At 44.7% G+C, this 131,563-nt stretch overlaps 1 protein-coding gene across 1 annotated transcript; it reads left to right on the plus strand.

The window, feature by feature from the left end:
- Nucleotides 1–42,652: 42,652 nt before the first annotated feature.
- Nucleotides 42,653–109,310, plus strand: LOC311234811 (interferon-induced, double-stranded RNA-activated protein kinase-like). Its single transcript, XM_084322055.1, has 22 exons — nt 42,653–43,274; nt 51,681–51,776; nt 52,493–52,628; nt 63,815–63,952; nt 69,454–69,533; nt 70,358–70,432; nt 71,929–72,006; nt 73,466–73,547; nt 74,981–75,135; nt 83,004–83,136; nt 85,036–85,103; nt 85,740–85,821; nt 93,074–93,099; nt 93,612–93,651; nt 93,781–93,863; nt 95,319–95,438; nt 96,457–96,576; nt 97,927–98,128; nt 100,211–100,354; nt 102,286–102,387; nt 103,260–103,322; nt 106,496–109,310. The coding sequence occupies exons 1-22, from the start codon at nt 43,165–43,167 to the stop codon at nt 106,634–106,636; spliced, it is 2,274 nt and encodes a 757-aa protein (XP_084178181.1). The 5' UTR covers nt 42,653–43,164; the 3' UTR covers nt 106,637–109,310.
- Nucleotides 109,311–131,563: the final 22,253 nt, after the last annotated feature.

Here is a 131,563-nt window from a genome sequence, read left to right on the forward strand (position 1 = left end):
CTTCCATCTGAGTCCTGTAGGAACACCTCTGCGTCGCCTCGTTTCATTGCCACATTGTTCATCCTGGTCCCGTCAGCTAGTTCCATGTAGTGTGACTTTGGGTCAAATGTCTCGTCAAATCTTATGAACTTGTTTTCCTCTGTTATGATATGGGATGTAGCTCCGCAGTCTACCATTAATCCGTTTCTTCTGATAGTGTCTGGGAGGAATCCTTGACTGACTGTGAATACAAATGTATGTTCTTCACGTTCTTTTCTGTCCGCAGTCTGTTTTGCGTCATCTCTCTGCTGGGGTTTTCTCCTGCATGTCTCCGCTGTGTGTAGAGCTTTTATGGTAGTTACACCACTTCGCTACACTGGTTCCTTTTTGCCGACACTCTCTTCCCTCTGAGCAATTTTACGTTGAATAGACGTTTAAAAGACGTCTAAATGGCCCATAGACGTCTAGGCAAAATTCGGTCTAGAATGGGGTGAAAAGTGAAAGTTTGGTAGACGTCTATTCTAGACGTGTTTTGAACGTCTAAGCTTAGACGTGTTTTGAACGTCTATGTTTAGACGTTGTTTCAACGTCATGACATAGACGTCTAAAAGCAGTCTAGAATGGGGTGAAAAGTGAAAGTTTGGTAGACGTCTATTCTAGACGTGTTTTGAACGTCTAAGCTTAGACGTGTTTTGAACGTCTATGTTTAGACGTTGTTTCAACGTCATGACATAGACGTCTAAAATCAGTCTAGAATGGGGTGAAAAGTGAAAGTTTGGTAGACGTCTATTCTAGACGTGTTTTGAACCGTGTTTTGAACGTCTATGTTTAGACGTTGTTTCAACGTCATGGCATAGACGTCTAAAATCAGTCTAGAATGGGGTGAAAAGTGAAAGTTTGGTAGACGACTATTCTAGACGTGTTTTGAACCGTGTTTTGAACGTCTATGTTTAGACGTTGTTTCAACGTCATGGCATAGACGTCTAAAATCAGTCTAGAATGGGGTGAAAAGTGAAAGTTTGGTAGACGACTATTCTAGACGTGTTTTGAACGTCTAAGCTTAGACGTGTTTTGAACGTCTATGTTTAGACGTTGTTTCAACGTCATGACATAGACGTCTAAAATCAGTCTAGAATGGGGTGAAAAGTGAAAGTTTGGTAGACGTCTATTCTAGACGTGTTTTCAACGTCTAAGCTTAGACGTGTTTTGAACGTCTATGTTTAGACGTTGTTTCAACGTCATGACATAGACGTCTAAAATCAGTCTAGAATGGGGTGAAAAGTGAAAGTTTGGTAGACGTCTATTCTAGACGTGTTTTCAACGTCTAAGCTTAGACGTGTTTTGAACGTCTATGTTTAGACGTTGTTTCAACGTCATAACATAGACGTCTAAAATCAGTCTAGAATGGGGTGAAAAGTGAAAGTTTGGTAGACGTCTATTCTAGACGTGTTTTGAACGTCTAAGCTTAGACGTGTTTTGAACGTCTATGTTTAGACGTTGTTTCAACGTCATGACATAGACGTCTAAAATCAGTCTAGAATGGGGTGAAAAGTGAAAGTTTGGTAGACGTCTATTCTAGACGTGTTTTGAACGTCTAAGCTTAGACGTGTTTTGAACGTCTAAGCTTAGACGTTGTTTCAACGTCATGACATAGACGTCTACCAAACTTTACATTAAAGCATGAGCGTTGAAAATGCATTGTTTAAACATTAACACATCAATAACATGGAATAGTCAAAAGTTAGCCGTTTTTATATATTTTTTTATTTTAAAATACTAAAGGCCGGCCCAACACACATACATAGCAACTGAACATTTTGAAAGATTAAAGATAGAGCTGATAGCGGATCTATTTGAGCTAAGGGGCGGCGCAAAGAGGGTCGCCTCATCCCGGTCTTCAGCACTCTGAGACAGCGAGAGGTGCATGGAGGGTCGCATCCTCCCGGTCTTCAGCAGTCTGAGACAGCGAGAGGTGCATGGAGGGTCGCATCCTCCCGGTCTTCAGCACTTTGAGACAGCGAGAGGTGCATGGAGGGTCGCATCCTCCCGGTCTTCAGCACTTTGAGACAGCGAGAGGTGCATGGAGGGTCGCATCCTCCCGGTCTTCAGCACTCCGAGACAGCGAGAGGTGCATGGAGGGTCGCATCCTCCCGGTCTTCAGCACTTTGAGACAGCGAGAGGTGCATGGAGGGTCGCATCCTCCCGGTCTTCAGCACTTTGAGACAGCGAGAGGTGCATGGAGGGTCGCATCCTCCCGGTCTTCAGCACTCCGAGACAGCGAGAGGTGCATGGAGGGTCGCATCCTCCCGGTCTTCAGCACTTTGAGACAGCGAGAGGTGCATGGAGGGTCGCATCCTCCCGGTCTTCAGCACTTTGAGACAGCGAGAGGTGCATGGAGGGTCGCATCCTCCCGGTCTTCAGCACTCTGAGACAGCGAGAGGTGCATGGAGGGTCGCATCCTCCCGGTCTTCAGCACTTTGAGACAGCGAGAGGTGCATGGAGGGTCGCATCCTCCCGGTCTTCAGCACTCTGAGACAGCGAGAGGTGCATGGAGGGTCGCATCCTCCCGGTCTTCAGCACTCTGAGACAGCGAGAGGTGCATGGAGGGTCGCATCCTCCCGGTCTTCAGCACTTTGAGACAGCGAGAGGTGCATGGAGGGTCGCATCCTCCCGGTCTTCAGCACTTTGAGACAGCGAGAGGTGCATGGAGGGTCGCATCCTCCCGGTCTTCAGCACTCCGAGACAGCGAGAGGTGCATGGAGGGTCGCATCCTCCCGGTCTTCAGCACTTTGAGACAGCGAGAGGTGCATGGAGGGTCGCGTCCTCCCGGTCTTCAGCACTTTGAGACAGCGAGAAGTGCATGGAGGGTCGCATCCTCCCGGTCTTCAGCACTTTGAGACAGCGAGAGGTGCATGGAGGGTCGCATCCTCCCGGTCTTCAGCACTTTGAGACAGCGAGAGGTGCATGGAGGGTCGCATCCTCCCGGTATTCAGCACTCTGAGACAGCGAGAGGTGCATGGAGGGTCGCATCCTCCCGGTCTTCAGCACTCCGAGACAGCGAGAGGTGCATGGAGGGTCGCATCCTCCCGGTCTTCAGCACTTTGAGACAGCGAGAGGTGCATGGAGGGTCGCATCCTCCCGGTCTTCAGCACTCTGAGACAGCGAGAGGTGCATGGAGGGTCGCATCCTCCCGGTCTTCAGCACTTTGAGACAGCGAGAGGTGCATGGAGGGTCGCATCCTCCCGGTCTTCAGCACTTTGAGACAGCGAGAGGTGCATGGAGGGTCGCATCCTCCCGGTCTTCAGCACTTTGAGACAGCGAGAGGTGCATGGAGGGTCGCATCCTCCCGGTCTTCAGCACTTTGAGACAGCGAGAGGTGCATGGAGGGTCGCATCCTCCCGGTCTTCAGCACTTTGAGACAGCGAGAGGTGCATGGAGGGTCGCATCCTCCCGGTCTTCAGCACTCTGAGACAGCGAGAGGTGCATGGAGGGTCGCATCCTCCTGGTCTTCAGCACTTTGAGACAGCGAGAGGTGCATGGAGGGTCGCATCCTCCCGGTCTTCAGCACTTTGAGACAGCGAGAGGTGCATGGAGGGTCGCATCCTCCCGGTCTTCAGCACTCCGAGACAGCGAGAGGTGCATGGAGGGTCGCATCCTCCCGGTCTTCAGCACTTTGAGACAGCGAGAGGTGCATGGAGGGTCGCATCCTCCCGGTCTTCAGCACTCTGAGACAGCGAGAGGTGCATGGAGGGTCGCATCCTCCCGGTCTTCAGCACTCTGAGACAGCGAGAGGTGCATGGAGGGTCGCATCCTCCCGGTCTTCAGCACTCCGAGACAGCGAGAGGTGCATGGAGGGTCGCATCCTCCCGGTCTTCAGCACTTTGAGACAGCGAGAGGTGCATGGAGGGTCGCATCCTCCCGGTCTTCAGCACTCAGAGACAGCAAGAGGTGCATGGAGGGTCGCATCCTCCCGGTCTTCAGCACTTTGAGACAGCGAGAGGTGCATGGAGGGTCGCATCCTCCCGGTCTTCAGCACTCTGAGACAGCGAGAGGTGCATGGAGGGTCGCATCCTCCCGGTCTTCAGCACTTTGAGACAGCGAGAGGTGCATGGAGGGTCGCATCCTCCCGGTCTTCAGCACTTTGAGACAGCGAGAGGTGCATGGAGGGTCGCATCCTCCCGGTCTTCAGCACTTTGAGACAGCGAGAGGTGCATGGAGGGTCGCATCCTCCCGGTCTTCAGCACTCCGAGACAGCGAGAGGTGCATGGAGGGTCGCATCCTCCCGGTCTTCAGCACTTTGAGACAGCGAGAGGTGCATGGAGGGTCGCATCCTCCCGGTCTTCAGCACTTTGAGACAGCGAGAGGTGCATGGAGGGTCGCATCCTCCCGGTCTTCAGCACTCTGAGACAGCGAGAGGTGCATGGAGGGTCGCATCCTCCCGGTCTTCAGCACTTTGAGACAGCGAGAGGTGCATGGAGGGTCGCATCCTCCCGGTCTTCAGCACTCTGAGACAGCGAGAGGTGCATGGAGGGTCGCATCCTCCCGGTCTTCAGCACTCTGAGACAGCGAGAGGTGCATGGAGGGTCGCATCCTCCCGGTCTTCAGCACTTTGAGACAGCGAGAGGTGCATGGAGGGTCGCATCCTCCCGGTCTTCAGCACTTTGAGACAGCGAGAGGTGCATGGAGGGTCGCATCCTCCCGGTCTTCAGCACTTTGAGACAGCGAGAGGTGCATGGAGGGTCGCATCCTCCCGGTCTTCAGCACTTTGAGACAGCAAGAGGTGCATGGAGGGTCGCATCCTCCCGGTATTCAGCACTTTGAGACAGCGAGAGGTGCATGGAGGGTCGCATCCTCCCGGTCTTCAGCACTTTGAGACAGCGAGAGGTGCATGGAGGGTCGCATCCTCCCGGTCTTCAGCACTTTGAGACAGCGAGAGGTGCATGGAGGGTCGCATCCTCCCGGTCTTCAGCACTCTGAGACAGCGAGAGGTGCATGGAGGGTCGCATCCTCCCGGTCTCCAGCACTCCGAGACAGCGAGAGGTGCATGGAGGGTCGCATCCTCCCGGTATTCAGCACTTTGAGACAGCGAGAGGTGCATGGAGGGTCGCATCCTCCCGGTCTTCAGCACTTTGAGACAGCGAGAGGTGCATGGAGGGTCGCATCCTCCCGGTCTTCAGCACTCTGAGACAGCCGGAGAGGCGCAGAGAGGAGAGGGTCGCATCCTCCCTGTAAGGTTTGGCTCTTTCCCCACCACGGGCTTCTTGAAGTACTGTGATGATTGGTCCGCTGCTCTCCCACTCGCTCTGTCCCTTTAAGTTTTCTGTTAATCATTTCATTCCCCTTTCACACGCTTCTTCCCAGAGACGTCGTTGATTGGTTCTCCCCTGTCCACACGCTTATCAATCACATCCCTCAGCTGTCACTGCTTGTCAATTAAGCATTCCCGTATTATTTATACCCCGTTTCCCCACTCAAGTTTTGGTTGGATCGTTTTGATATTTCTGTTTTGCATTCGCCGTTCCTGCTGCCTGCTGTTCTTTCCCTGTGCTTTACCTCCAGGATATCCAAGAAGCATTCCTCTTGGACACCTTATTCCTGTGGCGACGCGCTCGCTCCGTTGCTGTTCCAGCGCTCTTTACGCACAACGCCTGGGTGAGTTTTAATGACTGTCTTTGATCCAATTCCGTTTTCGTGTGTTTTTATAACACTGAAGATTACCACCTTTTTATCAGACAGTCACTCACCCAGCGTTTGCCTTTTTTGATTGTTTCACTTGGGATTGTGTTTTGGAACGTTGCTCACTGTGTGTGTTTACACGAAGATTAGTTCACTTGGATAACTTTGTTTTTGGGTACAAGTCACCTCTCCTGTTCTCCTGCTCGTTTCCACCTGCACCCTGAGTTAACTCGCTCCCTCTCTCTCTCTCTCGGTCCCGCATCACCTCGGAGATTCTGCCGAGAGAGGTCTGCAGAGCGGCTCTGACGTCAGCATTGCTACCCCCTACTACCACCTCGGGAGAAGCTGCAGAGCAGCAGAACATTCATCCTTGCTTGTATTCCAGTCTTGTTTAGACTCTTCCAATTCTGTGCTGGTTAATTAGTCTCAATAAACAAGCCCTTGTTTTTGGCAACTCTGAATCCTACTCTCTTGTGTCGTTGCGTTTGGGGTCGGTGTCAAACCATAACATTACGATCCAACCAATATGACGACCCCAGCCGACACAGAGAGAGTAGTCACCTTGGGCATCGAGGGGGTGGTAAGGCGTGCCCTACGCTTCCATCGCGCTCCAGGCAATGTACCGGTTCATCGTCTCTTTGTCCCCAACTCAGTCCGGTCCCGGGTCCTCCAGTGGGGCCATACCAGCCGGTTCGCCTGCCACCCGGGCGTTCATCGCACGTTCTCCTTCCTGGCTCGTCGATTCTGGTGGCCCACCATGAGGAGCGACGTCAAGGAGTTCGTACTGGCCTGCGCGGTCTGCGCCCGCAAGAGAGTCAGCACCGCAGCGGCAGTCCAGTTAGAGTCAGCCAGGGAACACAGCCTACAGCTAGATGCGGCTGCAGCTGCTGTACTGGAACTCAGGGAGCAGGTCCAGCTTATTCAAGGGTCCCTGGCCGCTCTGGCAGGACAACAGTCAGGAATTCTCGTTCAGCTTCACACGCTGTGCGACACCGTTAACGCTTTAATTCCCCCACTTCCTTCAGGAGCATTCCCCGCAGTCCCAGCAGATCCCGCACCTCGGGAACCCCGTCTCTCCGTCCCACGGCTGTTCGACGGCAATCCCGAGGAGTGTGCCACATTCATCATGCAATGTGAGTTGGTTTTCCGTCATCAACCAAGCCGTTTTACTTCTAGAGGGTCCCAAGTGGCCTACATGACGAACTTGCTTTCAGGCCATGCTGCCCAGTGGGTCACTTCCTCCTGGGCAATGGATGCAGATTTTGTTTTCTCCTATCCAAACTTCGTGGCGGAGCTCCGCAGAGTGTTCCACCATCCAGCCCGAGGTCTGGACCCTGGAGCCCGGTTGGGGACCTTCCGACAGGGGAGCGGCAGGGTAACTGACTACGTCCTGGAGTTTCGACTGGCGGCGGTGGAGAGTGGATGGAACGACCCTGCACTTCGCCTAACCTTCTTGAGTGGGCTCAGTGACGCAGTCAGGGACCAGCTCGCGACCCGGGAGGAACCTGATTCCCTCGAGGACCTGTTCAGCCTCGCCATCCGCATCGACGGACGCCTCCAGGAGAGAAGACGTGAGAGAACCCGACGGGGACCCCCAGAGGATTTCAGTACCCCAGACGTACCCCCCGAGGACCACGACCTCGAGGAGGTTTTCTGTACCCCAGACGTACCCCCCGAGTACCACAACCTCGAGGGGGTTTTCAGGGAGTCCAGGGCTCAGGCCTTTCCGCCTCGCCGGCCTTACGACTGTGCCATCGACCGCCGCTCAGGGGCTCCCTTTCCCGGCGGCCGCCTCTACAGTGCTGACCGCCCTGCCCCCTCCGTGACTGGTGGGTTTGTTCCCTCCCGAGCCGTGACCGAGGAGGAACCCATGCAGCTGGGACGCAACCGCCTTAGCCTGGCCGAACGGGAGTCCAGGCTCTTCTCCGGCCGTTGCCTCTACTGTGGCCGGGGTGGACACCGTGTCTCCAATTGCCGTGCCCGGCCAAGAGGACCAGGCTCGCCAAGACCCCGGGAGATCCTGGTGAGCCGTCTTTCCTGTTCCCCCACCCGTGCACCACCCAACCGTCTGGCGGACGTCACCCTAGCCTGGGCGGACCAGCGGGCGACGGTGGGTGCACTCATGGACTCTGGTGCTGAGGGGAGTTTCATGGACGTTGGGTTTGCCACCCGGGCCAACATTCCACTTGAGGACCTCGAGAGGCCCTTGGAGGTCTTCGCAATGGATCATCGCCGCCTGGCTGACGTCACTCAACGCACCTGTCCAGTCCTTCTCACCGTAGCTGGTGACCACGTTGAGAGGCTCCAGTTTTTCGTCACCAGCTCTCCTCTTGTCCCTGTGGTCCTGGGCAGGCCCTGGCTCGCGCTGCACAAGCCCCACGTCGCCTGGTCCTCCGGTGCCATCAAGGGGTGGAGCTCCTCCTGTCGTGCCTGGTGTCTTCAGGTGCCGTCCAGCCCCCTCACCGGGTCCCGGTCCCTGTCTCCGGCCTCCCTCGCCGGTCCTCTGTCCCCGTGCCCGGCCTCCGCTGTCGGGCCCCAGTCCCCGTCTCCGGCCTCCCTCGCCGGTCCTCTGTCCACGTCTCCGGTCCCCCTCTCCGGGCCTCTGTCTTTGTCCCCCTCTCCAGTGCCCCTGATCGCCGGCTTCCTTGGGTCCCGTCCGGGCAGGCCGGGGCCGTGTGGGTCGCCGGGTGGCTCCCGTGGAGGGGGGGGTACTGTAAGGTTTGGCTCTTTCCCCACCACAGGCTTCTTGAAGTACTGTGATGATTGGTCCGCTGCTCTCCCACTCGCTCTGTCCCTTTAAGTTTTCTGTTAATCATTTCATTCCCCTTTCACACGCTTCTTCCCAGAGACGTCGTTGATTGGTTCTCCCCTGTCCACACGCTTATCAATCACATCCCTCAGCTGTCACTGCTTGTCAATTAAGCATTCCCGTATTATTTATACCCCGTTTCCCCACTCAAGTTTTGGTTGGATCGTTTTGATATTTCTGTTTTGCATTCGCCGTTCCTGCTGCCTGCTGTTCTTTCCCTGTGCTTTACCTCCAGGATATCCAAGAAGCATTCCTCTTGGACACCTTATTCCCGTGGCGACGCGCTCGCTCCGTTGCTGTTCCAGCGCTCTTTACGCACAACGCCTGGGTGAGTTTTAATGACTGTCTTTGATCCAATTCCGTTTTCGTGTGTTTTTATAACACTGAAGATTACCACCTTTTTATCAGACAGTCACTCACCCAGCGTTTGCCTTTTTTGATTGTTTCACTTGTGTTTTGGAACGTTGCTCACTGTGTGTGTTTACACGAAGATTAGTTCACTTGGATAACTTTGTTTTTGGGTACAAGTCACCTCTCCTGTTCTCCTGCTCGTTTCCACCTGCACCCTGAGTTAACTCGCTCCCTCTCTCTCTCTCTCGGTCCCGCATCACCTCGGAGATTCTGCCGAGAGAGGTCTGCAGAGCGGCTCTGACGTCAGCATTGCTACCCCCTACTACCACCTCGGGAGAAGCTGCAGAGCAGCAGAACATTCATCCTTGCTTGTATTCCAGTCTTGTTTAGACTCTTCCAATTCTGTGCTGGTTAATTAGTCTCAATAAACAAGCCCTTGTTTTTGGCAACTCTGAATCCTACTCTCTTGTGTCGTTGCGTTTGGGGTCGGTGTCAAACCATAACACTCCCGGTCTTCATCACGGGACGTCCAACACTCCTGGACAGGGAGACGGGACAGGCGTTAAGACAGCTCACGTGATTGTGATGGGCGGACATAGCAATAGATACAAGTGGTAAGCACAGGGCTGTACGCTAAGCTTTTTCACTAGGGGGCGGGGGCACACTTTTTCACTTAGGGCAAATTTTTTAATAACAATTTTACCATTATTAAAAAAATATGTTCCTCCTGCCTCATTACTGTGGTCCTTTTATTTAACATTTAAGTGCGTTTGTTTTCAGGTTTGTATCTTTTATAATGAACCAACTGAGAAAGTGTGTAAATCACTAATAGAACAAAAACAACAAATTGTGTGTTTGTGTGTGCGCGTGCTTGTTTAGTGCTCCTTGAATGCGATCATCACAACACACACACACCATTGCATTAATTAGGAGGACAAGAAACTCTGCATACATTTGTTTCACAATGAAAAGTGCTTTAGAAATAAAATGTATTATTATTATTGTAAATAACCCCATGAAAGGTTTATTATTTGTATGGGTAATTACCTGCTTCATATTTGTGATGTTACTGGTTTCAGTGTGTGCCTAAAGTGATCAATGTGTTGGGCCGTTTATAGAGATCTATGCCAATTAATGTTTATGTATATCCGGGACTTTTTTTTTTTTTATAAGAATTGAGGTATTTGTATATGTGACCTTTATTTTGAAAACAGTGTTGCGACGCAACCTTATTTACATTTGCGCTTTTGACAGTGAAATGTTCAGTCCAACTTAGCTTGAAGGAAAGACTAATCAAAAAGGTTTAATTGACCCGTATGAGGCTCTTACGGTAGGACTTTGTTTATAGAAGTGGAATGTAATACTATGCAAAACAAGAAATAAACAGTGATTTTACCAGCAGTAAAGTTGCAAGCCACTTTCATTTCATATACGGGGAACAGACAATTATTAGTATTATCTTATTTGCATATTGTCTCATTATTAGATATAGATAGGTTGATACTTTTTTGATCCCTTTTTTATCCCCGGTGTCAATTTAAGTAGACATTATTTCACGTCCTAATAGTGGGGGTACTCACCTAATGCATGGCTGAACCTGAACATTAGAAGTAGGGCTGGTAGTATGGCCTAAATATGATATCACGATATTTTCGGACCTTTCAGCGATACACGATACACATCACAATGTTTTTCTTTTTTCCCCCCAAACAATTCATTATGAGGCTTACCAAGACAGTATTTGAGTTTGCAAGCTAACATTAAAGACAAAATAAAATACCCATGCATTTAGCATTTTTATATTATATATTAGATTTAGATTATTGGATTATTAGATTATATATTGCATATATTTAGCAATGAGATATTATATGATTTAGATATGAAATATGATTAATTGAAAATGGGGGACCCTGATGTAAACAAGACGAAAGTCTCTCTCTGGTCTGCATGCCCTTAACAATTGTATGTATTGAGCTGTACTGTACCCATTCTGCAATATGTTAATAACGTTTTCATTCATTCAATCATTCAGCCGGCAACAGAATAATTTTGATTGACAGTAGAGTCTGCCAATTACGTCACACCGCTTGCACCCGCCCTGCTGTTCTTAGCACCAATCGGCAAGCGCTATGCGTTTTTTTACTTTCCTGAAAGTCCTCCATTGATTTTGACGAGAGCTCAGCTCAACAACAACAACAACAGCTCCCCGCGGCCGACGAGTGATTACCAGCGCACCGCAGCATGACTAAATGAGGCATAATGATTTTACTGCAACGAATGTTATAATAAAAGCCTTTCCATACATCTGTCTGATTGAAAACTTTATTAACAGACCGCAGAATGGGCACGCACAACTCAGCACGGGCTGACAACAGTAATGCTTGCTATCTATGTCGTCATCGGACGTTGCTATGTTTGGGTAAATACGCTGATGTTATTGAACGTGCTATATGACCACGGCCTCCGCATCCGTAACATGTCACAGATGATACGTTTACTTTCATCACATTGTCGGATTTTTCTTTAGTGTCAAACTTTTCTGTCTCCTCGTAACTCCGTAGTTTCCTCTTGAACTGGATAAACGTCAGTTCATCACTGCTCTGTGTCGTATGGATGGCAAAAGGCTTATACGATATCTGGAAGTCCTTTTAGAATCATGGCTATAATTAGCCCGTCACTAATAACTTCCTTTGCATTTCTTAGGGAAGTTACTGCCTTTTCAGCTCGAATGATATAATCTGTCACCGTTTCACCAGACTCTTTCTTCAGTGACGTTAGTTCTGTGTACAGGGCAATAATTCTTGGCTTACCCTGACTTGCGTAATGACTTTGTAGTATTTCGAGTGCTTTGTTACCGTCATCTGTCGCCTCTCTCATAACCAACGATAGACTTTTGTCATCCAGGAATTGTATTAGCGCTGCGTAGCATTCTTCGTTCTTGTCGTCACCTGGATCGTCCTCACTGGTGCAGAGTATCGTGTCTTTTAATCCCATCATTCTCATGTGGCCGAGAAACTTCACTTCCCAAAGCTCGTAATTGTTTTCATCTCCGTCGAAAACTAATCTCTGCCATCGTCCTCCTGCGGTACCACCACGTCTGGGCCCATAACCTGTAGAGTTCCGTGTTCCTTCGCTCTCCATGTTCAATGTAGAGGGTTCTGTTGCTTCGTCATCAGTGTCGTTCAATGTAGAGGGTTCTGTTTCTTTGTCACCATGGCTCATATCTTATCATATGTATTTATCCACACAAAGAACGCCTGATCCGTTTTGTTTCTTTTATGTGAATAGTTTATTTACAATAAGTGAACCAAACTTCTCCTCCATTACAAACACCCCAAACATTCCCAGCTGTGACACACCCCTTTCACCCCTGTGCGCCCTGACAGCTGACCGATGACAGCTGACAGCTAGATATACGTGCTCGGCTTCCCGCCACTGCGTCATGCCGTCATGTCTTTACGTACTGCAACAAGAACAAAACACAATACTTAGAATAGAGTTGCACCACATTTCCAATACAACACATGCCTATGAACGTCTAGGCTACTCACTACAAAACATATTAACAACCATAACATATGATCCCATTTTCAACATATGAGAACATATATCTCAACAGGCTAGTATACGCTAGCTATAGCAAGCATGCAAGCCATGTAGACGCATTAGCGAACCAAGATAAGATAGTGAAGGGGGAGTCGGAATTGCATGCACTCTCCTACAACAGTCGGAAAAAAATTCTCTCCTGAAATGTAAAACTTAATAGGCTACTTTTAGCAGCATGTTACATGAATAAAAACATAGTGGTACTGCATTAACTTGAGAACAGGCAACAGATTAAATGTACTCGTAATTATTACTCACCTGGGTCCGTGTGCATGTACCACACTCGCTGTCTTTGTGTAGCAGGTATATATTTAATATACTAATATGTTGTATTCCACAAAGAATCCCTCCCTAACGTTTTTACTTTAATTTATTATTATTATTTTTACTCTCATAGTCTTTTATTTTGAAGCCGTCGTCACTTCCTGCCGAAGTGACGCAGTTACTTTGTCGCCCGCCTCTTCCCGTTCAGTCTGGCCTGAATGAGGAAGGAGGTAAGAGCTGTCCCATGTCCCCAGAACTTATTAATGGTTTAAAAGAACGTACTATTGTAAATAAGTTGCCGGGCAATGAACCGGAGTTGTATATAGTGGTAACTGTGTTAATGTGAACAATTCTGCACTTTTTGTAATGGGGTTTAGCTGTGGTGGCGAACTCTTGTATGACACATGTAGACAACTAGTAGTTATGGGCTGAGCAATGCGTTGTAGGCCTCTTCCTGACATTGATTTCCCTCGTTGCAGCCTGTGAACTGGAGCCACCTAGTGGACAAGAAATAATGCCATATTATTCTTGTCTGTATTGCTCTCAGGTAAATTAATGAATCCTATTGTTTATTTTGTATTATCTTATTGTATTGTTTCATTGTAAATGTGTTATTTCAATGTTTGATTAAAAATGGAGTTCAGTCTGGCCTGAATGAGGAAGGAGCCTGTGAACTGGAGCCACCTAGTGGACAAGAAATAATGCCATATTATTCTTGTCTGTATTGCTCTCAGGAGAAATAAAACACAATGACTGGCTACAACTGAGTCTTCACTTCACATGCACGACGACAAGCAGAGGGTGGCCTTAGACCAGTTACAGTGGTGCCAGTGACCGGATACGCAAGTACCAACACCAGTTGGTCGCCGGGAGGTCGTCGAACAGAACTACAGAAGAAAGATGCTGTGATCACTAAAAAAATTTTTTTGCAATGAGGGTCAAGGCCAGCTTGATCATCGGAGGTCGGAGGAAGAGGAGGAAGAAGAAGAAAAAAAAGGTTCCATTGAGATGGCTGTATTTTTGTCGAAGTGACTGTGTCACAGTTGAGAGGACACCGTGTTCTTTCTAAAAAAGGGGGACATCGTGTTCTTTCTAGAAAAGAGGACATCGTGTTCTTTTTGAAAAAGAGGACAGTTGAGTTGTTGAAAAGGACTGGTGGTCAGTTTTTGTTTTTCTGTTTTGTTAAAGGTGCTGAAGCATTTGGAGATTTTTTTTGTGATTAATGGAATATGTATAATTTTTTTCCCTTCTTTCCTGATAGCTCGTTTTGTAGTGAGAGGAGGAAGATGGATCCCTATGTCGTAGAGGGGAGTTCATACATTTTTTTTGATATTGGTTTATATACATGTACATAGTATAATTGGGAATATGGTTATATGGCAGTGAGCAGAGCCTGGAATTTTATTGTCATGTCACTGGAACTCTCTGCTTTGGTGCAGAGCTGGTGCCCTACAGTATACAGAGTCGGGAACTCTCTGTCATGTCACAGGGATTCTGTGCTTTGTGCAGAGGCCAATTATTTTTTTTGATTTCTCAAGCTCCTTGATTTCCACGTCCTGTGTTTGTATCTTACGTGTTTAGGTTGGAGGGCAGGTTGCCGTAGTTGCTGCAGTTAGCTCACACCGTGTGGTCAAGGGGCAGTATACTATAGTGACTGCGGTTAGCCTTTGCAGGGCAGTGTACTGTAGCGGCTGCAGTTAGCTCACACCTTAGAAACCGACGTTGTCTAGGTCAATGGGCAGTATACTGTAGTTGCTGTAGTCAGTGCATATTTGTTTAGTTTGTGTACACTTTAGTCTTGCAATGTGTCACTGTAAGTAGTGTTACTGCATGTGCTCACAGGTAGGATATGGGACTCGAGTAGGCCGGGTAGGTTTGGTGTATAAGGCACCAAGCGATTCTAGGAGGAACATAGGACTGTACACCCTTTTGTTTTCTCTGAACCTGTTTGACAGGTAGCTTCTAGCTGATTCTGAAGATACGTTTCTTCATGTAAACCCGTGCCGGTTCTGACGTGTGTTGGAGGTCCCTGTTAGTGTGTGTCATGTCTGTAGGTTCGGGATTTTAGCGGAATTCAGGGGGGGAGTATGTAGCAGGTATATATTTAATATACTAATATGTTGTATTCCACAAAGAATCTCTCCCTAACGTTTTTACTTTAATTTATTATTATTATTTTTACTCTCATAGTCTTTTATTTTGAAGCCGTCGTCACTTCCTGCCGAAGTGACGCATTTACTTTGTCGCCCGCCTCTTCCCGTTCAGTCTGGCCTGAATGAGGAAGGAGGTAAGAGCTGTCCCATGTCCCCAGAACTTATTAATGGTTTAAAAGAACGTACTATTGTAAATAAGTTGCCGGGCAATGAACCGGAGTTGTATATAGTGGTAACTGTGTTAATGTGAACAATTCTGCACTTTTTGTAATGGGGTTTAGCTGTGGTGGCGAACTCTTGTATGACACATGTAGACAACTAGTAGTTATGGGCTGAGCAATGCGTTGTAGGCCTCTTCCTGACATTGATTTCCCTCGTTGCAGCCTGTGAACTGGAGCCACCTAGTGGACAAGAAGTAATGCCATATTATTCTTGTCTGTATTGCTCTCAGGTAAATTAATGAATCCTATTGTTTATTTTGTATTATCTTATTGTATTGTTTCATTGTAAATGTGTTATTTCAATGTTTGATTAAAAATGGAGTTCAGTCTGGCCTGAATGAGGAAGGAGCCTGTGAACTGGAGCCACCTAGTGGACAAGAAATAATGCCATATTATTCTTGTCTGTATTGCTCTCAGGAGAAATAAAACACAATGACTGGCTACAACTGAGTCTTCACTTCACATGCACGACGACAAGCAGAGGGTGGCCTTAGACCAGTTACAGTGGTGCCAGTGACCGGATACGCAAGTACCAACACCAGTTGGTCGCCGGGAGGTCGTCGAACAGAACTACAGAAGAAAGATGCTGTGATCACTAAAAAATTTTTTTTGCAATGAGGGTCAAGGCCAGCTTGATCATCGGAGGTCGGAGGAAGAGGAGGAAGAAGAAGAAAAAAAAGGTTCCATTGAGATGGCTGTATTTTTGTCGAAGTGACTGTGTCACAGTTGAGAGGACACCGTGTTCTTTCTAAAAAAGGGGGACATCGTGTTCTTTCTAGAAAAGAGGACATCGTGTTCTTTTTGAAAAAGAGGACAGTTGAGTTGTTGAAAAGGACTGGTGGTCAGTTTTTGTTTTTCTGTTTTGTTAAAGGTGCTGAAGCATTTGGAGATTTTTTTTGTGATTAATGGAATATGTATAATTTTTTTCCCTTCTTTCCTGATAGCTCGTTTTGTAGTGAGAGGAGGAAGATGGATCCCTATGTCGTAGAGGGGAGTTCATACATTTTTTTTGATATTGGTTTATATACATGTACATAGTATAATTGGGAATATGGTTATATGGCAGTGAGCAGAGCCTGGAATTTTATTGTCATGTCACTGGAACTCTCTGCTTTGGTGCAGAGCTGGTGCCCTACAGTATACAGAGTCGGGAACTCTCTGTCATGTCACAGGGATTCTGTGCTTTGTGCAGAGGCCAATTATTTTTTTTGATTTCTCAAGCTCCTTGATTTCCACGTCCTGTGTTTGTATCTTACGTGTTTAGGTTGGAGGGCAGGTTGCCGTAGTTGCTGCAGTTAGCTCACACCGTGTGGTCAAGGGGCAGTATACTATAGTGACTGCGGTTAGCCTTTGCAGGGCAGTGTACTGTAGCGGCTGCAGTTAGCTCACACCTTAGAAACCGACGTTGTCTAGGTCAATGGGCAGTATACTGTAGTTGCTGTAGTCAGTGCATATTTGTTTAGTTTGTGTACACTTTAGTCTTGCAATGTGTCACTGTAAGTAGTGTTACTGCATGTGCTCACAGGTAGGATATGGGACTCGAGTAGGCCGGGTAGGTTTGGTGTATAAGGCACCAAGCGATTCTAGGAGGAACATAGGACTGTACACCCTTTTGTTTTCTCTGAACCTGTTTGACAGGTAGCTTCTAGCTGATTCTGAAGATACGTTTCTTCATGTAAACCCGTGCCGGTTCTGACGTGTGTTGGAGGTCCCTGTTAGTGTGTGTCATGTCTGTAGGTTCGGGATTTTAGCGGAATTCAGGGGGGGAGTATGTAGCAGGTATATATTTAATATACTAATATGTTGTATTCCACAAAGAATCCCTCCCTAACGTTTTTACTTTAATTTATTATTATTATTTTTACTCTCATAGTCTTTTATTTTGAAGCCGTCGTCACTTCCTGCCGAAGTGACGCATTTACTTTGTCGCCCGCCTCTTCCCGTTCAGTCTGGCCTGAATGAGGAAGGAGGTAAGAGCTGTCCCATGTCCCCAGAACTTATTAATGGTTTAAAAGAACGTACTATTGTAAATAAGTTGCCGGGCAATGAACCGGAGTTGTATATAGTGGTAACTGTGTTAATGTGAACAATTCTGCACTTTTTGTAATGGGGTTTAGCTGTGGTGGCGAACTCTTGTATGACACATGTAGACAACTAGTAGTTATGGGCTGAGCAATGCGTTGTAGGCCTCTTCCTGACATTGATTTCCCTCGTTGCAGCCTGTGAACTGGAGCCACCTAGTGGACAAGAAGTAATGCCATATTATTCTTGTCTGTATTGCTCTCAGGTAAATTAATGAATCCTATTGTTTATTTTGTATTATCTTATTGTATTGTTTCATTGTAAATGTGTTATTTCAATGTTTGATTAAAAATGGAGTTCAGTCTGGCCTGAATGAGGAAGGAGCCTGTGAACTGGAGCCACCTAGTGGACAAGAAATAATGCCATATTATTCTTGTCTGTATTGCTCTCAGGAGAAATAAAACACAATGACTGGCTACAACTGAGTCTTCACTTCACATGCACGACGACAAGCAGAGGGTGGCCTTAGACCAGTTACATTTGGATATAATGGCAATAGCATGATCCTTGCATGTGATTGGCCGCATCATCCACGTGGTGTCAAAATAAGGTCCCATTAGTTGGGCGAAAGTGCCAGGTGATTAAAACCAAAGACCTCCTAATGAGTAAAATCTATCAATTTTCTGCATCTCTGACATTGCTGATAAAATATAATTAAATTCGACTCAATGTATCACAGCTAATTTTATTCAACTAAAATTGTGTAAAATGCAATTAATAAATTGTTCAAATTCGTTGAATTCAGCCCAATTTTATTGCATACGGCACATAGTCTTTTTTATTATGTATAAGTTACTAATAATTATTTAATAAATATTAATTAACCCCAATCCCAGTTTTTTTAGTGTGCTTGGGACGTACCGATACTTGGTTAGGGCCGCAACGACGAGCCGACATTTTAGGGCTGGGCAATAAAAGGATAACGATAATTAACGTGATATATTTTCATAATCGATAATAAAAAGTACGGCTGAGTGGCGCAGTGGGCAAGGCGCTCGCCACTAACGCAGGAGATGCTGGGTTCGAGCTCAGCTCTCGGCGTTGCTTCCGGCTTGGCTGGTCGTTCATACTAACACAATTGGCAGTGTTAGAGGGTGGGAAGCTGGTGGGTGGGGATCGGACGTTGTGGACAGCGACTCCTACAGGTCGGTTGGTGCGCCTGTACAGCAGAATCAGGAAGTATCGGGGCAGCGTGAGCCTCCCACGCGTTACTCCTCGCCACTGAGAGATCGCGCTGTTCAGGTGAAAAGATGCGACAGCTGCCTCCTCGTGTACCGGAGGGGACACGTGATGCAAGGCGTGGTCCTCACTGCAGCCGACCAGTGGGAGGCATGGTCTAGCAACGTTCGAGACAGGGGAGGGGTGAATTGAAGGGAGAATTGGCAAGGCGAAATTGCAATGGGAGAAAAATTGAAAATAAGGAGAAAAAGTGGATACAAAAAAAATCGATAATAAAAATAATATCTATTATTATAATTTTTTATTGTGACCTGCAACAGGGCAGCTTTAAAACCAGAGACGGTGGACAGACTTGTCTTTCTTGCCTGCAACTTAAAGTAATGGCTTTGCTTGTCCAAATGACAATACTGACCAAATTGAGATTTATTTTTCTCTTGTCCATTTATTTTGTTTGCTTTCTAATTTAAAATACAGTTTGAAACCGTCTGTACACAGTAGGCTATGTGTGCTAGCAGAGCTAGTCTCCAGTCACAAGTCACGGTCCACATGTGCGGTGGTTTGTCCACCAAAAAAGCGCCAAAAGATAGAAAATAAACTAGCAGAGCCAGAACTGTTCAACTCCCCTGGAGCCACAGTCAGCAGAGAAGCCGGTTTACTTTCACTTTCAAACCAGCTGCAGGCTGAGAACTGGAGTGTGAGGGGCTGTAACACTAAAGATGGCGGCAACGACAAAGAATTGCTGCAAAATAAACATACATTGTTGTCTAAATGATAAAAAATATATATATCTTTTTTTTAATACTAATAAAAATATCTATCGAACGATATGAAAAATGTTATCGTGATAAAAAATTTGCCCATATCGCCCAGCCCTACGACAGGCCGACATTGTCGATGGTGTCGACCGTGACATTTTGTCGATTTGCGCATTCACAAGCGACTCATCGTAGCGTCCTTGCAGTGGAAACGGCAGATGTTCTAAGTCATAACATGCGCAACATATTAACTAGTGCGCAATGAATGACTCATGTTCGAAATATATACAATATGGTAAATTAATCGTTTAGATTAATCTATAACAAAATAATCGTTATTTGCAGCCCTAATACTCGTATTGGGATATCGGACCGTTATGAGGCCAACACTGAGAATCGGTATCGGGAGAATTCCCTCAAAATACTGAAATCTCAACGACCAAGAGCCGCGTTTAACATCGGATGGTTAACGATAGGTTATGACTATAACCAAGTTCTGTTAATTAGGGGTGACGCTTGGCATCACTCATGCACTCCCTCGCGTACGTGCACGCGCACTGAATAAATTCCACAAATGTACCTCTAATACCAGTATTAGTCTGACCACACCCCTCATTAGCTTACCTTCATAAGCAGGTGTGTGGTCACCTGCTCTCCTCCTTCCCAAGCTTTCACCACAAGGTGAGGTCAAGGGCTGCAGCAGCGTCGGATGCCAAGCGTCACCCCTAATTAACAGAGCTTGGTTATAGTCATAACCTATCGTTCTGTTTCATTAGGGGATCCGCTTGGCATCACTCATGCACATAGGGAGGCCAAGCGGAGCCACTGGCCGACAAATACACCCCACTGAAGGCCCCCCACAACCAACAGAACAGGGAGGGCCGAGCCCCCCCGACCCCCCCTAATGGAGGGCACCCCCCCTATTAGAGGTTTCCCGGGAGGGCGACGGACCCGACCGTGCGAAGAGGCACTCAAGCAACTCAACGCACAGGGTGAGCGGACCGTGGCTTGACCCCACGACTACACACATGCACAACCTGCATGCCACCCGGGAACGAACGGAGGGAACAACCTCGTTACTGCCCCCAGAATCACGGGGTCAAGGGCAACCCAACCCCGTGGCAAGGCCGTAGCAGCGGAGCGCGAAGGAAGACCCAGACCCACCAAAGGGACTGGACCCCCTGGAACGGGGGCCCGGAGAAGTCCATGATGCCAGCATCAAGACCCCACCAGGTGGGCACTTAGTGACCCCGCCCCCCACATCGCCAGCGTATTCGGACAAAGGCCCCTCAGCCGAGCGGGCCCTGTCCTCCCCAACAGTACACCGCCTGGCACACTGACCCTGCAACAGGCAGTCAGCATGGCCGTAAGCACACAAAAAAGGTTAACCAACGGAAGCAGGCAGTGCACCGGGGAAAACCAGGCAACAGGCTGTTAACCCTAGCCTGGAGACTGCGGACGAGACAGGCGCCAGAAAGGACAGCTGAACACAGCCGCCCCGGCGGAAGGGCCGTATGCTGGCGTTGTTGCATGACCAAGCCTCCATTTAAAAACCCCCACCCAGAGGGGTCGAGGCAGAGAAGGCTGACACGATTGGCAGACGTCATGAACGTGCAGGGGCACCCTCAACCGGTTAACCCAGGAGTTGACACTGCAGCAACACACCAGAGAACCAACCACCCAGGTGTTACCCTATGCGGTGGTTGGTCCCATAACCCCACAGGAAAAAACTCCAAAACACACCCGCGGCACTGCCGCAGCCCGTGTTCCAGTTTCCAACAGGGTTATCCCGGGCCTACAGGTCAACGAAAACATTACTTCGGACCGGGCCCGGTGATACGGGGAGCACAGGGTCCCCCGAGGAGGTCAAGACCACCCCAACAGGCCCCTCTTCGCCATGCGTAAGAGAAGAGCGTAAGAATGGAAAACCAGCCCCAGCACCCCGTACTTGGTATTCCCAGGAGGTCACCCAACCAAGTACTAACCAAGACCAACCTGCGTGGCGGCCGAGATCCGACGAGATCGGGCGCGTACAGGTTGGCACGGCCGTAAGCCATTACGACAGTGTAGAATACAATGTACCCAACAAGGGTTCCATAGCGCTCAACCCTGTGACACCCGGACCGACCTAGCATTTTTCCCCCTGAAAAAAGCTCAAGTCCCTCAGGGTACCAGAACAGCAGATCTGCATCCCCGGCGGACAACGGGTTTAACTGATCCGGACCAGCGTGACCAGAACCAGTCCCGTGCCCTAACCACGCCGACATGCCAACTCCAGGAGAAGGGGCAGATATGCGTGTTGATCTTAAACATAAAAAGAAGGCGCCACTCAGACGTTTCGGTGCGAACCGCGCCCGGCGGCCCACCCCCAGGGCGTGAGACCCTTCCACATATGTTCAGATCCATTCCGTTATCATCCCCTGATATGAACGAGAACCCGTCGACAACCACACAGGGCGTCGGAAGAGGAAAAACCCCCATCCCAATTGCTTTATAAAAACGCTGTTTTAACCCCAAGCAACCAGGGCGCGCCAGTCAGTTACCTAATGTCCAACAGAACATCCTGAGCTAGCACTATGTGTGCGTTGGGCATATCCACATCAATAATAGGCTATTTAGACCATCTTATTGAATCCCCAAGACGCCCAGGGGAACGACAAGAGGGCGGGATGCAACCAACTCCATGAATGAATGAATGAAAACTTTAACCAACAGATTGCAGAAAGGGTACAACACAGTACGGCTCAATACACACAATCGGTAAGGGGAGGCAGACCTGAGAAAGACGTTAGTCTGGTTTCCATCAGGGGCCCCCATTTCCAATTCATATAGACACATCCAACTCTTTATAATAATAAAGAAGAAGCACATATACTTAGTTTAAGCAACGGAATAACACCAGTTTCTACCTGCATGTGGAGCGTCAGGCTAATAGAACCCCCTATGACTGAGTGTATGTTGCAGACCTTGCTTAATCTCGTAACACAACACGACTCATCTCACAACGTAAAAGTGCAGATTCATATTTACACAACCCCACCATCTGATTTGTTGAAGAAACACACAGTTTGTTTGGCCAAAAAACATAGTCCCCCTTATGTCTGGGAACTTTTTATTATCATAAGTTTTAAGGCACAAAAACACAATCATAGAGGGGCCGGGGAGGGTGTAAAGGAGAGGGGACACAGAGGGGAAAAGTCACTCTCAGCGGCGTCTGCCACCTCGCGCCGCTCGAGTCTTGCCACCCCGAGGAGCCCCGGAGGGACGGTAGGTTACTGTCTGCTGGTCTCGACGTTCCCTACCGTCTCCTCCGGTCGTGGATGGGCCGGCGGCAGCAGAAACGCTGTCTCTTCTCCTGGCCCTCTTGGAGGGGCCAGCAGCGGCGGTAGAGGCAGTGGTAGGGACGACGGAGACAGCTCGACGTCGTGGAAGTCTTCTGACTCCACCGGCAAGGGCGGGAGGCGGAAAATGGGGTTGAAGGATGGATCTCTCCTCTGCCATCTCTCTGCATGTTGAGGTCATCAACCGCAGGGCCTTCCCGAACAGACCAACCCCTGAGAGGGTGGCCGTCAGAAGAGGGGCTCTCTTCCGTTCCGGCACACGGGCCTGCTCCAGCCAAAGATGACGCTGGCCCAGGGTGGCCAGGGCGCGCACTTTCCCCATGGCTATGGCCAGCACCTGGGTAAGGTGCAGGACAGCTCCTGACGCCTGGGTGATCTGATCGCATTTTACCTCGGTCAGATCCGTGCCGCCCGTCATAATCCCTGATACAAATCTAGCTAGGTGGGCGATGTTAGACGCCGCAGCCAGCGATTGTGTACCAGCGATGAATGACTGGTCACCCCAATATGCCAATCGCCTAGCCGATCTTCCCTGGAGGACCGGCTTGCATAAGGGTTCCCACACCATATCCGGACAGAGGAGAGCGGCCATCGGACTATCAAGCCGAGGCACGCCCTCCCTCATACCTTTGACTAACCCCGACACCCGCGTAACTGGTACGTAGGTGGGGGTAAGTCCCATGATGTGAGACACCGCCTGACCCTGACTAACATAGGCCCCCATTGAGGGGAAAAATGGGTTGACAACGTCCACCCCTCTCACCGGGCGACGCTGCCAGAGATGACCTATGAGATCATCAGGGACAGGAGCAGGCAATGGCAGCGGCAGCGGCACGCCGTTTGCGGCGGCGGCTACCGCCATGAGCTCGGGAAACAAAGCCCGCAGTTCCCCCTGCGGACCTTCCTCCACCGAACCCACATCCCTCACATGCAGCAGGCTGCTGATGAGGCCAAGGTGGTTCCTCGACATCTTCGAACAAGGCGTCCCACGGAGCCATTTCTCCCCCCTCCGGTGTTACCTGGATAGGAGGGATACTCTCCTCCACGGGACCATCATACAAGAATCCGTCCGACTCTTCCAAGAAGTCCTCAGTTTCCATCGGAAATCCAGAGCCGGACGCATCCTCGCTGGTCTCCAGCAGTTCCCCAAACCCAGGCCGTTCGCGCCTGCATGCCACCATCTTGCGACGTGAACGGGCAGACGCGAAAAGTTTGCGTCGCAAATCCTCTGGCTCCAAGACAACCCCCCGTTCACCAACGGATGATTCCCTGGAACCAGAGGAACCAGAGTCGAGATCAGGCCATCGCCGGAGCGACGGCACCGACTCCTCGGCTCTTCGGAGAGGCAAACTATCCATCGGCTGTCTCCTGGGCTGGGTCGGCAACCACGAAAGTGGCAACAGCCCAGCACCAGAACGCACGACGGAGGCGGGAATGGAGAACCGCTGGTGAAGAGTAGGTCTAGCGGGTCTACTCTCCGAAGAATACATTATGACCCAAACTTTTTCTTTACAACAGATATGAGAGAAGAAAAAATTAAGCACAATGTAGACTCGTCACAACTCTTTTCAACTAACAACATGTCAAGTGGGGTACTACCGAGGCACTTCCTTGTGGTGAAAGCGAGAAGGAGGAGAGCAGGTGACCACACACCTGCTTATGAAGGTAAGCTAATGAGGGGTGTGGTCAGACTAATACTGGTATTAGAGGTACATTTGTGGAATTTATTCAGTGCGCGTGCACGTACGCGAGGGAGTGCATGAGTGATGCCAAGCGGATCCCCTAATGAAACAGAACAGGGATTATCTCTGGCACTGAGATGGTTAACAGGGATTATCTCTGGCACCGAGATGGTTAACAGGGATTATCTCTGGCACCGAGATGGTTAACAGGGATTATCTCTGGCACAGAGATGGTTAACGATAGGTTATGTAGATAACCTAGTTATATTAGTATAGGCTAAGCGTCCCGCTCTGAGCCTTACGAGATACTCATATCTCCTGTGATACCTAATGTATCTCCCATGAACAAAAACACATGCACCCCACCTGTATGGGGCCCCGCCCCTTATGGTGGCCACCGCCCATATAACCATGACCCTGGTCATGAAACACCCTTCCTCGCCAAAACCCGTCCCAGGAAAAGATCCCTCAAGAGGGAACTCAGGGCGCGCAGAGCGGGACGCTTAGCCTATACTAATATAACTAGGTTATCTACATAACCTATCGTTATATATCGTATAGCATCGCGTCCCGCTCTGAGCCTTACGAGATAATGGGGAAGAGCGGGCGCGAGACCCGACAGATGTACCCCCTGAGGACCCGTAAGCCCACATCAAGGGGTGCGGGGAGCCCTGTCACCCCATCCTTCCTAACGAAGGGGGGGGCGCAGTCAACTCCACCTGAATGCGAACAAGAGGGAGCCAGAACCCCTTGAACACACCGTACAGGCGGAACCACGTGTGACTCAACACACTGCGGCCCATACCCATACACTCCTGCTACCCGACCAAGGACGGGAAGCAGGAAAGGCCACAGACCCCAGAACCGCCTGGGAGACAGAACCCCCGGTCATGTCCATGAGGAAAAACCTTACAAAGGAGCCCGGGGAGGACCATGAAGCTGCAGCACAGATGGCCTCCACCGAGGCCCCACCCAGGAGAGCGGCAGAGGCAGCCACCCCACGAGTGGAGTGCGCCCTGACGCCCCCAGGGGGATCCTGCCCAGCCAGCGTGTAGCAGAGGGTAACACCCTCGCACAACCAATGGGACAGGCGCTGCTCCGACAGTGCCTTACCAGCACGAGCCCCACCGTAACAGACAAAAAGCTGGTCGGTAACCCTGAAATCCTGAGTACGGCTGAGGTAAATCCCCAAGCACGGACTGGACATGACAGGTGAAGGCCCGCATCTAACTCACCAGTGTGAGGAGGAGGACGAAACGCCTGAACCACAATATCCCGGGAGCGGAAGGAACTCCGGATATTCTCCGGCACGAAAGCAGGATTAGGTCGCAGAGTGACACCGCAATCGGTCCGAAAAGACAGGCACTCTGGATGTACCGAGAGAGCACAGAGCTCACCTACGCGTTTAGCGGAAGTGACAGCCAGAAGGAACGCGGTCCTGAAGGACAGCTGTCCCAACGGCGCCCGCTCGAGCGGCTCAAACGGGGCCAAGGACAACCGACCGAGGACCAATTGAAGATCCCAAGTCGGAGCCAAGGAGCGTTGCACCGGCTTAACGCGTCGAGCGCCAAGCAGGAAACGCTTCACAAGAGGGTGGCTGAACAAGACATCCCCTCAAACCCCTCATGATAGGAGGATATAGCTGCTGCATATACCCTCACCGTCGAAGCCGACAGTCTATCAAGGAGAGACTGGAGGTAACTAAGGACAGCAACCAGGGGGCAGGAGCCTGAGTCCTGGCCCCCCGCCTTACACCACACTTGGAACATACGTCATCTGCCCGCGTAAGCGCGACAGTGGAGGGAGCATGCGCATTCCAGATGGTAACACCATCAGGATCAAGAACCTGCGCCCCTCAACGTACCCGTCCCAACAACTGACCTAACAGATGTATGGGGAAGAATCCCTGGCGGCACGGCATCGGTCCCAGACCTGCCTGGCCATGTCCAGACGCAATCCACACCCGTCAGGATGAGGGCCGCCCCGCAACAGTACACCTGCACCCACATTCTCCCTGCCGGGGATGTGGGGAGCCCTTAGGCCGCGCAGATGGAGGACGCCCATAGCCAGCCGCCCGCCGCCTGGTGCAGACAGGGGGAGCGTACTCCTCCCTGTCTGTCGATACACGACACTGACGTCGTATCGTCCGTCCTGATCAACACCATTTGTGGACCAGAAGGACCGCTTTCAACACCAACACATTGAACGTAGCGCAGACCGGGCAGCATGGTTTGCCAGCTGCCCCCTACTGCGTTGGCCCGACGCATCACCAGCGAGGGAGGCGTCGGTGAAAACGCGACGTGAGACAGCGCCGTAACCGTCCTAGGACGGAACCTCCCGAGCGTGTTGACAACACGCTCCGAGATGGATGCCCATAGCCCTCCAACCGTTGACTGGGAAGAGGAATACTCTACATCCAGTCTACAGCAACCCCAGGCTGGTAGAGACCTGCCTGGTACGAGACCTGACGATCCACCTTGACCGCGAAGGACCAGAACGTCATCAGGGCAGAACACTCCGTAACCCCGGATGACGCAGAGGCCCCAGTGCGGCCTCCACGCACTTGGTGAAGATGCGGGGAGCCAGAGAAAACCGAACGGCAGCCTCTGGTACTCATACGCTAACCCTGCAAAGGAAGCGTAGGTAAGCCCTAGGATGGAAGATCGGGGACGCGCATACGCATCCTACAGGTCTATGGAGGAGAACCAGACCCCCACCTGACAGTGTTCAACAGGTAGGAGACGATCCAAAAAATGCTGAACCTTCCCATGGGACAGGTCCAGCCTGGGTCTTACACCCCTCCCTCCCGACTTCTCGGGCAGAGAACACCGGGAGGAGAACGCCACGACGATGGCTTGCTTCGTCCACAGAGATTGGATCTCGTCGACCAGAGCTGTCCCTGCTGGAGACCCCGACAACAGGGTCTGTACCAAACCTGAAAACGGGTGGGGTTGTGTAAACACAAGTCCCCGCCTCACCATTCTCTCCATCTACCTCGACATATGGTACTGCCGTAGTCATATGTGACGACACTCCCAACGCACCCGCCGTCACGTGGCGCAGGTCCGCCAGGAACTGTAGATAGTTGGCCCGGTCCCCCCCGCTGTGCGAAGACAACCCTGGAATCGTGCGAGGAGCGCGTTCCGTGTCGGAACACCTGACCCTGACACCACCCACGAGGCAATCGCACCCAAGGGGGAACCCCGACAGAAAAGGGCCTGTCTGATACGGGGGGCTTCCGATCAAAAAAGCCCCCCCACTGAACACCCCTCCAGAACATGCTGAAGGAGTTGTTCTGCAGCTGGACATGCAAGGTGTAAGGCCCCCATGGGTTCCTACACACCGTAGCCCTGCAGTGATATCACTACCACCCCAAACCATGTGAGCTGCGACCACCTGCCAATATTCCAGGAGTGGGAACACCAACATGATACCTGGCCTGGCGAAGGCGAGGCCGGGGAAGCCCGCACTGTGTGCCTCAAAAGGTTTCGAGCCCCCCTGCTGACAACACTTAAGTTGACAGACGTAACACCAGGCTCAACCAACACAGTTCAAGGTGTGGGAGCCGCTTGACAGCACAACATTCTCACGGACAGACCCAGGCTCAGCCATCAACTGGGTGTCAGCCCCTGTCTCCATGAGAAGCGAAGAATGGGGCCGCATACGCTTCAATGAAGGTTCGCGGCCCGCAGCCAAAGGAGAACGCTCAGAGCCCCGCTCCTGGGGATACCAGAGAGAGGATTGAACGGGGAGCGGGCTGCTCGCGGCAAAATGACGACGGAGTGGTTTACCAACACCGAAATCACCCAAAACGGCCGATCCCTCGGCCGCCAAGACTGTCGGCCTCGCGATACCCTGTCGATTCTCCAACCAGGGCACCACTGGCGGGGGAAACATGGCCGCCTGTCGAGGGCCCCGTCATCGCCGCTGACGAGGCCGTGCTCTCTCTTCTTCTGGCTGCGCGGTGTGAGGCGGTGTAGGGCCTAGGACAATACCGCCCGCGCTCCAGCAGAAGACCAAAATCCCCTGCGGAGAGGGGAACCCTGAGCGGTTATAGCTTGCGGCTGGGTCAAAGCTAATAACGTCAACATCCTCGACGGAGTGGTTTACCAACACCGTGCGCGATGTGTCGACGTCGGCCGGCCCTCAAGGCCCCTCCACCAGACACCATTTCTGTAATAGAAAAAACACCAATTCGAACACAGTTCTAATCGTTGCCAATTCCATACCGTGGCGGTACAAGCCTTAACAGCCCACCAGCCACTCGCCAGGCCGACCCATGGTGTCGGCCGGGCGGGGCATTGTTTCAATATATCAAAAACAAAGGACTGACGTTAACATGGAGCACCAGTGGTGATTGCAAACAGCACCCTCCACTGTGGTGTGGACCATGAAAAGGTTAAATGAATAAAAGAGCTAAACCACAAAAACTGTAGAATGAGCAAACCCATACACACAAAGTTTAAGGGGAGACGGACCAGACCCGTCTTCATTCAAAATATTCACAACAGAACACCAGCCCTAATTTAGCCCATTTACCAAAAAAGGTAAACAAAGCCCCCCCCCCGCACTACTCCCCCAGTATACCGATTGACCGTCAGTGTGAATGGTTTGAGAGGAGAGAAAGCTGTAGCAAGACAGACCTTCTCATAGCAGAGTGACAAAATGAAACAATAGCCCCCTACACAGGGCCGCCCCAGGAGATGGGGGGCCTCGCGTCTAAAAACGCACAGGGCCTCACATTTCTCCCAAGCGGCCCTGCCCTTATACTACTGCAGCCTAACGCCAGGCAATGTGGAACCCAAGACAACAATTGCCTGTGCACAGACACGCAACATGTTTACCATGTCAGCTGGACCCATAGCCCCACTACCCGACGCCAACCCAGATGGGAACACCGTTCAACAAACCCCGCCGGAACACAAGGTAATACCTGGCTAGAACCTAGCCACGACCTACCCCGTTGTCAACCCATTTACCCGAAAAAGGTAAATAGAACTCAAAACCCCACAACAGCTACCGACTGACCTTCATTGATGAACCGGGCAAGAGGCGGGAGAGTGACAACATCTCACGGCGGAGACATTAAAACAGCATAGCAATTAGCAGTAGTGATAGCATGCGGCAGTAGCGATAGCATGTTAGCATAGCTTTAGATGTTTTAGCAGCACGCCCAAGACAGCTTGGAAACCGTTCCCTGCAGAGAACGTTCACCAAACCATCTTGCCCCTGGCGCCAACACACAACAAGGTTGTGTTAACAACACAAACCAGCATTACTAACACTAATACCCATGCCTGAAGACACAGGGCCTACCTGAGTACAAGCTGGCCCGACAGCCAGCCTTGTACAGCTGAACCTCGATGTGCAGTCATCAAACGAGGAACATCACAGGCCCGTCGTGTCGCCGAAAACATGCGTCGAAGATGCCAGGGGCCAGCAACCTCCGGTAAGCTTCCAACACTATTAATCTTCCTTAATCTTTTCATTCCGCTAGCTCGTATGGTGCACGCATCCAACACACTGGGACGAAAATAGAGGAAGGGTGTTTCATGACCAGGGTCATGGTTATATGGGCGGTGGCCACCATAAGGGGCGGGGCCCCATACAGGTGGGGTGCATGTGTTTTTGTTCGTGGGAGATACATTAGGTATCACAGGAGATATGAGTATCTCGTAAGGCTCAGAGCGGGACGCGATGCTATACGATATATAACAGGGATTATCTCTGGCACTGAGATGGTTAACAGGGATTATCTCTGGCCATGATTACTACAGGTATAATCACCTCCGGAATATTTCCGGTATCACGCTCAGCTAGACAGGGTTGCCCTCTTAGTCCCGGACTATTCGATCTATCATTAGAACCTTTAGCACAATATATAAGACAATCCCAATCCATACAACCAATCGTAATCAAGGGCACACAACATAAAATTAGTTTATATGCGGACGACGTAATACTGTTCATGCAAAACCCCAACACCACACTGCCTCATCTGCTCAAGTTGATTGAGAACTTTGGTGATTTATCGGGATTCAAGATAAATTGGCCGAAGTCGGCTTTCCTTCCACTTAACACCCCTGCAAAAAAAGATATAACCCTCCCAGGAGAGATACCTATGGTAAAACATTTTAGATGCTTGGGAGTGGAAATATTCCCCACCATAAGACAAACGGTGAAGCACAATTACACAAAAATCCAAAACAAAATCAAAGACGACCTTGATAGGTGGGCAAAACTTAAAAACTCAGTACAGGCACGGATATCAATAGTTAAGATGGACGTACTACCTAGAATCAACTTCTTCAGTTCAATGCTACCGTTACCCCCTCCAGAGGGTTACTGGAAAAGATTACACGCCTCCACATACAAATTTATTTGGAATAACAAACCACCACGTATAAAAAGATCCACCGCACAGAGAAATAAAGCAGACGGTGGCATGGCATTTCCAGATTTTTTCCACTATTTTAAGGCGTACAGATTAAGACCATTGACAACATGGTTTGATCCCCAAGCATTAGTATCCTGGAGAAAATTAGAAGAAAACATAGTAGCCACACATAGACCAGTGGCGAATCCTTATGGAAGCCAACGGAAGCCATGCCTCCCTATAAATTCATATCAAATATGAAATATGAAAAAAAAATAAAAAATATATAATTTTTTTTAATATAGTTTACATTCTTTTTCATCTGTGCATCTGTGTTATATTTTTTTTTTTTTTTTTTTAATGTCTCCCTCTTCTCCTTCTCACTCCCTCTAACACACTGTCAGACTCACTGTGCTCACTGCAGCTAGTATAGGAGAGAGGCAGTGGGTAGGTCTCTTTCTCCTGGCTTCCAGCATTATAGAGTCCAAATCCAATCCTAGCCAATCAGATTCGAGCTGACTGCCACACCCTAAAAGTTTAAAACGGAGCTGGGAGGAAAACACTCAGCATATTTTCCCCCCTGGAGGCGGGGCAGGTCAGAAGTTCACGTTTCCACCTGACTACCTAACGTGACATCCCATTAGTAGTATAAAACTGTCTGGCGTCACTCAGTCTAGTAGTCTACTACAAACATGTCTGAACATCATCCCCTCGCGGGATTGATTGAAAATGTTATTAACAGAGCGGGCACGTTCGAATCCTCTATTAGTGTATCTAACATTTAGCACTTTAATAGCAACTTATTTTCGCCGGCGGGACATTTACTGAGGACCAGCAGAGCACACCACTGTGGATATTATGATTTAACAAATCTATCTGGCAAGAGGAGGACCACATTATTGACCAGGTAAGCACTGAGCAGCCTGACTGACTAACTAACGTTATCAGGCAAGCTTGTAGACCCTTTCATGACTGCAATGCAAGCCAGGGGCTGGAATACGCAGTCACTTATTCCTCCGTAGTAGCCAGGTTAATGTGCACCATCAAGCACTGCTTAAAAGCTAGCGGTGGGTCCAAAATATATCGGATATAAATGTCAAAGGTACCCAGCGTTCCATTAGGGTTTCACACACAGATGCGGCGGGGTTTGAAAGCTCGGCGTTGCTAATAAACATTTTAAATCATTTTTATAAACGAGTAAAACTGAGGCTGAAATGGCTGCTTCCGCATTTTACAGTAGGAGCGCTCTGATGGCTGGGCGCGCCGCGCAACAGACACGTGAATGAATGAATGAATGAATGAATGAATGAATGAATGAATGAAAACTTTATTTAACAGATTGCAGAATGGGTACAATACAGTACGGCTCAATACACACAATTGTTAAGGGGATGCAGACCAGAGAAATACGTTTGTCTTGTCACGTTTGTCTAATAGACAGTCATATTCTCTCCCGGCCGTATGTATATTTCTCTCCCACCCACCCACCCCCTCCTAATGTACAGTCCCCTCCCCATCATATGTATATACTCTGTCAGGATCTATGGGTAACAGTACTGTATATTTGATGTCATGATGTCTTGTATGTCATAAATGTCACTATGAATTGAAAATGGGGGACCCTGATGTAAACAAGACAAACGTCTTTCTCTGGTCTGCATCCCCTTATACAATTGTGTGTATTGAGCCGTACTGTATTGTACCCGTTCTGCAATCTGTTAAGAAAGTTTGACTGGCCGCCGAGCCATACTGTAGTGTACATGGTGACTGCTTGACTTAAAAAAAAAAAAAAAAAAATATTAATAAAATATTTAATAATTTTTTTTTAATAATTTTTTTTGGCTTCCCCTGTTATTTTACCCACGCGACGCCACTGACATAGACTGAAGGACATAGCATACACTAAACTACCAATCAAGCATTGTGAACGGAAATTTGGCCCCATAATTACTCATGCGATCGGGATATGGCGTGAAACACAAAAAAAATATCCTAACCGACATAAATGGCACAATCATACTCCCTTATTCAATAACAATGCACTCTTGATTGAAAAACTACCTATAAGATTCCCTATATGGGAAGAGCAAGGCATACACTCATTAGGGGATGTTTTTAACAAACAGGGTTTTTGTAGTTATGGAGAAATTGCAAAAAATGTAATCTCACCAAGTCCACATGGCTTTTTTACATACAGTTACGGCTATGTTTGAAGTCTCACGGTGTTCCATTAGACATACCAATTGAACACAGATACCACAAATTCTTCTATGAAAGAGAGACATCGAGAGGTTTTGTTTCAGATTTTTATCATCAATTACTAACGTCCTCGTATGAAACCCTCCAACTAGACTCTGCCTGGAGGAGGGATATACCAGACCTGGAAAATGACTTTGATTGGCAAGAAGCCTGGGCAAATGTCCGTCTTACATCAAGGAACCCGGACCATCAACAAATCAATCTTAACTATATTCACAGGACATACTTGACTCCTATAAGACTGAACAGAATGGGTCTTAAACAAGACTCCAAATGCTCCCAATGTACAAATGGGGATGAAGGGACATTTATGCACATGTATTGGGACTGCCCACCAGTTAAGATATTCTGGAAAGATGTGACCCAACAATTATCAAAACTTAACAGGGATTATCTCTGGCACGAGATGCACTTTGCACAACAATGGGTTATAATCTCATCGTTTTTTATTCAATGACCTCAGACTAATGGTCTCACTCCATACCGTTGAAGTGGTTCACCCCCCCTGACCCCCGTTGTGACCCCCATCAACGCTCTCTCGGTCCTGACCCCTCTGTGACCCCCGTCAGAACGCTCTCCCGGTCCTGACCCCTCTGTGACCCCCGTCAGAACGCTCTCTCGGTCCTGACCCCTCTGTGACCCCCGTCGGAATGCTCTCTCGGTCCTGACCCCTCTGTGACCCCCGTCAGAACGCTCTCTCGGTCCTGACCCCTCTGTGACCCCCGTCAGAACGCTCTCTCGGTCCTGACCCCTCTGTGACCCCCGTCGGAACGCTCTCTCGGTCCTGACCCCTCTCTGACCCCCGTCGGAACGCTCTCCCGGTCCTGACCCCTCTCTGACCCCCGTCGGAACGCTCTCTCGGTCCTGACCCCTCTGTGACCCCTCTGTGACCCCCGTCGGAACGCTCTCTCGGTCCTGACCCCTCTGTGACCCCCGTCAGAACGCTCTCTCGGTCCGACCCCTGAACGCTCTCTCGGTCCTGACCCCTCTGTGACCCCCGTCAGAACGCTCTCTCGGTCCTGACCCCTCTGTGACCCCCGTCAGAACGCTCTCTCGGTCCTGACCCCTCTGTGACCCCCGTCAGAACGCTCTCTCGGTCCGACCCCTGAACGCTCTCCCGGCTCACCCCTCGGTCCCGACACCACGGGTTGAGTACCACCGGTTTAATACATTCCTCGTCTCCTCAGCCCTTCCTTTCTGTTAGCTACCCGTCGTGGCTCATCCCGTGTCCTAGGTTTAATTTAGAATGTTCTCTTGTCATTTACTGTACTTACTGTACTATCGCCATGTTGAATGGTTCATTAAACATGGAGGAACAATGTAGGCAGATGTTTCTTTACAAAAGCTCTGCAGATTCCTGTGTGTAATGAGATTGGCAGGAAACGGTGTAGCTTAGCCGACATTAATGTGAAGACTTTGCAGAAGAGATGGGTCATTATTTTGGGGTGAACATAGTATGGCGGTCATATCGATGTGTGTCGAAGGGGCGGAGCTTGCTTTTGGTACATGAGTTATTTTTAAAAAGATGTCAAAGAATGTTATATTTATATTCCCATCTTGGACAACATGGAAGTTATATTTATATTCCCATCTTGGATAACATGGAAGTAATATTTATATTCCCGTCTTGGACAACATGGAAGTTATATTTATATTCCCTTGGACAACATGGAAGTTATTTTTATATTCCCATCTTGGACAACATGGAAGTTATATTTATATTCCCATCTTGGATAACATGGAAGTAATATTTATATTCCCGTCTTGGACAACATGGAAGTTATATTTATATTCCCTTGGACAACATGGAAGTTATTTTTATATTCCCATCTTGGATAACATGGAGGTTATATTTATATTCCCATCTTGGATAACATGGAGGTTATATTTATATTCCCATCTTGGATAACATGCAAGTTATTTTTGACCGTAAAAACATTTGAATAAAATGATGATGGTGAACTTGCCGTGTCCCTGTCTTAACTCGGTCTCACCAGCAGAGGGCAGCAGTGGTGCATGTAAAAATAGGAGGTGTTGAGGATTTTGAAGATGGACACACAGTTGGCTTATTGAGCTGTTGGCCAACATTTTAGATTAGATTCAAATGGATTGTCATCATGCAGCACAAGTACAGTACAACGAAAAGAAGTGTGGCATCCAACCAGAGTGCAAATGTAACAGTAAAGTGTAATAGTAATATACAATGTACAGGTGATTAAACTGGACTGAGTGTAGTGCTTATGAGATGTATGTAAAGAGTTTTGGTATTATGTACACTGATACAGGTATTAAGACACTATGTAGTAGGTAAAGGATATTCTGTACAGATATAGCATCTATAGCTATGTTAAAACGATTGAGTAGGTAAGGGATATGTACAAATATATTTATATATATAGTAACTAGTACAGATATGTAGGATTTTATATGCAGGTATGTGGATAGATGTGTGTGTATATATATATATACACGTTAAGAATAAATATATACAGCAGTATTGTACATGCTATTGAAGTGTCTTATCTTCATTCATGTATCCCTGTCTAAGTTCATTGATCGTATAGTGTTCTATATCACCCTTTCCTCTGCAGTGGGTTAGGTATTTTCTCAGATGTTCGGTTCAAGTAAGAGGAAACTGACGATATGGTCAAAATCAACGGGCGGCGGTTGTTTATTAATAAAACAGCTTTAGGAATTAAAACAGTACATCGTCTCTTTAGTTCAATCTAATTGTCTCTTTCATTTCAATCTAATCGTCTCTCGGTGCTGTCCGCTGTCTCAGGTTGTCCATGGCCAACACGCGGCTTCTCTTTGTGGTGGTTGCCAAGGCAACCTTGGGTCTCCGTCAGTCTCAGCGCTCAAGCAAGGAGCGCTTGATTTCATCTCTCTCCGTGGCAGGATCTCCTGCTGCGAAGCGATCTTCTGTCATTGGGTGTCAGTGGCTCTGAGTCTCCGGCTCGGCTCTCAAGCTCCGGTTGGTGATCCTCTCTCCGTCGGTGGAGGTTCAGCGCTCAAGCACGTGTGTGTGGCGTGTCTCTCCAGGTTCCTTCTCTCAGCCGGTGTGTCAGCGCTTCTCCTGATGCGAAGCGATTTCGTCTGTCATCGGGTCTCAGTCCCTCTGTGTCACGGCTTGGCTCTGCAGGGATCCTTCTCCGTCTCCTCTGAGTGTCACCGGGTGTGTCTGTCTCTGTCCGTCGCCCTCCGCCCTTTTTATCAGAGGGGAGAGAGAGAGAGAGAGGGAGGGGGAGACAGAGAGCGAGAGGGAGGGGGGAGACCCTGCCTGCCTGTTCACGTCCATACGCTTTTCTTATTTTGGTCCACATTCCAGCAGAAACCTGTCTGTTGGTGTCCTGTGTCCACATGTTACACAATTTCTTCTGCTGACACAACCAGTTGGTTCTGGTGACAACGGTTTTCACAGTCTATGGGGAGACAGACTGGCTCTTGATGCATTCATAATAAAACATGAGCTATTTCCATCTACAAACTCTTTACCATTCTGTAATTGCATTTTAGAATACTAAGATAATTCTTTATTTTCTAGTCAGTGACTCACTGTCTTGTTTTCAGTTGGATCCACTTTTTACTTTATTTGATTGCTTACTGTTTGTTTTTCCTATTCTAAGTACGCTGTAATCTAGGTTTTAGCTCTATTTTTATCACTTATTATTTTGTTCAGTATTAACATTAATTTACAAACAATGTCTTTCCTTTCTTTACATATGTTTTGCAATGTTTTCTAAAGCCATCTAACTAATCTCTCTGACAAAGCCATTAGTTTTCTTTATCTCCTTAAGGTCTAAAAACCATCTAGTCTACCTATTAGAGTGGCATTCTACTGTGTAAGGGGCGATTTCCAAATAGCCTGTGTTGATTGATTGATTGATTGAAAAGTTTATTAACAGATTGCAGAATGGGTACAGTACAGTACATCTCAATACATACAATTGTTAAGGGGATGCAGACCAGAGAAAGACTTTCGTCTTGTTTCCACCAGGGTCCCCCATTTTCAATTCATCATAACATACATGACATACAGATAGACAGTACTGCTACATCTATACATTTATGACATATCAGATTTGCAAATACAGTACTGTTTGTGATACAAAAGTGTCCAGAAAAGGAGTGTATATACATTTGGCGTAGAAACTGTACATTGGAGGAGGTTGGTGGGGTGGGGTTGGGTGGGTTGGGTGAGGGCTGTACATTGGAGGTGGGGGGGGGGGGGGGTTGGGTAGGGGACACACACACATTTTACACTGTACATTGGAATGTTGTCAAAGCCTTACTTGGTCATTTACTGTACAACTAGGTTAGGACATTTGTAGGGGCCAGTTTCGAATTGCAGTCTCACGTAGGTGTTTTTTGAGAGTGTTTTTGAAGGTGGGTAGTGATTCACATTCCTTTACAGCTTTAGGCAGGGCGTTCCACATTGATGTGGCATAATTGCGAAACGTGTTTAGTCCCTTGTTTGAGCCGAATCTGGGTTTTACATGATTTGTGGAGCTCCCTCTGGTGTTGTGATCGTGGTATTCACTGACCTTTGGGAAGTATTTTGACATGTACATGGGTACCTTGGTCGCGTAGTGTATCTTGTAGACCAGGCCCATTGCAAGTTGCTGTACTCTGTCGTCTACTCTAAGCCATCCTAGGTTGTCAAAGTGGGCAGGGGTGAGGTGGGTTCTAGGAGTCAGGTCAAGTAGTAGTCTGACTAGCTTGTTTTGAGATGTTTGTAATTTGTTTTTTAGTGCCCTTGAGGTGCTTTGGTACCATGAGGTGCAAGCATAGTCGTAGTACCCTTGAATGAGTGCTCCTGCTAGAGTCTTCAGGGTATTCTTGTTTACCAGAGAGGAGATCCGGTACAAGAATCGCGTTCGTTGGTTGACTTTTTTTATTACATTGGATGCCATTTTGTCACAGGAAAGATTAGCCTCTAGGATGGAACCCAGGTAGGTAATTTCATCTTTCCTTGTGACAATATTGTCACCCACTGTAACCGAGAAGCCGTCAGTCTTGCTGAGTTTGTTATTTGAACCGAAGAGAATGGACTCTGTTTTGCCCATGTGTAATGATAGTTTGTTGTCGGCGAGCCATATGCAGATTTTGCCTAGTTCCGAGCTGAGGGCTTTTTCAACCTGTAACTTGTTCTTGTCAGAGACCAGCAGGGCTGAGTCGTCCGCAAACAGGAACAAGTTGCAGTCACAAGCTGACGACATGTCATTTGCATAAATTAGGAATAGTAGCGGTCCTAGTATGCTTCCTTGCGGAACACCACAGCTCACTGTGAGGGGGGGGGGATAGGGTACCGTTTACTTCCACCATCTGTTCCCTCCCCTCCAGGTAGGATTGTATCCAGCTCACTGATAAACTATCAAAACCGATTGCTTTTAGCTTGTCAATCAGAATGGTGTGATTGACAGTGTCGAAGGCCTTTTGTAGGTCCAGCATGACCATGCCGCAGTATTTGCCCGCGTCCACCTCTTGTTTGATGTGGTCGTTCAAGTAGAGAAGGCATGTGTCAGTGGAGTGGGATGTTCTGAAGCCAGATTGGAATTCGTAGATTAGATTTTTTTCCGCGAGGTATTTTTCGATCTGTTCGTATACTATTTTTTCCATGACTTTCGAGATGGATGTAAGGATAGAAACAGGGCGGTAGTTACCCGGGTCTAATTTGCTGCCCTTTTTGTGCAGGGGTGTTACTCTCGCAATTTTGAAGTCCTTGGGGACGTGTCCCTGTTTTATGGAGAGGTTTATTATGTGTGTGATGACTGGGGTGATGGCTGCTGCTGAGTCTCTGAGGAATTTGGAGGGGATGTTGTCATGGCCAGTGGCCTTGTTTGGTTGGAGGGCGCTCAGTTTTTTGAGTACCTCATCTGTAGTTACTATTTCCAGTTTGAAGTCGTCTTTGTGGACGCCTAGGTTCCTGTAGTATGCTACTATGTGTTCTACCCCATACTGCCCTGAGTGGGAGGGTAGTTTGTTTACCAGTGTTGTGGCTATGTTTGTGAAGAAAGTGTTTAAGTAATTGGCTACATCCAGCTTGTCTGTGATGAGCGTGTTGTCCGTCTTTATGTTTATGTTTGAGAACCTGGTTTTGAGTTTTTTACTGCAGCCTAGTTGATTGTTGAGTAATTTCCAAAGTTCACGTGGTTTATTTTTTTTTTCCTCGGTTTTGTCATTGATGAAATTTCTTTTTGCAGTTTTGATCATGGAGTTTACGTCATTTCTTAGTCTGTTTCTTTCTAGTTTGAGTTTAGTCACGTGGTCTTGGAGTTCACTGCTCGTGCTTTTGGTAAGTTTTGACTGACTTTTACGAAACTCAGAGCATTTTTTGTCTCTGGCTTTCATAGCGGTCAGTATTTCAGTGTGCATCCATGGCTCAGCGCGATTTTTTACCCTGGTGGTTCTTAGGGGGGCCATTTTGTTTAGTATTGATGAAAATTTGGTTTTGAAGCCAAGCCAAGTTTCTTCAACCAGTGTACCATTGAGTTCATCTGACCAGTCCAGACTCTCCAGTTCAAGGTTAAAGGCCTCGCTAGAGTAGGTTTTGAGGTCTCTAGATGTGACTGTTTTGTGACAGCCAGCCTTTAGTTTTAGCTTTTTGCGGGTACAGAATATCATGTAATGATCACTTAACCCGCATGCTATAACCCCTTTACTGGAGATCTTGGACTTGTCAGAGGTCAGTATGAGGTCAATGGTAGTCTGAGTTGATTCACATATCCTTGTGGGTTGGGTGATTAGTTGGCTGAGGCCGTGCAGATCACAAAACCTATTGAAGGATTTGAAGACGGGTGCATTTTTTTGTTGCATATCCGTGTTCCAATCCCCAATAAGAATTTTTTCCGCATCCTCAGCTCCAGCTAAGCACACATCCAGAGAATCATAAAAACCAGTCTGTTCTGGTGGTCTATAGATTGTGCCTATTAGTACTGATTTTGCCCTTTCAAATAAGATTTCAATCCATACAGTTTCAATCTCGTCATGGTTAAGGTCAGTACGGTTGCTGAATTTGGTATCTTTGTGTATATACACACAGACACCACCTCCATACTGGTTCCTATCCCTCCTGATGATTGAATAGTCCTCGATTTCTATCTCTGGATCCTGAACAGATGAGTCAAGTTTTGTTTCTGTGAAACATAATATATTTGCCTTACCGTTTAGAAACAAATGTCTGATTTCAGCCAATTTCGGTTTCAAGCTGTTTATGTTTAAGTGAAATATGTGAAGTCCATTTGAGTTTGTTATTTCATTAATGTCGTCTAGTTCAAATTGTTTTTCCACTGTGGTGTAGGGTGACCAGACATCACGCATTGCGCGTGATTGCACAGCATTTGTGTCTCTTTTCACGCGTCATGCAAATTGAGACCATGTCCCGCATGATTGGTTGTCATCCGCGCTAACGCCCCCCCCCCCCCCCCCCCAGCCAAAGTGAAGAACCTCTATGCGTCCCGGTAACGTTACTAGTATCTGACCGCGAGTGACACCGCATCCTGGGCATCCTGGCGACATGAGAACAAGTCCTAACGCTGTTGCGCGCGGAGGATCCTGGCGCAACGAACCCAGGCAAGGGATACACGCGCGCTACGGATCAGATCAGTTCCACACGCTGCTGTTACAGTATCTCCGCTGCTCAGCACGAGAGAATAGCGCTTGGTCCAAGTTTGAAAAGGGGAAAGCAACCCCAAAGGGTTTAGATTGAAAACTAATGATAACAATAAATAAGATGCGAGTAGCCGTTCATGTAACCGGTAACCACCCCCCCCCCCAAATCAGTGCAGGTGGAAGATAATTGTATTCTGTACTTTATTATTGTGCCATTACTGTTCCTGCTCTCATCACTGCAGTAGTGCCAGTGTGAATCCCTGGACTTGTGAGTTGTTTTGGTGAGTTACTTGACATACAGATAAATTAAATTGCATTTCCCCCTTCCCACAGTGTATATAAAGAACAAGATCTAATATAAACATAAAGTAACATATAGTACACTATAAACATAAAGTAACATAGTACACTATAAAGTAACATATGGACAGTATACAGGACTATATACAATGTAGACAGTAGCTAAAAAAAAGTGAATGTAAATAGAGGTAAAACGAGAACTTAGTGCAACACTTTTAGCAGCAGTGGTACATAGTAAGTATGAATAATAAATAATGGCAGTAAAATACAATAATGTCAGCAAAGTGGCAGTGAGATGATGGATATGGCAGTAAACTAATATGATGTACACTAAATAAATAAACGAATTAATGGCAGTAAAGTAAAGTGGCAGTGTGTGTGACACAGACACTTTACTTTGTGTGTCAGAGGGGGTTAGTCCAGAATCTGTGGGGGGCAGAGTAAGAGAGAGGGGGGAGAGCTGTGTGTGTGTGTGTGTGTGTGTGCGTGTGTGATAAGACTGCGGGTCCAGACCTATAATCATAAGTGATAGTAAGTCTGGGTGGTAATTTTATTTATTTTGAGTACTTAACACCCATTAGAGACAAAAGGGGAAAAAAGAAAATATGAATAAGGGCAAAACATATTAGGCTTGTGGTCATTTTAATGAGGACAGTGGTGGATGAGCCTTGAAGGAGGCGACAGGGACAGTCCACCAAAAAAAGGGGAGGGAGCTGCACTGGGGGGGGGGGGGGGGGGGTGGGGGGTCCCACATTGTCCCTCACAAACATACCATTTGTCCCACATTTGGTTTATTGGGATCTGGTCACCCTACTGTGGTGTGTGGTTGATCTTGTGGCGGTAGGTGGGGATGGGGTCCTGTGTTCATTGATGTTAGGAGGGGGGGTGGGGATGATCCTTTGTCCTCTGCTGGTGTATTTGGTCGGTGTGAAAGCCCGCGACGTGGGGGGGGGGGCTGGTTGCTGTCCTCAGATGTGTCTGGAGGCCCTCCGTTGTGGGGGAGGGGGGGTGATTGTACTCCATTGTGGGGGAGGGGGGGTGCCTTTTGTCCTGGCCTCGGCCCGGGTAGACTTGCTGGCATGGCGGATGGTGTCACCTTTCTGACCTCTGGGTTAGTCAGCAGCTGCCGTGTTGTAACCTGAAATTCTTTCCTTGTCTCATACCACTTACTTTAAACAACCTCGCTTCCTGCCATCTGGCCGGGTGAGGGGCCATTGTCTCTCAACCTCTTTAGCCTAGGGTCCCAGAAATAACTTCACATGGTGTTCAAATCACCCTGTCTTTCAAATCAACTTCTCTGTTTTATCATTCGGTACATTTATAGTTGCTTATGTTCATGTTTTCATTTAGAAATATACGACACTATCATACAGAGTTACATGGGTTATATGCAGATGTAGATATATAGAAGGATATTCAGACACATGATATATAACTAGGTATAAAATATATAAATGAGTACTATGGAGTATAGTGCTAATCAGATTTATGTACAGAGTTGTATTAATGTGTGATACAGGTATAAAGACTGCTGTAAGAAGCATTTTGTATGAAAGTATTCTGTACTTCTGTATGACAACTATTAAAGAAACTTGAAACTTGAAACTTGAACTATAGTAAGGCAAAGGATGTGTGCAGATATGGTATCTAGATATATAAAAAGGATTGTATGCAGGTATTTACAGACGGATGTGGATAGATGTATACAGTAAATATATATATATACACCATACATGCTGCCATGCAGTGTTATATAACACATGTTGCGTATATTGTGCAGTAAGGGTGTCTCGTGCCTGAAGCAAAGTTTTTGATGGTATTCATTGTTCACTCAGTTCATAATTGTTTTCTGACCGGTGGCATAGCGCCCAGACGTTGGGCTTGCGGCTCTGCAGATGTATGCTATTGTGCGGCTCTGCAGATATACCCTACTCGGTCGACGCCCCCTGGACGACGTGGTCATGTGGAGGGCGGCAATACGCCTAGATGAGTAGCCCGCCGGAAACTTAAACGAAGAAGCTTCTAGAAGAAGAAGAAACTGGATCTGCAACTGATTTATTAGCATCAAGCGAAAGTCAATGCAGAAAAATATAAACATTATATGAATGACAACTACGAAGACCGACACTCTCACACAGATTGAGATGACATCTGTGATAATACCGGGGAGAAGAATGCTGTGAATGCTGTGTTCCGTGTCCGTCCCTCCACCGTGAACCAGAGGTGCCCAACCTTTTTTGAACCAAGATCTACTTTTTTATTTACCACCTAGCCCGAGAGCTACCAGCCAAAATTGTATATTGTAAGCAGTCATTTGAGGCTTTATAAAAGCAGCATAATGAACACAAATCTGTCTGTGCCGAGTCCGACCTCATCTTAAATAACAAACAGCATTGCTTGTTGTAGGAGAGGAGAGGATTTTTTTTTTTTTGTAAATCAAATTTTATTAATCAAGATCTAATTGAAATCAGCCCGCGATCTACCTGTCTACCACTAAGCTACAACGTTAACTTCACGATGGAAGAAACGGGGAATTTCGTCGCCAAACTGAACGAATACGCGCACAGCGCGCACGTGCTGGTGAACTACGAGGACGTGTGCAGCGACGGCCCCGCTCACATCAAGACGTGAGTGGGATGGATGGTCTCTGGTGGTAACGACGGTCAGACAGACATTATAGTCTGGCATCAGTGAAGCATGGATTGTAATATCGTTTGATTGATTGATTGACATTTTTATTAACAGCAAATGCATCATGTTAAACCCAGATTCGGGTTAAGGGGTCTGCATCCCCTTAACAATTGTATGTATTGAGCTGTACTGGGTTCCCAAACTTTTCAGGCCAGGGCCCAGAAAATAAGGCGTCAGAGAGCCGCGGCCCAATGCACATCGTCAGGCTTTTTTTTTTTTTTTTTTGCCAGGCGACCGATTTTTTAAGCCAAATATCACTTCAATCCTATTAAGTTAGTTATTCATTTATATGTGCTATTTATGAGAGGGCTAACTTGTTGCAAAATAATAATGATAATAATAATAGCCTCATTAAAATACTATTGTTGCTTCGGTTGTTTTCAGCGTTGTATGTGCATAATCTGTTATTTAGTTTGAAATGTTCGTTGAAATAAGTAGATTTTTCGTTTTTGTTTATTTATTAAGTTAATATAAAACCATATAGTCACATTTTAGAATACAATAGAATAGAATTTTAGAATACAACTAGAAACACTGTCCTGGCCTGCTTCTAAGTTCAGTGGCCTGACAAAAAAATAATAATAATTTTTTTTATTTTTATTTTTTATTTTTTTAATCATCTCGCGGCCCACCCGTGGCTGCTCGCGGCCCACCTTTGGGTCGCGACCCCGACTTTGGGAACCACTTACTGTACCCATTCTGCAATCTGTTAATAAAGTTTTCAATCAATCAATCAAAACAGATTGCAGAATGGGTACAATACAGTACGGCTCAATACACACAATTGTTAAGGGGATGCAGACCAGAGAAAGACTTTCGTCTTGTTTACATCAGGGTCCCCCATTTTCAATTCATCATCATAACATACATGTCATACAGATAGACAGTACTGCTACATCTATACATTTATGACATTATATACCAGAGTTCTCCCTTCGTCCGGGTCTTTTGAGTGCAGCGGTTTGTTGTGAGAATCAACAGTGGTTTATTATTATTAGTGATGACAATGAGTCAGCAACATAACAATTCTATAATGGGCCCACGATTAATATCTCCTACAGCTAACTGGGGCTTGTGACATACATAAACAGTACTGTATTTGTAAATCTGGCAGTCATAAATGTCTAGATGTAGCAGTACTGTCGTGTCATGTATGTAATATGTGTTATGATGAATTGAAACTGGGGGACCCTGATGTAAACAAGATGAAAGTCTTTCTCTGGTCTGCATCCCTTTAACAATTGTATGTATATTGAGCTGTACTGTATTGTACCCATTCTGCAATCTGTTATTAACGTTTTCAATCAATTCAATCAATCACATGAGTCTGCGTCCAATGAGTGGTTATGGTGGGTACTAGGGCTCAATCCATAGGTTGGTTTATACACGAGATACCACATTAATTTGCAGGGACCAGGGAGTCACGTTTTGTGATTTAGATTAGATTAAAATGTATTGTCATTGTAACTGAGGGGTTACAAAACCCTGACTGTATTAAAGATTGTGATAGATTAAACCACTACTACATATTATTATTATTATTACTTGCCAGACAGTACAGTTATTATGGCAGACACTCAAATAGACGGCACGGTGACAAAGAGATATCATTTACAGTATTTTATTATTATGCAGAAGATACAACTGATAATTACTGGGTCGCTCTTTTATGGCGAATGATATTAGAAAGTCAGAGAGTAGCAAAGTCAGTGGGAATGAATAATTCCTAGGCTAAGTATACTAGACCGGACGCTGCATGGCGTGAGATGGCAATATAGGGGGGCAAAACGAGGGTATAGCTGGAGACTGGTGATATCCTCCCACAGAGTTGTAAGCTCCAGAGGAATGAAGAATATACGGATACTCAGGCTGGTCACTTGAAGAAAGGGGTTCTCATACGGATCCGGTCTTTATAATCCAAGTGCTCAGTAGCAAGGTAATAGCTGTAATCCAATGCCCGATAGCAATGATGATAGCCAGCCAGCTTCGTCCCCGAAGCTAGCCCGATGTAGAATCTTCAGGGTAGTTAAATCCAAACGACAGTGGTATTAACGATGCTCTTCTCCACGGTACGACGTTTCCACAAGTCACTATAATCCACCAATAATGGTTCTACAATATCGCCGCGGTAGGTTCCAATGCTCACATGTCCAATAGTTCTGCTGCTAGGTCCACCTCGTGTTCTGGCACTAATTACTTTAAGTCCACACACACTTGCTAAGGTTCACGCTAGTTACTAAACGAACGAACTGCTTGTTAATGCTGCACACCGAACCAACTGCTGTAATACGATTCACACTAAATGACGACTCTTTACTTCACGTTAAGTTAGCCGGTCGAACTTGACTCTGCTACTAGACGAACTGGGTTAACGTTAGGTTGAACTCCTGCTGTTTGCGCCTTCCACCATATATATACTTAGAGTGCTTCCTAGGGCGCAACCGAATCTCTTGTCCGGAATCAATGCGCTGCCAAGGGCATGTCCGAACTTGTCTGAACACGTCTTTGAACTTGTCTGTGGGGGCGCGACTGCCTGGCGCCGCCAATGCCAAGGGCGTTGTCCAATGAGGAAAGCGAATAATGCTATGATTCGAACAGAGGCTTAAAGGGATATAGCTTATATATATAAATAATATACAAGTTATATAAAACAATAAAACGTAGATTCTCAGTGTTAATCTGGCCCTTCACAACAGCCGCCTCCTAATTAGTCCGCACCTAATTAGTAAATAAATGGGCACAGATTAATATTAATGTCCGGTCAACTTCTCCATACTTTGTTATGAGGAGTTGGAACAATCTACAAAGTCAGTGGGTCATGGTCGTCGTCAGGGGAGTCAGGGATCTCCGGCAGCTCTATCAACTTAGCTACAGGTCGGGTGTAAGTCTGCCCTTGGACGATGACTTCTGCCGATCTGACCTTGCCATCGGCACCAGTAATCACTCTGCTCACACGGCCGGCCGGCCACGTAGCTCGGGGTAGTGACTGGTCTATTATCATGACGACTGTGTCCACCTTCAGGTTGTCCCTGTCTTTAACCCACTTCTGACGGGCTGGAAGGGATGGTAGGTAGCGTAGGAGGAAGCGGGCCCAAGACTGGTCGATCTGTACTTGGTTGTGTCTCCACATCCTCCGTCCGTTCCTCTCGTCCTGTCTGTACACCGTCTGAGGAAGGGCCGGGTCCGGCCGCCCCATCAAGAGGTAGTTTGGGGTGATGGGTTCGAGGTCAGCTACGTCGCTTGGAGCGTAGCTGAGGGGGGTGGAGTTTGGAACTCCCTCTTCTTGAGCCCACGGTTCTCTCACAGGCATCTTCGTCCGCTTCAAGAGTGGGGTTGCGTGTCTGAACACTCCGTCGACCTTGACTCTCGTAGTCTTCTGATCTAGTAGAGCGATGGCGTACTTGTCCTCCTTGGGCCGAACCATCTTGTGGTCGGTCTTGAATGGCATCGCGTCTAGTGTCCATAGCCTCTCAACAGGCTTTAAGGGAGTGTTGTCTGTGTCGCTCACCTTGGTGTAAAGGCAGTGTGTGGTCGTTGGTTGGCTGGCAGGTCCGTAGAGGGGGCCCTGGAGCGTCCACCCCAGTCGGGTCTTAACCGCGGCTGGGCATCCTTTGGGTCCGATGTGGGCTGCCTTGGTTGGGACAATGAGGTCCGCGTGGTCGGAGCCAATGAGTAGGGTCGGCGTAGCTCCGCTGATGAGCGGTATGGGCAGTAGGCGTAGGTGGTCGTACTTCTCCATCAGCTGTGGGATGGGGTAGTCGTAGCGTGACAAACCTATGTCGTCGCTCATGAGTGCCTTGCTGATGCTGTACCGCTTCTCAGGGTGGTCGATCGCTGCTATGGTGAACGAGACGTTTTCACCTTTTATTGTCTTTAAGTCTCGACTAATGGTACGGAGGGTCATCGTCTCCTCTGGGCCCCGCAGGTCCAACTGGGTCGCGGCGGAGGCGAGGAGGAGTGTCTTCTCCGACCCGTCGTCGAGGACGGCGTAGGTGTCGATTACCTTGTCTCCGTGGCTGAGGAGTACTCGTACTACCTTGATGAGCACTCTGGGGCTCCCACTATACGCGGGGTCGATGTGGAGCACTTCTGTTCCCTGGTCGCCTTGTAGAGCTAATCTTTGCTTGTGGGCCTCGCGCAGTGTATCGCAGTAAGCGTGGTCCTGTGTGTTAGTCTTACTCCACTGATCCATTTCGGCTGGGGTCAGTTTCTTGTATGCATCGCACCGTGACTTGGAGTGTCCGCTGCGGCAGTAAGTACACCAGGGGGGGGGCAATGGATCTTCTGTGGTGGGGGGTAAATATTCCATTCCCCTTTGGCAGGGGGGTGTGTGTGACTCTCCTGTTGTGGATAAATATTCCATTCCTCGGTGGCGGGGGAGTTGTGACTCGTCTGTGGTGACACCGACTCGGCCTGGTACATCACTGTGATGGGCCTACTTTGGTCTCCTGGTGGGCGCTTGTTGTTCTCGTGCAGTACTTCTAGGTGGGCGCCGTCACACTTGCCGCACCTTTTCTTGAGGCGGCACTCAGCTGCCATGTGGCCGCGCGCGCAGCGGAAGCAGCAGCGGTTATCCTTAAGCCACTGACTTATTTCGGCTGTAGTCAGTCCTTTGAAGGCGTCGCACTGTGACAGCCAGTGTTCACTGTCGCAGTATTGACAGGCAGCCTTCCATTTCTCCTTGGCGTGGGGGTTGTGACTCGTCTGCCGTGACACCGCCTCGGCCTGGTGCATCACGGTGACGGGCCTGCCGTTGTCTTTAAACCTTCTCGGCCCTTCTTTAGGGTTAGAGCCGCCCCACGCAAAGGTGTCGATCCGTAGGCTGCTGAACTCTCTGGCTAGGAAGTCAGCAAGGTCTAGGAGTGATTGTTCTGGGCCGTGGGGGTCACGGTGATCTCTTTGCCGCCGAAAACGTTCTTGGCGGGATGAGGGGAGCTTCTCTAATATCCGCTCCACGTTGGAGTTGGCGTACAACTCGTACATCCCCTTTTCCTTTTGTGACCCGAGCATCCCTACCAGGGATTGTACTTTAATGGATAGGTCATCCAGGGCTCGATTGTCTTTAGCTGGGGGGAGACGTTCAATTTCCCGTATCTCCTGAATGACATAGTCCCATGCACGTCCGTAACGCGCGTCGAGGGCCACCAGGGCATCAGAGTAGGGAGTCTGGGAGTTAGAGTATGCCAGCGCTATGTTGTGCGCTCTGGGTACTTTGAGGTGCTTGAGGAGGATGGCATATTTGTAGGACTCGTCCTGTACTCCGGACATAATGGTCTCTAAACACATGCGCAGTTCGGTATACTGCGCTCTGTCTTCACGTGTAAAGTCTGGGAATGTGGGTGTCCCAATGTAAGATGCCATGGATGGCTGTGACACTGATGCGCGTAGGGGGAGAGGCCTCCTTGGTGAGTCTCCCCGTACCTGGGGTCGTGGGTTCGTGCTGGGTGGGAACCAGAGGCCGGGCCCCCAGGTACTGCTCCTCTGTGCTGTCTGTTGCTCAAACTCCCCCCTGGGACGGGTTGGGGGTTCGTAACGCAGCGTGTCGGGGCTGAGATCGGGGCTGCACTGTTCCTCCTGGTCTGAGATGGGTTCGTGTGTGTGGGTTTTTCTGTCCTCCCTCGTCCTCCGCTAGGCTTTGTAGTCGCTTGGTTAGTTTCTCGGCGACGTAAGCAGGTTCTTCCCGTAGGCTGGGTCCCGTGTAGATTGGTCGGGGAGGGGAAGTTGCCCTCGACCCTTGTTGTGATGATCTCCGGGAGCTCCGGGTGGAGGAGTGGGGTGTCACCCTCTGGAGCGCTTGCTCCATCATTTGTGCTTGTAGACGGTCTCGCTCTGCCTCACGCTGCGCATTGGCTGCGTCGCGCTACGCCTCGCGCTGTGCATTGGCGCGGTCTCGCTCTATGTTTTCTTCAGCCTGGAGGCGCCTCTCTTCCAGTCTGAGATGTTCGCGCTCACTCTGGAGGCAGTTACGCTCACTCTCTTGTTGCGCTTGGAGACGTTCTCTTTCCAGTCTAGAATGTTCACGCTCACTCTGTTGTTGCGCTTGGAGACGTTCTCTTTCCGTTGAAGCTGTCAGCGTGGCGATCAGGACTTGCGCTAGCCTCTGGTCGGCCTCGCTTGGGGATGCCGCTGAGGATGGTGATCTGGAGTTGACAGGGCTTGGCGTTGACCTGTTCTCTTTACGCGCTCCGAGGTCCATCTCGGGGGCGCTGTTTCTTATCTTCTCCCGCGCTCCGAGGTCCACCTCGGAGGCGCGGTACTCTTTTCTTTGGTGCGCGCCGAGGTCCATCTCGGGGGCGCGCTCTTTATCCTCTTGCGCTCCGAGGTCCATCTCGGAGGCGCGGTCTTTATCTTCTGGCGCTCCGAGGTCCATCTCGGGGGCGCGGTGGTCTTTGGGCATAGTAAAGTCATGTCCCGCTTGTCCCCCCCCCGTGAGCTAAGTCAGTTTCACTTAAACTAGCTTGGGTCTCTACTAGTGGGGCCGACAGGTCGATAAGGTTGGGCATACTTAAGCTATTAATTTGATCCTTGCTTAACGTTCTTTTAGATAAGCTAGGGGGTAGATTTACCGCGTTGTTCTCCAAGTGTGGAGGGGGTTGACGCGGGCGCCTAGGGCGCTCTAGTGTGGGAGAGCCGTTTGGAGAGTGTCCGCTGCTGGCCATATTATTATTAATATGATTATTATTACTGATACCCTCCGGCTCGAAGGACCAATTGTAACTGAGGGGTTACAAAACCCTGACTGTATTAAAGATTGTGATAGATTAAACCACTACTACATATTATTATTATTATTACTTGCCAGACAGTACAGTTATTATGGCAGACACTCAAATAGACGGCACGGTGACAAAGATATATCATTTACAGTATTTTATTATTATGCAGAAGATACAACTGATAATTACTGGGTCGCTCTTTTATGGCGAATGATATTAGAAAGTCAGAGAGTAGCAAAGTCAGTGGGAATGAATAATTCCTAGGCTAAGTATACTAGACCGGACGCCGCATGGCGTGAGATGGCAATATAGTGGGCAAAACGAGGGTATAGCTGGAGACTGGTGATATCCTCCCACAGAGTTGTAAGCTCCAGAGGAATGAAGAATATACGGATACTCAGGCTGGTCACTTGAAGAAAGGGGTTCTCATACGGATCCGGTCTTTATAATCCAAGTGCTCAGTAGCAAGGTAATAGCTGTAATCCAATGCCCGATAGCAATGATGATAGCCAGCCAGCTTCGTCCCCGAAGCTAGCCCGATGTAGAATCTTCAGGGTAGTTAAATCCAAACGACAGTGGTATTAACGATGCTCTTCTCCACGGTACGACGTTTCCACAAGTCACTATAATCCACCAATAATGGTTCTACAATATCGCCGCGGTAGGTTCCAATGCTCACATGTCCAATAGTTCTGCTGCTAGGTCCACCTCGTGTTCTGGCACTAATTACTTTAAGTCCACACACACTTGCTAAGGTTCACGCTAGTTACTAAACGAACTAACTGCTTGTTAATGCTGCACACCGAACCAACTGCTGTAATACGATTCACACTAAATGACGACTCTTTACTTCACGTTAAGTTAGGTCGAACTTGACTCTGCTACTAGACGAACTGGGTTAACGTTAGGTTGAACTCCTGCTGTTTGCGCCTTATTATTATATTATTATATGCAGGTGTAAGGATTGTATGCAGGGTTAGGCCTGTCCCTGACCTCGTTCCCAGTTTTATGATCTCCTCCGTGAGATAAAGCCTGGTAAAGCACTACGGCCGAAAGTGTCTGTGGGGTAGAATTTCCAGTGTATGTACTTCCCCTGGAAGCTGCCTCCGAACGGACCAAACTTCCCCCGAATCCTGTCGGCAAACAAGCTAGAACGTCCCGGTCATGTAATCAATTCTTGAGGCAAAGCCGTTGCAGTGGCTTAAACGAGGAAATAGTGCACTTCACACGTTTCTATAATTGTTTTGTTGAAACCTGTAGCCTGTACTTCCTGTACTTCCGTTTAGACCAGGGTTAGAAATTAACATTTTTTTTCAAGGGCTTTTTTTGCCCCCCTTAATTGATTTTCGGGGGCTTTTTTTTGTATTTCGGGGGCACTGAATTTTTATGATAAACGGTAGGGGTGGGACGGTTCACAAAATGGACGGTTCGGTTCGTATCACGGTTTTGGGGTCACGGTTTTCAGTTCGGTTCGATATACGTAAATTTTTATAAAAAAAAATTTAACACTCAAATCTAAACATTCTCATTTATTACATTTTTTTTTTTTTTTTTTTTTTTTACTTTGGTTGTTTGACAGTGTAGTGCTGTAGATTAATGGTTTCGTCTCTTGTCTGTCCTCCTCAGTTTCTACACAGAGCAGTACGACCCCTTTCTGACGCTGACCGACCCATCTAACCCCTGGATCTCAGACGACACCACAGTCTGGGAGCTGGAGGCCAGGTGTGTGTTAGTGTGTTAGTGTGTGTGTGTTAGTGTGTGTTTGTGTGTGTGTGTGTGTGTGTGTGTGTGTGTGTGTGTGTGTGTGTGTGTGTGTGTGTGTGTGTGTGTGTGTGTGAGAATTACGGACAATTGCTTGCTGTGTGAGAGAGAGAGAGAGAGAGAGAGAGATAGAGAGAGAGAGAATTAAGTACATTTGCTGAAATACAGTTGTTCTTAATTTTCTCACTTGCTATGTAAGAATGTTAGTTATTATGTTCTCAATGCCCCTTGCATTGTATGAGTTGTGTGAAAGCGTTTGCTAGTTCAAGTGCTATCCCTTTGTACATTGTGGCTGTGTCTGACAAAAGTTAACAATAAATAATGGTATTAGGAATACATTTGCCTCCTGTGTGAACTGTGCATAGCTGAATAGACTGTATTTTAACGCCGGTCGTATGGTGGTACTTGGAGAGCCAGCTACGTTCTCAGGTGGTACTTGGTGTAAAAAGTTTGAGAACCACTGCATTATTGAATAAAGATTAAATGAAAATAAATAAATAATAATAATAGCCTATTTCCAAAATGTGAGCGAATTGTCCCTTAAATCACACATTTAGAAAATACTCACTTGGAATAGGGGGGGGGGGGGGGTGTTGGTTGTTTGGTTTGGTTATCGTTTAAATGTATTGCCTAATTAATGCTTGTTAATTTTGAACAAATCTACATGTATTCTGCAGCTTCACCGTAAGGGCCGTGGTAAACGGCAAACCCTATCCCGACGGCGTGGGGAAGACCAAGAAAGAGGCCCGACAGTGTGCAGCCAGACATGCCTTACTGGGCCTGGAGAAGGAGCAGAGGGAGCCGGAGAACACTGTAAGACCATCTATATTCTTACTAGTGCTGTCAATAGATACATTTTTTTTTTACTAATTTATCTCACAAATTTCTGTAATTAATCTAGATTAAAAATAGCATTTTTCTACTTAAGACCGAAGCTTGTAACAGATATTTACTTGAGTAAAATCATGGAATTAATGTAAAATCAACACAAAGAAAGTATATTTAGATTCAAAGACTATGTTAATAGCTTTTTTTGAATATATTTCTCTCCTGTGAAATACAAATGTTCAACAAAACCATCAACATTGACTCAGCTAGACCTCTTTCTTATATCCGCGGCGCTAACAGAAATAAAAACAACCCAGGCCCATGTTAAAGTGCAGAGTGGCTTAGAGGACGATAATGTCTTGTATGAATCATATTAACAACAAAAATGTGTTCCGTCTTCATGTCAGATGATTTTCAAAAAGGTGCATGAGTCAATGCAAAAAAAAGAACAAGCTAATACTGCTGAAAATTCAGAACGTTGACGATTTTTCACTCCATAGATTAATCTAGATACATTTATTTTAATGCTTTAAATAATTTAAATTAATCTCAAGTTAAAGCATTAACTTTGACAGTCCTAATTCTTACCAACACTCAGACTAGCAGAAAAAGAAGATCTTTATTTGTCATGCAGCAACACACACGACAGTGGCCGGGAGACAGGAGGTAGAGCATTCGTCTGGTAATCCGGAGGTTCCCGGTTTCGATTCCCGCTCCTCCCGGGCAGCGTGTCGAAGTGTCCTTGAGCAAGACACTTAACCACGTCCCAGGCACTGATTAAAGAAATCCACTTCCTCCAGGAAGTCTGGCCTTGGAGCAAGATAACGTGAACGTATAATGTGAAGTATATGAAATCACTCAGGGTTCTGATCGCTGTGTTATTATTATGTCTGGGAAGCGTGTAGCTTTATGCCAAGCAAGCAGTGCAAAAATTTACCGTAGTGGCATGCAGTAATGCGCCTTTCATTTTCGCGGAAATAGGCTGTCTATTGCCATTCTCTTTGACAAACTCTAACCTTAACCAGCTCCTTAACAACGCCTAAACTTAACCGTTCTAACCTTAACCAACTCCGAAACAATGCCTAACCTTAACCTTACCTTAACCATAGAAATTATATTGCCATTCTCTTTGACAAACTCTAACCTTAACCAGCTCCTTAACAGCGCCTAAACTTAACCGTTCTAACCTTAACCAACTCCGAAACAATGCCTAACCTTAATCGGCGAAAGAATACACGTTAAAAAAAAATCACGTTAAAAAATATTTTCGATGGGATTCGAACTCGCCAGCAAACAAGCCATAGGATCCACAGCCATGTGTCCTTGCCAATTGAGCTATTTGTTGGATACTGAATAAGGGGCGGTGACTTATATATATTGAGCTCCGCTCGTGTCGCATGCGCGGGCACCTCGCGCGAGCACGCCGGCGCACGCACGCACCTGAGCGAGCACGCCGCCGCCGGTGCACGCACGGTAGCATTTGTCTGAAAAGAAGGGCGCTTTACCGCACTAGCGTGCGGTGACGAATGCGGAAGCATTTTTGCACTGCTTGCTTGGCATTAACGTACAGGCGTCTGGGAAAGGTAGAAAAATTTGCAAGTCCCAAAGGATCGTTGTACCCAGCCAAAACAAGATATGTACAATTCAAACAATTTAGTTATTCAGTGAAAAAAAAAAAAAACATTTGAACATGGACTGCATTTATATATATATATATATATATATATATATATATATATATATATATATATATATATATATATATATATATATATATATATATATATATAGGTGCCAACCTGCTCGGGGCGACAGTGGCTCTGGAGGTAGAGCAGTCGTCTGGCAATCCGGAGGTTCCCGGTTTCGATTCCCGCTCCTCCCGGGCAGCGTGTCGAAGTGTCCTTGAGCAAGACACTTAACCCCTAATTGCTCCCGATGAGCAGGTTGGCACCTTGCATGGTTGCCTCTGCCATGTGTGAGTGAATGGGTCAAATGTGAGGAACAAATTGTAAAGCGCTTTGGATAAAAGCTGCTATACAAATGCAGCCATTTATATTTACCATTTACATGTAAGACGGGCATTCGTGTGACATCACGTCCGGAACCACGTCAACCAGGAAATAACTAACGCCAATAGTTGTCGTCGTCGAAAATGAATAATAATCACAAGATACATTCAGTGCTGGTGGATCTAACAAAATGGATTCATGGAGATACATGTATGGAAAGTTCAAGTCCGGACCACAAAGCTTCTGGAAGGGTTAGCGCGACACGCGACGGCTATTCCAGTTCGTACGACGATGTTCTTACAGGCAGCAAAACAAGCTTGAGTGTCAGCCTCTGTGTTATGATATTATGATATGAAATTGTAATTGTAGTGCCGTCAGACCCGGATACGGGGTTGTCTTTTCCCTTGATTTTCTTCTCAGAGTGCTTCGTTTACATGTTAAAATCAACTATTTACTTCATGCCCCCACACCCCTACAGAGCCCTGTTTCATGTACGTGGTTCAACTAAGTCGATCAACATGTCCATTATCCAGCTTCAGTTAACCCGATGTTCAAAGCCGGGATTTTCCTGTTTCACAAAGGAGGATTCAGTCTCGTTAACTCAAGCCAGACTTGAGAGTCAGGCTCAAGTCAGGCTAGATGCGCGCTCCCGTTTTAGGTGGAAAGCCAGCACGTATCGATGGCAGAGACCCTGATTCTCAACGGCATTGATTGATTAATTGATTTAAGACTTTATTGACAGATTGCAATAGGCTCAATCGCCTCGCCGACAAGTTAAATGCGTTATCTATAGGCTAATTCTAAGTCCCTCATTACCTCAATCAATCAGATTATATTTCTTTAAACTTGCCTGCTGGATTGAATAATCAAATGAGATCTTGCTAGCGAAAATAACTAGTTAACTGTTATACAGAATTACGAGACGGCTTTCTTGCCCATTGATTGATGTATAGTCAATGTTTAACTTATCTCCAATGTGGTCCAACGGGTTGTTCTTTTGACTTCCACACGGACGACCCGGGTTCAAGACCGGGGTCCTTCTTTTTGCAATATAGGAATAATTCAATTTGGTGCACGTTGAGAGCTATATAAAGAATGACATCCTCAATGCATGTAGATTTATAATATTTTAACTTAAAACCAGGCTACTTTGGCGTATAATCATTAATATTATATTCAAAAAAATCATATTGGAAACACCGGGATTTGAACCCGGATCGCTAGGTTGGCAGACTTGAGCGCTACCGCTGGGCCACTGTGCCAGATGGGATAGATTCATTGTTTATACATTAATGAACGAGAGACCCGTGTTTAGAATATCCCTTATTTTGAATGAAGTTTTATTTCTTTATCCTCATTCATTCATGTGACGTCAACGGCTCATTCAATTTCTCAAATCCGTCAAACAGCGCATCTCATCAGACATCTTAATCCCAGTTACAATTAAAATAACCACATCATGTGTACGTCGCACGAGCGAGCGCCACCGTCGCCACGGTATATATAACGTGCATTATTTAGGACAAAGTGAATTTAATATCAGCATTTTGGGTCTATTTTACATTTCAAAAGCCCCCTCTGGAAGAATGGAGCACAAAAACGTAATTCAGAATGGTATAATGCAGATCGTAGACTGTGGGAATAGTTTCAGGAAACGGGCTGTCACTTCTTTGCGGGGGCGTGGCGATAGTTCAGGCTAACTTGAACTTGAACTCTGCTTTCGAGCAGGCTCAAACTTTTGGATCTGTTGGCATGGTGATCTGGAAAATCCACGTATATGAAACCGGAAAGTCCGGCTAACCCAGTTATCCAGCTAAAGTTATCCGGCTAACTCAGTTATCCAGGTACATGAAACGGGGCCCAGGGGTTTGGTTGACAAACATGTCACCTTTTTCACCTCTTATCAGTTTGCAGGTCTGGTTATATATCCTGTAGTTACTGAAACTGAGTGAATATGGCACAGCCCCACCTAGAATATGTTTCACCAGCCGCCACTGCTCTCTGCGCTTTACCCATCCCGTCATCCTTCCCTCCCGAGGGCAGCCGGGAGCAATCCTAGTGCTCTCCGTCTTCGTCAGGGACGTGACTAGGGCTGACCTTCAATATTTTTTTGGCGGTGCGGCTGATTGCTGCAGTGGGCAAGGCGCTCGCCTCTCACGACCTACATGCTCAACACACACGCTATGATTGTTTTACGCAGACAAAGTGTGCCCGAACTATTTGAAACCCTTTCACTACCACACTACGGAAGGTTAACCCTTTACTATCATCACACTACAGACGGTGATAGTAAAGGGTAAAACCTTCTGTAGTGAAAGGGTTAAACTGAGCACAGGCTCGATCTTAAAACGCACTAATTGTTCTTCTAACAATTCAAATATGTAATGGCTTTGTGTGACATGTAGGCAGCTACGTATTAGCAGCAGTTAGCTAGCAGGCAGCTCTTTGTTAGCAGCAGGTAGCTATGTGTTAGCAGCAGGTAGCTAGGTAGCTAGCAGGCAGGCACGTTGGAAGGGGGGTGCGGCAGCACCCCCCCTCAGTTATTGCAAAGAATTAAAAAAATTAATTTAAATATATTTATTTAATTTTATTTAATTTAATTTTTATGACAGTATTTATATATTTGTATATTATATACTGTAACTGTATAACTGTAACACTGTATATTATAAGTGTATCCTGCTCAAAGCACTTCATCATTTTAATATTGTGTGTATTGAGCCGTACTGTGTATTTTAGCCATTCTCCAATCTGTTAAATAAAGTTTTCATTCATTCATTACACTACTGTACGTACACAATCATACGTGTAAAACCGACAAGATTGCAGCAGAGTAGATTTTCGAGTGATGACTGTCACAGACTGATTGAATGACAGGTGAAACAACTAATTGTATTCACCTCCCGTCTCCCGCCCTTCCCACGAACCACTGAGCTACTGTGATACAGTGCTTGCGCAGTCAGTCGATTTTAGCTAGTAGTCAGACTTTGCTAGCACAGAATGTCTCACTCGCAGAAAAGAAAAATATCAGATTTCTTTTCGAAACGTCCCGCCGGTCCCAGTGACAGTCCCACTAAATCTGATAAATGTCAGAGAGAGACAGTGACGACAGGTTCAGCCTCAGCATCAGGTATTGAAGAGTTAACTGAGTCTGTTCCCCTATACCCCCCCTCGGGCGCCAGGGGCTTCCACTGAGGGGTGATGCAAATAGGGATGGGGTGTTATGGCAGCTGATGATAATAATAATAATAATAATAAATCAAATTTATATAGCGCCTTTCATAGAACCCAAGGTCGCTTGATGGAAAGAGTGCGCACCGAGTCTGATCCCGAGTTGAAGAATTGGCTCCAAAAGAGAGACAACTGGATGTCCAACAACATCCAAAACGAAATCTTACAGCTGTTTGCCTATGATATTCAGCGACAAATTAGAGGCAAAGCATCCAAAAGCCCATTATTTGGCTTGAGCGCTGACGGAACCACTGATGTCACTGGTTCTCGTGTAATATACAGTTCGCCGATGACAACTTGGAAGCTCAGAACTTCTTTTGGGGTTTTTACAATGCCCGGCCCAGACACAACAGCCGAGACGCTGTTTTTGTGTATAAAAGACTTTTACGCCTCGACCTGCCCATGGAAAGGCTGGTAGGATACTGTTTTGACGGGGCCAGCAACATGTCTGGGGGGTACAAGCTAGACTAAAGGAAATGTGTCCCGACTGCCTGAATACTTTCGACAACAAATGTTTGTTTCCGCGTCTCTGATTGGCCAGGTCATTTCTGGTCATGTGACATGTACGCCCAATCGTGGGACCGCAAGTGTCTACACTGGTTAACCTTAGGCGCTCTTTCGAAGTTGGTTAAGGTTAGAGTTTGTCTTAGAGCATGGCGATAGAACGCCTGCCCTGATTCCGACGGTTAAGCCTTAGGCACTCTTTCGACGTTGGTTAAGGTTAGAGTTTGTCTTAGAGCATGGCGATAGAACGCCAGGTAGTTTGCAGGCTGTTAGACCCGGAAATAGGCGCAGAACTTGCTGTCCCACGATTGGCGCACATGTCACATGACCTGGCCAATCAGAGCGCAAAACTCGCACGCGGTAACAAACATTTGTTGTCGAAAGTATTCACGCGTCCCGACTCTGTTTTTCTCCACTGCGCAATTTTTTTTTTTAAATAAATCTCAAAGGCCGCACCCCCTACTGATTTAAAGTTCCAACGTGCCTGCTAGCAGGCAACTATGTGTTAGCAGCAGGTAGCTGCTAATACATTTAGGCAATAAAGAATTAGAATCTTGATGCATACAGTACTATATGAGTAAGGGTAAAAGTACACCACAAGGTGCAGTATACACAAGGTACCCCAACTGGCATGATATATCATACGTTGGTTGTGGTCTGTGCAGGTTTTGGTCGTTAAGAGTCACACTTAGTAGTCAGTCCATGCCGACAATGAACCCTTTCCCAGGGAAACTCACCGTGCCACACTCCAGTTTCAGTTTATTTAAAAAGGACAGTAGTACACATTAATCAACATTACTGGAAATGTGCCAGTTTTAGCCAGCTGGCTAATTCGCAACTGTAGTCCTTTTGGCAAGATGTTATAAAACCATACACCTAAAACAGAAGCATTAAAAGTAAAACACAATATTTACAACACAATCCAACATGATAATAGTAAAAGCAATAATAAAAAAATACACAATGAACTGATGTTTACCATTCAGCCATTAGATTTATCACCGGTGATAGTTATGGTACTCACCATTGCATCCTATATAATAAGGTCGGGTGGGCCTCTGACAGAGATGTGTAAGTTGCATTGGAATCTTTTTCTTTATAAAGCCATAATTAGAGATTGTCCAAATTATATAAATTATTTATTGGAATAGACCAGTGGTTCTCAAACTTTTTACACCAAGTACCACCTGAGAACGTAGCTGGCTCTCCAAGTACCACCATATGACCGACGTTAAAATACAGTCTATTCAGCTATGCACAGTTCACGCAAGAGGCAAATGTATTCCTAATACCATTATTTATTGTTAACTTTTGTCAGACACAGCCACAATGTACAAAGGGATAGCACTTGAACTAGCAAACGCTTTCACACAACTCATACAATGCAAGGGGCATTGAGAACATAATAACTAACATTCTCACATAGCAAGTGAGAAAATTAAGAACAACTGTATTTCAGCAAATGTACTTAATTCTCTATCTCTCTCTCTCTCTCTCTCTCTCTCACACAGCAAGCAATTGTCCGTCATTCTCTCTCACACACACACACGCACACACACAATTATTTTGTTACAAAAACGTAATTTCCTGCATTCTGGTGCAGGAATTTTTGAATTTTTACCCTTTAAATGCCAGTGTTTGTGATGGGCATCACAAATTATTGTAAAAAAGAAAAGAAAACACATATTCAATACATTTATGAATGTTTACCCTTTAAATGCCAGTTTGTGTGATGGCATCACAAATTATTGTTAAAAAAAAACACAAAAAGTAAAATATTTTCAATATATCAAATGCAAAGTACATTTTTCTGGGGGGGATTATTACAGGCTAGGCATGTGTCAATGATTAGCAGCAACACAGATTTTGATGGATTTTTTGTAATGTCAGATTTAACACCAATTATTTTCAGAAAAGTGGGAGTATTTCATTTTTTATCTGACATTACAAAAAAAATCTAAAAATAAATGGTTATGATCAGGGCTGAAGTTGAATTAAAGATTTATGACTGTTTAGACTGCATTACTCTCTGTCACAGTGATCTCCTGGTTGTTCCCCACTTAGGTTATCTAACTATCGCGCCGCCGCAACCAGAAACACTGGCCTGGCCTGCTTCTAAGTTCAGTGGCCTGACTGCACATTTTTTTTTTTTTTTTTTTTTTTGAACTGTTTTCAAGTACCACCACCAGTACCACCAAGTACCACTAGTGGTACGCGTACCACAGTTTGAGAACCACTGGAATAGACCCTGTCGTACACGATCCAGTGATTGTCCTACACTTATCCAGTGCCTAGAGTTTGTACTGAACTTGGTAGATCTGCTCTTGGCTTCTCTGCCCCCACCTCATGGAATACCCTGCAGGAAACTCTGAAACTAGACACTCTAGTGTCTATGGGTTGGTTTAGAACCTTAATGACCAATCGGGTCACCCCAATATGTAATTGTTTTTAAATTATTACCAGTTTAAATTTTTTGCTATTTTAATTTTTTAAATATTTTGCTCTTAATTATTCCGATTGTCTAATGTCTTTATATTTATGAACGCACTGTGACACTTGTGAATGTTAACATCTCGACGACTGTAAATGAGTTTAAGTACTCAGTGCAGGGCTGTACGCTAAGCTTTTTCACTAGGGGCACACTTGCCCCTAAATTAGAAATTTAGGGGCAAAAAATATGTTTTAGGGGCACATTTTTAAATAACAATTTTACCATTATAGTGCAAAAAAATATGTTCCTCCTGCCTCATTACTGTGGTCCTTTTATTTAACATTTAAGTGCTTTTGTTGTCAGGTTTGTATCTTTTATAATGAACCAACTAGGGCTGGGCGATATGGCCTAAATATGATATCACGATATTTTCTGACCTTTCGGCGATACACGATACACATCACGATGTTTTTCTTTTTTACCCCAAACAATTCATTATGAGGCTTACCAAGACAGTATTTGAGTTTGCAAGCTAACATTAAAGACAAAATAAAATACCCATGCATTTAGCATTTTTATATTATATATTAGATTTAGATGATTGGATTATTAGATTATATATTGCATATATTTAGCAATGAGATATTATATGATTTAGATATGAAATATGATGAATTGAAAATGGGGGACCCTGATGTAAACAAGACAAAAGTCTTTCTCTGGTCTGCATCCCCTTAACAATTGTATGTATTGAGCTGTACTGTACCCATTCTGCAATATGTTAATAAAGTTTTAAATCAATCAATCAATAGCATTTTAGCATTTTTATGAAACTACTGTATATTTGTATGTCTCTAAATGTTTTGATGAATTGAAAATAGAGGACCCTTATGTAAAAAAGCCGAAAGTCTTTTTCTGGTCTTCATCCTCCTGTACTGTATTGTACCCATTATGCAATCTGTTAATAATAGGGGTGTAACGGTACACAAAATCCACGGTTCGGTACGTACCTCGGTTTTGAAGTCACGGTTCGGTATTTTTTCGGTGCAGTTTTTTGTTTTTAATATAAATTATACTTTTTTTTTTATATACAGCTACTGTTTTATATATACTGTTTTTTAGTAATAACTAGAAAGTAATGGTATTTATTCAACAACAGGTGATTGATTAATGATACAAATTGATGAGCTGGTCAAGGATAATGCTGAGCTGAAAGGAAAGGTGGAATACATGGGAAACAAAGTAGACATAATTGAGATAGACAACAGGAAGTTGAAGGAATCTCTTCTGGATGTACAGTGTAGGTCTCTGCAAGACAATCTGGTTTTTACAGGGATAGCAGAGAAGGAGAGCAAGGACTGTGAATCAGTCATAAGGGAGTTTATGTCAGACCAGCTAAGACTGCCTAGGGACACTGTTCAGAACATCACCTTCTCTAGACTACACAGAATGGGAAAACCCTCAGGGGACAGACCACGGGCAATAGTGGCTCGTTTTGAGCATCACCAGCAGAAGGAGCTTGTCAAGGGTAGGGGCAGGGAGTTAAAGAACACCACCTTTGGCATGAACAACCAATTTCCTCCCGAGATCAATGGAAGACGTAAGCTATTATATCCTATCATGAAAGAACATCGAAGCCTAAACAAACGTGTCGGTGGATAGACTATATATCAACAACCAACTGTTTAGGGACTCCAGTATCACTCCCTGGTTATTCTGAAACCCATTGAGACTATTGCTTTATGGTCGGTAGGCCTACTGATACTTCCTGTATTAAGCTAGGCTTGCATAAGGGTTTGGTTATAGCTCATATCAATGTGTGTAGCCTGAGAAATAAGATACAATAACTTCCTTACAATAACCATATAATATATAAATAGCCAACTAATAGGAAATAGGAGTAATTCCAGATATTGATACATACATTGATGAATACAAAAACGGGGCTAATTGTATGGCAAAACTTTTATTTTATAAACGGAAAGGTCAAAATAAACACAACACATGATGTATTCTTAATCTTACTAATAGGCTACATAAAAGCCTAAGAACAGTTTAATAAACCAATCATATGGCGAATCGACATGGGTTTAATGCGTACACCCCCCTCCCCCCCAGTATCGCTGCAGCATACGATGAATCACGATGGCGTTTATTCTTTGAAAACAAAACAAAGTTTCATCTATTATTATTACACAGTAATTAAGATAAATAATTTAATCCAAGCGGCGTGTAATCCTCTTCCGTTCACATCGCACTTTCCCCTCGAAGAGGGCAGCAGGAGGTCGCAGAGGTCAAGAGAGACGGATCGGTTCTCCGTCGCCGTGGTCCAGAGAGGAAGGGAAGGTGTGCGATGTGGACGGAGGGGGTTCAGTCCTGCGTCAGGAGAAGCAGCGGAGTGCGTGTAGAGTAGAGGACAGGGCCTGCAGTGCTACTGATTCAGTTTAGTAGTATAGGCCATATTCCTGGTGTTCCCGATGGCCTTCTTGGTAATCATCCCCGGATATTCCATCACACATCAGCTGTTCTCTCTGAAACCTTAAAGAGGAAAACAAAAAAAACATTTAGTTTGAAGGTAGAATCTGTAACGTCGCCAAACAGTGACCTCTTCAAGTTCAAGTTTCAAGTTTGTTTATTAGTTGTCATAGTAAAATACAGAATACTTTATCATGAAATGCTTTTTCCTGTATGAGCCCCTGGGAGTGTGCTAGATAAAAATAGATAAAAAGTATCAAATAGAAAAAGTCAAAAGTACATGAAATAAAGTGTTCAGTCAATATATACATAATATACAATACACAATACAGAGTAAAAAGAGTAACAGTGAGGTACAATGCAGAAATGGGATGAGGTAAAACTTAGGGTAAGGTGCAATGAGGTATGAATTGTAGTGCAAATCTCTTTGTTAATAAATATAAATAAAATTGTGTTAAAGTGTCTAAAGTGGGTGTTAAGGTGAGTGTTTATTTAATTTTTTTTAATTATGTTTTTGCTAGGTTTTATTTGTTTGTTCCACCGGGCAGTCCGGCAGAGGGAGCGAGAGAGGAAGAACGGGAGACCGAGTGGGAAGAATAACCCGGGTCGGCCGCTTCGCGGCGGAGTGCGTTAGATGGCTCGCCACTTGGGTGCCCAGGGTGAGTGTTTATTTAAAGTGAGTGTGTGCATGTGGATGTGTGTGCTGTGAGTGTAGTCATGATGGGTTGTTAAATAGTGTCATTGTCGTTGAGCATCCTGATGGCCTGGGGATAGAAGCTCCTTCTGAGTCTCTCTGTACTGGCCATGAGACTCCGGTAGCGCTTGCCTCTACTGTATCTTATTGCAAGGTGAATTTCTCCAGACCTCTCTTGGCAGAGCCTGAGGTGAGGCCAGCAATGGGAACCCCCCCCCCCCCCCACCAGTCAACTCCAACCCACTCATACAGAACCAAGCATTTCACTGTAATGTACATGTCAGTGTTGTAGTCGAGTCACAAAATCTTGAGCCCGAGTCGAGAGTCCCCAGTGTTCGAGCACAAGTCCAAGTCCCGAGTCACCAAAGAAGAGCCCGAGTCGAGTTCGAGTCGAGTCCCCATTACCCGAGTCCGAGTCCAAGTCATCGATGTTGAGTCCACTCCACTCTGGCAGTCAAAGAGCTGACATGCAAATAAAAAAAGGTCCACGTTAAACATAAATGACACGGCGGTCACCGTTTCAAAGGGAGTTTATTTACTTTGTGACACAATAGCCAAACAAAATGCACTAGCCATCAATATCTTATGGCAAATGATTAGGGCCTATTACAATAAATTTTTTAATATAAATAACTGTATTTATCAATTAACAAGTCTCAGTCCTCGTCTGCACCTTCCGAGTCCGAATGCAGTCGATGCTTGAGTCCAAGTCCAAGTCTGAGTCATCAGTGCTCAAGTAGAGTCACGAGTCCTGAAAATCAGTCCAGTACTACAACACTGGTATGTACCTTATATGTGTGACAAATCAAACAAAACTTGATTTCTGATTCCTGACCCCTGACCTGCATGCTGCTGTAGAGGACGAGACGTGCGGTGACCGGAAGCCCGCTCTTCGTCAGCGCGTCGTAGCCGTCCCCCTCCACCACCAAGACACTTGACAAAGGCCACCGGCCAAAAAGCTGTGTTATAGTAAATTAAACTTGGGAACACGGCAGACGGTGTGCTGACTTTTTTTCCACAACCTTGCATAGTAGTAAAGACATATTAGTATAGTAGGAAGAGAGCATGATAGTATAAGACAGTAAGAAGGTTAGTGTTTATTTATAAATTTTTTCTCATTTCATTGAATTAATTTCATTCTCATATTGATTGAAGAAGTGTGTCGACGGCCACAGTTCAGGCTTCTTCTCACTGGCTTTGCTCCGAGTATCTCGCCAGGTGCAGAGACGCCAGACTATGCTGTTCATGATGATAATAATAATAATAATAATACACTTTATTCTCCCGTGGTCAGTGAACCCCTGGGGAGAGCAGAGGCATGTCATTGAAGGTGTTGTAAAGTGTCACCGGGTGTGTGTCTGTCCCTGTCCGTCGCTATCCGCCCTTTTTATCAGGGGGAGAGAGAGAGAGAGAGAGGGGGAGGGGGAGACAGAGAGCGAGAGGGGGGGGGAGACCCTGCCTGCCTGTTCACGTCCATACGCTTTTCTTATTTTGGTCCACATTCCAGCAGAAACCTGTCTGTTGGTGTCCTGTGTCCACATGTTACACAATTTCTTCTGCTGACACAACCAGTTGGTTCTGGTGACAACGGTTTTCACAGTCTATGGGGAGACAGACTGGCTCTTGATGCATTCATAATAAAACATGAGCTATTTCCATCTACAAACTCTTTACCATTCTGTAATTGCATTTTAGAATACTAAGATAATTCTTTATTTTCTAGTCAGTGACTCACTGTCTTGTTTTCAGTTGGATCCACTTTTTACTTTATTTGATTGCTTACTGTTTGTTTTTCCTATTCTAAGTACGCTGTAATCTAGGTTTTAGCTCTATTTTTATCACTTATTATTTTGTTCAGTATTAACATTAATTTACAAACAATGTCTTTCCTTTCTTTACATATGTTTTGCAATGTTTTCTAAAGCCATCTAACTAATCTCTCTGACAAAGCCATTAGTTTTCTTTATCTCCTTAAGGTCTAAAAACCATCTAGTCTACCTATTAGAGTGGCATTCTACTGTGTAAGGGGCGATTTCCAAATAGCCTGTGTCACCTTTCTGACCTCTGGGTTAGTCAGCAGCTGCCGTGTTGTAACCTGAAATTCTTTCCTTGTCTCATACCACTTACTTTAAACAACCTCGCTTCCTGCCATCTGGCCGGGTGAGGGGCCATTGTCTCTCAACCTCTTTAGCCTAGGGTCCCAGAAATAACTTCACATGGTGTTCAAATCACCCTGTCTTTCAAATCAACTTCTCTGTTTTATCATTCGGTACATTTATAGTTGCTTATGTTCATGTTTTCATTTAGAAATATACGACAATGACATTTATAATGCATAGCACCTTTAAATATATATATTTTTTATTGTTTTTTATATGTTTATATTTAATTTAATAATAAATAACAATTCAGTACATTTATATCTATGTCAAGCCTGATGTTGCCTTGTTGCACAAAAGAATGATCCCAGTCTCTTCCACACAGTGAGGCATACAGTTTATTAATTGAACAATGGGTATCGGATCGGTACTCTGTATCGGCCGATACCCAAAGCCCAGGTATATCGGTATCAGTATCGGGACTGAAGGAGTCGGATCGGTGCATCCCTATAGTATGGAGTACCTGGTTAATGAATGTCCCGGGCTCATCCTGAACACAGCCCAGGTGGAACCCGAACCCGGTCTCCTCTCGGTCCAGGACACAGAGTCGGGGACAGGGGAGGGAGACGTGCTCTCTGCCTCCGTGTCCGTTCTGGTCGTCCAGGCGGCGGGACACGGTCTTTACCCCGTCCTCTCTGCCTCCGTGTCCCTTCTGGTCGTCCAGGCGGCGGGACACGGTCTTTACCCCGTCCTCTCTGCCTCCGTGTCCCTTCTGGTCGTCCAGGCGGCGGGACACGGTCTTTACCCCGTCCTCTCTGCCTCCGTGTCCCTTCTGGTCGTCCAGGAGGCGGAACACAGTCTTTACCCCGTCCTCTCTGCCTCCGTGTCCCTTCTGGTCGTCCAGGAGGCGGAACACAGTCTTTACCCCGTCCTCTCTGCCTCCGTGTCCCTTCTGGTCGTCCAGGCGGTGGGACAGGGTCTTCGTCGACCTTCGACCCTCGACCTTCTTTGGCAGGTAGACCTCATGGAACAACAGTGGAGATATGCCCAGCTATACAAGAGGAAGACAGGCGATCAGAGATGAGTTAGACATGTCCTGTTACTTAAACTACTACAGTAGGTAGAGATGTAATGTTATATAATATATTAGACATGTAATGTTATAATACTACAGTATGTTAGAGATGTAATGTTATATAATATATTAGAGATGTAATGTTATAAACGGGGCTACCGTGGACAGGGTGAGCAGCTTCAAGTACCTGGGGGTCCACATCTCGGAGGACCTGACATGGACAACACACATAGACGATAGCAGCACGGTGGTGTAGTGGTTAACACAGCAAGAAGGTCCAGGGTTCGATTCCCGCTTGGGGACCAGGTTTCCATGATGCCAGTTTCCCAGGTGGGGTATCTCCCAGGCCTTTCTGTGTGGAGTTTGCATGTTCTCCCCGTGCTCGCAAGGGTTTCCCCCCCGATAAGATAAACCCAATGGAAAAACATGCGCAACAATAGATCGCTAACGCTGTGGCGTCCTTGACGAAGACTGACAGGAGCACTTGGATTGGTCCCCTGGCGCGGCTCACGTTGACGCCTGTCTGCTCCCGGCTGCCCTTGGGGGGGAAGGACGACGGGATGGGTTAATCGCAGATACGTATTGCATGCATGCAGGTCCTAAATTATTATTATTATTATTATTAGACTCAGTCGTAAAGAAGGCGAAGCAGCGCCTCTACCACCTGAGACAGTTAAGGAAGTATGTATGTATATACACTCTTTTTCTGGACACTTTTTGTAGCACAAACAGTACTGTATTTGCAAATCTGGTATGTCATAAATGTATAGATGTAGCAGTACTGTCTATCTGTATGTCCTGTATGTTATGATGAATTGAAAATGGGGGACCCTGATGTAACAAGACGAAAGTCTTTCTCTGGTCTGCATCCCCTTAACAATTGTATGTATTGTTGAGCTGTACTGTACTGTACCCATTCTGCAATCTGTTAATAAACTTTTCAATCAATCAATCAATGGGTACAGTACAGTACAGCTCAATACACAATTGTTAAGGGGATGCAGACCAGAGAAAGACTTTTGTCTTGTTTACATCAGGGTCCCCCATTTTCAATTCATCATATGACATACATGACATACAGATAGACAGTACTGCTACATCTATACATTTATGACATACCAGATCTACAAATACAGTACTGTTTGTGATACAAAAAGGGTCTAAAAAAGAGAGTATACATTTGAGGGGGAAGAAACTGTACATTGGAGGAGGTTGGGTAGGTGGGATGGGGAAACTGTACATTGGAGGAGGTTGGGGGGGGGGCATGTGGTAAACATGTTTATCTTTTAATTTAGTTTTGAATTACCAATTGAAGCTCTGACATACCTGCGGTGCAGCGAGGGCGAGGGGTCCAGACGCGGACGGCCGTGTTGCGTTCCGCTCAAAGGGCAGCGTCTTGTACGAGGTGTTGCACCGCCAGCCGCCACTCGGGACAATAATACGGCCCGGTCGTGGAGTCACTCCACAAGTCTCCAATACAGCGCTTGCAGAAACTATGCTTGCACTTCAACGTGATCGGGTCCCGATATGCATAGCTACACAAAGGACACGCCGCAGGGGTGTCCAAAGATGCCCCCATTTTGTTTACAAACTTTACATCTGTTAGTGTTCACTTCCGTGTTTTGGTTAGCCCAAATCACGTGACCCAAATCAGCCAATGGAAGCGAGCGGCCGGACCTCAGCCATTGGGTGGGACGGTCACGTGACCCAAATCACGTGACCCAAATCAGCCAATGGAAGCGAGGGGTCTCCGCCCGCCGGACCTCAGTCATTGGGTGGGACGGTCACGTGACCCAAATCACGTGACCCAAATCAGCCAATGGAAGCGAGGGGTCTGAACCCGCCGGGGTCTCAAACCGCCGGGGACTCAAACCGCCGCTACTGTGGTGGTTCTGGGGTTCTGCAGCTGGAAGCATCTCGAAATCACTACTCGCAAGCCCGCCCCCAAATATTATTTACCAATCGCAACGGCCAATTAAAGGGGCAATTTGCGATAATCTCGTCGCAGTGTACAGCCCTGCAGTGTATTTATCGAGTATAAATACATTTCTAAAAGATTTGCTCTACATCTCTACCTCATTTTAGCATTTTGTACTTTGTATATACAGTTTTGTATATTGTATATTTTGTATAGTGTTTGGTCTTTATTCTTTTACTCTTTACTGTATGAAGCACAATCTCAGGTGGGTCATACAGAACCAGGCATGTCACTGTAATGCACATGCACCTTATATGTAGACAAATAAAACAAAACTTGAACTTGAATCTGAAGTGTTCTCTTTTACCTTCAAGACCCTAGATGAGAATTTCAGATGGGAGGAACTGGAGGAACAACTGATCCAAGAAGTGGAGGAAGCCAGAATTGCTTTCATGTAGGTAGAAGAGATTATTACCCAGTGTGATGCAGTTGCTTGTCTCGTCGTCCCAAAAACATTATCCAGTCATCGACCTCCGTGTGTCTTCTTGTGTTTGATCCAAAAAAGGTCCATAAAAAACGGCACAATTAATGTATAAAGCAAAAGGTTATGTACTTCCAGGAAACAGTCAAGAACTGTTATTTGATAGAGAGGGGGGGGGGGTTATAATCTGAGGGGAGAACTCAATTTCAAAGTTCTTAGTGTACGCACTACCATGAGAAGACACTGCATCTCAATATGTGGAGTGAAACTGTGGAACAGTCTGAATGTGGTGCTAAAGCAATGTCCAAACATGAGACAATTCAAACTGAATTATAAGGAAATTATGTTCACAAGGTACAGGGATGAGGAAGGGATTTTACATTCACGGGTGTTTACATTTTACTTTTATTTCTTTCATTTTTTACATAATATACCAGGTCTTGCTCGAAAAAGAGATATTTGATCTCAAGTGACTACCTGGTAAAATAAAGGTAAAATAAAAATATTTTTTGTAAGGTTTTTAAATGAGTACACTCATTTGAGTAGTGGAAAAGGGGTAGGATTAAATAAGTGTATACTTCTTCCTACTCCTTTTCGAACATGTAAATTGAGTTATGTTTTGCTTTTTGTTTATTTAAAAAAAAATCATTTAATTTCTTGATCAATGATTTGTTTTGATTTTATATTGTTTGTATATAATATGTATGTTCGAAATAAAGATTTCAAATCAAATCTTGAATTGCTTTGTATAACACATTTTAATTGATTCTTTGTGATTCGTCTCCCATTATCCACAGGTCAGTGCTGCAGGCTCGAGATTCGTGGCCAAACCCCTTCCCCAGGCTCATAGTGGACAGGACGACCTCCAGAGGGTTTGTCTCAGACTTTTATACGCTCTTAATTCAATCCACGTATAAAAATTTGTCATTGGACCGCCGTGTGCGGCTGAGCGGGGTTGAGGTGCGTGTTCGGGGGAGTCCGGGGGTCTCGTGGGAGGGGGAGGAGGAAATGTCTTGTCTGTCTTGTCTTTTGTCTTGTCCTTCTTAACTTTAACTGGGGGGATTTTATTGGGGGGGAGCTATTTTGCTATTTCTTCACTATTTGGGCACTTTTGCACGGTTCCTGTGAGTCTATGGAACAAGGTTTTTGTTTTTCGAAAAGGTTCATTGTTTTGTATTGCTAGTCAAGTACTCAAGGGCAGCATTTTTCTACCTCAAGATCTTAAGCCGTTTTGAGGCTGGGCTCCAACCACTGTGTGGCCTGGTGACAATTGCCACATTGTTATGCAGCTGGGAAATCTCTGACATCACTGATATGCACGTTTTGAGATGACTCAGTTCGGTGAGGGTGAATGTTGTGAGGGGAATTGGAAGAATGCGCCAATATGAGAATTAGAGACATAAGTCTTATTAATATAGAGCCACACGGCCGGGAAACTGCACTGAATACTGGGAAAGGACATTTGTAAGATAGTACCCCTTAAAATTTAAAATGTTGTACTCTGTTTTTATAATTTGTTATTTCTTTTATTATTATTGTTTCTGTTATCTCCCTGTGAAGTTCTGTGTATTGTTATTATGGTTATTGTATTGTGTTGTCTTGTTTTCATGTAAAGTAATAATAAAAAAAATTGATAAAAAAAAAGTTAAATGATCTTGTGGAATTTAAAAACGGCACAATTAATGTATAAAGCAAAAGGTTATGTACTTCCAGGAAACAGTCAAGAACTGTTCTTTGATAGAGAGGGGGGGGGTTATAATCTGAGGGGAGAACTCAATTTCAAAGTTCTTAGTGTACGCACTACCAGGAGAAGACACTGCATCTCAATATGTGGAGTGAAACTGTGGAACAGTCTGAATGTGGTGCTAAAGCAATGTCCAAACATGAGACAATTCAAACTGAATTATAAGGAAATTATGTTCACAAGGTACAGGGATGAGGAAGGGATTTTACATTCACGGGTGTTTAAATTTTACTTTTATTTCTTTCATTTTTTACATAATATACCAGGTCTTGCTCGAAAAAGAGATATTTGATCTCAAGTGACTACCTGGTAAAATAAAGGTAAAATAAAAATATTTTTTGTAAGGTTTTTAAATGAGTACACTCATTTGAGTAGTGGAAAAGGGGTAGGATTAAATAAGTGTATACTTCTTCCTACTCCTTTTCGAACATGTAAATTGAGTTATGTTTTGCTTTTTGTTTATTTAAAAAAAATCATTTAATTTCTTGATCAATGATTTGTTTTGATTTTATATTGTTTGTATTTATTTACATCTTCGAAATAAAGATTTCAAATCAAATCTTGAATTGCTTTGTATAACACATTTTAATTGATTCTTTGTGATTCGTCTCCCATTATCCACAGGTCAGCAGCGCTGCAGGCTGGAGCTTTAGGGCCAAACCCCTTCCCCAGGCTCATAGTGGACAGGACGACCTCCAGAGGGTTTGTCTCAGACTTTTATACGCTCTTAATTCAATCCACGTATAAAAATTTGTCATTGGACCGCCGTGTGCGGCTGAGCGGGGTTGAGGTGCGTGTTCGGGGGAGTCCGGGGGTCTCGTGGGAGGGGGAGGAGGAAATGTCTTGTCTGTCTTGTCTTTTGTCTTGTCCTTCTTAACTTTAACTGGGGGGATTTTATTGGGGGGGAGCTATTTTGCTATTTCTTCACTATTTGGGCACTTTTGCACGGTTCCTGTGAGTCTATGGAACAAGGTTTTTGTTTTTCGAAAAGGTTCATTGTTTTGTATTGCTAGTCAAGTACTCAAGGGCAGCATTTTTCTACCTCAAGATCTTAAGCCGTTTTGAGGCTGGGCTCCAACCACTGTGTGGCCTGGTGACAATTGCCACATTGTTATGCAGCTGGGAAATCTCTGACATCACTGATATGCACGTTTTGAGATGACTCAGTTCGGTGAGGGTGAATGTTGTGAGGGGAATTGGAAGAATGCGCCAATATGAGAATTAGAGACATAAGTCTTATTAATATAGAGCCACACGGCCGGGAAACTGTACTGAATACTGGGAAAGGACATTTGTAAGATAGTACCCCTTAAAATTTAAAATGTTGTACTCTGTTTTTATAATTTGTTATTTCTTTTATTATTATTGTTTCTGTTATCTCCCTGTGAAGTTCTGTGTATTGTTATTATGGTTATTGTATTGTGTTGTCTTGTTTTCATGTAAAGTAATAATAAAAAAAATTGATAAAAAAAAAAGTTAAATGATCTTGTGGAATTTAAAAACGGCACAATTAATGTATAAAGCAAAAGGTTATGTACTTCCAGGAAACAGTCAAGAACTGTTCTTTGATAGAGAGGGGCGGTTATAATCTGAGGGGAGAACTCAATTTCAAAGTTCTTAGTGTACGCACTACCAGGAGAAGACACTGCATCTCAATATGTGGAGTGAAACTGTGGAACAGTCTGAATGTGGTGCTAAAGCAATGTCCAAACATGAGACAATTCAAACTGATGTATAAGGAAATTATGTTCACAAGGTACAGGGATGAGGAAGGGATTTTACATTCACGGGTGTTTAAATTTTACTTTTATTTCTTTAATTTTTTACATAATATATAGTTTTTGTTTTGCATAGATATATATATTTTTTGTAAGGTTTTACAAGTATGTCCAAGTACACTCATTTGAGTAGTGGAAAAGGGGTAGGATTAAATAAGTGTATACTTCTTCCTACTCCTTTTCGAACATGTAAATTGAGTTATGTTTTGCTTTTTGTTTATTTAAAAAAAAATCATTTAATTTCTTGATCAATGATTTGTTTTGATTTTATATTGTTTGTATTTATTTACATGTTCGAAATAAAGATTTCAAATCAAATCTTGAATTGCTTTGTATAACACATTTTAATTGATTCTTTGTGATTCGTCTCCCATTATCCACAGGTCAGCAGCGCTGCATTTACAGGCTGGAGCTTTAGGGCCAAACCCCTTCCCCAGGCTCATAGTGGACAGGACGACCTCCAGAGGGTTTGTCTCAGACTTTTATACGCTCTTAATTCAATCCACGTATAAAAATTTGTCATTGGACCGCCGTGTGCGGCTGAGCGGGGTTGAGGTGCGTGTTCGGGGGAGTCCGGGGGTCTCGTGGGAGGGGGAGGAGGAAATGTCTTGTCTGTCTTGTCTTTTGTCTTGTCCTTCTTAACTTTAACTGGGGGGATTTTATTGGGGGGGAGCTATTTTGCTATTTCTTCACTATTTGGGCACTTTTGCACGGTTCCTGTGAGTCTATGGAACAAGGTTTTTGTTTTTCGAAAAGGTTCATTGTTTTGTATTGCTAGTCAAGTACTCAAGGGCAGCATTTTTCTACCTCAAGATCTTAAGCCGTTTTGAGGCTGGGCTCCAACCACTGTGTGGCCTGGTGACAATTGCCACATTGTTATGCAGCTGGGAAATCTCTGACATCACTGATATGCACGTTTTGAGATGACTCAGTTCGGTGAGGGTGAATGTTGTGAGGGGAATTGGAAGAATGCGCCAATATGAGAATTAGAGACATAAGTCTTATTAATATAGAGCCACACGGCCGGGAAACTGTACTGAATACTGGGAAAGGACATTTGTAAGATAGTACCCCTTAAAATTTAAAATGTTGTACTCTGTTTTTATAATTTGTTATTTCTTTTATTATTATTGTTTCTGTTATCTCCCTGTGAAGTTCTGTGTATTGTTATTATGGTTATTGTATTGTGTTGTCTTGTTTTCATGTAAAGTAATAATAAAAAAAATTGATAAAAAAAAAAGTTAAATGATCTTGTGGAATTTAAAAACGGCACAATTAATGTATAAAGCAAAAGGTTATGTACTTCCAGGAAACAGTCAAGAACTGTTCTTTGATAGAGAGGGGCGGTTATAATCTGAGGGGAGAACTCAATTTCAAAGTTCTTAGTGTACGCACTACCAGGAGAAGACACTGCATCTCAATATGTGGAGTGAAACTGTGGAACAGTCTGAATGTGGTGCTAAAGCAATGTCCAAATATGACACAATTCAAACTGATGTATAAGGAAATTATGTTCACAAGGTACAGGGATGAGGAAGGGATTTTACATTCACGGGTGTTTAAATTTTACTTTTATTTCTTTAATTTTTTACATAATATATAGTTTTTGTTTTGCATAGATATATATATTTTTTGTAAGGTTTTACAAAAAAGTTGTGGAAAAGGGGTAGGATTAAATAAGTGTATACTTCTTCCTACTCCTTTTCGAACATGTAAATTGAGTTATGTTTTGCTTTTTGTTTATTTAAAAAAAATTATTTAATTTCTTGATCAATGATTTGTTTTGATTTTATATTGTTTGTATTTATTTACATGTTCGAAATAAAGATTTCAAATCAAATCTTGAATTGCTTTGTATCACACATTTTAATTCGTCTCCCATTATCCACAGTGAGAAGATGGGAAACATGAGCAGCAGTAGCCCCGTACCTAAACGGAACATCTTAGCCGATAATGTCAATTATATTGGCATTCTCAACCACTACTGTCAGAAAACCAAGCGCTACCATGACTGCATACTGGTGGAAAGACGAGGCCCAGCACATAACCCTGAGTAAGTCTACTGAGGGCCAAATACATTTACATTTTATATCTTGTCATTTAGCTGACGCTTTATCCAAAGTGACTTGTACAACAAGACAGCAGGAAGGGTACAACTCTATCAGCTGAGTAACAATGTTCATCAAAGTGTTGAGTGCTACAGTGTAGGTTAGTATATTAGGACAAATGCATGACAGTAAGGTTAGTTAGGGTTAGATATAAAAAAAAAAAAAAATCAGTAATTTAATTTCAGATAATGATTGAAGAAGTGCGTCTTTAGTCAGCGGCGAAAAGCATCTATACATATACATAACATAAATATATATATATTTATCGCATATATATATCCATATCTTTCTGAATATACCTGCATATAATCCTTCTATATGCCTACACCTGCATATAACCCATATAAAACTCTGTAAGAATATATATAAAATATAAATGAGTGCTCCTGAGTAATAGTGCTAATCAGATGTATGTACAGAGTTGTAGTATTAATATATATACAGTGATACAGTTATAAAAACACTATGGTAGTAAGTCATACTGGCCAGAAGCGTAGCTAGTAAGAATAGGTAATGGATATGTACAGATATAGATGTAGTATCTACAGATATGTAAAAAGGATTATATGCAGGTACCGGTATGTACAGACAGATGTGGTTCTGTTCCGTTAGTGGCTCTGCTTGGCATCACACTGCACTATCTCGCGTACGTGCACGCGTACTGAATAAACCACAAATGTACCTCTAATACCAGTATTAGTCTGACCACACCCCTCATCAGCTTACCTTCATAAGCAGGTGTGTGGTCACCTGCTCTCCTCCTTCTCGCTTTCACCACAAGGAATAAGTGCCTCGGTAGATCCCCACACTTGACACCATGATGGAAGAAATTGGATTAGGAACAGCTTTGGGAAACAAGGATACGTTGACATCATATCTTTATTTTCTCTCTCACTATTTTTCGAGAAAATACGGCGATATTGTCTTCGTACTGGAGTGTCTAGAAGATGATGATCATTCTAAAAACCCTCCACCGGTTTTCGTATTGGGAGCACGCCGCTGCATGCTTCTCAACTGCAGTTTCTTGCTGTGTTTGTTGGGGTGAAACCTGTCAGGCCACAGCTGAACTGTCGGACATGCCGCTGTTGTGAGAAGCGGTGCGTTCCAGGTTGGGTGAGTAGTGTTTGCTGGCGGGCTCCACTTGTCTGTTAGTGCTATGGGGGCTACTTGACAAAGTTTATGGAAACCGGCCCCAGGCTAGGGTCCTTTGTTCAGCCACCTAGGCGACAGAAGGCCTTGGTCTGAAGACCATTATAGTTTTAACTAGTGGGCCGCGACCATTGACACTGGTGATCCCTGTGTGTTCTGGACGAGTGGATTCTCTCTGTCACCGTGTTAAGGCCCCATCTTTCATATCCAAATGAGAGTATTCCTTCACGAGGGGATATGTGCATGTAATGTGCGATAGCGGCAGATTCATGTTCAAAGTCAGCTACACAGGCCAGTTGGTACTGTGCTGATTCCGTCGGGTGTGGTAAAGTCACCGTTGTGAAGCGGTGTTGACATCTTGTTTTCTCTCTTCTCTTAAAAAGTGAGGAGAGGTTCAGAACGGCGGCCTGTCTGGGTGAGTGTTATGTCATTGTTTACATGTTCATAGCTTACGGTTAGCCAGTCAGCTGTTAACTGCTGCGTTAGCCTGCTGGATCGCTGCATGGCCTGCTTAGGGCCTACTATTAGCCAGTCAGCTGTTAGCTGCGGGGCTAGCATGTCGTGGTCGCTAGGTAACGTTAGCTTGCTGCTTTAGGCCATGGCTGGCGCGGGGTAGCTTAGCTTCTCGCGCGCCGCCGTGAGCTCGCTTCTGATCGCGTGCGTCGTTAGCTCGGCGTCTCGCAAGCAGAAGCAGTAGCACCCGAACGGTTGGAGCGGCCGTTAGCTTGATGCTATTCTGTTGAACGTGCTTTGATTTTAACATGTTTTACACTCTTGACCGCGACGTCATCCTTGACAGGGGATGTTTCGTCGACCCTGCCCTGAGCCTGGACGGCAAGGTTGCATCAACGGGGGACTGTAGTACGGGTTGGGGCGGTGACGCTACCCAGTTCGGACAACACAGGAGCGGCTGTGTTCCTACGGTGTCTGTGACTGCACTTCGCTGATCTGCGTTCCGGGTAGGAACGGGGTTGACCAGACCTCATAACACGTCTTCTGGTTTTACTTTGCTAAATGTATTGTGAATAACGGTGTTTTTTCCCAAAACGTGTGTTGTTGCAATGCATTTAGGATACGTTGCGGGTTATGTGTGAGCTGTTTTTTGTCACTGGCAGTTAGCTTCTCCGTGCAAATCGGGATGTAATGATCTGGTTGTTGTGTGAGAAACATCATGGTGTTTATATGTACCGTGTACTCACAACTAAGGTAACTAACCTATGAAGCTATGCTTGGTGACAAGTGAGTAAAAGAATGTTCTTTCTCAGACTGTAATGACAATGAACAGTGTGTTCACACATTAACAGGTTTTCCTGTTTTAACTGGCCGTATTGAGGGTAAAATAGGAGGATTGTGTTTCCCCCCCGGTTCCCTGGGGACTTTTTCATCCTCCTATCAGACATGTTGTGCATTAATTGTGTCTTTTGTGTGGTAGGGATACGATGTAACTCTTAGCTTGATTGCTGAGGTTGTGCTAAATCTGCTGGAGAAACTTATTTCCTAAAGGGAAATTGGTTTGGTTGCTGTCATGTGTGCTTAGCAAGGCCTGTGGTCGATACTAATCAAGAATGATGTATTCTCTCATTGTGAAAAAAACGGCGTTCCTCTGTTGAGTGTTTTTTGCCATTTTTTGTAGGTGATGATGGGTTGTGTGTGTCATGTGACCTACAACTGGGTTGTACTGGCCACAGAAGCACATGTGTATGTTGGACCGGGGTTCTTAGAGCCCTCTCTATTCTGTGTTTTTCCTTAGTAAAAATCAGATAGCAGGTTAGCTCATGCGCTGTGTGGAGCTGTGAAACGCTTCATAGAGCTGACTATGACTGTGTCATATTCTCTTTTTGTCGTTACATCGTATCATGGGTGTGGGGTCGTAAAGGGGTGAACTGGTAACCTTTCCTCTCCCCATTGTTCTGTCGGTCAGGGGTACACCCCCTGTCCTTCAAGGTTCCCGTCACGTGGCGGTTCGGCACGTTACAGGGGGGGGGGGAGGGAGTTCCTGGTCCCACGGCCTGGTATATTGGGCGTGTGCACCGCAGGAATTCCCCCGCCATAGAGTACGTCACCGTGCGCGTCTCTGTTGGTAGGACTTCCGTGTGCTGTTCAGGTCCATGTGATGGATCTGTTTTCAGGGGGGGTGGTCAGGGCTCCTCCTCACCAAGCGCCTATTCAGGCCTTCTGTGAGTTCGGACTCCTTCTTCCATGTGAGGAAGCCTCCATCAGAGTACAGAGCCTTCCTCCTCAGATTGTCAAAGTGAGTGGACCCTCTAGAAGGGTCCTTTTTCTATTGTATGTATATTCGATTCAATTCGTTTATTGAGTGTGTATGGGTTCAGTGCCTCTTCCCCGGAGGCCCTAAAACCAGTTTTTTACATGGCTCAAGGTGCAATATATTCTTTTCAATCTGTACAGCTCGCGTGGGAAGTCTCTCTGGGGATCCCCGTCTCTTTCCTATGGGAGGGTGGTGGGATGTAAAAATGTGAAAATTTTTTACCCCGGCTGTGTAGACTGGGATACATACTGTTGATGCTTCCTTCTTTCTATTCCAGAAGTGTTGGAGTTAGGGAGTGTCACACCCCTCTTGTCGTTCCCCTGGGCGCCTTGGGGATTCAATGACAGGTCTAAATAGCCTGTTCATTGATGGGGGTGTGTCCCGACGCACGTATAGTGCTAGCTCGCTGTAAACAGGCGATTGACTGGCACGCCTTGGTTGCTTGTGGTTGAAACAGCGTTTTTATAAAGCAACTGAGATGGGGGTTTTTCCTCTTCCGACGACCACATCCCATGACCTGGGTGGGTTGTCGACGGATTCTCGTTCATGTCTGGGGGATGATGACGGGATGGATCTGAACATATGTGGTGGGGTCTCACGCCCTTGGGGTGGGCCACCAGGCGCGGTTCGTCCGAACGTCTGGGTGGCGCCTTCTTTTCATGTTAAGATCAACACGCATATCTGCCCTTCTCCTGGAGTAGGCATGTCGGCGTGGTTAGGGCACGGGACTGGTTCTGGTCACGCTGGTCCAGATCAGTTGAACCCGTTGTCCGCCGGGGATGCAGATCTGCTGTTCTGGTACCCTGAGGGACTTGGGCTTTTTTCAGGGGGAAAAATGCCAGGTCGGTCTGGGTGTCACAGGGTTAAGCGCTATGGAGACCCTGGTTGGGTATGTTTTTACTCAGCACTGTCGTCATGGCTTACAGCCATGCCATTCTGTACGCGCTCGATCTCGTCGGATCTCGGCCGCTACACAGGTTGGTCCTGGTTAGTACTTGGTTGGGAGACCGCCTGGGAATACCAAGTACGGTGTGCTTAGGGGCTGGTTCTCCATTATTTTTCGCTCCTCTCTCACGCATGGCGAAGAGGGGCCTGTGGGGGTGGTTTTTTGACCTCCTCTGGTGACCCTGTGCTTCCCGTACCGCCAGGCCCGGTCCGAAGTGATGTTTGCGACCCGTAGGCCTGGGTTAACCCTTTTTTGAAAACTGAAACACTTGTACTGCGGTATAGCCGGTGTATACCCGCAGGTGTGTTTTGGAGTTTTTTCTTGAGGGGTTATAGGAACAACCACCGCATTGGGTAACACCGAGGTGGTTGATTCCCTGGTGTGTTGGTGCAGTGTCAACTCCCGGGTTCACCGTTTGAGGGTGCCCCTGCACGTTCATGACGTCTGCCAATCGTGTCAGCCTTCTCTGCCTCGACCCCTCTGGGTGGGGGTTTTTAAATGGAGGCTTGGTCATGCAACAACGCCAGCATACGCCCCTTCCGCCGGGGCAGCTGTGTTCAGCTGTCCCCTCTGGCGCCTGTCTCGTCCGCAGTCTCCAGGCTAGGGTTAACAGCCTGTTGCCTGGTTTTTTTTCCCCGGTGCGCTGCCTTCTTCCGTTGGTTAACCTTTTTTGTGTGCTTACGGCCATGCTGACTGTCTGTTCTGCAGGGTTAGTGTGCCAGGCGGTGTACTGTTGGGGGGACGGGGCCCGCTCGGCTTACGGCCATACCGACCTGAACACGCCCGATCTCGGAAGCTAAGCAGGTTCTGGCCTGGTTAGTACTTGGTTGGGATACCGCCTGGGATTACCAGGTGCAGTAACTGGGGGGCCTTTGTCCGAATACGCTGGCGATGTGGGGGGCGGGGCACTACGTGCCCACCTGGTGGGGTCTTGATGCTGGCATCATGGACTTCTCCGGGCCCCCATTCCAGGGAGTCCAGTCCTTTTGGTGGGTCTGGGTCTTCCTTCGCGCTCCGCTGCTACGGCCTTGCCACGGGGTTGGGTTTGCCCTTGACCCCGTGATTCTGGGGGCAGTAACGAGGTTGTTCCTCCGTTCGTTCCCGGGTGGCATGCGGGTTGTGCGTGTGTGTAGTCGTGGGGTCAAGCCACGGTCTGCTCACCCTGTGCGTTAAGTTGCTTGAGTGCCTCTTCGCACGGTCGGGTCCGTCGCCTTCCCGTGAAGCCCCTAATATGGGGGATGCCCTCCATTAGGGGGGGTCGGGGGGGCTCGGCCCTCCCTGTTCTGATGGTTTTGGGGGGCTGTCAGCGGGGTGTATTTGTCAGCCAGCGGCTCCGCTTGGCCTCCCATTGTGCAGTGTGATGCCAAGCAGAGCCACTAACGGAACAGAACGATAGGTTATGACTATAACCAAGTTCTGTCAGTTAGTGGTGACGCTTGGCATCAGACGGCCGCTGCAGCCCTTGACCTCACCTTGTGGTGAAAGCTTGGGAAGGAGGAGAGCAGGTGACCACACACCTGCTTATGAAGGTAAGCTGATGAGGGGTGTGGTCAGACTAATACTGGTATTAGAGGTACATTTGTGGTTTATTCAGTACGCGTGCACGTACGCGAGATAGTGCAGTGTGATGCCAAGCGTCACCACTAACTGACAGAACTTGGTTATAGTCATAACCTATCGATATATATATATACGGTAAGAATAAATATATGTATACGGTATATACACCATTATTGTACATGCTATCATACAGAGTTATATGGGTTATATTCAGGTGTATAAGTAGTATGGGTGTAACGGTACACAGAAGCCACGGTTCGGTACGTACCTCGGTATTGGTGTCACGGTTCGGTATGATTTCGGTACAACAGGAAAAAAATATTTATAAATATTATTATATATTTATAATTATTATTATAAAATATAATGATATTCTATAGGCTTGCTGTGTCATTCTGTGTTCAGGCATCCAATGAGTAAATTAATTGCCTACTGCCCCCTTAACACTTTCATTGCCAGCAGGGGGCGCACAATTTAGCGCTTGAGTGCCGGCGCTCTATTCAATGAGAGGGCGAGCACATTTGCGAACGCATAAACTATATCTTAAATTATGGCTATGTATCTAATACGCCCGTCGCTTATCAATGACTTGTTTGCAGTCAACATTGTCGAATGGATTGTTTTTTAATCGGTACATTTCATACACACGCACACACACATATGGGACATGCTGAGATATAGGTGAAAAAAACTCTGATTATCCCAAGACTGGTAAAATAGATTCCTTACCTCAGATCAGATGTTCTCCAAAAAGATTATTCCAATTCCTGATCGCCATTCCAAATATCGATCGTGTTTATTGATCCAACGCTGGGTACTGGAAACACATATTCCACGCTGTTCTGAGACTCGGCAATGAATGCAATCGGCTCGGGTTACATGCCTGATAAGTAAAATGTGGATTCCGGATAATTTTTTTCCCATCCATTTCATTCAGTCCAATCCAATGGGTGCAATACCATCCGGAGAGACGATAGGGGGCGGTATGTTCTCTGTTCGAGCTCAGAGAGAGCCCCAATGGTAACGTGAGGCTAGATTGATGAAAAATTAATGGAAATCGCTAATAAAAAAAAGAACGATTAAATAACGAGATTTCTCGTCGTTGGCACTCAACGCATGGCATGAAATAGCGAGATTTATTGTGGCTGGCACTCAAAGTGTTAACAACTTATGCAACAACTTAATTTCAGTTTCACTTGTAGAGAGGATTTAACTTCATGTGAAGCCGAGACTGAAGAAGACTAGAGAACAGATGACATGTTACACAACAATGGCAGAGGATTTATCAACATTTTGGATTTAAAGTAGCACAGTAGCAGCAACTGGAGAGGAGCTCAGATGATCAGTCCAAAAGTATGTAGTGCTTTTTCTTTTTTTTCTCGATCAGCTGTGACTGAGAGTCTGTGGAGAAAGTCGGCGTGTGTGTTCGCGACGCGTGCGCGTGTGTCTTTCCATTGGTTACCATTATTGGGCGAACAAGAAAACTAAAGAAAACTGTAAAACTCATCTACTTTTGGCAATACAAGATTAATATTCAACGTTAAAGATCAATGTAAGCCAGTGTAAAGTACAGTAAAGATATTGAGCATAGATTTGTAAAATGTGCAACCCTAGTTTCACCTAGTGGTATGAGACGTATTCTTCGTATGGCTGCGTGTACCGCACCGTGAAGCCTGTACCGTAAATTCGCGGGACGAATACACGTACCGTTACACCCCTAATAAGTAGGTATATAGAAGGATTGTATGCAGGATTATATGAAGGATTATATCAACAGTCATTGCCCAGTCATACAAGAGAGTAGAGCAACCATATAAAAATATAAGCACTTTGATCTCAAACCCTCTACCCCCCCCCCCCCCCCCCCCTCTACACATGCACACACACAGATTTGTTTATAAGGTTATCCTGGACAAGAAGGAGTACCCTGAAGGCGTGGGCAAGAATGCGATGGAAGCCAAGCAGCAAGCAGCTAAGATGGCCTGGTCCGCCTTCCAGGAGCAGTCAGACTGGGACAGCCAGGTACTAACTAGGGATGTTCGATATTATCGGCCGATATTGGCATTAAAATGTAATATCGGAAATGATCGGTATCGGTTTAAAAACTTTTAATTTTCTTTTTTTTTAGGGCTGTCAGTTTATCGCGTTAATTACATTAATTAATTACACAGCAAATTATCGCGTTATGAAAATTAACTCAAAATTAATTTAATTCTTTTTTCTATTTTTTATTTTTTGAATACTTAAAAAAAAAAAATCTCATTCATACCATAAGAACATAGAATACACATTTACAGACTTTTTTTTTAATATAGTCCATTTGCATGTTCTTGGTAACTGATTCTAGGGACATCTATGGATCTCAGGGAATGTATTCCCAGTGTCAGAAATACTGTGTCTGTTAGTAGGCTTGAGTAAATTGTAATGAACCAAAGGACAATATCAATACAAATAGTTTTATCTTTGACTGTGAATAACACCATGCTCAAATTGACCAGACCTGACGAATCTAAGCAAATGAATAAATGGAAGATGATTAAACAGAAGGTTTTGTAGATACAGTACTGAATTCTGCCATCCGGACACATGCAATTTGAAATATGAATATAGAATATCAGGCCTAAAATGGTTATGCGATTAAAATGCGATTAATTAGATTAATTAATTACAAATCCTGTAATTAATTAGATTATTTTTTTTATCGCTTGACAGCATAATTTTTTTTTTTACATTTATTTAACCTTTATTTACCCAGGCTTGCAAGTAAGAACACATTCCTATTTTATTTATTGTCAAAAGTATGCATAATGTTGTGTTAATTACCTGAAATTATTCCGTTTTTTTGCGGGGCAAACCCCGCATATATCGGTATCGGTTGATATCGGTATCGGAAATTAAGAGTTGGACAATATCGGTATATCGGTAAAAAAGCCAATATCGAACATCCCTAGTACTAACGTCTGTTCTAGGTTAGGTGGCGTAGCGGAGATTGCGTTCGTCACCAACCCCGGAGCTGTGAGCTGGAATCCAGCTCACAGCTCCGGTGTTGTCACCAGCTTGGCTGGCCGTTCACACTAATACAATTGGCAGTATTAGAGGGTGGGAGAAGCTGGCGGGATGGGTCCGGGTCGTTGTAAACAGCGACTCCTACAGTTCGGTCGGGGCGCCTGCTAAGCGGGGATAGGACCTGAGTGAGATAGTGTGATCCTTCCACACGCTACGCCCTCTCAGTGAGAGTCCGCACTGCCAGGTGAAAAGAAGCGGTTGATTGGCTGGACATGTGTCGGAGGAAGCACGTGATAGCCTCCACTCTCCCAGATGATCTGACTGTGGGGGGTAAGTGTGCAGCGACCAGGAAGGGGATTGGGAATTGGCATACGACTAACATTGGGATGGGAGAAAATCGGAGGAAAATGGAGGGGGAAAAAGACCAATAAAAAAAAAGAAAAAAGTGTGGTACAAGGGTTCGAAACTGAAACATGAAAAAGTCACGGCGATCCCAGAAACGGCCGTCTTCCAGGCCTGGAGAGGTTCTGGGACTGGGGGTGAGGGGGGGGGGGGGGGGGATATACTGTTCAAACATGGGGGCGGTCGTCTGGTAATCGTAAGGTTCCTGGTTCGATTCCTGCTCCTCCCGGGGCAGCGCGTCGAAGTGTCCTCTTGAGCAAGACACTTAACCCCCTAACCGCTCCCGATGAGCAGGTTGGCACCTTGCACGGTCGCCTCCGCCGTCGGTGTGTGAATGTGTGAGTGAGCGGGTAAAATGTGAAGCATAGGTTGTGAAGCACTTTGGATAACTGTTGCTTTGGATATAAATGCAGTCCATTTAACACAAACACCACACGGTGGTACACAAGGGTTAATAAAAGAAACATCTGGGTTACATTAAGGATCGATTGTTGTCTTTGCTGTTGTTCTCAGATATCCTGCAAATCAACTCTGTCTGAAGAAGGAGCCTCATCTAGTCCATCTATGCCCTCAAGTTCTCGGTAAGTAACCAACTGAGGCTCCTTTTCACACTGCCTTAGTGCTCAATTCTGATTTATTGCTCCCATCTGATTTGTTTTTGTTTGGATGTTCACATAATTTTTTAAATGACTAAATTGTAAATGTGGCCAATATCAGATTCCAGACATTTTTGGCAAATGAGTGTGACGTAAAAGTAGCATGAAAGTTACATGACTGACTGAGGTCGCATTGCAAAAAATCCAACCTGTATCTGATTTAGGACCACATATGGAAGTGGCCCCAAATCATAATTGAAAAGACCAGATTCCATGTGATTTGTGCTGTTGAGTGACAACGTTCAAAAGAGATCCCAGTCACATACTGTATGAGCAGAGAAATCAGATTTGGGCCACTTTCGTCTGCAGTGTGAACGAAGCCTAAGACACTGGGATTTACTTTCTCTACCGTCACGACTACTTGATTTTGAACTTGGCTGCCTACGATGTTCGGTGACGTGAAATTAAACATCTTAGTTCTACCCTCCTTATTGTCAGTCAGTCTGGATAAAGACGGCCTCCTCAGCTGTTTGTCTTAAACTTATAAAGTTTATAAAGTCTTAAAGCCGCAAGAGTTTGAGAAACATTCTAACGTTGCTTTTTCTTATGTGCATCAACAAGGGGTTCCCTTGATTCGTCATCATCATCATTCGTCATGATCACTGCGAGTGACTCAACGCTCTCGGATGGGTCTTCGCCCAAGGTAACCCATATACTGTATACTATATATTAGGGGTGTAACGGTACATGTATTCGTCCCGCGACTTCACGGTACGTGCATCACGGTGCGGTATGTGCAGCCATACGAAGAATACGTCTCATACCACTAGGTGAAACTAGGGTTGCACATTTTACAAATGTATGCTCAATATCTTTACTTTACTTTACACTGGCTTACTAACAGTCTTAACACAGGTCATTCATTTAACGTTGAATATCAAGCTTGTATTGCCACATTTAGATGATGAATAAAACGTTGAAGCTTGTAAAGGCATGATGACCAGTCGACATAACAAATTAACCGTGCACTCTAGTCTGCACTGGGCTGTTTCTCCCCTCCTCCCCTTACTACCGGTGTGCCTGAAACTAAACCATGAATGAATGATATGTTTGTAACACAGCAGGGTTATTACACTAGGCTGAACATGTTCATCGCAGGGCGCCCGAGTGGCGCACCGCATACAGCACTACGGTGCAACACGGCCGACCAGGGTTCGACTCCCGGACCCGGTGATCTTTGCCGAATGTCTTCCCCGGTCTATCTCCCATTCCTCTCTCTCTCTCTCTCTCTCTCTCTCTCTCTCTCTCTCTCTCTCTCTCTCTCTCTGTCTCTCTGTCTCTCTGTCTCTCTGTCTCTCTCTCTCTACCGGACTGCCTGGTAGCAAAAATCTATAAAAACATACAAAAACATAACTTGTCCGAAAGGACAAGTAACATTTTAGAAAATGTTCATCGTTTTCTTGTTCGCCTAATAATGTTAACCAATGGAAAGACACACACACACACACCCACCAACGTTCTTCCGCGCTACTTTCTCTTCACAGTTGATCCGAGAGAAGAAAACTTACTTTTGCTGATCTGGACTGATCATCTGAGCTCCTCTCCAGTCGAGCTGCGGTGTTTAAATCCAAAATATTAATAAATCCTCTCATTGTTGTGTAACATGGCATCTCTTCTCTAGAGTCTTTCTCTGCTTCACGTGCAGTCAAATCTACTCTAGAAGTGAAACAGAAACTATACACCGGTGGGGGGAGGGGGCACTAGGCAATTAATTTACTCAGTGGATTCCTGAACACAGAATGACACCGTTATCACTGACTGACTACCGCAGCAAGCCTAGGTGGAACTAATTATAACTTAATAATAAAGTATTATATTTAATAATAATAATTATTATAAATATATAATAATCATTATAAATATTATTTTCCTGTTGTACCGAACTCATACCGAACCGTGACCCCAAAACCGAGGTACGTACCGAGCCGTGGCTTCTGTATACCATTACACCCCTACTATATATTAGGGGTGTAACGGTACATGTATTCGTCCTGCGAATTTACGGTACGTGCGTCACGGTGCGGTACGTGCAGCCATACGAAGAATACGTCTCATACCACTAGGTGAAACTAGGGTTGCACATTTTACAAATCTATGCTCAATATCTTTACTTTACTTTACACTGGCTTACTAACAGTCTTAACACAGGTCATTCATTTAACGTTGAATATCAAGCTTGTATTGCCACATTTAGATGATGAATAAAACGTTGAAGCTTGTAAACGCATGCATGATGACAATCGGACAGAACAAATAACAATGCACACTGACCCTCTGCACTGCAGGCTGTTTCTCCCCCCCTCCCCTCCCCTCCCCTCCCCTCCCCTTACTACAGGTGTCGGGTGTCCCTAACCATGAAGGAATTATATCATGTTTGTAACACAGCAGGGTCATTACAATTTTACAGTTTTCTTTCATTTTCTTGTTCGCCCAATAATGTTAACAAATGGAAAGGGCATAACAAAAAATATTGTCAGTTAAGGCTATGGGTAGGTAGGGAATTTATTTTATAAAATCTTTTATTTTATTCTTTCCCACGGCGATAGGGATAGGGAATTTCTTTATTTAATTAAAATGTTCACAACAACATGGATGCATGTACTCTGCCAGCATGTTTAATATCCATAATACTAAAGGTTTGACTAAGATTTCTATGAAACTTTATTAAAAAAAAATGAAAATATGAAAAATGATCATAAAATATATTGGGTCGCACCTAAATCGGCAGGGTCGGTCGGCAACCGGAAACAAACCATTATTATTATATTTTTTTTTTATCCACTTTTTCTCCCATTTTCTATATTTTCTCCCATCCCAATTTCGTATCATCCAATTCAACCCTCCCCTGTCACGAACGCTGTTTCTTGCCTCCCACAAGCCGGCTGCAATGTGGACTAAGTCATACATAGCACAAGTCCCCTCCGGTACTTGAGGTAACAGCAGTCGCATCTTTCCACCTGCGCAGCTCGATCTCTCAGTGGCGAGGAGTAACGCGTGGGAGGCTCACGCTGCCCCCGACACTTCCTGATTCTACTGCGCAGGCGCACCAACCGACCTGTAGGAGTCGCTGTCCACAACGCCCGATCCCCACCCATCAGTTTCCCACCCCCTAATACGGCCAATGTGTATTAGTACGGACGACCAGCTAAACTGAAAGCAATGTGGAGCGCTGGGCTCGAACAGGCGAGCCCAGCGTCTCCAGTATTCGTGGCGAGCGCCTTGCCCACTACGCCACGTAGCCGCCCCAAACCATTATTTTTTTTAGGCCAAGACACACACACAGACACACACCAAGTTTTGGTGTGTCACCAACACACACGGCAATCTTCTCTCGCGGACATTCTCTCACAGCTGATCGAAGAAAAAGCAATACATATTTTTCCAGACTGATCATCTGAGCTCCTCTCAGCTAAATGAGTGAATCAATGAATATGTATACGTTTAAGTTAAGCAGCAAAATCCTGTTTATTAGCTACTACACAGACCAACAGATCAATGAAATTTTAACAAAGTGCAGCAATTTTAGGAATAATATATATATATATAGCACAAAGGACCTTTTGTAAACTCAAGCACTTTCGAGGTAAAAGTAAAACGCAGTATATTCCAGAACAGTTGACAATTGGGGAAAAAAACTCTTGATTGATCTCAATTTCTCTTATTTTTTCAGTATTTTGTATGAACAAACCAGACTAAGAAAACAAGTAAATTGCGATTTATTATACTTTATACTTATAGCACATGCATGAGTCTGGTCTCCTTTGAAAGGTAACATTCGTACTAGGGCTCGGACCTTATCGCGTTCATTTTGATTAATTAACTATAGAAGAAATTAAACGTTAAAAAAAAGTACGCCTTTTATCGCACTTTATACTTTTTTTTACTTCCAGGCATACCGTTTATACCGTTGCACAGCGTGCATTCGGTGACGTCAGACAATTGTAGGCTACAACATGGGACAAGTTGAGACTGCATTGCTTGGCCCGTTGAATGGGAGATTTAGAATAGAATAGAAATACTTTTATTATCCCGAGGGAAATTTGACACTGCAAATCGCTCAACATTTAAACATTTAGACCGAACAGGTAACAAATAAGAATAACAAAACAAATCAAATGGCCTAAGATAGGAGTAGAATAAAATAGAATACAAATGGAAGAAAATATACAGTAAATAAATACAGTAAAAATATACTGAGGTCTACAGTAGGTGTAATATTGCACAGTGCTGTTTCAAAAGTAAGAGTCCAGGAAGATGGTAACTGCCACTCTGTGCTCAGTGATGCAGTGAGGCACAGTGATGCATTGTAGCGTTGTCAAAAATATTGATTTTTCGATACAAATAGATTCTGAATATTTAAAACGGTTTCAATACTAATTTCCCGCAATATCGATATTTAATTATTCATAATCTTTTATTTTTTCTATTTGTATAAGGCAGTTGCATTGTTCATTTCAATACCTGTAATAGTACAGTAGTCCACACACACACATGTGCATTCAGTTAAGTTGGAATATGACTGTAATACAAACAGTTCAGTTTGTCAGGTACATGCAACACAGATTACAGTGTTTACCATCTGTCTGCTTGAGAAAATACCATGTTCTGCAATAAAAATTATTGAAGTGAGATGAACAGACTGAACTTTATTTTATAAGATAAAAACATGTTGACAAAGTTTTACTTTGCAGTTGAAAAAAGGTAATAAATTAAAAAAAAAATCATATATTTGAAATTTATTGGAAGGATAAACCCCTTGAGATATGCTATCTCGTTTTCGAGGGGGTCCTTAACATAGGATACAAAACATACAATACAATACATAACAAAACAAAAAAACAGGACAACAAATGCACTTATACACTGACAGACGCTCTCCCAAGCTCACCCCCACAGACCACACTGATTCCTCCCAAGAGGATCACCAATATATATATGTTCCCTTATAAAACACGTACAAAATTATAATTTGATCTGTAAACGACATGTAAGCCCTAACACAGTAAATCAATAACAGGTGCAAGTAGTCTGTAGATGAGTGAACAAAGATATCTTGAATAATCGGTAAGAAGTAAGAGATCTGAGTGAACTAGGCAGTTTGTTCCAATCAGCTGGTGCTTTATATTTAAAGGCAAGTCGACCGATAGCTTTGATGGTTCGAGGTATACTAAAGAAAGGAAGATCTGTGTGTCTTAAATTATAAGTTGAACTATATGGTGTTAAGAACTGCTTTAGATAGGGGGGATAATTAAAGTAAATACATTTGTAAACAAAAAGCAACCAATGAAAATGTCTTCTGAATTGGGGAGAAAGCCAGTTTAACGACTCAAACATAAGACAGTGATGGGTTCTATAAGGACACCTCAATATAAATCTGCAAACACTATTATAAGTAACATTTAAAGGACGGAGATTTGTTAGTGTGGTGTTTTGATAGACTATGTCTGCGTAATCCATTATTGGAAGTACCAGCTGTATAATGATTATTTTCCTAACCTGAAGAGAAAAACATATTTTTTTTTCTATCCACTTTTTCTCCCATTTTCTACATTTTCTCCCATCCCAATTTCGTATCATCCAATTCAACCCTCCCCTGTCACGAACGCTGTTTCTTGCCTCCCACAAGCCGGCTGCAATGTGGACTAAGTCATACATAGCACAAGTCCCCTCCGGTACTTGAGGTAACAGCAGTCGCATCTGTTCACCTGCGTGGGAGGCTCACGCTGCCCCTGACACTTCCTGATTCTACTGCGCAGGCGCACCAACCGACCTGTAGGAGCCGCTGTCCACAACGCCCGATCCCCACCCATCAGTTTCCCACCCCCTAATACGGCCAATGTGTATTAGTATGAACGACCAGCTAAACTGAAAGCAATGTGGAGCGCTGGGCTCGAACAGGCGAGCCCAGCGTCTCCGCATTCGTGGCGAGCGCCTTGCCCACTACGCCACGTAGCCGCCCACCTGAAGAGAAAAACAGTTAATAGAACGATACAATATTCTCAGGCTACAATTTTTTTTCTTCATCACAGCATCAATATGTGACTTGAAGGTGAGTTGAGAATCAAGCAAAAGACCCAGGTACTTATATTCATCGACATTATCAAGAGGAGCATCATCTAAAAACTGAATCGACAACTGATTTGATATTTGCACCAGATTTGATCTAGTACCAAAAAGCATACTATAGGACTTCTTCTTATTTAATAAAAGTTTGTTAATAGCTAACCATTTCTGGACAGCATCAAAATGAGTCTGTTAAGAGTACTGAATTTGTTGAATATCAGACTTAGAGGAATAAATCACTGTATCGTCAGCGTACAATTGAGTAAGACAGTCAGATGGTATCAGGGTGAGATCATTAACAAATATAGAAAATAATAATGGTCCTAAAGATGAACCTTGAGGAACACCTTTATCCATAATCAAAAAATCATACTGTTTACCCTGATATGATACACACTGTACATCATATGTTATGATGAATTGAAAATGGGGGACCCTGATGTAAACAAGACAAAAGTCTTTCTCTGGTCTGCATCCCCTTAACAATTGTGTGTATTGAGCTGTACTGTATTGTACCTATTCTGCAATCTGTTATGCTTAACACACAGTACTATTAACTACTTAATTTCTAAGATTATATCATTTAGTTATTTTTACATGTGTGATCTAAAGATAAACAAAGGGTTTTAAAAGTGTTATATTTATCTTCTCTTATAGTACCAGAGAGAAGCTGAGGAGAATCAACCAGCAAAAAAAGCAACATTTATTAAAAAAAATCATGGTACACTTGACTGAAACCTGGTACACTTGACTGAAACCTGGTACACTTGACTGAAACCTGGTACACTTGACTGAAACCTGGTACACTTGACTGAAACCTGGTACACTTGACTGAAACCTCAAACGATTGCGGACATGCCGCGCAGAGTCCGCTCTGCTCCCAGTACGCCCGACTCTGTGGCGGCCTTCAGATGTCATGCTTAGATGTGCACTGTACGTACTACTATAGGGCAGAGCATACAGTATCTATCTCCTAATGAAACAAGTCATTAGAATAATATGAGCCTACTGTTCATTCATTACACACGTAGGCTATACAGTGCGTGTGCGTGTTTGTGTGTGTGTGTGTGTGTGTGTGCGCTGAACAGGTGGCCAGGAGCGCGCAACAAGACAGTATAAATATGGAATATTAGTACAGTCTATTCCACTATAGATATATCCATGTGATTGGCTTTAGTTCTTATTTATTTATCCACTGTCATTTGCAGTGTCGGTGTAGTGTTTTTATTTATTTTCGGACATCACGATGCCTCTTGAGGCATGACTGTAAATGGAAAACGTAATTTTTTATCATACAAATATTGTCATATTTATTATTATTATGATTAATTTTATTCCAAGGATGCCTGTAGAGTTGACATGAAATAAATCACCATGATTCCTCCCAAATACAGCCCTTAAGAACATGGCTTTGTCTCTGTCCGTCTTACGACTGCTCTTCGGCGCTCTTAGTTAAGACCGAATCCAGGAGAAGGGACCGTTGGTGAATCCCAAAATCGGCCCGGAAATTTCTTAAGTGGAGCTAGGACAAAAAAAGTGTCAAACTAATTGATGTGTTTGAATGTGTGAATGTGTGCAAAACGGTTTGTGTCCCAGAAAATATGAACGTGTGCAAAAATGTGTGGACCTTTAACACAATGGTATTAGTTATGCTGCTGGTCAGTCAAAACAGTTTTGCACACATTAATTTAGTTTGACGGTTAGTAAATGGGTTTGAATATTTGAAAGCCGTGAGCTTGGACCCTCGGTGCTCGTGGGCGTGGCTGTGTTCATGTGTCCGTTTGGAAAGTTGCTTTTTCTTTCATTTGATTCCATGTTGATTGTCATTTCAGAATTCTGATGTGAAGCCTAAAATAAGGTGAGTAGTCTATTTACAGTAAGACTCTTTTCTTTAAACATACTGTATAGTGGTCTGGATATTTCTAGTATGTATTGTATAATGTGGTCTAGTATGTACTGTATAGTGTGGTCTAGTATGTACTTCATAGTCAGGTCTAGTATGTACTAGGGATGTCCGATATTATCGGCCGATATTGGCATTAAAATGTAATATCGGAAATTATCTATCGGTTTAAAAATCGGTTTTTTATTTATTTATTTGTTTACATTTATTTAACCTTTATTTACCCAGGCAAGCAAATTCTTATTTAATTTATTGTCAAAAGTATGCATAATGTTGTGTTAATTCCACGACAAGACATATGTAATGTTAATTACCTGAAATTATTCCGTTTTTTTGGGGGGGGAAACCCTGCATATATCGGTATCGGTTGATATCGGCATCGGAAATTAAGAGTTGGACTATATCGGATATCGGTAAAAAAGCCAATATCGAATATCCCTATCATCTACTCTTTTCTCTCTTCTTAGACTTGCAGCAAATTTCCAAATGGCACCAACTTGGAGCAAAGTAAGGCATCTAACCTTTGATATTCTACTCATTCACTTTATAAAAACAATATAATATTGTTGCACAGTATTATAACCTTCATGAAATCCTGTTGCAAAGTAATTTACTAACGTTTTATTTCCTCTAAAGGGCGACGATTCTGATTTCTCAAGAGAAACAAAGGTAGCTATTAGCGCCACCCAGAGGACATCTAGCCAACCTGCAGTCTCAAGGTATGGCATCCATCCAATCCGAGAGCTGTGTAACGTGATGTAGTGTATATCTTATGTCTAGAGGTTTGAATGATAAAGTATCTATGTTGATATCGTGTATATCTAGACGTTTGAATGATAAAGTATATGTTGATATCGTGTATATCTTATGTCTACAGGTTTGAATGATAAAGTATCTATGTTGATATCGTGTATATCTTATGTCTAGAGGTTTGAATGATAAAGTATCTATGTTGATATAGTGTATATCTTATGTCTACAGGTTTGAATGATAAAGTATCTATGTTGATATCGTGTATATCTTATGTCTAGAGGTTTGAATGATAAAGTATCTATGTTGATATAGTGTATATCTTATGTCTAGAGGTTTGAATGATAAAGTATCTATGTTGATATAGTGTATATCTTATGTCTACAGGTTTGAATGATAAAGTATATGTTGATATAGTGTATATCTTATGTCTAGAGGTTTGAATGATAAAGTATCTATGTTGTTATAGTGTATATCTTATGTCTACAGGTTTGAATGATAAAGTATCTATGTTGATATCGTGTATATCTTATGTCTACAGGTTTGAATGATAAAGTATATGTTGATATCGTGTATATTGTATGTCTACAGGTTTGAATGATAAAGTATCTATGTTGATATCGTGTATATCTTATGTCTACAGGTTTGAATGATAAAGTATCTACCGTAATTCCTCTAATAGTAACCGGGTCTCAAATACAAGCCGGGTCTCTATTAATGGCCGGGTGCGCTCTTGAGCTAAGCAATTATAAGCCGGCCTCCTAATACAAGCCGGGTTACTAATATACTGAGCTGCATACTGAGCTAGTTACTTGATTTCACTTTGAAAACGTTGAAATGACCAGTGACCACCTGTAATTGCACTGTTTACTATTTCATACAGTACTTGGTTTCAATAAATGAACCCAGTACATTTTACTGGGTTCAAACTGACACAAAATGTTGATTTATTCATTATGATCCGTTTGAAAATTTGAAATATAGGCCTCCCTCTTATACAGGCCTCCTCCTAATACAAGCCTGGTACCCGCTACAGTTGAAACAAATACAAGCCGGGGTTACTATTAGAGGAATTACGGTATGTTGATATAGTGTATATCTTATGTCTACAGGTTTGAATGATAAAGTATCTATGTTGATATAGTGTATATCTTATGTCTAGAGGTTTGAATGATAAAGTATCTATGTTGTTATAGTGTATATCTTATGTCTACAGGTTTGAATGATAAAGTATCTATGTTGATATCGTGTATATCTTATATCTAGAGGTTTGAATGATAAAGTATCTATGTTGATATAGTGTATATCTTATGTCTAGAGGTTTGAATGATAAAGTATCTATGTTGATATCGTGTATATCTTATGTCTACAGGTTTGAATGATAAAGTATCTATGTTGATATAGTATATATCTTATGTCTACAGGTTTGAATCAGAGTATGATTCAATAGAGCGGCTCGGCAAAGGAGGCTTTGGCCAAGTTTACAAGGCAAGACGACAACTTGAAGGGAAGTTCTTCGCTGTGAAGAAGGTGCGGAGCAACAAGTGAGTGTACTCTTAAGTGGTCCGCACACGGCGAGCGACCGACGTCGCCTGGCGATGCGATCGTCTGTCGCTCAACGACAATCGCTTGGCCCCCCACACCAGACGCGACCGTTCAGGTATAATAAGCTATTATGTGTCGCTCTGTCTTAAGTTAGCTGGGGGTGTTTCCCCCCGGGAGATATAGGAGGACGGACCGCCGGGACCGGACGTTAGGTTGTCGTGAAGCGAGCGTATTAGCAGGTAGCTGTGTTGTGCTTTACGAGGGAAGTATTAACCTGTAAAACCCATATTGAGGTGGAATTAAACCACCTATACGAATACAACCGCTCCTCATTCTTCCTGACATTACTGCATGCCTGATCGCTACAATACGTTCACTACCACCGATCGGACAAGTATTATGCAGCTGCTGAGAGAGTTTTTTCACTGAAGACGCAAACTGTTGTGTTCTCAACCATCATTTCTTTGGACAATAAACCTTACAAACTACATCAGCTGCAGCCTGGACATTAAACTCTGTCAACACCCACAACTTATTTTGTTACCCGCGTATAAAAACACTTCATTTATAAGTTAATGACACGCGGCCACTATAGCTTCTCCAACTAACGTTATTTATTTAAATTGTTCCTGTTAATAATAATTAACATAAGTAGCATGGTAATAATACGTAGGTTATTGATCAATGCATGTATTGATACATTAATGGTGTACAAATGGTACACCAGTAGAACTTCTGTACTACTTCTACTGTAGAAGTCATGTTATTTCCTCATTCCTCATCCTTGCTCTGTCGCCTGCCGTCGCCTAAAAAAATAGGATCAGGTAGATTTTTTGCCAGGCGACAGAAATTGCTGCGCGACCGTCGCTTCAAAATCTCCTGCCGTGTGGGTTCTCTCATTCATAACAATGGAAGCGATATAATTCTGTCGGTCGCCTCGCTTAAAAAATCGCTCGCCTGGCAAAAATCTCTCTCTCTCTCTCTCTCTCTCTCTCTCTCTCTCTCTCTCTCTCTCAGGAAAGCGCTGCGTGAGGTGGGCGCGTTGGCTGACCTCCAGCATCCTCATATCGTCCGATACTACACCTCCTGGATCGATGACTTCGACTATCAGTGTGACACAAGCGACAGCATATCACTGTAAGCCTCGTTCCATCACTATTACTACTATATTATTTCTCTATTACTATATTATTACTCTTATTACTATATTATTACTATGTTATTAATCTATTACTACTATATTATTACTATGTTATTAATCTATTACTACTATATTATTTCTCTATTACTATATTACTACTATATTATTACTATGTTATTAATCTATTACTACTATATTATTACTCTATTACTACTATGTTATTACTAGGGGTAGAACGGTTCACAAAATACGGTTCGGTTCGTCGTTATAACCGAACAATACACACATGCCCCGAACCGTGGAGGTCGTACCGAACGGTGTACAGTTCGAATGCGTACCGTTCCACCCCTAGTTATTACTCTATTACTACTATATTACCACTCTATTACTACTATATTATTATGATTTAACAGAATGTTTTTTGTCTTCTGTGCATGGGTTTTACTAATGTATATATATATATATTTTTAGTGCTGTCAATCGATTAAAATATTTAATCGCGATTAATCGCATGATTGTCCATAGTTAACTCGCGATTAATTGCAAATTAATCGCATTGAATTTTTTTTGTTATCTACCTTAAACGGATATTTTTCAAGTTCCAAGTTTTAATACTCTTATCAACATGAGAGTCAACAAATGCTTGCTTTATGCAGCCATTTAACACAAAAGGATGACCCTCATGCATTGCAAATTTGCATCAAATTCAAAATGTGAAAAAAGTGATGCACAAAATAACCTAAAAGAAAATAATAATTTAAAACAATGAATAAAGTGTGCATGAAATAATAGGGGAAAGAAAACGTTAGGAACTTGTTACATTCACCCACACAAGGGCTGAGTACTCACCCCCCCCCCTCTCTCTCTCTCTCTCTCTCTCTCTCTCTCTCTCTCTCTCTCTCTCTCTCTCTCTCTCTCTCTCTCTCACACACACACTCTCCCAGCTCTCTTTCTCTCTTGCCCCTTCCTCAAAGATTTATTTTTTCTTAAACGTTAATCGTGAGTAAAAAAAATAGTGGCGTTAATAAAATCGGCGATAACGCGTTAATACCGCGTTAACTTTGACAGCCTTTTTATTTCGCACCATTTCAGCAAAACCGTAAAAACATTGACCATGACAGAAAGTGTATAAAGGTGCTGAGTAGAGGCAAGAGACCCAGATGGGCCTATATACCTACATACAAGATACAAACAATGCCGAAGGCCTAAGCTAAATGGATGACCACATGTGGGGATCAGGGCTAAACCAATTAAGACTGATCGAACCGGGAACCTTCTGATCACCAGACGACTGCTCTACCTCCTGACTTTTGACTTGTTTTTCTCTTCATTATTCATGTCGTCAGGTCTGGCAGTGATACTACGGCGGGCAAGTTCCTGTACATTCAGATGGAGCTGTGCAACAAGACTCTGGAGGTGTGGATGGATGAGAGGAACACCCTGCGGAGAGACCCCAGGAGGAGGGAGGAGAGTCTGGTCATCGCTCTGCAGATCGTGACCGGCGTGGAGTACATCCACTCCAGGAGACTCATCCACAGAGACCTGAAGCTGAGACCAGGTTTCACACAGTACCTTCTCACTGTTAACACATTGGACGCCAGACCCGAGATAAGTCTGGTTAACTCGCCCTCGCTTGAGCGCCAAACCGTGAGAAAAGTCGGGTTTTGGTCGTTATTTCTTTTATTCGCTATTTCCATTCATAATCCATTGAGGGAGCCTGATGTTATCATTGGGAATGTGTCTGAGATCGCAAACGTCCAATATCGCCGCCTAACGCCTTGCGACCAGTATTGCACATCCTTGGAATCTCTCTGGCTCAGCCTGTACGTCGATCTAAAAAGTCCGGTCCGGGTTTTCCTAGTTGTGCAGTAGTAACGTTTATAACACATGGATTGGGGAGAATCAAGCACCGCCAATTCATGTTCTTTGGTGGATTATGTTGGCAACACGATCGACATCAATACTTGGAATGGCAATCAGATAATTGGAATATTCTTTTTGCAGTCCATCCTAGTCAAGGTAAGGGCTATATGTTATCAATCTTGCGTTGATCCGAGCATGCCTTCATTGTGATCGAAAGTGTTACTGTAACGTTACTCCACAACGTACTGTATGCCGTTGGTGACGATCGAAACATAGAAACCCCGCCCCCACCCTTTCATGCATGCATGCATGATGAAACATAATACTGATCATATAGCGTTGATTTCAGATTGATTGTTGATCCAGGCAAGGAATGGCACGGTTTCTAGTGAAATGCACTAAACGCTGCTTAGTGGCGTTTCCTGGGATTACACAGAATTACTCTAAAACTATACTCATATTCACCACGGTATAAAACGTGAATGTATGCATGAAAAAATTATTCCTTTTTCACAAATTGAACGATAGATACTCGATGTCAAATGGGCAATAGTTTTATATCCATAGCTATGATATTTAATATGGTTTTAGCCCTACAAACACCGGCATGTATCCCCATTCATTAAAGCGCTGGCACACACGGCCATACGGCCCACAGCGACCTCTGGCGCTGAATGTGTTAATAATTGTGTATACAAGTGTGCATATAATAATAATAATAATAATAATAATAATAATAATAATAATAATAATAATAATAATAATAATAATAAAAACAATCTATCCCAAAATCACTTTGCATAATTTTTTTTTTGCATTTGTTGGCAGTAGACCATATTCACACCGTTTTGCTCTTATGTCATGCTCAGGATGGTGGGGACAGGGTGGAAAGGAATCCCATCCTGAGCATGATATTTCCACCATAAATTGGCGCATAAAAGTTCACCAGAATGCAGGTGTTATGTATTAAATGTTTGATGCTCAGAATTTCCTGGGGGAGGACCTCCAGACCCCCCCCCCCATGTTGAAACCAAACCTACACCCTTGATGCCAAGTGTTTTCACTTTCCATTTTCACTGATTGAGGGTGCTGCATACATTTTGCGGGGGGACAAACTGTATAGTCTTGTTTGTCATTCATGTGTTTATTGGTTAGGGCTGTACCGAATGTAATTTTTTAACATTCGAAGCTTCTATTGAAGTATTCGAACGAAGCTTCGAATGTCAGTCGTCATATTTTATGATGTAATCAAAAAAAAAAGTTTTATATATAAATATCCTCAAACTAAATCCTCAATTTGAATAAAGTGATTCATCTGATTAAATTTGTAATTTTTTTTTTATTAAATCAACTTTCTTTAATGAATATAACTCATCAGTTTCGTCAACATAAATAATCCAATAAGGGCAACGGTTGGTACGAAAGTGATGGAGCGCCAAGCAGATGCAGACAGGCTACATCATTTATGATGAATGTTTTATTTAAATTTTTATGACGAGTCATATACTAATAGTATAATATTAGTGTAGCCTAATCTTTATCTGCAACTGTGAAGAAAAAACCCATTGGTTTAAACAGAATGAATACACACATAAAAAATTTATAAAAATACAAATAAATTTACAAAAAATGTCAATGTTGATTTAGAATTCGAACGTCAACATTATGAACGAAGCTTCGAACTCTTCGGTACAGCCCTAGTATTGGTGTCCATTGTCTTCCTGCAAACAGCCCTATTATTGGTGTCCATTGTCTTCCTGCAAACAGCCTGTCAACATCATGTTTGGGAGCGATGGAGGGGTGAAGATCGGGGACTTTGGACTGGTCACCGCAGACGATAGCGACAATGACCAGAACCGGACTGAGAGAACCAGAAAAACAGGGACTACGTCTTACATGGCACCCGAACAAGTAAGATGGCTTGTATTGGCTTTTGTTTTACAATCTCTGCCATTGAGTGCGTTTACATGCTGAATTTATTCCGGATAATTCCTGTTGTCTTTTCATACATTTGTTTTTGAATGCACTGTGTCTTAGCTAAAAACAAAAGTGATTTGAGTTGTTTTTCTACCACAATTAGTTCAGTTAATAAGGTATTTATGGAATGATTTAGAAAAACGATTTCTTGCATTTCTTGGACCCTGATTGGCAGGTAGTATCAGCCCCGCTCCCCCCTAATTCAAATAGGGGCATTCCAAAGGATTAAATCACTTTAAATACTGCAAATCTAAGTGATTGGAGAGATGTAAACACGTCTACTGCTAATCAAGACCAAATCCAGCCGTGTATTAACTAGAGATATTTTGAAAATGCCTATGAAGATGTTTTATTAAAAAATTTATAACTAGGGGCTCAAACAAACGTTGTCATTAAGCAGTCTTGATGAAATGCCTTTCAAAATCTAGGAAAACTTTAGTTCCTACAATTTACCATATTCACATGGCGGCCATTTACTCTTATCAGGGTATCTGCGGGGTATTAAAAAGTATTTAAAAAGTATTACATCCATAATTCTCAATTTCAGGCCTTGAAAGGTCTTACATTTCAAGTGCACAGGTAACATTTGGGGGGGGGGGGGGGCAGTCGTCAGGAGATGAAATAATATATGAAATGTTTTTGTATTCAAGTTGTTGTTTTTTGCGAAGCTACTGGGAGCTTGGTGCGTCTAGCGAGAGCTTGTATGGAACACGCAAGAATTTAAATGTGCACACTCGGGGAACAAAATAAGTACCAGCCAACAGCCAATGGCTGGTAAAAAATCTGCCTGGCTGGTAGTTTTTAAAATCTACCAGCCAAATGCCTGATAAGTCAAAAAGTTAAGTTTGTTCCCTGAGAGCAGAGCTACACAGCAGTGCGCCTATTTTGCGAGCCGAAATAAGTCTGTGGTTTTTTCTTCTTCTCACAACGGGTCAAATGCATCTAACATGCATTGCATCGTCGCCATTCCTTTATGCCCACATCGCCCGAAATGAACGTTATGTTAGCGTAAGCTAACAAGCTAATCCTGATCAGCGGCAGAGCCATAGAGAACAGCAGACAGTGTGGACTGGGGAAAGGGAAATGGGGGGGGGGGGGGTCACTCTCCCTTTCTCTGTGTGTGTGCGTGCGTTTGGAAAGACGATGAAGTCACTAGTCAGGACTCAGGAGAGGAGTATATTGTAGTAAACTCAGGATTACTGAGGATGCACAGATAATGTTGATATTCAAATATAAAAAGGTTTCGAGAGGAGTGGAAGTTTGAAGACAGACTAGACTACAATATGATGCGGGGGTGGTGAGTTGAAACAGTGTGTCCCCGACCCCACTTCTAATAAATTATTTGCATTTAAAACTATTAACGCTGACTCATTCCTTCAGTCCACTCAAAATTATGCTAATATTCCTTATGTTGTTTATGGTATTAATTGAAAATATCATATGAGAGTATTATATAGTAATAATAACACATGGTGATATACTAAAAAGCTATTTTTAATTTTTGGCTGGTAAAAAATCTGCCTGGCTGGTCGTTTTTAAAATCTACCAGCCAAATGGCTGGTAAGTCAAAAAGTTAAGTTTGTTCCCTGTGCACACTAGTGCAGCCGCCGGGTTCAGTGTGTTTTTCTTTTGCTAGTATGATCGTGAAATTTGTACAAAATTTGTCTCTAAGTCGTCTTAAAAAGTCTTTAATTGAACTTGTTGAAACCTGCAGATAGTAAATGGGATATGCTGTTTAATCAATTGAATGAATTATTTAATTTGATTATCGTCCTGAATCAAACAAGATACGGATGTGCAGAGATACTGCAAGTTTCTGTTTTTCTATTCTATTTTTAACACTCTTTTCCTGTTCTCTCTCTTAGATGAGCCAGAGCAATTATGACAGAAAAGTGGATATATTTGCTCTGGGGTTGACATATTTTGAACTCCTTTGGAAGAGGTCCACTAAAAGCGAAAAAGCTGCGGTGAGTCTTTTAACAAAACATTAAAAACAATTTACATAAAAAGTGTGTTCATCATACTGTTTATTTCATTTTCCAAGATTTACCAGGTAGTTGCCAAAATAATTTCTTTTATTTAAAGTTAGCCGCTCTATCGAAGTCTTTTCAAAAACGTTGTTACAGATTCATGCAGTGCAGATACATGTACCAGTAAGGTACATACATGTTGTGAAATGTAGAATTTGTATGCCTTAAAATTACTTTTTAATTTGAATTAAAAAATATATATATATTTTACTGCCAATACGGAATACTAAACTTTAAAGGAACACGCAACATCATGGGAAATGCACTTACTGTCTTCTCCAGAGTCCGACAAGAGAAGATGGATATCAATTTCCCCTCTGTGCGTTCAAAATAAAGCTATCCGGGCTGCAAGCTAGCCTAGCTTAGCACAAATTAATGGAAGCGGATACGGACCAGCTAGCCCAGCTGTTGGCTAAAACACATCTCTTCTGGAGTTTTGAGCTAGGCTAGCTGGTCTGTAGCGGCTTCCATTAATTTGTGCTAAGTTAGGGTATCTTGCAGCCGGATAGCGTTCTACGGAACGCACAGAGAGGAAATTAGTATCTTATCTTCTTGTTTGACCCGTGTTCTTTGAAGTACTATCCAATACCAAAAGTATCCCAATGGAAGAGGCTGAGATTTTGACTCTTGATTTTAGTTATAATTGTCCCTTGTTTTGCGGTGAATAGCCGCAAGGGGTTCCATTTCCAAAATGGCTGCAATCGTCGGTATTGATAATTAAATTTATGTAGTTGTACAAACGATATGTAAGAGCAGACATACAGTATGGTTTTTGATATATTTTTTTATTATTGTTGCAAAAATTCCAGATTTGGAGTGATGTCAGAAGTCAGACGTTTCCTGAACAGTTCTCGCTGAAGTTTCCCCCAGAGGTACTTTTACTCTTATTTTTTAGTAACTAAGTAGATCTACTTCAAATAACAGGGTTCCCACTCATCCTGGAAAATCTGGAAATTCAGAGACTAGATTTCCAGTCATGGAAAACCTGGGAAATTGCCTAAAATGACCAAATATCCTGGGGAAAGATCTATGTTGTCCTGTAAATTTGTAATGGTATTTTTAAAATACTATTCACTCAGATGACCTATGTCATCATAGGTGGTATTTAGTTTGAAACTCAACTGTTGGTTGGATTATAGCGGCGCTGCTCAATTTGCTCCTTGGTCACCATGGCATTTGACGAGCTCATTCTTATTCTCCTCTTATTGTTAAAGTGCTGTAAAATCCTAACCGTAATGACTACAAAATGTACATTTTGCATAGCTAAGAAGTACATAATCGGTTTTACGGCAGTCTACAGCAAAGTGCTTCTTCCCTATTAACTCATTGGACGCCACTCACGTATAAAGTCGGGTTAACTCACCATCGCTTGAGCGCCAAACCCGAGAAAAGTCGGGTTTTCTATCGTTATTTCTTTTATTCGATATTCCCCTTCATAATCCATCGAGGGAGCCTGTGTTATCATTGGGAATGAGTCTGAGATCGCAAACGTCCAATACCGCCACCTGCCGCCTTTCGGCCGGTATTGCACATCCTTGGAAACTCTGGCTTGGCCTGTACGTCGATCTAAAAAGTCCCGTCTAGGTTTTCCTAGTGGGGCATGGCAAGCGGTTATAACGCATGGATTGAGGATAATCAAGCACTCCCGGTTCATGTTATTTGGTGGATTATGTTGGCAACACGATCGACATCAATACTTGGAATGGCGATCAGATAATTGGAATATTCTTTTTGCAGTACATCCTAGTCAAGGTAAGGGCTATATGGTATCAATCTTGCGTTGATCGAGCATGCCTTCATTGTGATCCGAAAGTGTTACTGTAACATTACTCCACAATGTATGCCGTTGGTGGCGATCAGAGCATCCCCCCCCCCCACCCTTTCACGCATTCATGATGAAACATAATACCGATAATATAGCATTGATTTCAGATTGATTGTTGATATATGCGAGAAACGCCACGGCTTCTAGTTAAATGCACTAAGCGCTGCATAGCGGCGTTTTCTGGGATTACACAGGATTACTCTAAAACTATACTCATATTCACCACGGTATAAAACGGGAATGTATGGATGTTTCTTTTTCACAATTTGAACTATAGATACTTGATGTCAAATGGGCAATAGTTTTATATCCATTGATATGATATAAAATATAGTTTGAGCCCTGCAAACACCGCCATGTATCCCTATTCTTTAAAGCGGTGGCGTTCTTACCACATGGTAAACAGCGACCTCTTGGCGCTGATTGAGTTAAATTACATACGTCATTTACAAAGAATCCCGCCATTCTCTCTGAGCTGAGTGAGCGGCCATAGCCGGTTCCATAGCACGCCGTTAGCACACTCTCTGGGTGGGTCATCCTCCAGGTTCAAAACCTCCTCCGATCATTGTCTTTGGTCCTCACCGGGCCTCGCTAGGTTAGCCTGCATTCTGGTCAGCTCCGTCTGCCTGTCGGACCGGGCCCTCTCCGAGCGCCGTAGTCGCACACGCTCCGTCCTGAGGCCTCCCCAGTGAGCGAGGCAATCCCTCCAACGTTAGCCAGGGCTCTTGTGTGAAGCGTCCCCACCTCATCCACCACCGGTCCAACAGCCGTTCCCATCTCCTCCCTGTCACCGGTTGACGACAGGTGCCGAGGTGCCTGGCGAACAGGCCTACAATCAATGCTAATGGCCGATGAGCTAACTTCACTAAGCTCAATCCCCGCAGCGCCAGCTGCGCCCCATGAGGAGCCAGTCAGTGTGTTGTCGCTCGCTATATCTGTAAAAAAAAGTTTATAAAGTAATTAACCTGTCGATATTCTTAACACTTTCGCGGCCACTGGGATGAGTCTAATTAATGTCAAGAGGACCAGGGAATGTAAACAGACGTGGGGCTGTTTGTAGAGCTAAATCTATACTTTATAGTATTGCTATCTGTCCATTCTCATTGTGAATTGAGACCATAAACCGTCCCTTCAAAATGGCTTAAAGAAAAAAAAAATTCATCAATACGTTCTCATTTTATAGCGCCGTGAATATAAGCTTTATACCGGATTTGGTCTAGTATATTTCCTGGAAGCCGAGATACAGGGCTAATAGCTAATAACGTTAAATCCAATGGCATTTCGGTTATAGATACGCTCCAGTTAAAACTCAAACTGCATATGATCGGCACAATCCTCACGCATGTATGCATGAAAGGGGGGGGGGGGGTGGGGGACGTCGTTTCTGATTATTGATTACCAATAACCGCGTTAGCCTCATTAGCCTCATAGGCCGAACGCCTGGATGGCTATCAAAACAAGGCCCTATCGGGATGTACTTTACGTTAAAAAGATCTTACCGTGGTCCGGTGGGATCCCCCCGAGCATTTCCCCGTTATCGATCGCCATCTGGTAGATCGATATGTCCATTGGCTGATGATAAATCCCCTTATTGCATGGTGAAATCTGCGATGCAAAACGTAATCCAAGCTACAGGCTGCAGATCCAGAATCGACCTAACATAAAACTCCATTGAAAGTAAAAAAAAAAATAGTCCACCGTTCGGCCACAGGGAACACTGCATTATCGCGAGGATCTGGCCGGTATTGCACTTTGTCGAATTCAAAGAATAGGGTACATCTGCAGTGCCGCTCGGGGACCTTGAATAGGTTATTAAAATGGAATAAAAGCAATAACAACTTGCCACGGATTTATCCGTGCTTCTGTCCACAATGGGTGGAATCGAAACACGGATATATACGCTGTTCGTCCCCATTGTGTTAATAAATACCAAAAATAAAACAAAGACTGTAGGGGGTAAAAAGATATGTTTTACAAAGTTTGTGGAGAGCTGCTCTGAAACGTGTCCTCACTCCATCACGCCTGGCTCCCCCCCCCCCCATCCCCCGCAAATTGTGGATTTTGATGGTGTTTTTTTGCTGTGGATCCATTGTGACGTTTCTTCTTGATCTGTGAAGCTCATGGGGGGGCGCAATTCGTTGTGATTCCGGGCTCTCTAGTACAAATACATTTGATTTGATTTTGATTTGAACTCTCGCCGTGGATCATATTATGTTGCAGGCCAGAACAATCCAGTGGATGCTGAGTGAGAAGCCGGAAGAGCGACCGGACGCCAAGACGCTGAGGACGGAACTGGAGGCGTTCTTCTCTCCTAGTCTTCACAGAGAACAGAACCTCCACCATGGGAATAACACAGTGTGATTATTATCACCTGGAGCGATTCCAGTAGTCTGGTTGAAGTGTGATTATCACCTGGAGCGATTCCAGTAGTCTGGTTTAAAGGGGACATATTATGGACAGTGGGTTTTTTTCCCAAGTCTTCACTAGAACTGGTACATCTAGTGATCTATGCACAAAAGGCTTTTTTTCACCCCAGCAAATATCTTAGTTACAATTAGATTATATCAACTAAGCAGTCGACATGTTTGCAGCTCAAGTATTTAAAGATCAATTTGTCCGCGTCTCGTTTGCATATAGTCACATCGTCTGGACCCTGTGAGTTGTGAGTGCGCCGCAAACAGAATGCCTAGAGACCTTTTCCACAACGGCAAACTAATTTGCCGGATCGTCGTGGATCTTTTCACCGCGGTGCGAACGCAGAGAACAACGGGCCACTCGGGAACTTAAAGGTTCAGCGCTGTGCCGTTTCCTGGCAATTTGAGTCCCTGGTAGTTTTCGGTGCAAAACGCGGCTATAGACGCTCCTCGCCTAGGCCAGGGTTAGAAGTAGGGCTGTCCCCGACTAAGGATTTGGATAGTCGACTTTGATTGGCCGAAATTAGCCGATAGTCGACTATTAGTCGACTATACATTTTTATTTAGATTTTTTTTTTTTTTTAATGATTATTATAATAATTTGTATCATTCCATTTGGGCTGTGGGGGGTGCTTAATGTCTGAAGGAGTCGACTGAAGGCTTCTTGTCCTCTGTGCAAAAGCATGCAATTGGTCCACTGATGGATACATCTTGATATTTGTCTAGTCTAGTGTGTTCATTAGATGGTGAAATCCTCTTTCAGTGCCTCTGTGCCTGTTTTCTTAGGCAGTTAGCCTCTGGTATGCGTGCCATTAGCGTTAGCCACGCTTCTAGGCCTCTTTTCTTTTGGAAAGAATGATAAAACAAATACAAATTAAGATATTAAGAATAAGAGGTTGGCAGTCGACTACGGCTCCTTTCGATCGATTATTCGACTAATAGGGGTCAGCCCTAGTTAGAAGTCTTCGGATTAACAAAGCCTAAACAAGCCTAATCGGTTGTCCGTGCTTTTTGGAACCCGGAACACCGGCTGCCGACTCTACTGCCCGGCTTGTGAGAGTATCTCCCTCCAGGCAGCCTGTCGCTGCAGCGCCTGCCAAGACCTTTGTGTCCAGTGCGAGGGGGAAAAAGAGGAACTGGAAGATTTATTATTTTAATTAGTTTTAGAGCAGTTTCTTTGCCAAAAAGAAAAACCTAAACATGTTCCACAGATTCAAGAAAGTAACATTGTTAAACAGATACATAATATGTCCTCTTCGAGTGTCTTTCAGACGGGATGCAGTGACAGATTTGCTGCTCCCTGAAACACATTAAGTCCAATGAGTTGCACTGCGCCGAGTACGTGCTGATATCGACTGATATCACGATCTCCTGAATTGTACCAAATACATTTCTTCCCGGGTGTGTTTTAAAGGCCCCATGAAATCAAAAGAGATATTTGTCATTTCCTGGAAAATAAGAAGGAAAAAAAATAAATGTTGATGAGTCATCCAGCACACGGGGGCGTATACTAATTTTGCGTCCAATGAAATGCTTTCTAGAGCGACATTTGCAGCACATTGTAACTGAGCTAGCACTCTGCCTCTTTAACTACATTGAACAAATGTTCAACGTTAGCTTGCTAGCTAACGTTGCTAATGTTGCGTAATGTTGCTAACCTACAGTAAGTTGCCAACATTAGCTTGCTAGCTAATAGGTCGACCGTAATGCACATTCGGCACTATTGGCTACTATAAATGCCAATCAATATCCACGACAAGTCCCTCCCTAGCTTCCTGTTTTTACAGGAAACGCATAAATATGTGCAATCAAATGGCATTTTGCTAGCCGTTGATATAAGATGAGCTCTTATCATCTATCCTGTTCGGGAACCCGGCCTATTTTACTCTCCTTTGCAAATGTTTTCCTCTTGAGCCGAGTGGCAAGCGACCGCTCAGAACGCATCCTATCTGATGGGAACTTTACACAAATGTACAACATGCACGCTGTGGGGGAAATGGATTATATTAATGTACTGTATTTACCGTCGATGGGGAACGTTTTGTTTGTTTCCATGTGCTGAGAGGGCGGCGGTCGGATCATATTCAAGTCATATTCATATTCAACGGTTAAACTTGCTACTTCTGTTTACCTGTAGGTCGCTTGTTTAGGTACACTTCCGTTTGTTTTACGACTGTAAACGGAATGCCATGTCCGCCCCGTGCGAAGCGCAACTGTTCAAAATGTATGTAACGGCTTCTCTTAACGAATTATAAATGTGACCGTTTGTTTCCGTCTATCCTGCCCTGTGTCAAGTGCACTTGATGACTGCTGTCAGAGTGGGTTTTTAATCGTGAATTGACAAAAATTATGAAGTGAAACGTCAAATCTGAACTTTTATCATGAGTGGAAACTGTTGGAGGCCTTGTGTTAACGTTTAGATCCTGGATGAGCTTTTAGCTCCTTTTTTAACATTTCTCTCATGTCTTTGAGACATGACAAAAATTATGAGAAAATGAATGATTGCACTATGTTGACAGATAATGCATTATTGTTTTGTTAAATTGGCAACTGTAACCTATGTGAAAACTAAAACACAATGCTTTTGCACTTAGGGTTGGATATGGGAAATAAAAGCATTGTGCTTAAAACAAAAACTGTTCTCCATCTGTAGTCAATGTACATCAGCAAGGCAGAGTGGAGAACGGGTCTAACTTGGGGGCGACAGTGGCTCAGGTGGTAGAGCAGTCGTCTTGTAATTGGGAGGTTCCCTGTTCGATTCCCGCTCCTCCTGGGCAGCATGTAGAATCAAATAAAATGTATTTGTAAGGCCCGACAACACACGTTAATGTCCCCATGGGCCGGACAGGTCTTCTTTAAACAAGAAGGGGCGACAGTGGCTCAGGGGGTAGAGCAGTCGTCTGGGAATCCGGAGGTTCCCGGTTCGATTCCCGCTCCTCCCGGGTAGAGTGTCGAAGTGTCCTTGAGCAAGACACTTAACCCCCAATTGCTCCCGATGTGCAGGTTGGCACCTTGCATGGTTGCCTCTGCCTTCTGTGTGTGAATGTGTGAGTGAATGGTGAAGTGAACTAAAATTATAAAGCGCTTTGGATAAAAGCTGTTATATAAAAAATTCACCATTTTACAATATATATATTTTTTTGTGATCTTTTCCCCCCTCCTTTTTCCTCCGTTTTTCTCCCATCCCAATGTTAGTCGTTATGCCAATTCCCAATCCTCTTCCTGGTCGCTGCACACCTACCCCCTACGGTCGGTCTGGGAGAGTGGAGGCTATCACGTGCTTCCTCCGACACATGTGTAGCCAATCAACCGCTTCTTTTCACCTGGCAGAGCGGACTCTCACCAAGAGGGTGTAACGTGTGGAAGGATCACACTATCCCCCTTAGATCCTTTCCTCGCTGAGCAGGCGCCCCGACCGAACTGTAGGAGTCGCTGTTTACAACGACCAGGACCCACCCACCAGCTTTCCCACCCCTAACACTGCCAATTGTGTTAGTATGAACGACCAGCCAAGCTGGTAGCAATGCCGAGAGCTGGGCTCGAACCCAGCATCTCCTGCACTAGTGGCGAGTGCCTTGCCCACTGCGCCACTTAGCCGCCCCCATTTTACCATTTGTAACGTGTCTGATGGACGGCTGTTTCAATGGTAACACTTTATTTGTTAACCTTTACTTACCCAGGGTAAATGGACTGCATTTATATAACCAAAGCGCCATTTATCCAAAGCGCTTTACAATTTGTTCCTCACATTCACCCAGTGACTCACCCATTCACACACCAACGGTGGAGGCAACCAATCACGGTGCCAACCTGCTCATCCGGACGCAATTAGGGGTTAAGTGTCTTGCTCAAGGACACTTCGACGCGCTGCCCGGGAGGAGGATGGAAATTGAACCGGGAACCTTCCGATTACCAGACGACCGCTCTACCTCCTGAGCCACTGTCGACCCCAGGGTATAGGTTTAGGGTTCAACGCCCTGCTTCAGACTCACACCGGGGAGACGCCCAGTACAACCACAGTCTTGACACCGAGCAACTCCACTTGGGGGTTAAGTGCCTTGCTCAGGGGCACGTCAGCGGTTGGTATTGAGGGACGAGAGAGAGAGAGTTATGGCCCGTTTCGACCGACTCCGGCCAAAGTCTAGATGCTTTCAATTAATTTCCCATGCAGAGGAAAACAAGACGAAGGTCTTTCTCTGGTCTGCATCCCCTTAACAATTGTGTGTATTGAGCCGTACTGTATTTTACCCATTCTGCAATCTGTTAATAAAGTTTTCAATCAATCAATCAGAGGAGCACATTCAGCCACGAGGTACGGGTTTCAATTTCAGTGGTGGAAGAAAACAAAAGTCTGATTATTGAGTGACTTACTATGAATGAAATCAACCACATGGTCTGACTCTAGAGCTTAGTTTAAGTTTATTTTCAAAAGGGACGGTGCATATTAATCAACATTAAAAATGTAAATACGCCAGAATTAGCCAGAGGGTTGATTTCATCTGTAGTCCCTGGCGGCCATGATGTTAAAAAGGGCATCAACCTAAAGTGATAAAAAAAAAGTTATCAAACATAAATTCATTATCACAATATACACATTTTAACAAAAATACACATATAAAACAGAATAAAGCTGAATTGCATACACATACCGTTAATGAATTTAGCTGTGGGTGCTGCAGCTCTGGTGTTCTAGAGGTGATTTATATCGGACCACACGAGGGCGCTGTAGCTCCACATTCCCCAAGACTCGGCATGAGTTGTGCAATTCACCTGTCGAGTTCAGAAAAGCGTACAACGTCGGAAGGAACATATTGAATATTCGGAAAACACTGATTTGATCAGATATGAAGCTGAATGGTAACCTGTATCCAGATCAATTGAATTGTATTTACCTTGAACCACCATCATCTCGGGTAATGATAAACATAATAATAATGTTTAAGGTAATGACAATGATAAACCGCTTGTAAAATTGATGATCATTCTATACTGAGAACATGCCACACAAAAAAAAACACCCAAGTTCAGTGTATGATGTACAACTAAGCGTTGCAGTCAGGCTGACACAACTGTTGTTGTAGTGTGTGGCGCAACCACTAGGGGGAGCTGTGGCTCTGCCGCTCCCATCTGTTCAGAGGTAGGTGCACATCACTGTGTGTGTGCGTGTGTGTGTGTGAGAGAGAGAGAGAGCAGGTTATTTATTCACAGTGAGGGGGCCATAACCAAGGGAGTCGGGTGACATTTAATCATGCCTCTGGCGCATGCTGGTTGATCAGCATCACTGAGGAAAATGACAAAAACAACAACAACAAGTGCCAAATACTGGATCCCCACATCATCACCTGGCCTGGGAGCAGAGGGCCAATCAGATCACTAATTGGCTTCCTGTGGTTTTAATTCAACAATAACCAGGCTGCGAAGGACTTGAAATCAGTTCAATACCTGAGGGCAGAAACCAGGGACGGATAGTTGAATCTGCTACACAGCCTCAAGACCCCAATGCTCTGCATCATCTAACTACACATCCTCAAGACTCCAACACTCTGCATCTTCTAACTACACACCCTCAAGACCCCTACACTCTGCATCTTCTAACTACACCCCCTCAAGACCCCTACGCTCTACATCTTCTAACTACACACCCTCAAGACTCCAACACTCTGCATCTTCTAACTACACACCCTCAAGACCCCTACACTCTGCATCTTCTAACTACACCCCCTCAAGACCCCTACGCTCTACATCTTCTAACTACACCCTCTCAAGACCCCTACGCTCTGCATCTTCTAACTACACACCCTCAAGACCCCTACGCTCTGCATCTTCTAACTACACACCCTCAAGACCCCTACGCTCTACATCTTCTAACTACACCCTCTCAAGACCCCTACGCTCTGCATCTTCTAACTACACTCCCTCAAGACTCCAACACTCTGCATCTTCTAACTACACACCCTCAAGACCCCTACACTCTGCAACTTCTAACTACACACCCTCAAGACCCCTACGCTCTACATCTTCTAACTACACTCCCTCAAGACCCCTACGCTCTACATCTTCTAACTACACACCCTGAAGACCCCAACACTCTGCATCTTCTAACTACACACTCTCAAGACCCCTACGCTCTGCATCGTCTAACTACACACCCTCAAGACCCCTACACTCTGCATCTTCTAACTACACCCCCTCAAGACCCCTACGCTCTGCATCTTCTAACTACACAGCCTCAAGACCCCTACGCTCTGCATCTTCTAACTACACACCCTCAAGACCCCTACACTCTGCATCTTCTAACTACACACCCTCAAGACCCCTACGCTCTGCATCTTCTAACTACACACCCTCAAGACCCCTACGCTCTGCATCTTCTAACTACACACCCTCAAGACCCCTACACTCTGCATCTTCTAACTACACACCCTCAAGTCAAGACCCCTACACTCTGCATCTTCTAACTACACACCCTCAAGACCCCTACACTCTGCATCTTCTAACTACACACCCTCAAGACCCCTACGCTCTGCATCTTCTAACTACACACCCTCACGACCCCTACGCTCTGCATCTTCTAACTACACACCCTCAAGTCAAGACCCCTACACTCTGCATCTTCTAACTACACACACTCAAGTCAAGACCCCTACACTCTGCATCTTCTAACTACACACCCTCAAGTCAAGACCCCTACACTCTGCATCTTCTAACTACACACCCTCAAGTCAAGACCCCTACACTCTGCATCTTCTAACTACACACCCTCAAGACCCCTACACTCTGCATCTTCTAACTACACACCCTCAAGACCCCTACACTCTGCATCTTCTAACTACACACCCTCAAGACCCCTACACTCTGCATCTTCTAACTACACACCCTCAAGACCCCTACACTCTGCATCTTCTAACTACACACCCTCAAGACCCCTACGCTCTGCATCTTCTAACTACACACCCTCAAGACCCCTACACTCTGCATCTTCTAACTACACACCCTCAAGTCAAGACCCCTACACTCTGCATCTTCTAACTACACACCCTCAAGACCCCTACGCTCTGCATCTTCTAACTACACACCCTCAAGACCCCTACGCTCTGCATCTTCTAACTACACACCCTCGAGACCCCTATGCTCTGCATCTTCTAACTACACACCCTCAAGACCCCTACGCTCTACATCTTCTAACTACAAACCCTCAAGACCCCTACGCTCTGCATCTTTTAACTACACACCCTCAAGACCCCTACGCTTTGCATCTTCTAACTACACACCTTCAAGACCCCTACACTCTGCATCTTCTAACTACACACTCTTAAGTAGAATAATTACTAGTAGTAGAGTATAATGATTACTAGTAGGAGTAGGATGATTACTAGTAGAAGGAGTAGAATGGTTATTAGAATGATTACTAGTAAAATGATTACTGGTAGAATGAGTAGAATGATTACTAGTAGAATGATTACTAGTAGAATGAGTAGAATGATTACTAGTAGAAGGAGTACTAGTAGGAGTAGAATGATTACTAGTAGAATGATTACTAGTAGAATGAGTAGAATGATTACTAGTAGAAGGAGTAGAATGAGTACTAGTAGAAGGAGTAAAATGATTATTAGTAGAATGATTACTAGTAGGAGGAGTAGAATGATTACTAGTAGGATGATTAATAGTAGAATGATTATTAGTAGGATGATTACTACTAAAAGGAGTAGTATGATTATTTCGCTGAACAGGAGGCGGGCACGCGGTCGTGCTGTAGACCGCCTAGGTTAAGTGTCCCCATCAGTTGCAATGTTCTCCTATTTTAAGGCTTCCCGCGATAAGAGACCCGCCGCCATATTGTGTTTTCAATCTTCCTCAGCTGTCGCACTTGTGTGAGCAGGGTTATTGGATGTATTGGGGCCACTTCCTCTGAGAGCGCCGCGGGCACTGGAGCGGCGCCCCCCCCCCAGCCAGAGGCCCGGCCCGCGCGGCTCGTGGGCAGAATGGACTCTGCGGGTCGGGAGGGGAGCAGCGGAGGGGGTCCTCCCAGAGTCCCAGAGGTCAGAGGTCAGATTACTTTGTGGCCGCAGGGTCACGGCAGAAGTTTTTAAGTTTGCTGTTATGAGAGCTTGTTCTGCTCTGTGGGTCACCGGGATCGGGCTCCTCGCTGATACAAACCCGGTTTAGAGTAAGGGGTACCGTGTGGGTGCAGGAGGAAATTATTGTCATCATTATGAGTATTGACCTAAGGTTGTGCTGATAATATGTCATGTGAAATTACTGTCAAATTCAAGTCTGATTCTGATGTGCACCACCTGGACTCCGGGTGCCACACGGGGCGCGATGAAAGAACCAACCTCCACCCCACACCACAAGGCGCCCACGAGTTCCCCAGAGAGACACACGTAGAGAGAGACCGTAGTAGAAGAGGAGTAGTAGGATGATTACTAGTAGGTGCAACTGTGGATCACCATTTGCAAGCAGCAAATGGTCAAAGCGGTATAGTGCTAAAACAGTAATATAAATCAAACATTCCCTATGTTGCCTGGGATCTGTACCAGGCCTGTATTCATCAAGCATCCTAAAGTAGGAGCGCTGACCCGAGACTGATCCTAGATCAGCGTGTTTGGTAAATACGGGCCCAGGAGCCTGTCTCAGCCTACACTTATCTGCGTTTCATCATTACACATAATGTGTGCATGCTTACCAACTGTCTCGCCTGTTTTATTACAACACTACTATCACCGACATCTAAGAAGGGAGAATCTGGCAGTGTTGCATTAATTTATTACATATTTTGGACTTCATGGTGTTTTTGTGTTGTTCTTGATTTATTGTGATGTTTCTTCTTGACTTGTTTAAAGAAGACGTGTCCGGCCCATGGGGACATTAACGTGTGTTGTCGGGCCTTACAGATGCATTTGATTTGATTTGATTTACACAGTCTGCACTCTCTCACCTAGCAAGCTAGCTCCGTTTAATTGATCCAGATCCCCTCGAATAGCAGGAGAATCTGCACTGCAACTATTCTACCTGTATATCTGAGCTCCTCTTATAGGGAGGAGGTGTAGTGGTTACTTCCTGGTCTATAGGGAGGTGTAGTGGTTACTTCCTGGTCTATAGGGAGGTGTAGTGGTTACTTCCTGGTCTATAGGGAGGTGTAGTGGTTACTTCCTGGTCTATAGGGAGGTGTAGTGGTTACTTCCTGGTCAATAGGGAGGTGTAGTGGTTACTTCCTGGTCTATAGGGAGGTGTAGTGGTTACTTCCTGGTCTATAGGGAGGTGTAGTGATTACTTCCTGGTCTATAGGGAGGTGTAGTGGTTAATTCCTGGTCTATAGGGAGGTGTAGTGGTTACTTCCTGGTCTATAGGGAGGTGTAGTGGTTACTTCCTGGTCTATAGGGAGGTGTAGTGGTTACTTCCTGGTCTATAGGGAGGTGTAGTGGTTACTTCCTGGTCTATAGGGAGGTGTAGTGGTTACTTCCTGGTCTATAGGGAGGTGTAGTGGTTACTTCCTGGTCTATAGGGAGGTGTAGTGGTTACGCCATTGCTGTTTCCGGCCGGTCCATCTCGCAAAATTGCAACGTATTTCCCCATTGCCCATTTCTAAATGGTCTCGTTTAAAACAAATAAAGCATGAACATTTGCATGGTGTACCTTTCTGTGCGTTACATTGAAATCGGGGAGGAGATTTCCCCTCTGATGGAACAGTCCAGGGCGCGTGTGCGTTGCGTCACAATCCGTGGGCAATCTGCGCATGTGCATGGGGATTAGCTGCTTAAAAAACGGGCTTTTCGCTGCCGATTTAGTTCTGATCGATTAGGAATGGCTCGCGCCGTGTTCAGGAGATTCAGGCGCATACAAGACTATTCGATCATGTCTCCAGCACCCCCACAGCCGTATCTGCAACCACTTACATCATGGCTCTCATCCACATTCATTCATTTGCCCCCCCCCCCCCCCCCTCTCTCCTCCCCGATTTCAGAATCCCGGAAGTGTTGCGGTGGTCTATAGCAGGAGAATGACCCACTACCCTGGAAGCCAGGCCTGTATATCTGAGCTCCTCTTATTGGGAAAATGTGTTCCAGCTTCCCTCCGAGTCTCTCTCTGTAACATCTCCATCCCCCCCCCAGGCTCTTGTTCTCCAGTTGCACGGAGGCTCTTTCATTTGAGGACTCCCTCTGAACCCACTACTGTTAAATAAAATGCGTCCAGAACCAGAGACAGAACAGAACAGAGCTGGCAAACCGCATGCGGCCGCTAACTAATTACGCCTCACAGAGGTAACATTCATTGTCTCCCTTTTATTCTGAAGACTTTCTTGAAATATAAAAAAAAAAAAAAAAAGGTTCCATCCCCACGAGAGCGTAGGTCTGTCGGATTGTGGAAATGTTGTTTTCCAGGAGGCTGTCGTCGGCCGTCCTTTCTTTTTGTTTTGGCGTCGCTGCCGATGTTTTTGGCAGACGGGTGTCTCTCTCCCTCTCCCTCTTGCACTCTTGGCCTGCCGTCCCGCGACGGTTTGTCTCGCCGGCCGATCCCATCACTCTCGAGCCGCCCTTTCCGTCCTTTCCATCTTGCGTGAACAAAGGAGGCGCGGTCGTGAGCTTGTGTCCAAGTCTGAAGCAGATGCGCCGGGCTCCCCCCCGAGGACCAGAGCCAGGCCTTTTGTCAGACCCTGTAATTAATACGCTGGCCTCGCTTTACGTGACTTCGAGTTCGGGGTTAGATGGGCACATGGTCTCTTGTGTAAGGCAGGGCCGTACATAGGCAGTTTGTGGGCCTAAAGGGCACTATTATTTCGTTTGAACAGGGCCCCTGACCGTGAGAGCGAGCCCTCTCTCTCTCTCTCTCTCTCTTTCTCTCTCTCTCTCTCTCTCTCTCTCTCTCTCTCTCTCTCTCGCACAATTACCCTTTTGGGGAAGTACAGATTGCCCTCGGTTAAGTAGGGCACCTCGTTTTAATGGAATCCCTGCCCCGTGCTGCTAGGGGAAAGATGGTTGAAAGGAGGGAACTTTCTGAGTGGCAAAGCGATAGGGCAGGAGCTTGAGAACCCTTTTGTACCCCTTTGTACTGTTTCTACTCTAGTGTCTGTACTCGGCCGCCAGTACCACTCTCTAAAGGGCCTTGGGGTTCTGTTTGGTGCTGTTTGGTGCCGTACCAGGCTGTGGTATTCCCAGGCAGGATGCTCTCTCTATATACGGTGTACATAAACGGTAAATGGTGCATTTTATCCAAAGCGCTTTACAATTTTGTTCCTCACATTTGACCCGCTCACTCACACATTCACACACCGACGGCGGAGGCGACCATGCGAGGTGCCGACCTGCTCATCGGGAGCAGTTAGGGGTTAAGTGTCTTGCTCAAGGACACTTGGACACGCTGCCCGGGAGGAGCGGGAACTGAACCGGGAACCACCGGATTACCAGACGACCACTGTCGGGAGGTTCTTTAGTATCCAGGGGGGGGGGGGGGGCATCCTGAACTTCTCCAGATGTATGCAGTGATAGTGGCACCATTGGGCCTTCTTCACCAAGCTGTCAATGGCTTCATGTCCGGTCCTCCGAGATGTTGCAAGTTTCAAGTTTCAAGTTTTTGTTTTATTTGTCACATATAAGGTGATTATAATGTTATGTACAATATTATTACAGTGAAATGCTTGGTTCTGTATGACGCTCCTGAGATTGTGCTTCATACTGTACAGTAAAAAGTTAAAGAATAAAGACCAAACACTATACAAAATATACAATTATACAAAACTAAAATGTACAAAATGCTAAAAAACTAAAGGCAAAAATAGATAAAATATGGTGTAATGTTTAAAAAGTGTCTAAAGTGAATGTTAAAGGTGAATGTTTAAAGTGCATGTGGATGATGTGGATGTGGTTCTTTTTCTAACTCCACCAAACTCCCACAAACGATGGCGTAGTCGGAGAGATTCTCATGGTGTTATTTTATTTGCCGGCCTCCCACGGTGCAGACTAGGTGACGTTATTTTACAAAAAGTGACATAATCGAGACAACGCAACAAAAAATACACTATTCCTACTAACAGCGACAAGACAGAACTATTTCCCATCGGCACCGAAACCACCCTCAGCAGATCCGGACCCATCACACTCACTATAAACTACTCAACCACACTGTTTGTGGTTTTATATTTAAAAAAAAAAGATTTGTATTTTAAATGTTTGTACCCCAGGAAGAGTAGTCTCACCTTGTTGTAGACTAATTGGGATCCACAATAAAACAATAAAACCATCACCCCCTCCCCCCTGGTTCGCAGCCTCGGCGTCATCCTGGACCCCACCCTCTCATTCGACCCCCACATCCGCTCCGTCATCAAAACCTCCCACTTTCACCTCCGCAACATCGCCAAAATCAGACACTGCCTCCCCTCTCCTCCCCTCTCTGCCTCCCCTCCCCTCTCTGCCTCCCCTCCCCTCCTTTCCCCCTCCCCTCCCCTCTCTGCCTCCCCTACCCTCTCTGCTTCCCCTACCCTCTCTGCCTGCCCTCCCCTACTGGCTGTACTTGTTGTCTGTTACTGGGGCTCTATGTTCCTGTGCATTCATATTGTTCCCTGTTTCCCTGTGGTTCTATGTTTCTTTGTTTTTCTTTTTGCCTACTGTCAGCGACTTCGGGTTATTGAGAAGCGCTTTATAAAATAAATGAATTATTATTATTATTTCAAATGAGTTCCCCAATAACTCACAATACTAAACAAACAAAACACTTATGGCGCTTCACTAGGTTACTACCTTCACTGTAACTGAGCAGGTGAAGCCCGACTCCCTTGGCCAACGCAGCCCTCATGAACACCTGGTATAGCCTCACATCAGGCTTCACACAGGTGCCACACATCATTAATTACCAACCTAAACAGGTGCTACACATAAATACATTAACAAGTTCCTACACACTATATACAAATTAATTAATTAACCTATCCCCAGCCAATAGCAACACCAATAAAAACTACAACCCTGATAATATAATAAATATATGTATGTATGTATGCATGTATGATAAGATTAATGAACGTATGTATGTTTGATAATATGTATGAATGTATGTATGATATGAATTAATTTAATATGAATGAATGTATGTATGATAATATGTAATAATAATATGAAATTATTATACACTTGGCAAGTGTATGGTGGTCTTTGTGGTTTTCTTGACAAGTGTAGAGTAAAGAGGAAGTTATCTTCAGTGAGCCGGTTGGATGCAGCTTGTTCAAGTGATTTAGAGAGGAAGTGATCTATGAGCTGGTTGGATTATGTGACAAGTATTATTAGGTTTGTATACTTGTACTTTAAAAAATATATACTTTTTACTCCTTACATTTAAAATGCAGACCTACAAAGTACAAATCTCGCAGGTCCAACCATTTTAATTAGTATATTTGTTTCTCTGGCCGAACTAACTTCCCACCCTCCAGAACATTTACAACAAGCGGTGCAAGGGGAAGGCTAAGAGAATTATTAAGGACTCGAGCCACCCGAACAACTGCCTCTTTGAACTGCTGCGGTCAGGCAAGCGATACCGGAGTCTTAAGGCGAGCACAGAAAGACTCAGAAGAAGCTTCTATCCCCAGGCCATCAGGCTGCTAAACGAACAATAATCGCTAAACGAACAATAATCACTATGCAACAACCATCAAATGCACACAGCACACACACCCACACGCACACACTCACTCAAACAAACAACACACTGCAGCACCCACTCTCCACACTTTAGATCACACAAACACACTTACACTTTATATTTATATTTATTGATAAAGGATTTGCACTACAACTCATACACCTACTGTGAATTGTACCTAAATTGCACCTCGTCCCATTTCTCCATTTCTGCCTTGCACTATATAGTATTGTATATTAGTACACTGCACAGTATTGTATATTGTATGGTAACTATGTCTATTCTGCATCGAACACTGTACATATGTCTAAACTGAACACTGTGACCTCTTTTTTTTACTTCTAATTTTACTATGTTTTTATTTCATACTTATCTTGTCTTGCACAGTCTCTGGAGCGCAACAGTAAGAAGCATTTTGTACAAAAGTATTCTGTACTTCTGTATGACAACTATTAAAGAAACTTGAACTTGAAACTTGAACGTTAACGTTATTAATCCTGCGGCCGCACTTTATTTAAAAATGGAATAAGTTTGAGACCCCTGGTCTATCCCTTGCAATACAAAAAAGGGTTTTACTCTAACTTTGTAATACTTAAGTACATTTAAAAGTAGAAACTTTTTTACTTTTACTTTTTTTTTTTTATCCACTTTTTCTCCCATTTTTCTATATTTTCCTCCCATCCCAATTTCGTATCATCCAATTCAACCCTCCCCTGTCACGGACGCTGTTTCTTGCCTCCCACAAGCCGGCTGCAATGTGGACTAAGTCATACATAGCACAAGTCCCCTCCGGTACTCGAGGTAACAGCAGTCGCATCTTTTCACCTGCGCAGCTCGATCTCTCAGTGGCGAGGAGTAACGCGTGGGAGGCTCACGCTGCCCCCGACACTTCCTGATTCTACTGCGCAGGCGCACCAACCGACCTGTAGGAGTCGCTGTCCACAACGCCCGATCCCCACCCATCAGTTTCCCACCCCCTAATACGGCCAATGTGTATTAGTATGAACGACCAGCTAAACTGAAAGCAATGTGGAGCGCTGGGCTCGAACAGGCGAGCCCAGCGTCTCCGCATTCGTGGCGAGCGCCTTGCCCACTACGCCACGTAGCCGCCCACTACTCAAGTGTGTTTTTAGCCAGATACTCTGACTTTTACTTGAGTAAGATTTTGAGACGGTACCCATACTTTCACTTAAGTATCATTTCTTGGTACTTTTTACACCCCTGGCTACAGCACACCTGTAACCCCCCCCCCCTGTAACCCCGCCCCCCAGCCTTGCATCATTCTGCCCTCTGATGTATTACTGGTGAGAGATAAGACACTAGTCTCCACTGTGTCCTCTATGATACAGTGCGTTGGTCTTCTCTGGCAGAGAGGTGTACGGATCATTTGTTTATCTGTGACGCCATTATAAAAAAGCGACCACCTTATTGCTTAGATTAGAATTTTGGGCCCTATCTAAGCCGCTCAAATGACTGGCTTATGCTTAACCCTTTCACTGCCGCACTACCGAACGGTTAACCCTTTCACTGCGACAACACACAGAATGTTAACCCTTTCACTGCCACACGACAGAAGGTTAACCCTTTGCTATCAGACAACCGACGGCGACCGCTTTGTAAGACGCTTTGGATAAATGACTAAATGTCAAATGTAAATGTAGTGAGAACCACTGACATCCCACACACACCGAAGAATCCACATACAGCATGAACACATCCCATAATAATAACAATAATAGCATAGCGCAGCCACAACAACAACTCACATTGACGGTCGGCACTCACGAACACAGACACCGCCAAGTGAAATACTGTGTCCCAGTTCAACGGGTGTGGGCGGGGTGCCAGGGGAGGGAGGTTCTGGTGACTGGGCGGGGTGCCAGGGGAGAGAGGTTCTGGTGACTGGGCGGGGTGTCGGGGTGCCAGGGGAGAGAGGTTCTGGTGACTGGGCGGGGTGTCGGGGTGCCAGGGGAGAGAGGTTCTGGTGACGGGGCGGGGTGCCAGGGGAGAGAGGTTCTGGTGACGGGGCGGGGTGCCAGGGGAGAGAGGTTCTGGTGACTGGGCGGGGTGCCAGGGGAGAGAGGTTCTGGTGACTGGGCGGGGTGCCAGGGGAGAGAGGTTCTGGTGACTGGGCGGGGTGCCAGGGGAGAGAGGTTCTGGTGACTGGGCGGGGTGTCGGGGTGCCAGGGGAGAGAGGTTCTGGTGACGGGGCGGGGTGCCAGGGGAGAGAGGTTCTGGTGACTGGGCGGGGTGTCGGGGGAGAGAGGTTCTGGTGACGGGGCGGGGTGCCAGGGGAGAGAGGTTCTGGTGACTGGGCGGGGTGTCGGGGTGCCAGGGGAGAGAGGTTCTGGTGACGGGGCGGGGTGCCAGGGGAGAGAGGTTCTGGTGACGGGTCGATGCGGTCGGTTCACTCCCCCTCTGGTTTGCTTAGAAAATAACAACATCTGACAGGCCAGCTGTTGCTCTGGTCTCATGGCCCAATCAGAGACATGTGTGAGGCGAGGCAGCCATGACGCTTTTATGAGTCAAAGAGGAGTCGGCCTGAGATTGAGAAGAAAGATTATATACTGTACACACACACACACACACACACACACACACACACACACACACACACACACACACACACACACACACACACACACACACACACACACACACACACACACACACACACACACACACACACACACACACACACACACACACACACACACACACACACACACACACACACACACACACACACACACACACACACAAATACAAATACAAATATATGTGTATATTCAAAAGCCTTTCATTAAGATGGGACACTGTAGTGCCCTGTGAAAAGATGCCATGTACCCATGTAGCAATGTGTGTTTTTATCAATAATACAGGTGCTGTAGCTGACTGTTCCATACTGTACCTATTACAACCCTAGTACTGTTGTTGTTGTTGTTGTTGTTGTTGTTGTTGTTGTTGTTGACTGTTCCAGAACATACTGTACCTATTACAACCCTAGTACTGTTGTTGTTGTTGTTGTTGTTGTTGTTGTTGTTGTTGTTGTTGTTGTTGTTGACTGTTCCAGAACATACTGTACCTATTACAACCCTAGTACTGTTGTTGTTGTTGTTGTTGTTGTTGTTGTTGTTGTTGTTGTTGTTGTTGTTGTTGACTGTCCAGAACATACTGTACCTATTACAACCCTAGTACTGTTGTTGTCGTTGTTGTTGTTGTTGTTGTTGTTGTTGTTGTTGTTGGTGTTGTTGTTATTGTTGTTGACTGTTTCAGAATACAGCCCTAGTACTGTTGTTGTTGTTGTTGTTGTTGTTGTTGTTGTTGTTGTTGTTGTTGTTGTTGTTGTTGTTGTTGACTGTTCCAGAATACACCTATTACAACATTTGATATTGGTTGATGTATATTTCCTCAGATTGCTGCCATATTTAAAATGTTAATACAGGCTTCAATAGAACTGGCAGCAAGCAGAGCATAGAACGCTGGTGTTCTGACGTGATGACCCTTCCTTCTTTTATAGTTTCCTTGGCTGGATACAGGAAGAGGGAAGAGAGGCGGGAGAATTAAGGGCAGGCGATGATGTCATCACTGAGAACTCAACACACGTCATTCAAATCATTAGAGAAACTGACTTGTGCTGAATAGTTACTGGTTAGCTATTAGGAATGTCAATTTCAATATTGTAAATAAAATCATTTCTCAATTTGATGACAAAACTAGCAAAATCGTTAGCCTAGCTTACCGTCGTTCTTTTCAAATCGCCAAAACCGGTGAAATACATCATCAGTCTGCACCCAAAATATTACGAAAATCCCTGTTAAAAAAAGATCCACTGAATGACATTCTGATTATAAAATGTCAATATGTTTCTAAGACCGTAAACATGGCAAATCTGTTGCTCAATCAAATACACTTCCTCTACTTTTACTGGTTTAAGCAATTTTACCTCTCATTCCATTCATCTAGAGCAGGGGTTCTCAAAAGTTTTTTGTACCACGACCCCATTTTATTTAGGATTTCTTTTGGCGACCCCACACTTAAATTGCGTAATTTCAACATGGAATTCATTCATTCATTCAATCTTTATTTATACTCGATATATACACAGAGTAATTAAACTCATTTACAGTGCCGTCGAGATGTTACATTCACAAGTGTCACAGTGCGTTCATAAATATAAAGACATCAGACAATCAGAATAATTAAGAGCACATTTTGAATAAAGGAATATCAAAATAAAAGCACACGTTGTTGAACTTGATCACATATATTTATTAGAAAATTTTATTACAGCACTGTTACAAATACACATTTATAAAACGAGGCGTATTTAGCCAAAATAAGTTGCCAAAAGAAAATAATTGATATTTTTTTTGTCACCTACCCGCGACCCCACTTTTGGTCGCGACCCGTAGTTTGAGAACCGCTGATCTGGAGTCCCTTGTCTGCTTATTTTCCCAGAGCTGGTGACAGAAGTAACCATGTCTCTAGTCTCTGTTCCTCCCCATCTCTGTTTGTATTTTATACCAAGCTGTGGTCCACTGGCAGACAATGTGTGTCTGGTTTGCGTTCAACCTCTGGCTTTGTTTATGTCTCATTAGATTCACTGAAGTTGATTGATTAAAATATATATATATATATATATTATCTTTTATTTATTTTTTTTAGATATGATGCAATGTCACTAACTTACTCACTCAATCAATCAATCAATCAGTAATTCACTCACGCTTTGCATATATGACACTATGTTTCCTTGTTTTCACTATAATTAATTATCTAAACTATCTATTTCATTTAATTTCAAACCTTTTAAACTCGAAAGGCAGCGGAGGTTTGCCTCGTTTATAGCACAGTCACGTCGAGTGTACGTACAGAGTTAAGCAGAAAGGGAAAAAAAGCATGTAAAATCACACAGCATATAAAATCATAATAAGACAACAAGACGAGGCAAAAAGCAAGGATAACAAATCAATTGAAACATGTACAACTTGATTGACAAAGGTTGGAAATCAAGGTTTTAAACTCTGCAATAGAGGGGAGAATCTTAAGCTTTAAGGACTGTTGGAGTTCATTCCATGAGCTGGAGGGGCAACTCACTCTAGCACCCACTTTACCCACTTTACCCACTTTAACACACTTTATATTTATTGGTAAAGAGATTTGCACTACAATTCATACCTCATTGCACCTTACCCTAAGTTGTACCTCATCCCATTTCTGCATTGTACTGTATAATATACTATATATATTATTTTTTTAAAGATACATTTTTTAGCGTTTATCGCTTTTTACTACTGTGCAGTCCAGTAGAGAGAGAGAGAGAGAGGAGGAACGGGAGACAGAGTGGGGGGAAGACATTCGGCAAATAACGACGGGTCCGGGAATCGAACCCGGGTCGGCCGTGCCGCGACTCAGCGCGTTATGTGGTTCGCCACTGGGGGGCGCCCCTATATATATTATTGTATTGTAACTCAGTTACTAAACTTTTCTACTCTGTATTGTATATTGTGTATATTGAACACTTTTGTTTACACTTTGTTTACGTACTTTTGACTTTCTATTTTATACTTTATCTATTTTCTATCTAGCACACTCTCAGGAGCAAAACAGAAAAAAAGCATTTCATATAAAAGTATTCTGTATTTTTGTATGACAACTAATAAAGAAACTTGAAACTTGAACTTGATCATAACAAGATGCAGATTTACCCTGTTCAGAGCAAACTCAGGGGACCTCGACGACCAGCCAGTCACTAGAACGGGTTCCATTGGTTCCAAAATTCCATTCCAATAATGATGTAGTATAAGGAGGTAGCTTACCAATAATGATGTAGTATAAGGAGGTAGCTTACCAATAATGATGTAGTATAAGGAGGTAGCTTACCAATAATGGTGTAGTATAAGGAGGTAGCTTACCAATAATGATGTAGTATAAGGAGGTAGCTTACCAATAATGGTGTAGTATAAGGAGGTAGCTTACCAATAATGATGTAGTATAAGGAGGTAGCTTACCAATAATGGTGTAGTATAAGGAGGTAGCTTATCAATAATGGTGTAGTATAAGGAGGTAGCTTACCAATAATGATGTAGTATAAGGAGGTAGCTTACCAATAATGATGTAGTATAAGGAGGTAGCTTACCAATAACGATGTAGTATAAGGAGGTAGCTTACCAATAATGATGTAGTATAAGGAGGTAGCTTACCAATAATGATGTAGTATAAGGAGGTAGCTTACCTGGTGAGAGCACAAAGCGTCCCCTCTAAGGGTAACAGGGAAAGGGGACAAAACAGATACATACAATTAAATAGAAAAGGTCATGGTCAACTTTATTTATATAGCACATTTAAAATCAACCGAAGTTGTACCAAAGTGCTGTACAATATAAAAACAGAAATACTAAAAGAAATACAAAATACAGTAAAGTCATATAACTACAATAAAGTTTAAAAAAACAATCACGACACGACCAGGGATGTGTGGCTCACCGAGCCTCAGAACGCCAATAAAAACAGGTGAGTCTTCAGCTGTGTTTTAAAACTCTCTAGGGTCTCTGGGCAGCAGACCTCATGTGCAGCGGAAGACTGTTCCATAATTTAGGGGCAGCCACCACAAAAGCTCGATCGCCTGGAAAAGAGACAGACATCACAGAGGTAAGGGAAATAACTAAAACACACATAGAAGAACAAACAACCAAATAAAATTACAAGGTATGTAAGACATGAAGCAGAACAGACCGATTACAGTTAAAAGGCTGGGTGACGGCTGCAGGTGTGTCTAAACAACTCTGAGATAAGAGACCTTAAAAGTAGTGAGCGGGGATCCATTTGTACATTTTCAACATCCTTTGCATCTCGTTCCAACTGCTGGGAGCAGCACATTGGAAGGGGGATTGACCAAAGGAAGTGTTAACGCGAGGAACGTCTAGTGGTGTGTGTGTGTGTGTGTGTGTGTGTGTGTGTGTGTGTGTGTGTGTGTGTGTGTGTGTGTGTGTGTGTGTGTGTGTGTGTGTGTGTGTGTGTGTGTGTGTGTGTGTGTGTGTGTGTGTGTGTGTGTGTGTGTGTGTGTGTGTGTGTGTGTGTGTGTGTGTGTGTGTGTGTGGAGATATGGTGCGTTGTCTATGCCTGGGTCTTCTAATATGTCATGATGTGCTCTGTCCTTGTGTCCATGACTGTAGTGTGCCCTGTATCCCTATATCTTATGTCATACTATGTGCTTTTGTTTGTGTTTTTATTCTAATGTTATTTATCTCGCTTTTATTCTGTTTGTATTGCTAACGCTTTTTCACACAGGATTTTAGCCTGTACCTTCTGGCAGGGGGACTGCCAATGGAAATGAGCCTTTTGGCTAAAATTGGCTGCATTTACGTTTTTAAAATGTTTTATTAATGTACGCTGTCCCCCTTGAACAAATAAAGTAAACCTAACTTAAACCTAATCTATAACCTTTGGCGTTATAGGGAGTAGATGACCATTTTAACAGGTGTCAGACCAAGGAGGGTTTTGTAAATGAGTGTAAGCCAATGGATTCCTCATCGAGTGTAACGATGGCCAATTTACAGCTGTGTACAAGTCACAGTGATGTCTTGAAAAGGGGGCATTTGTAGCAAACCTAACTGCTGAGTGATACAAAACATTATATCATCTTCAAACAATATCTGAAATAAAAAACTTTAAAAAGAAACTAACCTTCTTACTGTCTTTTTACGATTATGTACCTTACCACTATGCTACAATATGTATACTACTACCTATCACGCTAATATTATGTCTATACTACTATTAGGGATGTCCAATATTATCGGCCTACCGATATTATCGGCCGATATTGGCATTAAAATGTAATATCGGAAATGATCAGTATCGGTTTTCTAAAATTATTATAATATTTTTTTTACATTTATTTAACCTTTATTTACCCAGGCAAGCAAGTAAGAACAAATTCTTATTTTATTTATTGTCAAAAGTATGCATAATGTTGTGTTAATTCCACGACAAGAGATATGTAATGTTAATTACCTGAAATTATTCCGTTTCTTTGGGGGGGAAACCCTGTAAACCCCGCATCGGTTGATATCGGTATCGGAAATTAAGAGTTGGACAATATCGGTATATTGGATATCGGTAAAAAAGCCAATATCGAACATCCCTGACTACTATGCACTCAGAGTGTAACACAAGTTCAACACGGTTTGACGAACGATGCCACTGACCCCTAGTGGCCAGAGATGCACCCTTCCTGCTGACTTGTTGTACAGAACTTGTAAGTCGCTTTGGATAAATCGTCAGCTAAATGACTGAATGTAAATGTAAATGTACCCAAAGTCTAACCAGATACACCAGATATTTTGAATCTCGAGGACAGAGTTTTGCAGAGCTTGTTATTGGGGCTTAGTGAGCAAGTTCCAATGATAGGATATGATATGATACATTTATTTATACTGCGCCCCTCAACCAATAGTTACATCGGCCCGGGGCGCATCCCGGGAGAGAAAGAGAAAAAAAAGACAGGAACGATACGAAAACAGAAAAAAATACATGCAGTCCAACCAAGCAGAGAGAGAACAGACAGACATAATGCACCACACATACAACAATACAAAAAACTAGCTCCCTGCATGGCCTAATAACGCCTAATAACCTAATATCGTGCATATTATAAAGTGGTGGAAAGTATTTTTACTCAAGTACTGTACTTGAGTACAATTTTGAGCTATACTTGTACTTTATGTGAGTATTTTCATTTGAGGGAACTTTATACTTTTACTCCACTACATTTCAAAGGAAATATTGTATTTTTTACTCCACTACATTTATCTGAACCCATCAGTTACTAGTTACTTTGAAGAAAGAGATTTTGCGTAGAAAACATGGTTAAAAATGTATGAAGATTATGGGCACCCAAGTGGCGACCCATGTAACGCGCTGCGTCGCGAAGCGGCCCGACCCGGGTTCGATTCCCGGACCCGGCTTCCTTTGCCGAATGTCTTCCCCCCCGCTCTGTCTCCCGTTCTTCCTCTCTCTCTCCCTCTACCGGACTGCCCGGTAGTACAAACAAATAAAAATCTACCAAAAACATAATAAAAAAAAATAAAAAAATGTATGAAGATTATATACTTTCACAGAGGACATAATCAGAGCAGCATAACTGGACGACATACCTTTAAAAACCTATAGAGGTCACTGGATCGAGGCTTGAATGCTCCCAAGCACTGGGATACACAAACATCATGTAGAATGCATACCTTTATTTTAGATACTTGAGTAAATTCAATAACAAATACAAATACTTTTACTTTTACCAGAGTACTTGTTTATCTGGGTATTTCTACTTTTACTTAAAGGAACACGCCAACGTTTGGGGAAATTAGCTTATTTGCCATCTACCCTGGAGTTAGACAAGCAGATACATACCCTTTTCTTCTCTGTGCATGCATTAGGCTTAGGGAACAGCCGCACCGTTAGCCTAGCTTAGCGTCATTCACTGGAAGTAGGTGTGCCAGTGTAGCCTAGTTCCCAACAGTCACGAAATACACTCCAAATATAACTCCAAAACGTTCCTGTAAACATGTTGTGACCTGTGTATTTACCCCGTGGAGAATTATTTTTTATTTTTTTGACATTTTCGTTTTCTAAGCAGATATATACTCGGACATTTTTTTTGCAGTGATTTCATCAACCTAAAAAGCCCTGTTGTTTTTTGAAAATCAGTGGTTCGGCAAAAAAAAATATTTATCTGCTTAGAAAACGAAAATGTCAATTTTTAAAATTTATTAATTTATCCCAAAAAGTTGGCGTGTTCCTTTAAGTAAAGGAACTGTGTACTTCTTCCACCACTGATATTATGCCACCCAGACACACAGGCGTGCAATCAGCGTGGGGGCGGAGCATGCGTGGCAGCTGTTTGATCGAAAAGCCCCGATTCATTATGACGGCGTTCAAACGCGGAGGAAAAGACCTGTGAATTAAATGAAAAGCTACCTCATGAAACGATGAGTTGACACACATTGAGTGAATTGACAGGACAGTTGCTCACAATGTTCTGAGGTTTCTTTTGTGTGTTCTTCCTCGTCGTCCTCGTCCTCCTCTCTGCGTCTGCGGTGATTACCCTGCAGGCACCTCTGGGAGAGGCAGGGAGGAAGATGAAAGCACAGAGAGAAACCGGGACGTGAACAAAGCCAGGCCAGAGAGAGGGAGAGAGGAGAGAGAGAGAGAGAGAGAGAGAGAGAGAGAGAGAGAGAGAGAGAGAGAGAGAGAAAGGCCAAACGCTTGAACACCGCGCCACGACAGACAGCCTAAATAAGGGTTGTTTTATTCAGCTGCCAGGAGCTTTTTAGGATTCGTTTTATCTGCTCCCCACCCCCCCCCACCCCCCCACCCTCCCACCCCCCTGAAAAGTGTTCCAGATGATTTGTATCTAGTTTGGCTTCAGTTGAACCAGCACAGCCATTAACAGCAGCCCCCCCCCTCTCTCTCCATGTCTCTATCTCTCTCCCTCTCTCTCTGCCTTTCTCTCCCCTCTCTCTCTCCATTTTTCTCTGTCTCATTATCTCTCTCTCCCTCTCTTTCTCTCTCCCTCTGTCTCTTTCTCTCTCTCCCTCTCTCTCTCCCTCTCTCTGCCTCTTTCTCTCTCTCCCTCTCTCTGTCTCTTTCTCTCCCTCTCTGTCTCTTTCTCTCCCTCTCTGTCTCTTTCTCTCTCTCCCTCTCTCCCTCTTTCTCTCTCTCCCTCTTTTATTTAATGCCTGGTAAACACCTTTTCTCCCCCCCCCCCCCCGCCCATGCATAAAATCAAATGAAATACTACTGCACATTTCAAAACAAATTAATTAAATTCCACTTCATGTTGTGTTCCAGCCAGGCTCCATGGTGAATGGAGATTCTAAGGTTAATTCCCTCCCTGGTGCCATAGTCTTCTATAGTCTGAGCACCCACACAGAAATCTGTTGTAGATGGAGATGTGAGTGTACTGGGGTCAGACGTGGCCACAGATACGGGCTTTAAGCGGGACATCCATCAAAAGAAGAGGCACTCCACCCTCCCTGTTTCACATTTTACAATTCGGGAGTTCCCCCTTCTGTGTTGCTCGAGCCAGCCCCCCCCCTACCCAAAACGCACGAGCGCAGCCCGATCAGGGTAATCGAGTTCACGTGCCTCCCACAATAACCTTCAAAATAAATCACCTCCGCTGGACACAAAGAGCTTGGAACATCCGAGGCGTTTAGCGCTCGCGCGGCGCACTGATCTC

This window comes from Notolepis coatsorum, assembly GCF_963971535.1.
Source record: "Notolepis coatsorum genome assembly, chromosome: 9".
Lineage (NCBI taxonomy): Eukaryota > Metazoa > Chordata > Actinopteri > Aulopiformes > Paralepididae > Notolepis > Notolepis coatsorum.

Coding starts and splice junctions, on each gene's coding strand:
- LOC311234811 (XM_084322055.1), top strand. CDS start 43,165: ATGGAAGAAACGGGGAATTTCGTCGCCAAACTGAACGAATACGCGCAC. Junction 93,100..93,611: donor GATGTGAAGCCTAAAATAAG/GTGAGTAGTCTA, acceptor CTCTCTTCTTAG/ACTTGCAGCAAATTTCCAAA. Junction 98,129..100,210: donor TCATCCACAGAGACCTGAAG/CTGAGACCAGGT, acceptor TCCTGCAAACAG/CCTGTCAACATCATGTTTGG.